Source organism: Triturus cristatus, chromosome 5_1, assembly GCF_964204655.1.
Source record: "Triturus cristatus chromosome 5_1, aTriCri1.1, whole genome shotgun sequence".
In the NCBI taxonomy this organism is placed as follows: domain Eukaryota; kingdom Metazoa; phylum Chordata; class Amphibia; order Caudata; family Salamandridae; genus Triturus; species Triturus cristatus.
This window is the reverse complement of record NC_140587.1, coordinates 310,434,582-310,578,760: the sequence shown is the minus strand read 5'-3', so window position 1 is coordinate 310,578,760 and position 144,179 is coordinate 310,434,582. Positions and strand designations below refer to the sequence as shown.

At 43.9% G+C, this 144,179-nt stretch overlaps 1 protein-coding gene across 1 annotated transcript; it reads right to left on the bottom strand.

Moving 5' to 3' along the window:
- Positions 1–31,713: 31,713 nt before the first annotated feature.
- HAS2 (hyaluronan synthase 2) lies at positions 31,714–97,938 on the bottom strand. Its single transcript, XM_085605037.1, has 4 exons — positions 97,414–97,938; positions 58,373–58,999; positions 39,008–39,109; positions 31,714–34,658 (listed from the first exon to the last, which is right to left on the bottom strand). Exons 2-4 carry the CDS (start codon positions 58,997–58,999, stop codon positions 33,729–33,731), a joined length of 1,659 nt encoding a protein of 552 aa, XP_085461163.1. The 5' UTR covers positions 97,414–97,938; the 3' UTR covers positions 31,714–33,728.
- Between the last annotated feature and the right edge of the window lie 46,241 nt (positions 97,939–144,179).

Sequence of the window (144,179 nt, the reverse complement as noted above, 5' to 3'; positions counted from 1 at the left end):
TCAGGCCTCACAGATGCTGGCTCGTTTTCCAACACCCTAATACTGTGTAGTTGGATGGCGAGCAGGCTAAATTGGCAATAGTTACTGGGAGGGTGTTGTGGGATTGTCCTTGGGCCCCGGGTGGGCGATATATTAGTAGCCCAGAAAAGGTGATAGTGGGGGAGAAATCTATGGAGAAAGATAGACTCTCGCAGTCCGGTACATGGTCTGCGGAGATGCGACAGTTGAACTGGTCTTTGAAAACAATTGCTAAGCCCTCCCCCCTCTGCCATTCTTACGTTCCGCCACTTGTATAAGGTAGCCATGAGGGAGGGTTTGAGTGAGGACTGGGTCAGACTCATTGTTGAGCCAGGTTTCTGACAGGAAGAGGGCATTAGGTTTTAGTTCCTCCAGTAACATGGTGATTTCAGTGGCATGTTTAGGGAATGATCTATAGTTCAGCAAGAACATCTTTAGTATAGAGAGTTTTCTAGGGGGGTCCAGGCCTTGATGGCCAGATGAAGATTAAAACCACAGTGTGGACAATTGAAGTGCCCTTCGGCGACGTTCAGGGAGTGTAGACAGTTTCCAGTTGCTTTTCCTCTTAAATTATGGCGGGATTGTGGGTTATAGAATCTGATATTTGTCGGGGAACGGACAGGGGTTGTGGCCCCGGCCGGGTGCGGACGGGCGCAAACGGACGGCGCCTGCTGCGCGCATCTGCTGCACGGAGATTCTGGCATGTGTCCTAAGTAGGGTAATGAGGCTCCGCCCCCTTAGGTCTCCTGCCCGGAAGTGAGGAAAGTTTGTGGCCGGATACTTCCTCCACGCAAGCGGGAAAACCCGTTGTGGACCGGGGAGCAATATCAAATGCAGCACTGAGGTCAAGAAGAATGATCTCTGCAAGATCCAAGATCCTCCTAGCCTCCTCAGTTATTTTATTTTTTCTTTTCTTTTTATTTGAAGAGTTTTATATAGCGCTGGCGAGATCCGGAGGTATCAGAGCGCTTTACATGAGGTTAAACAGTGTTACAACGTTATATCAGTTACAATTACATCCGTTACTAGTGCATTAAATAACATAGAATAACAAGACCAATGGAGCAAAGAGGGTAATGGGGGAAAAAGTAAAGGGGTTTGAAAGCAGATCAGGTCTTAGCAGAAAAGGCCATGGAGTAAAGTACTAGCAGGGGACACCAAAAAAGTCAGAGTCAAACAAACCGTTGGTGTTCCCGTGATCACCCACATCAGAGCCAGACTCCCTCACAGCGTCAGGTCGCAATTAGAGATGGAACAGGTCTGAGGGAAGGGGTGAAAAGGGTGCCTCACCGTGATCGTGCAATGAGAGAGGGGTGAAAGTGAATCAAAAAGGGGGGTCGGCTGAAGGGGATGGTCAATCGGGCGTTACAAGGCACTGACCAGTGGCTACAATCAAGTCTGAGAGACTGTCGAAAACCGCAAGATGGAGGATCCAGGTCATGGGCCCCAAATACCTCGCAACAAAACGGTGCGACTGCGGGCAAACAAAAATCCAGCTGAAAAACCAACTAGAACACCTACCCCAGGAGCATGGATGAATTGGGAGGGCAGTCACCAGATCTGGATGGAGGAAAGGCTGGATGTCGTCAACCCCTCACAAATCGTCAATAGTCAGGGGAAATGTCCATACCCTGATACAGTAGTGGGAACCAGGGTTTGTTGGTTCTGAGTGGATGGGAAAGCTGAGTATATATTTTGTATTTTCGGGTGAAAAAACTCAGCCGATTGCGAACATGTGGTGATATTTGCATGCTCAAAAACAGACATATGTCCTTACTTGATTGGGAATATGCCTTTTCTGTGTCAGTTTAGCCTTGGCAAACAAAATAATTGTTATGAGGGGCGGAGCTACACTGCAACTGCAAATAGAGGCTCCCTACTACAGCTCCAGGGCCTGCTGCTCGATGCAGCCCTATCCCACCCTCGATACTGTGGAGTTCTACAGCGCCCCCACTCCTGGTGTTGGCATTACCCTCTTCCCCTTCCAGTGTTGCTGCAGCTCCATCGGGTGCCCCGGTGGACGGTCCCTTATTCATTAGACTGCAGGCCCCCAGCACCCACCATGATATGGCATCCTGATCCAGGCTGACCCACAGCAACGCTCCTGAACCAGCGGGGCACCATCCTGCTTCTCCCTGCAGCTTACAAGGACCGGGGAGGTGCTGGTGCTACTGGGAAGCTGTACATGGTAAGGCGCCTCTCAGATGCACCTACCTGGCTGCAGCGCCACTGCCTGTTCTTGAACTGCCACATGGGGGGACTCATAGCTGAAGGGTCACCCAACTGGAGCTGAGGAAAGCCCACTGCATGCCCTGATTCCCTGGGGCCCAGCCTTTGGTGGAGGGAGCTGAAACGGCGGCCATATTGGATTGGGCAAGTTGACAGAAGCCTGACACCATCTTCCTGTTCTGGTATAGTCTTATTCCCTCTACAGCTGCTGCAGGGGAGAACGAACTGATGGTTTCTTTTGGCTGGACTATCATCCAGGATTCCAGGTCACTGACACCACTACACACCATATACTTCTACCTGTGACACCTATGTCTGCAGGCAAGGCGACCCAGCAAATACCTTTTGCTGAGGCCATGCAAAACACCAAAGCATCACCCACAGCCTCCACAATCACTGCTTCAGGAGTCGCCATGAATTTCATCATGGTCACACTGAAAGCTATTCACCCTCAGTCTCTACAATTGAGCTTTCCAAAGCAGAGATGAATGCAGAACTCAAACGGCTGAATGGGGACCTGTCCCAACTGCCCCAAAACATGGACTCCACAGATCGGAGAGCTGAAGTCTTGGAGATGCAAGTGACAGAAACCATGACATGGAGTGCTGAACTGTGGAACACCCAGAAGATGTTAACAGATTTTAAAGAACACAGACGCAGGAACAATGTCCTTATCTTTAGCATCCTGGAGATGGATGACACGTCTGGCTGTTCTTCCAAACCATCATCCTGAAGCTGCTGGGCCTGGTCTTCCCACTTTCTCTGAAATTTGAGTGGGCCCATTGGACCACTGCATGGTCTACTTGTGCTCACTAGGGGCCTGCCCGGTCATTGCCTGTCTCCTCCACCATCAGAGGTTGAAGTTGGTAATTTTAGAGACCAGGATTACTTTCTCTGTGGACTTTTACTATGGAACACTGGTGCTTAGGAGGTTAGACCTATGCTTTGGCCTGCTGTAACCGACAATCATGATGGTCACCTTTAGTGACAAAACCAAGTTCAGTGACCCAGCTGAAATGGAACTTTGCCAGGAAAATGCTGAGACATGACAACAACATATGAACACGACTCCACGCTGACCAGTAGCGCCCCAGGTGCTATGCTCAGAGAATTTTAACAGGAGCCGATACTTTGATAGGGACCACAGGCAAGAGTACCAACCACTGGATTGTGATAAACTGCGTCTTCTCACAAACTGTAACCAATGACTGAGTTTCTCTGCAGGCAGACCCTAGCGTTTATTCTTCTCTCTGTTATCCTTGGATCATTATGTGCTGATTCTTCCTCTTTCTTCGGAGCAGAGGCTGCTTGAGGTGAACTATTACCCCCAGCCATATGAAAGTTTCTTTGGTATTCACCTCCCAGATTCCTGGGCATTGCCTCTAACCGACCCATACTGATCAGAAATTTAGACATCATCGGCTCTTCAACCCTGTTTGCTTGCATTATGTCCTCCCATGGTTAAATTCCGCCCATTTCTCTCTAACCCACCTTCGTTTGGAAGCAAACCATGGCTCACCACCATACTGTGAATTTGACTATTTGGTCTCTAAATGTAAACAGTATGACCCATTACATCAAAAGTAGGAAAACATTAGCCATCCAGGGCTCCAAAAGGCCTGATCTACTAATACATGAAATGTACCTCAGCACAGCAGAATCTGCTAGACTCATGCTCGACTGGGTTGGAAAGGCCCTTTTCTTATCAGGCTCAGATGCGAATGTGGACTCTACCCTTTATCCCAGGACTGCTTCCAAGAAAAATGGAGTAGCTATGCTGCTTCACAAGCGACTACTGGTCCACATAAACAAAACATGGTCCGATGACAATGGCTGCTCCATCCTTAAAGGTATAAAGATCTCTGGCCAGACTGTGATCACTGAGCCCGTTTATTTTCGCATGGGGACAAAACAATGCTGGGTATCAGGGCTCCATCAACTACTGGTGGAATTTGTCACCACAAACTCATCATTGGTGGAGATTGGAACTTGATCCTTTATCCTTTCCTGGATAAAACTGGAAGACCCAACACTAGGCAGAATATCAACAGAGCAGTACTCCATGATATGATGGTGGATTACTTGCTGCATGACATCTGTTGCTTGGTGCACGCCACAAACAGGGAGCAAACTTACCTGTCCCTTGCTCATGGCTCAAACTTCCTACTAGACTTTTTCCTGACCAATATGGCAGATTTACATCTAATGGAAGCGTGTACAATCGGAATGGGTGCCATCTCTGACCAAGCCCCAATCATGCTCACCTTGGACCTACACTTGACTATTCTGAGGTCCTGTACCTGATGGTTTATAAGACACAATTCAAATCCCCGAATGAGATGGTTTGACTCAAGGCGCTCTTGAATGACTACCTGAATTTGAAAGAACCCACTACAGACAATATGCAGGACTTGTGGGCAGTGGGAAAGGCTTACATATGAGGCATGTCAATGAGAGATGCCGGTATAGCGTGATCTGTCACTGCTGCCAAGATGAGTGCTCCGGAGACAAATTTGAAGACCCTTCAATATGCCTACGCTACCCCAGAATGATTGAGAGCCCTAATAAATATGAAATTCGAACTCAACAGTGTCTATTACCTGGCAGCAGAGAAAGCACTCTCCTGCATCAGGCAAACTGCTTATGGACATGGCGAGAAAGAAAGGCGACTGCTGGTGTTGCAACTGAAACAGAGGGAAGTCCAATCTTCAATACCGGCTATCCATTACACCTCTGGAATAATGTTGACCCACCCACTGGACAATGTGCGAGAGTTTACAACTTTTTACTTGACCCTTTATTCAAATATATACGTGGCTGACACTACCCACAAAGATACATTCATTGTCCACCCTTCCTTTGAATGCCCAAGAGAAACTGGACCTAAAAATCAGTGACAAGGAAGTCACGGAAGCCATTCAGGCCTTGAATACACGGAAAATGTATTGGAAGGATGGCTTCCCTTTGGAAGTTTTCAAGGCTACATGGGACCAAGTTGTCTCGCTCCTTACTGCAATGTTTCAGGAAGTCAAAACTGCGGGCTTCTTCCGGCCGGAATTGAACAGAGCAAACATTCCACTCCCCCCAAAGCTGGGATTGTCTGTCCTGTACCAAGCAGCGCAGTGGTTTGGCACTCAGATGGGGAGTGGGAGCCTGAGCATGTTCTCCACCCAGGCTGTAATGCAGCCTGGGTGGAGAACATGCAAAGTGTGCATGAATGTTGGGCGGCCCCAGAGGGTCGGCTAAACATTCATGGGCACGTAGGAGGGTGCCACCACTCCTCCCATCTGAGCAGCCTAGTCCCTATGCACAAAACTGCCCCAGCACAGAAAAATAAAATTATAATAGCATTGCGTCATTGTCATTTTATTTTTCCTTTTTGGCCGTGCTGAAAGGCAGTTGAGCCGAGGAGCCGCCCCTGGTGTCAAATGGCCCTACCACTTCCATGCTATGACCTGATTTGGAATTGGTCTGACCTTTATCCAGATGGTCTGCTGGCTCTATTACACCCCTACAGCAATTATAAATTGCAACAGCCTCCTCTTGAACCCGATTGTCAAGGCTCCTTTCAATTTTCCTTGTGAGAATACGGTTGTAGATATATGCGACTGTTTGGAAATATGTGTGGGGCACGACCCATTCGAATCAAGCCTCTAACAAACTTTATGCCACTACAACCTCCGGCGGCCTTCACTTGCTTGACTTCAGAACTTACTACAGGGCACACCACTTGTCACAAATGACTTATCATTTGAGCTTACTTGGTGAAACGCCCCTCTTGCTCAAGATAGAATGGCAACTGCACAACGGTACACAATGCCTTTCAGTCCTTTATGATGGCCCCCCAGGCCTTTGCTGAACCCCAAATCTGATGCTCAAGGAGATAAATGCAGTCTGGAAGTTGCCACATGCCCTACTGAAGGAGCATGGTTTCCTACATCCAAAGTACCTCTATGACACAATGGATCTATCACCAGCGACCACCTCAGACTGCCTTTGCCAGACTGGGCACATGCATGCATCTTGGAAATCTGGCACTTACTGAATGAGGAGTCCATTAGGACCCTTGAGGATCTTACGGTGGAATACCATCTCCCAAGATCCCACTTTTGGAGGTATCTCCAGATTTGACACTGTCTCCAGTACCAGTGGCGCGCAGGTGACTAAACTTCCTCCCCCTCATCACTCCACTACTTCTTGGTGCGATGGGGTCAATATAAGAAACTGGTTTCTAGGCAATGTGATCTTTTTGTGACTAAACAGTGTATTGAGCCCATGGAACGTCTTCTCCAGATCCCATGAGAGGAACAATTGCAGGTTCGATACTCTTCAACGGATTGGTCCCAACTAACGGCCACACATGAAAAAGGCCTCAGGGAAGCTTGAAAGAAATGTTGTTATTTTAAGGAAGTACAGGACTAGCATAGGACTCTGGCTAAAATGTACAGAGCTAAACTGATGCCCGCATCTAACTGCTGGAGACGTAATCTGGCAGAATGCAACTTCATGTTCTCTGGTCTTGCCCTTCTCTACGACTCTTTTGGTCTGGGGTTGGTCGCACATTAAGAGAAAGCCATGGATGCTCGGTGCCCCTTATGGCAGCACTGGTGGTCCTACCTGATACCCAGATTATACCAGAGGTTACCAACCATGACAACCATTGAATGGATCGGTTCTAACAGCAGCTAAACTGCATACTGCGCTGGTGGGCTGTGCCCACTGCTCCAACTCTCAAAGATTGGCTCGCCCATGAATGCTTGAGTTACAGACTGAATGATCCAGAACATGCTTTCAAGACTCCTTCCTTCATTAGGCTATGACCAGAGTACCCAGAGCCGTTTTAACAGCATTATAGGACCCCGAGCAAAGCAGTGCACTGGACCCTGCCTACACAACCACTCATAGGAATACAAAAAGAAATACGGAACATTAGTGTTGAATTCTGGTCCACTTGGGGCCGCTATGCTCGTGGGGCCCCCAGGCAACTGCCCAGCATTGCCATGCGTTAAGACAACTCTGAGAGTACCCCCTTCCACTGCTTGTATCAGAACATCCATGCTACCGTATAGTGCTTAGAGCAGACAGTGCTCCCCCACCGCCTCTTATTACCTACTGGTGAGCCCTGGTATACCACAAAGACTATGATGGGTTTTGCCCTCTCCTCATATGTCCTCATGACAGACTTTACCAGTCCCCTTTGCCTCCCTGCTTTTGCAACATGGCTTCATGGCTCTAGTTGCTCCCTACTCCCTCCTCCCTCCTCCACCACAGGGTCTGATTATTCTTGTTCTGAGATGTACACCACCAGCTAACACAGGGAATTGCAGGGAGATTTTGTTACCAATAATGGTTGATGTTTGATATGTTTACTGACATGCCTATAAAAAGATTTAAACATAAAATTATTGTTCTTGAGTAGTCACTACTCTCATAAGCCCGGGCAAAATTTCTGTGAAACCCGCACTATATCACAAATTTCCTAAAATTAGCCCATTATGCCATAATTTTAGGGCAGGAGCATGGAAACAATGCGAATAACCAGAACACTTGTGTTTCTGCATTTTTTTATTTTTTTAAAGAGAAATGCATCTTTGCATCTAAAATAGATGTAAGGATGCATTTTGAGTTATATGTCAGTTTTACATTTCCAATAATTTGCATCATTGTGCAATACGAGTATCCTTCTGTTTTCTGAAACCACGGAAGAGAGATGGGAATCTGGTGTCAGGAGGATACAATGAAGAAGTCATGCAGGCCCATGAGCCAGGCAGTCACATTTCTGAATAGACAGGGGGCTGCCAACTTGCCCTAGAATCTTTGCACTATTTTCTGTAATGATGTTTTGCCGTCTGTGGATGACCTGATCTCTCACGTACATGTTGAGGCCATGCTGAACGGATAAAGGGGCATATCAACAACAACCGGCGATAATTATCGCTGAGCGCACTTAGAACTCGGATAATTATCGCCGGCTAGCGACGATTTTTATCGCTGAGATAGCGTGCTATTAGCAACGCTTATCTCAATAGCGATAAAAATCCTGGTGCTAAGTGGCTAACGTGAGATTATCGCTGGAAACCCAGCGATAATCTCACGTTAGCTTGTTGATAGGGACAGACAAACTTAGGCATGATATCCTCCTTCCATAGGATATCATGGCTAAGTCAGAAAAATACCAGACGTAAAAAAGCAGCGTTAACCGCGGTTAGCGCTGCTTTTTTTGTCTCTAACAGGGTTAGCGATATTCTTGATAATAGGAGAAATGTCGCTTAGTGACATTTCTCCTATTATTTTACTCTGGAACGCCCCCTTTGCATCTCATTAGAGATGCAAGGGGAAGCGTAGAGTAAAAGGGTGCTAACATGCGAATTTGCATGTTAGCACCCTGTTGTTGATAGGGTGCTAGTTTTATCTCTCCTTTTTTGGCTTTTAAAGGCAAAAAAGCAGAGATAAAGCCCTTATTGATATGCCCCTATGTTTCTTTATTCTCCCAGTGATCTATCTCATCTTTTCTGCATGGGAACGAGCGTGCCGTGCATAAACTTGCAAAGTGGCTCCTGCATAAGGCGATGCAAGGCAAGCTGGCCTTGTTGTCACTCTTGGGGCCCTTGGAACAGTCTGTTGTTTTTGGTCTCTTCTCATCACCCCTAGACTATCTGAACGGCCTGGTCAGTCTACTTTCTTCTTCTAGTCTCTATCTAGGTAGCGTGGTTTTAAGCTCTCAAACCAGTTCTGTGGGAAAAGATAGAGTTGCGGTCCTTTATGATGCAAAGAAAGATTGCTCCCACATTGCTGAAGTTGTGCAGGTCTTTGTTTTATTCCGTGAACTTTTGGACTTTTTGATCATATACTAAGATTGGCAGCCCTCTGACCATGCCCTGTGCCCACCCCACTGCAGCTCGCCAAACACTGTTTGTATGGATGCTGCCATGGGCACCGAGGCTGGCCACAGGTCCTGGACTCGAGCACACACAACTCACCTAACCTACTAGACCACAGTGCTGTATTTTTTCTTACTAAGGCTCTGATAGAGCAGCAAATTTGGCAGATCCTGAGCATGTTTTGCTTACCCGTAGAAACGTGTTTCATGCAAATCCTTCGGCAGGGGGCAGAGTTCCGGGGGTGGAAAAAAACATTGAATTGCTGCTGCCGAAAAATCCCAAGGCTCTGGAATGGGATGCTCTATGAGAGACCTTTAAAACCTTAGATTCCGCAGACACCTGAACTGCCTCATCTACCTCCCCCCACGGATAAGTTCTGTGCTACATATCATACAATCACCCAAGCCCCACCAGGGCGGTATGCAGTGTCACCACATCACCTAGAACATGATGGGGTGGGAAACTAATGCCAAAACCTAACTCCTTGCTGTTATTGGTTTCTGCCTCCCAACACAACTATGACAAGTTTATGATTTCTGAAATGCTTGATACCTAGAGTGACAATGTCCAGCTCGGGGGACGGTAGGGATGGATTCGTTCATAGGTTGCATTTTATTTTTCTTTGATCGCCAACAGTAATTCCCCGAGTTGACCTACCACATGCTAATTTGTCATGTAATCTGTTATGCTTAAAACTATACAATGTAATCTTGGTTCTACCTAATTTGTAAAATGCTATGGTCTATCAGATTGTCCCACCTGCTGGCAACTCTATGTGCCCGATTAACAGAACTAACTTAAGACAAAATCCTAAACTTACTACCATTTTGGTATTCACAGAAGGCACTTACTCATTTTGGTATTCACAGAAGGCACTTACTCATTTCGATATTCACAGAAGTTAGGAGTCCTAACTTTAGGACTCCTAAATGCCTTCTGTGAATACCGAAAGTCTTAAAATTAGGATTTTTCTCAGTTTAGTAGTAGTAAAGTTAGGACTCCTAACTTTAGGACTCCTAAATGCCTTCTGTGAACACCAAAAGTCTTAAAATTAGGATTTTTCTCAGTTTAGTAGTACTAAAGTTAGGGGTCCTAACTTTAGGACTCCTAAACTGAGAAAAATCCTAATTTTAAGACTTTCGATATTCACAGAAGGCATTTAGGAGTCCTAAAGTTAGGACTCCTAACTTCTGTGAATACCAAAGTGAGTAAGTGTCTTCTGTGAATACCAAAATGAGTAAGTGCCTTCTGTGAATACGAAAATGGTAGTACGTTTAGGATTTTGTCTTAAGTTAGTTCTGTGAATCGGGCCCAGAATGACTTAAAAATGCAATAAAGTTTGTGGTAAAAAAAGCATTCTATTGCTAATAATTTGCTAACTTGGTGCAGATTGCCAGCTCCCACAGGAAGCGCATAGGCCATAGAACACGGTCTGAGCATTTTGGGGCATATCATCAACAACCGGCGATAATTATAGCTAAGCGCCCTTAGCGCTAGGATAATTATCGTTGGCTATCGCTTGTTTTTATCGCGGAGATAGCGCAATATCAGCGACGCTTATCTCCAGAGCGATAACAATACCAGAGTTAGCTGCCAAATGTGCAATTATCGCTGGGATTCCAGCGATAATCGCACAACGTTTGGCGCTACGTTGTTGAGAGGGCACGGCATACTTAACCATGATATCTGCCTTCCATTGGATATCATGGCTAAGTCAAACTAAAAGCAGGCATAAGGAAAGTAGCGATAACCGCGGTTAGCGCTACTTTTCTTATCGCTATGCTTGTTAGCGTGCCGATTGATAATTGGAGAAATGTCGGTTAGCGACATTTCTCCAGTTATTTTCGGAAGGACCGCCCACTTTGCATCTCATTAGCGATGCAAAGCTGGGCGTTGTGGTAACGGGCACTAAGTCAGCAAAACACGCGATAGCGTGTCTTTGCGGATAAGGCGATGAAATTATCGCCGCTTTTCGCCCAAAAACGGATGCAAAAGCGGCAATAATTTCATAGCGCCGCCTTGATGATATGCCCCTTTGTTTTTATTTTTGTGAATTTGCAGACTCTTTTTTAAGGTGTCTGTGGATCTAGCTTTGATACTAAGGGCACAACATGGATGACAGGAGTAAAAAGCTCCCTTGTCTTCCAAGGACAGTCTAGTCTGTGGACTAATGGTCTTGACATCTCTTACTTTTTAACCATTTCTATAACACCACGCATTATTGTAATGCTAATATTCTGGTACTATTGAACAGATTTACACCACACCAAGTAAAAGTACTTCTCTGAATAAATTGTAGCTGAATGACAACTGTACTGTAATTCCATACAGTAGCAAAGATTCCCATGGGAGTTTAAATGGTAAATGCTTCTTTTTGTCTATCCCATTGAGTGTACCACCTTCACAAATTTGCATTAACCTCAAAATATCAATGGTATAACATGCTAAATGTGAGCCCAGTGTTTTGTAGATCCATAAAACTGTGCCAAAGTTATTAGGAAATCAATGTTTTTTGTCCCCTCATTTAACATTGTCTCCCTTTTTGGATCTGCATGAAACCAGAGATTCCTGCACTGGTTTTACCATATTAAAAGGGGACCAATTTTTATGCAGATTCATTACAGAGCATCAAAGTTAGAAGCACATAAATCGTTTTTGCCCCCCATCAAATTTTGCCCTCCCCTTGATGGAGCTGCACAAACCTTGCTATACACACAGAAGACTAAGGGCCAGATGTACGAAGGCTTTTTGCATTTGGAAACTGTGCAAAATGCTAACTCTTGCAGTTTGCCAACACAAACAGTCACATTTTTTGCGATTCTGTATTTTTGTGAATTTCTAAAAATGCAAATACAAATTGGTAATCACATTTTGAGATTACCTATTTGGTATTTGCAAATTGCATGTAAAAACATTTGCAATTTGCTAATATTCCCAAAAGCACATTTTGCATGTGCAATTTACCACCAAATCAACACAGGTGGCAAGCAGGTTCAACCTATATAAACAGTCCCAGAAGGTATCAGAGTTTTCCACAGTAACTGCTTTGTACGTGATAGTGAGGACAATGAGGATTTGTGGCAGGTTTGATGAAGAGGAGAAGGAGGAGGAGACAGCAATTAATATTTAGAGTTAGAGTAATACTTTTTGACCAAATAAGAGGATTAAAGTTAGGATAGGTAGAGGCTAAGTAGTTCAATGATATTGGATTTAATAGCAGAAATAAAATCTCAGCTAGAGAGTACCACTCTCAGGAGCAATTCACTACCCACGGGTGTGCAGGTATTATGTTCACTACACCTTTTAGCCTTGGAGAGCTACAAGGGGGTGAAAGGTGCACATTTCTGGATGAATTTTATGTAAAATCAATGATTAAATAACATTTCCTACTACTTTACAGGATTGGCAGTTAACTAAATTGCATTCTCTCAGATAGCACAATTTCCCCACGTATATGGCTGCATTGATGGTACTCATGTTCAAATATGTCCTCCCGCTGCAAATGAGTTTTTATTTTAAAATCGTAAAAATACTTATTCCTCAAACATTAAAGAAGCATGCAATGCCTCCAACCTCATTACAGACATGGTGGCTGTTTTCTCTGGTAGCACGCATGATTAATTTATTTTTCATCATAGTGGCATTTGCATATGGCTTCTTAGATAAGAATTTAGTGACGGATATTTTCTTAGTTATAATCTTAAGTTTACTTGATTTATATATTGAAATGTAGCTACTTTCTATCACTCATTTATAGTGGATGTTGAATAGGGTCAACATGTTTCATGCCTCGGTGCCTGGAGAGTCAATGGCATTTCTTCAGGACCAGGTAAATTGCTACACCACACTGGGAAGGAACCTCTATAGTAAACTGTGGTTTCCTATCCTGAATCATTTTATATACTGCACCTGCTGTGGTGCAGCAAGGGGGGATCCAACCTGTAATAAAACATATACAAAAAACAGGTAGCCATGAAGAGAGGCTATCACATGTAGCCCCGCTTGGTGCACTCTGGGGGCTAAACACAGTACCTCACTGATTTTGCGAGGTAGTGCATACAATGAGAGGCCGGTGAATGGTGGCTTCAAACAAAATAAAGTTAGAAAATGCACTGTCCGATATGTGGCACAGCCCCTTCAAACAAGTGACAGAACATACGCGTAAATGACAACAATATCTTTAAAAATGTAGAGTGTCCATGCAGCCCAAAATATCCTTATAAAACGATACAAGCAGGATGCTGTGCAGGGGCATAGGAAATCAAGTAGAGGTATGGTGGGTAAACTTACCCTGAAGTTGAGTGACTGGACCTCCTAGGAGAGGCAGAGGGCCTTCCTTTGCTGCAATGAAACTAGCAAGCATGACAAGTCATCGTAAGTACAAGCAGCACAAGCAAGGAAAGTAATGTTGGTAACCATAGTCAAAAACTCACGTGAGCCTCACGGTACAGTGCCCGGGACCTACCCACCTCTGCCGACCTGTAGGTCCAGAGGGCCGGGTTTAAATAGCAGAGTTAGCTGATCCGGGAGTATGAAATCGGTGTGAGACAAAAAAGAAGTATTACACCGAACAAATCGAAAGCGCCAAAAACTCAAATAAAAAACTTTTTGAAATAACTAAACATCTAGCGGGATGTGCTCCAGATCTTAATCCCCCTTGCTCACAAGATGTCTGTGATTCACTGGCATCATTCTTCTTCACCAAGGTGAACGACATATTTTCTGCGTTCAACCTAGGAGATAAACAGGACCCAGATAAAACAAACAGATCATCTTCAAGCATCAATTTTTCCCGCTTCGCAGAAGTTACAGAGGATCAAATCCAACACATCATTAACACTATTAAATCTGGATCAGCTCTAGATCCCTGTCCTCTGAATACCCTTCGTTCACTAATGGACACTGTTATTCCAGTTATCACACGAATATGTAACGTCATGTTTTGCACTGGCATCTTTCCAAACCAATTAAAAAAGACCTTACTCAAACCCCTCCTGAAAAAACCTGGCTTAGATAAAGCAGAACTAAAAAATTATAGGCCTATTGCGAATTTACCCTTTCTGGCTAAAATAGTCGAAAAAGCCATGAACATCCAACTTGCGGAATTCATCGAGCAATATCATCTGCTCGACGAATCGCAATTCGGATTCCGCAAGTTTCATGGAACGGAAACAGCGCTCATTAAAGCGGCGGATGACATCCGATTAATCAGAGACCAAGGCGGTACAGCACTCTTGGTGCTTCTAGATTTATCGGCTGCTTTCGACACGGTTGACCATAAGATCTTAGTCAACCGTGTCGAAAAAATGGGCGTGCAAGGCCTAGCAAAAAATCTATTGGCGTCTTTTCTGGCAGAGAGATCCCAGGCTGTCATACTGGGCCAGTTTGAATCCGCTGAGTTATCGCTGCCATGTGGGGTACCTCAAGGTTCATCCCTCAGTCCGACGCTATTTAACATATATGTGTCGGACCTCGCAAAAACCATCAAAGCGCATGGGATGAACCTTACCTCATATGCAGATGATACACAGCTGATACTGGCTGTCAGAAATGATGGGGAAGCAGTGGCGGAGAGTTTCAGAACAGGTATGCTGGCCATAGGTAACTGGATGTCAGCAAACTGTTTGAAACTTAATTCTGATAAAACCGAGGTGGTCACTTTTGGCCACCTCAATCCTAGCTGGTCCCCAACCTGGTGGCCTTCTTCCTTCGGAGCGGTACCCAAACCGGTCACGAAGGTGAGAAATTTAGGAGTCATCTTTGATGACAATCTAAATTTCATGGCCCATGCCAATCAAACGGCCTCCACGGCATTCCATAAATTACGGCTGGTTAGGAAGATTCTCCCTTTTCTTCCAAAAAACGTGGGAAAACATTGATCAGCGCCTTGGTTTTGTCAGCGTTGGATTACTGCAATGGCTTGTTTGGGAATGCGCAAGTCAGGATTATCAAGAAAATGCAGACAATCCAAAATGCAGCAGCCAGACTTCTTCTTGATATTCCTAAATTTACGCCAGTGGCTGAGACTTTGAGGACTCTCCACTGGCTTCCTGTTAGGAACAGAATTAAATTCAAAACTTTATGCATTGTCTACAAGGCACTGCACCTTCAAGCGCCTCAATTCTTGTGCGACCATCTGGTTCCATATGTCCCCACTCGAACGCTACGATCAGCAAAACTACATGATCTAGTAGTGCCACGGACTAGGCTGGTCAACTGGGGAGACAGGCGCTTCCTAGTAGTCGCCCCAAGACTATGGAATACACTCCCGCAAACCATAAGATCTTGCTCAAACTTAATGTCCTTTAGGAAGAAATTGAAGACCTGGTTATTTAACCTCTAAAAACTCATAAGATCACTGGGAGAGTAATAACAGTACAGCGCCGAGACGCCTGTGGGCATTTGTTCGCGCTTAATAAATGATAAAAATAAATAAATAAATAAATAAGTTATACCTGACAGGTTCACCAACGCCGCAGCAGAGGCGTGTGTTAGTTGGCTGGTAAACAGCTGAATGATGTTAGGCGTGCCCACTACGTAATCCCAGGTGTGTGGCATAAAGGCCGTAGCTGTTTCTGGAGCAATGTAGTCGCTGTGTCTGTCAAACTTCAGCACAGAGTAGCTGCTGGTTTCTGGGTGGATGTAGACGCCATCTTCGGGGAACAGATCGATGCATGTATTCACTAAAAGATAGAGTGCTACCAGTGAAATAGTTTGTGGAAGATTATAATCTTCAAGTCGTGGAGGAGGTGCATATATTCAGTGAATGTTGGAATTCTGCCGATAAAAGTAGAGGCAGGAGATTATTGCATTACTCTTCAAGGTTGTATAAATAGTGCCATAATGTAAAAGTGGTTCTAGATACTAATAACACAGAAGAAGGAACTCGGGCCATAATTTGGAGGCAGCAATGTTAGAGCATTGGCCTGGGTGCCAGCCATCTTGGGGGCGGAGAGGAGGGAGGGCTTGAAGTAATAGGGAACACAGTATAGTGAAAGGGGTTATTCAATAAGACACTGTGAAATACTGGGTAGAAAAAGGTTTTCCTCTCAAAGCTCCAGTAATGGTTGTCCAGCCGAGCAATCTTCTGCTGCTATTTTATTGGCAATATTCCAACGTTCACTGAATATATGCACCTCCTACACTACCTTCCTTCACAAAAACAATCCTGAGAGGCTTATTCCTATATCTATGTGTGCTGCAGAATGCCGCACACATAGAAAGAGGAAGTAACGAGGAGAAATAAAGATATTTCTCCTCGTTATACCTTTCCTGGGAAGGCGTATCTTTTCCAGGTTTACCAACATGGGAACTCCCATGGAATGCCTCCCTAGCATGGAGTAAGGCAATGCAGTGGTTTGAGCTGCATTGCTTTACTCCAGATTTATGGAGCCACTGAGTGCCACACAAAGTGTCCTTGCATGGCTTCATAAATCAAATTTTTAAAGTTGCGTCATGCTTTCACCACATTGCGTGGTGCAAGCGCGATACAACAGGGCTCATAAATATGCCGGTAATTGATATAAGAGGTAGTAAAATTGGACCACCAGTGAATTTAATAAAGACTAATGTAATTGTATTTCATGAAATACATACAGGCATTTCTAAGGCTAAAGAAGAATGAAAAAATTGTAATAGTGACCTAGAATTTAACTTGAAACTGAGAGACTTATAAAAAAGTGTGTGGATTGAGAAAGGGCTGATGAGAGTTAGAAGGCATTGAGACCACCTCTTTGTCCTTTAGAGAGCCCGACTATCCTGTAGGAACATTTGGCTTTAGCTATCATTGTCCAATACAATGGGACCCATACAATATTTTGCCAGAATATGGAGGGAAAATATTATACAACAATATCATGTCAAACATATTGTCAATTCAATCAAATCTAAAAGGTAAGAATATCGATTATCTAAGTATAAAATGTTTAAGAAAATATATTTCTGTATATAACATAATTTTCTAGTGTCTTACAAAATTAATGTTATTTAATTTATTATATATACATTATTGTAATATTCTGAGGTATTAGTAATACGGTAATATTTGCTTTTTAACTTTTTTAAGTATAGTTTGTAATTTGTAATGTTCAATTAATATTTTTTAAATGTAATTATCAATTTATATTTAGTAGCAGATTGTTGGCTTTTTTGGGTATTAGGTTGGAATTTGTTTTTAAATATAAATGATTGCTTTTTATATTTTAATTTTTTGTTAAATACATTATTAATTGTTCATTAAATGTAAAATTATTTAATTGATTTATTGTATTTTATTATTTTGGCATAGTTTGTCAGTTGTAAAAATGAAAAGTATTTGGCTACATTTAATTAATAGGCATTTTTAATTTAGTAGTGGGGAGGGGAGAAGTAGGGAAGGCAGTGTATTTATTTTAAATATGTTTCTTTTTCTATCTTTTTTATTTCTTTTGTTGTATGAAATAAGTATTCTTTTAGGGGACACATAGGAGGCTTGTGAATCAATACCTAGTCTATCTACCAACCTCTGCAGTAATCCAGAGTGGGACCGAGGTGAAAACCGGCACTAACGACATCATGCCAACCAGCGGGGGAAACGTCTCAGCATCTTCCTAGGCGACTCAGGACTACGACTCCCAGCAGCCCTTCGGAGGCGCGCTGCCCGTTGTCATCAGCAGGCATATGCCCTCTTCATAAGCGCTGTTCTTCTCCCGCAGCGCGGGACACATAGGAGGCTTGTGAATCAATACCTAGTCTATCTACCAACCTCTGCAGTAATCCAGAGCGGGACCGAGGTGAAAACCGGCACTAACGACATCATGCCGACCAGCGGGGGAAACGTCTCAGCATCTTCCTAGGCGACTCAGGACTACGACTCCCAGCAACCCTTCGGAGGCGCGCTGCCCGGTGTCATCAGCAGGCGCATGCCCTCCTCATAAGCGCTGTTCTTCTCCCGCAGCGCGGGACACATAGGAGGCTTGTGAATCAATACCTAGTCTATCTACCAGCCTCTGCAGTAATCCAGAGTGGGACCGAGGTGAAAACCGGCACTAACGACATCATGCCGACCAGCGGGGGAAACGTCTCAGCATCTTCCTAGGCGACTCAGGGCTACGACTCCCAGCAGCACTTCAGAGGCGCGCTGCCCGGTGTCATCAGCTGGCGCATGCCCTCCTCATAAGCGCTGCTCTTATCCCGCAGCGCGGGACGTGCGCGGGCGGCACCCGGGCGAAGCCTGGGCCAAGGGCGGGCCCGTCCTTGCCCGTCCGTGACTGGCAGAGGCTGGGCTGGGCCGTTTCTCTATCGCCTGATTGTAAGGACCCCCCACTAAGGACACAAGGTACTGTTGGGAACTTGCATTTGTTCAGATCTTATCAATTTTGGGGCTTATATTAGGTAATATACCATCGAACCAACTATGTCTACATCTACTCTCCCCAAACGTGTCCAAGGGGCTCGTGCCTGTGCTACTAAACATCATCGACCCAAACCCAAAGTACCTGAATTAAACTTCCTACAGCAATAGACCTAATTCTCCAGAAAGCTATTGGTGTGGTTACCTCAAAAATTGAAATGACAGAGCGTCGCCTTTCCTTAACTCCCGAATTACAACCCATGGGGTCACCTGTTTACTCTGCTGAGGCGGACTTAAATGAATCAGAAAGTAGCCAGAACTGTTTTTTACCGGCTGCCACTACCCAGGATCCAATACTGACACCCATAGAAATTGAGGGCTCCAATTCCATAGCCCCTAAAATCAGGAAAAAAAGGAAAGCTAGTAGGGGCGGAATTAAAAGCAAAAAGACCAAGGGGAGGCTGACAAGGGAAACCGTGTATCCAAACACTCGAGCATCCATCTCTACTTCATCTCTACCACTCTTACCGGACATAGTATATCCATCTTGGTAGCATGCAGTATTGGCCGATCTCGTTGGCCAATGTAGGGTCATTATAAAAGAGGAGGTTGCCCCAATATTCAACCTAATACAAAGCCTTGTTAAAGTGCATACTCATCCTGATCAAAACTCCATGGCTAGTACCTCTAATTTCCAAAACGATAGGCTGTCTTTAGCCCGGAACTTACCATCAAACTTCGAACCTACTCAACCCAAACATGGGTCTGCCCAGGTAACTAAAGTCAGTATTCCCACAGAGGAATTTTCCGCACAAAATGGTCCTGTACCAAAAACAACCAAACACACTGCCCAAAACATCACAAGGCTTCCTTTGCATAATTCACAGATACAAGATTCATGTCCAAGTAATCCCATCTTGCCATCAGGGATCAATAGCCATAGTAAAGTTCCAGCCACTCCTTTTACGACTTATAATGACATCATTGATAATAACAACGAGTTAGCACCTGCAAACCTTCCAACGATTAATCTTCCCCCAGCGGCATCCCCATAAGTGACCATTCTGACTGGCATTCCCGAACTTACTAAGGGCACAAAGGAAAACCAGTTAGACCTTCGTAGTGAAGTACTCTTTTGGTTAGCAAGACACAAGCTCCCCTACGAGATGGCCAATGAGATTTTGATGGTGAGGAGGGTTGCATGGATAGGACCTACGCAAAAATGCTTAAGGGGGGATTGTGTGATCATCAACTTTAGGCATTCGCAGATCAATCAAAAAATATTTGCCCAATCTATACCATCTTTAGGCTATCAAACCTCAATTAATGCCTCTCCCCTTGAATTTTTTTATCCCCAATCACTTTGGGTGCCTGTGCCTCGCCAAATTGGTCCTACTGCTTCAGGCTTTAGGTTACCCCAAAATACTTCCCTAAGGCCTAACTTGAACTTACCACTCTTTGGAATCCCTGTTTATAACCGATTTGCTCCGTTAGAGGATGTCGACTGACTGGATGGTCCGACCGACTTAACAGTCGGTAGTAGGGCCTTGTCGTGTTTCTCGACCCCTGATGGTAATATCCCGATCAATCTTACCCTAGGCCCTATTTGTGCCCCGGAGGTTAGGGTTATTTTAACAAAACCAAACTTCTCACAGTTGGGTACCATAACTAGTTCAATCTCCTCCCCACAATGTGTTATCTCCCAGCCTAACCTTACTACCAACGACCCTTATTCTTCCAATGATATAATCACTGATTTCTCCTTGCCCTTGTCTTCTCCCTTGTCTTCCACTCCGTATTTAGGAAGAGAGAAGATTTATCCAGATAACCATCTAAAAATATTATCTTGGAATGTCGCGGGCATACCAAATAAACTTCTCTGCCCAGACTGGAATCATTTTATCAACCAGCACGACATTTGTTTAATACAGGAGACATGGGCTAAAGAAGAATTTTCAAAAAAGGGTTTCCATACGGTCAATAATTTGACCCTTATAGGTGCCAGGGGAAGACCATTCAGGGGCTTGTCCATCTTTATGGGGTCACACTTGGGCTGTGCAATTTCTCAAATTACTACTCCAAATATTGACCTGCAATGTATATCACTAACATTTCCTTCCAAGCTTAGTTTGATTCTTATTAGTGTTTATTCCCGTTCCACCAAGTCGGGGAATGAATCACCCACTCTAGAAATCCTGGATAACTTTATTCAATCAGTAGCGGATAAGGGCATTTTAATCGTTTCTGGCGATTTTAATTGCCAGTATGAACCCCTTCCTGGGTTTACTGACTCCATCACCAGAGAGGAGGACGATGAGTGGTCTATACCGGCCCCCCAAATTCCAACAATTAAGGCCTGGACACCTCTGGCAGTGCAAATAAATTCTTTAACCCTGGCTAACTCACTTAGGGCCATATGTAGATAGCTAAATACCGGTCGGTAACGGCCGAAAATCGGTAATTTTCCCGTTACCGACCGGTATTTAGCCCTTTCCAATGTAGGAGGCAGGTTTTAAGGATTCGGTAATTTACCGAATCGGTATTTTAAGAAATCGGTAAAATACCGATTCGGTAAATTACCGAATCCTCAAATCCTATGTAGGGAGCACTCAAGTAAGTGCTTTTTTGTTTCAAGGATTCGTTAATTACCACCAACTACAGGTTGGTGGTAAATACTGAATACCTGTTAAAAGCACTTTTGTGCTTTTCTAGATATGCCATGTGGCAGACATACATGCCCTTAGGGCATGTATGTGCGCCACATGTGCACACATGCACGATTCAGGGGGGCAACAGGGTGTCAATGTGACACCCTGCCACCCTTGAATCTGCTCCCCCTATTACCGATTCGGTATTTACCGAATCGGTAATAGTCAATGGCTTCCCATTCATTCCTATGGGCCTCCAGGCCCATAGAAATGAATGGGAAGGTATTCCTTATTACCGATTCGGTTAATACCGAATCAGTAATACCGAATATTACCAAATCGGTAATATTTACCGATTTTTTACCTACATTATATTTACCGATTCATAAATGCCGAATCAGTAAAATTCGGTATTTAAGAATCGGTAAATATAAATGACCTACATATGGCCCTAAGAGCCTGCAATGGGCGCACTCCATCGGACTCAGGGGGGAGCCACACTTTCAACTGACCAGGCCAGACTTCTCGCATCGATTACATTATGGTAGAGGTTAAAACATGGTCTAGGATTGTGGACTTTGTGGTTTATCCTCGTCATGATAGTGACCACAACGCCCTGATCCTCGACCTAACTTTACCGATGGGGAATTGCTCCCCACAAAATAGCGGGTACAATTTAAGACCTCCACTCCTCTCTAATGATAGAAGACGGCTCAAATGGCCAGCGATTCTTAAATCCCCGGACAAAATAAACTCTGTCTATTTGGCCATATATAAAGCCCTCACAGAACTTTCTTATTTCTTAGATCAGGGAAACGACATTAGGGAAAGCTATATACTTTACATCCATACAGGTCTAGTTACAGCACTGGGTGACCTTCTTAACCCAGTAGTTTTTAAATCTAAAAAAACTTCGAAAGTTTTTTCCTGGTTTCATATAAACTGCAGGAGAGCCAAACAGGCTCTTCTGGCCTCATTAAAATCTGGTGATAGGTCAATGGTGGCTATGAGGAGAATCGAATATAAGCTTGTGGTAAAAAAGGCAAAACAGAACTGGGAAAATAATAAATAGGAAGATATTAAAAAAGCCCTAATTAAAAGAGACATGAGGGAATTTTGGGCAATTGTCCGATCAGATACAAAGGAAGGGCCAGTGGCAGACGACCCGAACATCGCTCCGGACCAATGGACCGATCATTATCAGAGTCTATATGCTCCTTTAGCTCCGGATAATGACCCTTTACATGTTCCTATTTTGAATGTAGAACATGTTCATATAATAAACCTCATGGAAGTAGAAAAGGCTGTAAACAGGCTTCCAACAGGAAAGGCACCGGGTTTGGACAAAATTCCTGGGGATCTATACAGGCATCCACCAGAGGTATGGATTCCCTATCTTTGTTCCCTGTATAATGCTGTACTCCACGGTGCGCCTATCCCTAATACTTGGGCGGGCGCTGAAATAGTCCCAGTTCTTAAGAAAGGCTCCCCACTTCTGCCAAATAATTACCGCCCGATAAGTTTGATTGACGTCAGTCAAAAGCTTTTTGCACGCATTATTTTAGATCGAGTGCAATCCTGGATGGATGAACAATCAATATTGACTCCATATCAGGCTGGCGTTAGGGAGAAGACATCCACGGTGGACCAACTTCTCCGTTTACAACTTCTTTATTGGAAAACCGTGAGGGTAGAGGGTGGCAGCCTCTACCTAATCTTCGTCGACCTTAAAGCGGCTTTTGACTTGGTCCCTCGTCAGACACTTTGGGCGGTTTTGGCAGAGATGGGGATGCCTACTTGTCTACTCGGGATTATTAAGCGACTCCACAAAGACAACTTTGCCTAAGTAAGGTGCGGCAAGAGGGGTAACTTGACATCTAAGTTCCCTGTTAACCGTGGAGTCAGACAGGGGTGTGTGCTGGCCCCAACCTTATTTTCCCTTTATGTCAATGCACTAGTGGCCCACCTGAGGGGAGTTAAGGACATTGATGCCCCTAAACCTAATAATGAGCAGGTAGTGGCATTAATGTTTGCCGACGACACTCTTTTAGTGTCAAAATCCCCTATGGGGATACAGCGTGCTCTTGACAGTTTTACTGAATTCTGTTCCCTAAGAGGGCTTGAGATTAACTCCACGAAAACAAAATTCATGGTATGTAACCCGCCCAAAACCACTCGCCCTAATCCTTCCCTTAATGGTTTTACACTGGATAGGGTAACTGTGTTTGAATATCTTGGAGTTATACTCATAGATAGAATGGAATGGGGTCCTCAACTAGCAAAACCAAAACTTTGACTTACCCAGACCTGCTGTGGGATTCTTAAATTGCACAGAGCATCCACCTCCAAACCTATAGCACCCATTATTGAGATCTATATAGCCCAAGCACGGGGTGCAATCTTTTATGGGGCTGAGCTCTGGGGGCACTGTCCAGCTGGAGACATCAGCAGGTCGGAGAATTTGTTTCTAAGGTCTTTATTGGCCCTACCACCCAGTACACCACTCAATCCACTTAGAATGGATTTGGGCGTTAGATCTATACAGGAAGAAGTTGCGTTGAGGCCTCTAATGTATTGGCGGAGGTTGTGGGCAACGCCGGAATTGGTAAATTATCGAAATGATTTAAAGGCACTAATGGCTCTTCCTGGCTTAGCCAAAATACCGTGGTTAGTATACATCAAAAAGGAGTTTATGAGATTGGGAATTCCTGCTCTCTGGTATCAGCCAGAGACAACCACTCCAAATCTCTCTAGAGCTGAACTGGCTAACATATTTTGGTTAAATAGTAAGGACAAACTGCTAACTAATAATAGGCTAGGCCCATTGACCCTAGAATTCTTTAATAAAAAGGAGGAGTTCAAAATAGAGCCCTTCCTAGATGAGATTGAGCCATGTGCCTCTAGAAAGCTCTATATCCAATTTAGACACGCCACACTTCCCCTGAGAGCCTTTTCGGGAAATTGGTCGACTAACAATCCTTCTGATTGCCCGACCTGTGGAGCTATAAAAGAAACTGAGTTACAGGTCCTGTTCTTTTGCCCCACATACAAATCGATTAGGAAACGCTGGCTTGCCCAAGTTTGTAGGAACTTGGGCACTACACACTGTTATGAGGCCTATAGAATTTTGAAGACTGATACCTCAACACCTATAGTTTTTTCGGTATCACGTTATTGGCATGCTGTGTGGTGGAGGAGATGTTCCCTTATCTCATTTAATGCCTAGGGCCATTTAAACAAATATACCTATTAACCCTCGTCATTAGTACTTTTTTAATCACTTTTAATTTTTTATTCTTTTATCCCTCTTTTAAATATCTGTCTTGGTAATTAATGTAATTTACAATGAAATGTCATTTAATATGAATTGTAACTGTTTACTTCTATCTTTTTATGATGTACGTTTTTATGATCTATCATCTTTTATGGTCCAAGACCGAAATAAAGATCACTTTGACTTTGTATTCTTTTATTTAACTAATTATATTTATCTATAATGAATATATTTTTACGTTAAATATTTTCAAGTACTTTTAATTTGTTGTATAATTAACTGTTTATTAAAAAAGGTTTAGGAGTAGGAGTAGTAAATCTAACCCATTTAATATCCCTAATATTGTTAAAATTGAAGTGTGAAAATTAAATTGGAACCTCCTACAGTCGTATATTTTCCATGCTTTTGCATACGTTGGGAAATTTCAAAGTCCCACATTTTTCATATTTTTGCATAGAATTGGAGGGAGAATGGTATATCTAGCCCTTCCACAGTTCAACACTTTCCCTATTGTTCTTTAGATTGGAGTGAGAATAGCAAATATAACCCCTTCAATGTCCAAGTCGTACCTTACTGCTAAGGTTGGAGTGGGAATAGTAAATGTAGCCCCTCCAAAGTAGGGGTGGGTGGAATTTGCGTAGTCGCGCTACGCAAAGCCCTGCGAAACCGTAACAAAATCTCCGCGAGCACGCAAAAGTTCTGCGAACACGCGGAATTGCTTGTTCCTCCCGTTCGTGATGCTTTTTGCCTGTTCGCGACCGCTGTTTGCGTGCTCGGGGAGAAATATCTCGCGAACACGCATTTTGAAAAAAAATTCCACAAAGTTGCGGATCACGGAATTTTGGGCAATTCCGCCTTCTCTGCGGAAAGCAAAATTACCCAAATTCCGCAAATTCCACGAGCGGAACGGAATTTACCGCCCAGGCCTACTCCAAAGCACGGCACTTTCCCTGCTTTTGCTTGCTCAGAGTGGGAATAGTAACTACTCCAAAGTCCAACACTTTCCTTACTGTTGCTAGAATTGGTGGGGGAATAGTAAATCTAACCTCTCTAAAGTACAACACTTTTCCTGCTTTGGCTTACACTGGACAGGGAATAGAAAATCAAACTGCTCCAAAGTCCAAAACCTTCTCAAGTTTTGCTTAGATTGAAGTGGGAACAGTAAATGTAACTCCTCTAAAATCCAACGCTTTGTCTGCTATTGCTTAAATTGGAGTGGTAGTAGTAAATCAAAGCCTCCAAAACTTTCCCTGCTTTTGCTTATGTTGGAGGGGGAATAGTAAATGCAACCCCTCCATAGTCCAACATGTTCTTTACCAGTGCTTATGTTGGCGTTAATAAATCTAACTCCTTCCAACACTTCTTTTTTTTCTATTGTTTAATTTAGTTGCTTAATATTTATTTCGTTTTTGTTATTATTGTTTTAATTTTTAAACTATTTATAAGAAACAAAATGTGTTTTTATTTATATTTTATTTTCGTGCTATTATTTTAATAATTGTATTTGTTAATAAAATTTTATGAATGTTTTATTTATTTATATATATTTATATATATTCAAGAAATCACCAAACTTCCCATCCGGCAGCAACAGGTATCCACAGCACCCCAATCAGGACTCAAGGCAGGTTTTGAATTATTTGTAAGTTTTATTTCATCATCATGGTAGGGGATACAGACGGTCTACGCGTTTCGGTGATGAGCCTTCAACTGGACCATAGAGTTTTCTTCGTCTGGAATGTCTTTTTTAAAGGGGTAAGTGCAATTATAAGTCCATTTTCTTTTTTTACTGTTTTTACATTTTTTGGGGATTTTTTTACATACAAAACTTTATTTGACATTCACTGTTGTCTTTAGACGTATCGCTATCACAATCTACATGAGATTTTATCATTATTGGCTAATTTAAAGTTCATAATTGTAAAGTACTCAAAACAATTCACGTGTAAAGACTGCATATAATTTATAAAGTGCATAAATGTCTGTGCAAAAATTTGCATAGTCTTAGAGATTGTGCTAAAGGTCTCTGCAAAATAGGCACTGATCAGTGCAAAGTCACAATATAAACTTCATTTAAAGCTTCATTTTAAAAAAGAGGATCGATGAGAGTGATAAAGCAGGTTACATTGACAATATTATAAGTGGAGTGTTTTCCATATTTCAACTTGTTGATTTGATAGTTTTATGGCAATACATTTTCATTTTGGATCTTATATCATTTCCTAACTTCTTCTATGTAGTGTAAATCAATATACCATTGGTTTGGGGTTTTCTAAATTTGTACAAATTGACAAAATTTCGTTTTAGTAAATTTAGGGACACATTTGACATATTTCAACAATTTCTATGTAAAGTACAATTCTATCGAAATTGTTTATACTTTTCAATATTTTCTATGTCTGATTATTATGGTCCACTAATGGTTATTAACAATTTGTGCAAATTCTGCAATTATAAATATGTATATAATTTATAAAGAAACTCTCCCAATTAATAAAAGAAGGAAAAAGAAAAAAGGAAGAAAGAGAAGAAAAGGAAGAAGAGGAAGAAGAAAGTTTGATGTAAAGTACACAGCTTTAAAATCCAAAGTACAATCATAAAATTGAAATCATGTTTTGCCATAAAAACAATTTTCGCCTTATGTATATTGTCTCTGTTATTAAAACCACTTGACCAATTCTATTTCTCAAGATTCAGCTAGGACTGATAGGCAAACAAACAATTCCAACATAAACAAGGAAAATATTTTTTCTAGTAATATCCACATTGGTATTTCAGATCTATGGCATGATTCAGAAAAGGAGTTAAAATTGGATATAATGTCTCTCTTCATAGTGTTATTATTGCAAGTGTATATACAGTTCAGCATCTAAGTTATGACCAAAGGGGGTCTCTGTACCAATTTTTAGAATGTGTCTTGACTCCATTTTTCTAAGATCTAGAGTTCTGTCTCCCCCTCTGTTCTTATAGGTGGCAATTTTGATTCCAGAATACTTCAACTCTCGATCATTACCCTCATGATGTTCAAAAAAGTGTTTTGCAATTGGGTAGCTGAAGTCTTTATTTTTAATTGCTCTTAGATGTTGCAATATTCTTAATTTCAATTTATTTATAGTGCTTCCAACATATTGTTTTTTACATGGACATTCCAGGATATAAATTACGTGATTTGATTCACAGGTGATGTGATCTTGGATTTGTTCTGATTCACCATTTTGTAATTTAAAATTTTGTTTATTCTGGCCATATTCACATGCCTTACATTGCTGGCATTTCCAGAATCCTGGAGTGTTCAGCAAGCTATTGTTCCTTTTTAAGTTTTTTTCCTCATAGTGGCTCTGGGTAAGAATGTCCCCCAGGCTTGCAGTTCTTCTGTAGGTCATACTTGGGTGGGTTGGGAGTTTCTTCTTGAGAGTTTCATCCAATATTAAGATATTCCAATTCTTTTTGATCATCTTTTTGATTTCAATACTTTCATTGTTGAAATCCACAATTAATCTGATTGTGTCTCGCTCATCGATGTGTTCAATTTCATCTTCCAAGTTAAATCTAAGAAAGGATTCTCTTGACTTTCCATTGACTGTGGATCTAGCTGTTTTAATCACTTCGATGGGGTAACCTCTTTCTAGAAAGCGGGCGCTCATTTCATTTAGTTGTTGGTTCATATCTTCAATTTCTGAGCAGTTCCTTTTTACCCTTAACATTTGTCCGTAGGGTATGCTCCATTTTAGGTGTTGAGGATGTCCACTGTTAGCATGTAGGATGCTATTACAAGCAGTAGGTTTGCGATGTATTTTACTGCATATTTTTTGATTTTTGATGAAAATTTCCACATCCAAAAATATAATTTTTTCTCTGCTAACAGTGGATGTAAAACTTAGATTAAATTTGTTCTCTTCTAATGAAGCAATGAATGTTTCTAGATCTTCTTGTTCCCCATTCCAAATTATGAACAAGTCGTCTATGAACCGACACCATTTAATGATATTCATGTTGTCATTTTTCGATAAGACGTCTTGTTCCCATATGCCCATCAGAATGTTAGCATATGTTGGGGCAAAAGATGTCCCCATTGCCGTTCCTTGTCGTTGAAGGAAAAGATCATTTTTAAACAGGAAGATGTTGTGTGTCAAGCAGTATGTTAACATCTCAATAAGCATATTCGAATGTTCCAATTAGCTTAATGATCTTGTGTTTAGGAATTCCCTGACGGCTGCTATACCATCTTGATGTAAAATTGAGGTATATAAGGAGCAGACATCAACAGTTGCCATTGTCATTTTTTCATTCCATTGCACATCCTGGATTGTCTTCAAAAAGTCTGTTGTGTCTTTTATGTAGGAAGGGAGTGAGGTTACATATTGGATGAGGAATGTATCGATAAACCTTGATGTATTTTCCAGGAGTGACCCTATTGAGCTCACGATTGGGCTCCCTGGTGGTTTACTAGTGGATTTATGTACCTTCGGTAGAAAGTATATTATAGGCACAACAGGGTGCTTTATTTTTAGGTACATATATTCATTGAAGTCGATTAGGTGGATTTCATTCCACATTTTCAATTTTTGATGAAATTCTTGAGTCCATTGTTCCATTGGGTTTTCCTTCAGACATTCATAGTGTTCTTGATTTGAGAGTTGCCTCCTGGCTTCCTCAATATAGTCCTCAGTGTCTTGCACAACTATATTTCCTCCTTTATCTGAGGCTTTAAATATTATTTCAGGGTCATCTCTCAGTTCTTTTAGAGCCTGATATTCACCTCTTGTAAGTTCCATTTTCTGTTTTGATGATTGTGTGTGTGTGTATATATATATATATATATATATATATATACATCTATATATACACACACACACACATATATCTTTAATTTGGTATTTTTAATATTTATGTTTTAAGATTTATATATACACACACACATTATACAGTTATGGTAGTCACTGTGCAGTTTTACGTAAGTCAGAGTTTCCATAGGAAGATCAGTTTTTGTTTTGCTAATAATGTGTGCAATTTGATGAATCTTCACAAAACTTGCCACCTCATCTCCTTTCTGGAAAGTTTTGTGCTGATTGGTCGAGGAGGAGCCGAGAAAAACAAGGGATCCCAAAACATTGGGAACATTAGACAACAATACAGAGAAAACAACTGAACAAAATGACACTAAATTTGACAAACAGCTAGATCTATATCTAGAAATGTGCTTTTGTGGTTTGGTGTAAATCCGTTTGGTAGTTTTTGAGAAATTAAGGTTAAAAAGTTAGTGATAATTTTAGAGTTGGTGTCCAGATAGGCTCTAATGGGCACCTTAAAAGTGACTAATCAATCATGATTTGTTGGTCACAACCTGAACAATGTGTTGTGCCAGTCATCACAGGAATCGGGGGCATGATCAGTGTGTCCTGAAATTGAAGTAAAAACATATTAGGGGCAGGGTGAGCATACCCTGACCCCAAAGAGCATGTGCGCTGGTCCCGAAGGTTCCTCTTGATTGTCTGATTGGCTGACCATAATATTGACAAGATGTTGTGGCAGCTATTAGAGGACTTTGGCAAATGGTCTCTATAAAAATATAGTTCAAGCCTGTTTTTTAGGGTCATGAAAAGGAGCACATATAAAGGGTGTTAATAGATTTTAGTTATATTTGTTGGTGGTATCATACCAATTTTACGAGTTATGGTGTGTTCTAAAGTGATTTTACCTGAGTAATATACTGATCTAGGGCTGGGGTTTGATAAGCCATTTTTTTCATAGAGGTTATGGAAAGTGTTCCAGAAGCTAAAATTAGGGCATATTTTCTGTAAATTCACACTATCTCGCTCAGCCATGTGAGGATAAAGAAAAGCATATACTTCCAACAGCAACAGCAGCCTGTCAGTTGATTTCCCCACGTTATAATGCAACCTCCCACAGTGTTCTTAAGAACAATTAGAGCTCTACAATTCTTGTTTATGACAAAAGGGTGGCACACATGAAGCCCTCTTGATGAAATCAAAACTGTAAAACTTAAAACATTTCCTTTAGAAATTAACAAGATGATGGGGTTTGTTTTGTCATAGACATTATGGTTACTGAATGCATACTTTGAACAAATATCTTCCTCATCCATTTCACAACCAGTAGCCGCCTGATCAACTACAGTTTTCCCACAGTCTTCTAATGAGCAACTAGAGTGCTAGTATTCTGAATTTATGAGAAAAGCGGGACACTGAAATTGACCAGTTATAGATTGCTGAGCTAACTTTAACTTGTGCCCCTGCCGTTTACTGCTAATGACCTCACTAATTACATCACTGATGACATGCTAAATGACATAATTGATGATATTACTGATGGCATCTCAAATGATGCTAAAGTTATTAGCAAAACAAAAAAATGTCTTCCTCTGGAAACCCTAACCTAATTATAGCTACCACCACTATGTAATATAGATAGAGAGTTAGACCATCAGACAGATTATTTTGTTTTTCATTTGGAGGTGTTGTTGAGTTTTGGGTCATATGTGTAATTATGCCTATTGTTAGAATGTTGAACCTTATGTAAATACAGCATCACCAATGTTCTTTCACTTGGCATTACATTTGGCAGCTTAAAATAATAACATTTCCTAGAAACAAAACTAACTTTTAAAATAGTTCATAATTTACACTGTAAGGCATTGTAAGTATTGCTCGACCCAGACAACCTAAGGGTGCACTTTCAAAACCAGTAGCTGCCATCAACTACAGTTTTGCCATAGTCTTCTAATGAGCAACTAGAGTGCTAGTATTCTGTATTTATGACAAAAGCTGGGCACTGAAATTGACCAGTTATAGATTGCTGGGCTAACTTTAACTTGTGCCCCTTCCGTTTACTGCTAATGACCTCACTAATTACATCACTGATGACATGTTAAATGACATCATTGATGATATCACTGATGGCATCTCAAATGATGCTAAAGTTATTATCAAAACAAAAGATTTTCTTCCTCTGGAAACCCTAACCTAATTATAACTACCACCACTGTGTAATATAGATAAGAGTTAGACCGTCAGACAGATTATTTTGTTTTTTTTGGATATGCTGTAGAGCTTTGGGTCATATGTGTAATTATGCCTATTGTTAGAATGTTAGTACAACCTTTTGTGACTAGTCTTACTCTTTATGGTACACTTCAACATAGTTATGACTTTTCAAATGTATAACTTCCCTGTTGACTATGAGCTTGCCTTTGAATTTATGCATGCATTCTAATATGAATATTATTGAAATGACCGATTATTTGGCATATGAAACAAACTCAATTTTTGTGTTGATGTATACATGTTGGTAAAACACAACATTAAAAAGTCATCTTTATATAAAAATACTTTATTTATGAATGAATCATTTGTACAATACATTCTCTATTAGAAAGACAAGAAACATATGGCTAGAATAAATAGAGGTAATTAACAGAATCTTGTACAAAATGAGAAATTCTGGTCAATATTTTGAAACCACAAATGATTCAACTAATGACATATTGTAAAAAGTTTGAAAAATGTACAATCGAGTTTGTGTCTCGTAACAACCAATTGGGTCAACCCAATGGGGCATTTTTATTTGTCAACCTAATAACATTCGTAGACTGTGAGTAAAGTACATCTTTGTGTTCAAGTATGATAGAATGGAAGTGCTTGTTTGAGTGTCTGCATAAGGGAAGGAAAAATATCTTTCTGATATCCCATGGCGGGGTTGACTTATTTCAACACATTCTGCAAGACCAAAAGATACATGCTTGTGCACTTATACAATGGATGACAGAACATGCTCAACAGGCTAATAGGGTTCAATGGATCAATGAATCCCTGCAACCTGTAAGGTTGGAGAGGTCAAACCCACGTCCAAAAGCCTAAGGCTTCAATTAACCCTAGTCTTTTTATCCAGCAGAAAGGGTATGCTAATCCCTGCTGGCGGAACATCGAATTCGCTGTTCATCGGAGTGGAAAATACATGAGGTCTACAAGATGATCTACTTGACATGGGAGTAAGAAAATATTTAAACTTACTCTCCTATCCCCAAAAATACACAACGATGTCTACTCATATGTTATTTATTATTAATAAAGGAACCTAAGCAGTGCTGATATTGAATATTTTTGCCGTTACCCATATTTAAAAAAGATCTTCACCCCCTGCAGAGTTTTTTTAATAGAAGCAAATAATATCCAAATATTCTGTTTCTGGGCTTATGTTTCACTTTAAACTGTCAAATGTTGTACATATACAAATAGTGTGGGCTGTTCTTGTCTTGACTCTTAACTTGAAAGCCTTTTATACAAATGCATCAAACTCAAGTTTAAATAGTTTTCACAGAAATGACTATTCATCAGTTTTAAATGTACAAAGAAACATTTTATTCTTTATTTTGTGAACAATATGAACCAATATAAAGTTTCACATTTTGGCCAGTTTAATAAAACAAGTATGAATCCTTTCAAAAACACATTTAAAAAAGAAAACAAGAGAATAAAACATTTTGGCTGATAAGTAAAATATAAAATATGTAACATTTTTTTAGAAAAACTGACATAAAAATAGAACACACAAAAATACATTATAAAAAATACAGCATCACCAATGTTCTTTCACTTGGCATTACATTTGGCAGCTTAAAATAATAACCTTTCCTAGAAACAAAACTAACTTTTAAAATAGTTCATAAATTACACTGTAAGGCATTGTAAGTATTGCTCGACCCAGATTACTGGTGATGTGTTGCATAGTTAAACCTCCATTTCAACAGAAATATTGCTATGTTTGTTTCTGCAAACAGGCTAAGCGCTCCATTTTCCTTCCCTTGTCTACATAAATATAAAGACGTAAAATGACAAGAAAGGTTTAGAAACTCAACATTATCTAGTGAGTGATGTGGAAGTGTATATTTGAGAAGAATTAGCTTTCACCTTGTCTCTCGCCCATCAAGTCAAAACATAATCTGTTGAATAGAGGTCACAGTGTAAATGGGCCGTTGACCTTCCAAATGCCTTGCTTACCATGACCAACCACATAAGCATGACCAGTGAGGTATATTGAACATAACACTGTCAAGCATATGCACAATTAAAAGTGCATAAAGGAAAACGTCGCCCCATTTTCAAAGGAGAAACATGAGTTCAATCTGTGTTTATTTTCTTGGAAATGGTTGACTGTCTTGCTTTGGAAAAATGAAAATAAACCCATATAACATGTAACTCTTCAAGTCCAAGCAGCAGTGTTGTATTTCCCTTGGTGGCATATCTCCATGCCCATTAATACTAGTTCCTAGACAATGTCTCTTAAGTTTTGGATATATTTTCTACAACGTGGAGGTGAAACAGGGTACATCATACATCGAGCACCATGTCGTATTGCTGTTCCTTCTTCCGCCTGCCACACTTGGTGATTAGAACCACATATAAAGTCAAGAGCATAGCCCAGTAGCAAGCATAAAGTATTGCACCTATCATCAGGACCCACTGTTTTGTTTCAGAGAACGGCTTTTTTGTCTCCCTCCATACAGTGTAGATCACTCCTCCCAAGAGGATGGAGAACCACACGGATATAGGAATGAGTCCTATGAAATTGACCACTATGGTTTTTCTTCCAGATGTGCCCCAACCTGCCTTGTTTATCGTGGCAATTGCAAATATTTTGGCAGGGAGAAGGCTTGACATGTACAACACTGAATAGAGAGACATAAACACCATTACAATGTTTCCTCTCAGGCAGCTGGCAAAGGAAGACTTTATAAGACCTACCAACTGGACTGTCAGCAAAAACAGGAGGATATTCCAGATCTTTCCCCGATAGAACAGCTGGATGACGGTTGCAATGAGGAAGAAGGGAAAGAATCCAGTAATAACGGCTTCATAGGTCATCCATAGGTGGTGTTTGTGGAACCACATTGCATTGTATAACCACTCTCTAAAGTAGGACTTACTCCATCGCGTTTGTTGGTTGAGCCACCTTAAGTACTCTATTGGTGTTTCTGTAAGGCACTTTGATCTTGCTGTGTACTTGGTAGCGTAGCCCAGGCTCAACACTCTGTTCGTAAGATGGCGGTCATCCCCAAAACTGCACTGGGAACCCATAAATTCTTGATTGTACCAATCTTCAATGAATTCATGCAGAAGTGAGTTTCTGTACATTCCAAGTGGCCCACTGATGCACTGTACGCAGCCAAAATATGACTGGCAAGCTCGCTCAATGTTGAAAGCCATCCAGTATCTTACGCTACTGAGAAAGGAGATCCAGGAATCATACTTGTTTAGAATCTGAAAGAGAAGAAAACAAGCATATATCACTGAATCTACTGCAGGCCTGCCCACAAAATGAACAAAATTAAACAAGAATAAAAGACATTTTAACCAAAGAAATATATTAAAGTTGGTTTTCATGTTGGTATATCTAGAGTTGAGTGTTGAAACCAAGAAGACACCCAGGTATGGCTACCTAAGCTATGAGCTGGATTTACAGTTGAAAGCTGTACTTTTCAAGTTTTTTGCTGTTTGTTAAATCTGGAATCACAAGACACATTCTAAACGTACTTATTAATGGGGCATTCCAGATTTTAGATGGTTCCATACCATGATGTCTAGAGCCAGTCAGTGGCATAAGGAAACCTTAGTACGATGTAAAGTACGATGAAGATACCCTCATAGTAACTCAACCAGTCTTCAATTCCATAGTCTACTTTTGTGAAGCTTCACAGATACTGGTTCAAGGGGGGGAGAGAACCAGTAATTACACAGACAAGGAGATTTTGTTGTATGTTATTCCACATTACTGGGGTAAAGTTCTAATAGGTGCACTTCATATATTTCAAACCCAGGGGTGTTGGACTTTATTGGGTACAGTAAATACCTTCTGGGGCACTGACAATCAGGGCATTAGTGCTGAATTTCACTTTCTCCGCTTTCACTTCCTCTCTTTGCTCTTTTTCCCACCTGTCTCTTTATAACCTCTCTCTCAGGCTCTGACTTTTTCCTGTCTCTGACTCTGTTAAGTGTCATTTATTCAGTGTTTTTATTCCCTGCATGTTCCTCAATCCGGCTCTCTCTTCTCTCTCTGGGGTCTATCTCTTTTCTCTTTATTCTGTCTCTTGTGCTGACTTTCAGCTACTTTGCTCACATGACTGTTTATAACCTTGCTTACTCTCTCTCTCTCTTTCTCTCCCTCAGCCATCTCTAGCACACTTGTCTCTAGTTATAGTTCGCATCTTTCTTACTCTCTCTGGACTCTTCATAGTGTCCTCTTTCTTCGCCATTTCTCTTTCCCTGGAGGTTCATCCCTCTGTATCACTGTGTTCTTACTCTGCCTCATTAGTGAAGTAACACAGAGTCACACGGGCATCTTTTCACTAGGATTTTAAACATTGCAACATTAAATCAATACATGTTGCAACATTCAGCAAATTGACGAGATCATCTCATGGAACAGGCTTTTAACAAGCATCAGGAGTTTCCGTTCTTTATTTTACCAGATCGTACTGACATTGCATGGGTGCTTGTTTCTCAACAGACATTGATTGCATTTATAAAAACCTCCTGTATTGTTGATTACATTGGGTGTGCTGGTTGTTCTGCACAGGGTTAGAGGAAATTGTAAACCCAAATAAGCCCCTGGGACCTGGGTATAAGACAGCACAGTAGGGAAGCTGGCCCCAGTAGAACAATTCCAAATAACACACACAATTAAATAACATTAGGCATTAATACACTAGTACTCCATAATTCTTAGTTGAATGTTATTTAATCACATCGCAGAAAGCGATTGGAGGCAAATGTAAGAGCTTCCATATAAATCAATAGGTATGTAACAGGGTTACTATTAATATGAAAGAGACCCGGTGTATTAAACTGAAGTTTGAGTAAGTTTGAGTAATCTTTCTGTGTTTTAAATTAATGAGTGTAAGCCTATTGGATTTTTGGCCTACACTTTTCTTCCATGCAGACTTATTACTAGGTTGCTAAATATAATTCATGAACAATGTAACAAAGGAATGTTTTAAAGAAATGTTTTTCTAATAAAGTTTTTTACATTCTATTCAGATTTTCAAATATTGAACTATCGTCCTGAAGAAGGTGACGATCCACCTTAGCACTGAAACGCTGCGTTGACAGTTGTTCTTCATGTATTTATTGCACATATTGTTTACCTTTTATTTAAAAATATGATGAATATATGATTTTAAATATGTTTTTAACTTTGTCAACATCAATTGTATAGAACATGATCTTTTGAATAAAATATTGATAATTCATTCCTTTGAATTCATACGTTTGATTAGAAATTGATTATTCTATGTATGATTTTATATATTTTTGTCTGTAAATTTAGAAACCTGGTAAAATGTGTCTTATTATATCTCAGTGTATGGCCTTACTATAACTAAGTTAACTAATCCAACTAGAGGATCGAATCCTCATGTTTTCAGAGTAGAAGGGAACATTGTGTTTGTTTCAGTATTTAATGACTGATTCGCCTTTTTCCTTATTCCTGCTACCTGTGCATCCAATTACCCCAGTATCAGCTTCCCACTACATGCACCATCCTGCCAGATCCATAATATTTGCTAAATGTAAGATCTTCCTGCATCGGCAACAATTGCTATGTTTTCTTCTCCCTCATCCATGTTAGCTGATTCAGGCCCACTGTGCCTGCTCTGTCTTCGACCCCCTCCGCTCTACACTCCATCCATCCTGCCTCATGATCTACTCACACAGCTCCATGATCCATTCTCTCTGCTCCACAATATTCGTTGCACTTTACTCCTGAACTCCCTGCTCTTTCCCATGCTTCATGCTGCCCTTGCAATGCTGCATCCCCCTAGCTTCGAACTCCACCTCTTGCTCTGTGCTAACTGTGCAATGTTCCTTCACCCTGATCCATTGCACCCGCTGTCTTTTACGTCCACTCTGATCCTTGATCTGCGATCAGTGGTACTTTTGTTCTATCCTTTATGATCCACGCCATTTTCTGTATGATGGGCTATCCTCGCTCTGTGCTCTATCCCCTCTGTTCTATGATTCATCTTTCTATACTCATCACCTATAATCTTTGCTCTTTGTTCTTGCTGCCTGTGTCTTGCTATATCTTCCTGCCGTCATGCTCCAAATGCCTGTGCCATGCTGCCCATGCAATTTCCCATCATCGATGAGCGATGATGATAGCACCATGCAGCATCAATGGTACAGATATCATATCCTCACATTGCGAAGGATTTGGCAAAGATGTACTAGAACCTTTTCCATGTGCAAGTATGATTTATCTATTGGTAATGCAACAGGCTTAGTAGGCCTACGTGAACAATTCTATTTGACTTTTTTCTAATTAGTTATGTGAGCATTACTTCTTCACACACCTTGAGGGAAAAAGAGGTGAAACAAAAAAAAATGAGAAGCGAGAATGGTTAAAAAGGAGTGAGGTAAGATAGAATGCAGGTGACAGTAAAGATGAGGGTGGACAAGTGGTAGGGAAAAGGGAAGGTCGAAGATGGCGGGAGTATGAAAGCATATTAGGATGAGGAAAGGAAAACATTTAGTTGATGGTTTAATAATTAAATTGATGAAGAATTGGCAAAGAAATACATAACCACATTGATGAATAAATACATCAAGTAATGCATAAACTAATTTATTTACACATCAATATATGAACGAATGAGTGAGTGAATGAATTGATGGGGGGAGTACTTAATGAAGACATAGAACTCCACTGGACAACAAGGACTCTGGGTGCCTCAGAGAGAAAACAGGTCAATAAGGAAAACCCAACTCTCAGAAGGCAAAACAGGCACACAAGAAACAGGGTGAAGATGACGGGGAGCAGAGAGATGGAACGCCATTTGTTGAAGCAAAAGGTGAGAAGCAATGGATGAATGGATTTTTATACTATGAATATCCGAATCACAAACCACTACTGTGCTGCAGGTATTCTGAGCTTTATGGTGCACAGTGCAGGCCAACAGGTTGGCAATCATGAGCAATAAGTGTCATTATCAGAAACTGCTCCTTGAACGTTTTGCTTCCCCTCCGACCCCCCCCCCCCCCCCGCCCCCCCCCCCCTCCCGACAGACCTTGGAGAGAGTGCAGACTTTGCGTCTGTAAAAGTTGTGCACTTCACCCAATCGACCACAAATAATTTTCGACAAAACTGCAGTCTGTCTAGGTGTACCCTCGAATCTGTAACTACAGGCTGCAACGGCGATCCGTTCTGAAATGATTCCGGCCATGCTTTCTGGTATTCAAAGGGGGGCTGTAAGCCATTCGTTAAGAGCAGTTCACAGAAAGGATTGGACGCCCTCCATTAAAGAAGCAGTGATTTATCAAATGTGACGCAATTAACTCAAACCTACCCTCTGAGAACAGGGGTCCCTGTCTCTTATCCTGGGAATTACACAAAAATCTGCTTTTCAAGTATTAGTGCAAAGAAGCAAACCTATAGTTAAAGTAAAACAATGAACAGACTTATTCACTTCAAAATCCCCTCCAGTGAGGGTTTCAACAAAGAGAACTGTGTACATGTGTAGCGCCCTTTCACAGCCAAAGTGGTATCTTGGCGCTGACAACAGACATTTCTTGGTATCCAATCAGTGGTTCTCAGTTGAAGATGCCCGGCTCACCTGCACATCCCCGCCAACACCACCAACCATCATGTCCTCCTCCAGGACTTTCACCATCTCCACGGACGAGGCGGGGTCCAGCATGGTGTCGGAGTCACACACCTACACAAACACAAAGGATCAACGTGAGGACATGGGAAGTGTACTAGAGTGGAGGGTCAGTTCTATTTATATCCAAACACGAGCCCCGTCTAAGGCTGCTACTTACACTGAAGGGCGTCAGTGTGAGGGAACCAAGCTAATCACCCACTGAAAGAAAACATTCTTTAGAACTGACCTCACAAAGCCACATCTGTATTATGACGCCGATGAAGAAAAGACGTATTTATTTTAGCACTGTACTAGACTGTGAACACGGCACTCGCACGCGCTTTTAGCTTTAAGAATTGTACTTTTCACAGAGGGACTTTTGAGCATAATTTGAACAGTTCAAATAAAAGTTATTTCCCATACAGAGGTGGATTCTTCGATTCATTCCGCTTACATATATGTGTGCATTACATATAAAATGTCATTCATACTTGTTCAAAGATATTTTATACGGTTTCTTCACTTGTGTTTTTTATCCCACTCCTTTCCCTGGCATTTCCTTGCCTCCCCGTTCCTTGAGCTTGGTACATTCCATATAGAACGTTGTGGGGTTCTAGTGAGACAGTTAGTCACGGAGGCCGTTTTTCGGCTCGAGCTCTCAGGTGTGCATGCTGTGAGTAAACTGCTCACTTTACTTACCTTCGTGTGCATTGGATGAGTGTGGTGGCACAGTAGCATACAGTGAGGATATTCACTAAAGTAGAGTGAATACAACAATACACATACAACCTCAGGGTGTTCTTTTAAATACTGATGTGTTGAAGACCACGCTCAGACGTGTTCAACATCAGTTAGTCAGGCCTCTCTAAGTTAAGATGAAGAATGTGATTTCTACATGATCAGTGGGGCGTGGGGGAGAGAAAAACAATCCAACTCGTCTTATTGAGCGTGTGTTGTTCTGTAGCTATCTCTATGCTATGACATGAACTCTTGCCCACGTCACGGGTTTTGTGGCTCTTTCAGTAGCCATTTTAAAAGAAACAGCGTGGATAAAACAGACAAAAGTCTTCTTCCTGAAAGGGGCTGAGTCCAAGGAATGATCTCCAGCCTCACACGCGTCACTTGCCACTGGCTTAAAGAATCACTATGGAGGTACTGATGCTCTTTAAGATGGGCAAATGGACCCCTCTCCAGGTTGAACATGATAGAGCATTCTCTCCTTGGACCTGTTGAGCACCAAGGGAAGTATGAAAGCTCGCTTTCTTGCAGAAGAATTGTTCTTACTTCTTGCTGATTTCTTTTCTACGCCTGATCTTAACCTGAGTACTCAAAAATGGAGTATTTGCTCCATCCTTGTTTGCACTCATAAATTCCTCATGCATGCCTTTGATTCTTCTCTGAAACTAAAGTCACCCCTCAACCTCAGCAAATGAATCTTTCCTTTTCTAACTGGAGCTTCTCAAAGAAATGATTCCTATTCTATTTTATCATGACAGCCACACTGCATTCCAGCATCTTTCCATTTTTTGACCGAACTCTGGTAATGCTCTCCTATTTGACCTTAGAACTTCTCACATTTCTCCATTCAAAGCAATGCCCAAGCTTGATGCTGCCTCAAAAACTACAACTCACATCACCCTTGACATTGGTGAATTCCACTAGCTTCCTCTTGAAGCCCACACCACCTTCAAAGCTGCTTCTGTTGGCTCCAATGTGATTAACATTAACCATTCTGTTTACCTCTCTCCAAAATGTACCACTGCCATGGGTCTGGTGTCCACACATAGCAAGTGGCTACTTTGCTTGGCATCCTCAGCAGTAAAGTCAAAACATCACTTAAATTGCTTCTCATTAACTAGAGACTTGTCTCATCCCGGTTGGCAGTCTACATTCTGGGGGTTGCATATCTGCTTTGAAAGTTGGATACTCTGTATGTCACTATTTTAAGCAGCCTACAAAGATAGCTAGAACTAAAACATGCAATACATGTAGAAACAGCCCAAAGACTTTGGTGCATCTTTTCAGTCTGAGTTAGTTAAAACGCACCAATTTTGGTATTTAGAAAACAGATATATGCACAACTATTAAAAACACCTCGTCTCACTTCAGTAGATATAGCTATTTTACAGTTCAAGGACAGGGCAAGTGAGAAAGAATTTGAAAGGAACACTGTACAAGCTGCGTTATCAGTATCAGAGGAGGATCCAAAAACTACAACGCTAAAAAGGACTCCGAAGATCATCATCTTTATTACGGTAAAGGACCTTATGTTTAGCAGAGGGTCCATGCACGCTAAAATACCGGAGGTTGAAACCAAAGGTACAAAAACATAGCACGTGGTGTAGGGTGGCCACAAAGGCCTCTCACTTCTCTACCACCATCTTTAATAAGGCCGTAAAATCCCAGCGGCCGTCTAATACTGGAAACCCAGATCAGGTGTCAGAATATCATCAGTAGAGCAGAGGTGAGCAACTTCATTTCAAGAACAGATCCATGCGAAATTTCAGGATTACGTCTGAATACATAAATGATTCTCATTTAGGTCTATTGATGGTAATTTATCTTATGAGGATATCCTAATGATTTGACATAGATCCAATGCTAGTGGACCAATATTAGACACCGCAGTGTACAAACAAGAGAAGCACAAGCCCATCTGGTGTATCTTTTATGTCACCAGTGATCACTTGAGATTATTTATTCAAGAAACATGCAGCCTCTTCCTTTAAAAAAAAGTGGCATGGCGAGCAATCAATGGAACAGATAGAAATAATGCTAAGGTACGGACTGTAAACATGAGCTGTTTTCCTGCATAGGCGCCTTATCATCAGTTTAGGTAGAAACAAAGGGATGCTTCGACATTTGGACTTGCAGTCATAAAATATACTTGAATACAGTTTACTAAATGGTTGTTTTAGCCCATTCTCCTTTCAACTTTTATCAACACTGGTTTATGGCAAATCGGAGATGTCTACTTTAGTTAGTTTGAATGACAGGATGTATGGAGTTCACTTGACCAAATTAGTCTACACATTTCCGGTTATTATTTAGCTTTAAAAAGGTGCTCATTGGTCATCAGTCCATTTATACATCAGTAGAAAGTCATGTTGATTGCATTTTTAAAACTCTTGACAGTCCTCAAAATTGATGAGCTTTGATGCTGGGGATTACCCGTTCCTGCATTAGCTTTCACCCCCACTGCCTGTTTTGTAAACATTGCAACCATCGCCTGCAGGTCTGTGTTGTTGATGTTAAATTAGTGTATTCGGATCTTTAACAGAGTTGATATCAAATACTAAATCTTTTTGAGTTAGTTAAACTAAGATTGCATTGATTTGGGACATTTCAAGCATGGAGGCTTTGGAAACGTGGTTGGTTTTAATGTGGTCAAGTCATACTTGCTTTAGAAGTATTACAGTAGAAGAGAACCAGCTTGATTATCCTCTGCTTTTGCAAGGCAACACTACTCTAGGAACAAGGCAATTGACATGTTTTAATGGTATCTGTATGTGCTCAGAAGATTTTAGTTATGGAGCCAAAAAATTATCAAAACCTTTTTTTCTGAATTCACTTATCTGGGTGACACTACTTTGCTTGGTTTAGTCACTTATTAAATTGAGGAATCTAAGCAGCCCCAGAACTGATATGAACAAATGCTTGATAAAATCTATGTGTAGCTGATACACTCAGAGAAACACAATTGGCTCTCTTCATCACACATCTGTACAACTTAGTTCAAAGTGGTGTTCTTTGCAAACCACCATCAACTCTTCCACTTGGGGACCTCAAGATCCAAGAAACTCCCCACTAATGCAGTCTTTCAAGGATCCATCCTCTCCCCTTGATCCCCAATCTCTTACATCCTCTTCTACACGCTTACTGCCAACAACATTGAAAGCCATTCATGTAGTCTTGATGCACAACTCAAAATCTCCTTGACTAGTGACATTGAGCGACTCAGACCCAGCCTCAATGTAATACAGAACTGTTTGACAAATAGCCACAGAAAACAGAAACAATGTTAAATTATGAGAGCACATTAATTAGCATTTCATTTTTATCTTCAGAATTTTCAGAAATATTAAATGCTTCGATTTTATCCTTGTGAGCTGCCCTGAAAACAATGACTGTCAATTGGTAAACTCTTCATTCACAAACACCATACAGCCCTGAAGAGTCACAGGTCAATTTCCTTGTGACGAAACACGCGTCGGCTGGTTGTTTGACTCTATTCTGTTGTTACTTCATTAAATGACTCTGAACATTATACTGGTGTCGACCGCAGCAACTTTGATCCTAAAGGGACTTTAATATCATTGTTATACCCCCACCACGTGTGCCCGGGACTGTGCTTATATGTAACATAAACATGATGAGAGTCCTTATGTGCATCCAATGGGTCGCTTCTATTGGTACCAAAGGGGATTCCTTACATGACTCTTTGACTAGAGGGGGTTGGCGGTACAACAAAGTGCAATGAATTATCACAAAGCAATCAGGTGTTACCTGAAGGGTATATCACACCAAGGCAGAATTTCTCTAAATGAAAGTGGTAAGTTCCACAGTACTCATATAAAACTAGCACGTATGAACGACATGCACACTTCCCCATGGACTCTATAGTTATTAAGGCCAAGATTCCTAAAACTCAAAGATTACTTGATACAGAGGCGTGTGCATGAATATTGTGGTGATTTACGACTCTGCCCAATTCTTTGAGTCATTAAGCATGACCTAGGCAAAAAAAAGAATTGCTTAAATGACCTCTAGGGTTGTGTGAAATTTGCTTAATTTCCCTGGGCGTGATTAGATGAAATCTCACAAAAATGGTGTGAAATTACGCAAAATTCAAACTCGACATTTAGCACTATATTTGAGTGCGAAATGGATCCTTGCGTTTATTTTAGTCTCGAGGACGCATGTCACCCTAAAAAAAGTGCAAAAAACGCAAGTGCGGTGAACAACAGCTCGTGCATTCTGTATGTTTGCATTGTTTCTGTGCTTCCATGATAGGATTTTTACCTGAACTAACTTGAAATTACACAACGGTGTATAATGGAATAATTTTGGTTATTTTGCATAAAACGCCTAATAGCGGAAATTCATTATGCCAACATAAGGAAAATGTTGCACGGGCGTACTTCCTTGTTGTTTGACAATTGTTACCTAAAGCTATGTATGTGGAGTCTCTGCATTGCATAAAATACACATAAATAGCATTAAAAAGATCTAGGGGACTATTATCAAGAAACTGCGTTAAAATTGTTGCCGCTTTTGCGGCAGAAAACTACCACTAAAGCGGCGATAATGAGCTTGATAATATGCCCTTGAGAATTCCCATAGAAGCCCATGTTCTGGTGTCAACATGGGCTTCTATTGGAATTCTCTGCGGCATATTATCAAGCCCATTATCGCCGCTTCATCGGCAGTTTTCTGCTGCTAAAGCGGCGATAATTGTAACGCGGTGCTTGATAATATGCCCCCTCTACACTACAAAAATTGAGTTATATTTCCTCTTTTTACACATAGATGAAATTGGAGAAGGCAAAAATGTCAATCACATTCAGGGTATTAAATCGGGAAGAAAGGTCTATTCATTGAGATATATGTAGCGCCTACGTGACCCAATATATACCCCGGGTAGCTAAAGACCACTCTACTATTCAGCAATTGACTCGGGGAATAGCTCTTTATTTGACCTTGAAATGATGTTTGGGGTTGGAAGGCTTGCCTGGACCTGATTACATTTCCTTCCCCATGATTTAATGTCTTCATTTTATTTGGTTACTACATATTTAAATGTATGTGTCTTCCTGTGTATCAAAACATGACGTTTTACCATTTCATTCATGTTATTTGAATATTGTTGTAATTAGGTTGTGCACGATTTTGTTTTTTCATTAATGTTGAATCTTGTACTTCTCTCAGCACATCCAATTTTAAATCATGTAAAAACACGTCTTCTATATGTTTTGTTGCTGCTGTGCGTGTGAAACGACGCCCATATTTAGGAATCTTACAGGAATTTGATTTGCCAAACATAAATCTTGGGACGGATATGCTCGGGATAGGGCGCACTCATACTGAGTTGCAGCGCAACAAATGCATTTGAAAGCTCTCGAGAGCGCGGTGACGCCGAGGGACGAGCCCTGGCAGAAGCGCCAGGTGCGAGAGGGGCGCCTCCTGCCAGGAATCTGTCCCTGGCCCGGCAGCTGCTGCCTAGATTCACAACATCCTTGTGCAGGCCGCTGGGAATCACCGCGCCGAGGAAACCGAAAACCAAACACGAGCAAATGTGCACAGCTCACCCCGGAGGAAGGCCTGGGAAACGGGAGAAGTCAGGAAGTGCACCATTTAAATTACACAGTGACACGCCTTTCGACTCGGACGACGTCACGATTGAGCATAATTGGGATCAGATTTGTACAACTATTAGAGCGCTGTTCCGAGGTGATGCGCAGCTGTGGGAGTCCACCGAGGAGTTCACGCTCAGAGACGCGAGGTCACCGCAGAAAGCGAGATTAAACGCGGTACAACGGGGGGGATTGTGGAAGCAAGTACAGTGAGTTAAAGATCCCCCCGCTTTGGAACTGGTACAAAATGACTTTTCATTGACAGGCAGGGTGCAAAGTGCAAAGTGTGTGACATGATAATTAGGACATCACAACTCTTCAGCAGCCCTCAAATCCTCCATGAAAAATGGCTGCTCGCTTGAAAGGCCACCATTGATCATTACAATCATTAGCAAAACCACATGGGCGCAGACTGACAAGGCGCAGCATGGAGTGTTCCAACAAATTCCCAGGGCATTGTGGGGGATTGGAATAATTGCTCCCCATGAAACCTGGATGGATCTAGCTCTAGGCACACCATTAAATGAGTGGCCAGCAGATTCTGGGAGGCCAGCTGTGATCCATCTTTCTGTTTATAGCCTCCTTAGGCTACTTTATCGTCATAGTTTGGGTCCGGAAAAGGGATCTGCACGATAGGGAAAGACACTGCTATCCTTGAAAAGAACTACACAGTTAATGTCACTCTTGCAATGACTTCCATCTTGAAGAAGTATGTGTTTTATCTCATGGGAAATCCACTCGCCCAAAAATACATCCCAGCAGATTTTATTTCAATGTAGGATGTCTCACGTTATCCTAGTATCCCTGTTTTACAGTCTTTTTTTTTTTTAACTTGCAAGCGCACAGAGAAAGCAACAAAAATGTTTCCTGATCCACCTTGGGCACTGTCATGTGGGCAACTAATTTCTTCAATTGATGGATTGTGTGAAGCGGTGCATGCCGAATACATACTGCCTCTCTATGGCAGGGGCATGGGGGACAGAGACACAACATATGACAGGTTCCTAGCGGGTCCAAGATGTTCTGCAGATCCACTAATAGGCCATGATGTAAAACAGCACCCTATGTAGGCATAGGGACGTGTGCATCAGCATGTCCACTGCAAAGAATACAGCCTTGTTGTTGTAAGACTGGGGAAAAAGTCTTGAGCCTGTGCCCTAGTAACAGTGTAGACCGTAGGCTTCTGACCAGCTAAAAGGCAAGGACTAGCAGTACCTTGGGGGCAATGGTAGGATCACCTGCCTATTTTGGTGCCCCATAAAGTAGGCTGAGGTGAAGAGAGAATCTTTTAACCCCTTCCTTGATTATGACGAGCCCAGCTCGTCATGAGTCACAGCGGAGCTGTGCTCATGAAGAGCTGGGCTCGTCATAACGGCAGTGGTCCGCCCACGCGCGATTGATTCCCCGCCTGTGCGGGCGAATTAATCAGTGGGCGGAGTCGTGACGAGCCCAGCTCGTCATGAGCACAGCTCCACTGTGACTCATGACGAGCTGGGCTCGTCACGAGCACCGTGGCGCCGTGCCCCCCCCGCGCCGTGGGGGAATTACCCCTACGGCGAAGGGGTTAAGAACACATCCAAGTGTGCCCCTGTACATTCAGTGGAGGATCAATGGCAATGTCAGACTGTAAAAAGGTATAAGGATGAGTCATGAAGGAGCACACCTCCCACATAAAAATATATAATAATAATATGCAGATTTAAATAGCACAGCTAATCACCCCTGAGGGCCTGTGGACGATGTCCACAGGCACGAGAGATTGAGTGATTGGCCCAGAATCACAGGATGTTGAGCCGACGCCGAAAGTCAAACCTGAATCCCCAGCTCCAAAGCCGGCAGCTCTGGCTGCCATGCCACACCCTCTCCTACATGTAAACATCCAAGGTGTCTGCCTTACACTGTGCATGGTGAGACAAACACAGTTGAAAGTTTAAATCAGCCCAGAGCCATTTCAGAGCCCTTTATGCTTTGGTTAGTACAGGACCCTAGGGCTCATGCAGTACGTTTGTGAGAATCATAATCTTTTATTAGAGATGAAAATGAAAGAACCCGCATTTCAGAGGATAGCTCTTTAGGCCCCTGTTGCATATGTGGCTGTAGTGCCAGGGGCACAATGAATTGGAAAGGCCTACCTCATTAAATCTGCTAGTGCAAATGTATGCACAACCACGTATGCTATGCGGAGGAATAAAAAACGAAGGAGGAATGACTAGAAGCAAAAAACAACAGATCTAGAAAGATGGGGCACAAAATGCAGACTGACTTTTCTACTTAAATAAAGTAACTACAACTAACAGAAGATCACTAGTTTCTGGGAGGCTGGCAAACATAGACAGTTAAGATTTTGAGCCCATTGCAGAGAGTAGTGAAGGTTGTTAAAGGCCCTGGACTCAAGGTATATCAAGTGTGAGGGCATTTAACAACTATTATAGTCTGAGCAGAAGGGCTATAAGGATATTAGAACATTCCACTCACTGAGGGTAGAATGTTATCAATTAAAAAGGAAGAAATAGAAAGACAACCATTTCACTGTCGCAGCAGCAGGTCTGTATAAGCCATCATTTGCCCTGAGACACTTTATTGTCTTCAGCGGAGCGCTCAGTATTACAATGCTCTAATTCTGGCTATGGTCTCCTAAGAATACTTGTCCTCTTGCAACAGGGGCTGCAGTAGGAGCTGCCCTCTGATATGTGAAGGTGAGGTGCCTGCCACCATGTCCATGACAATGCAGGGGGGTACCATAGGTACCCCCCATGTGCACCCCCCACTACCCTGGGAGCCCGCAACGGGCCCCCGAAAGCAGACTCCGCATGACTTTCCATGGCGGGGTCTCCTCCATGGAAAGCCATGCTCCGCTGCCCATGCTAATATGGATGGCTGTGTCTAGCAGACACCGCCACCATATATAGCCCCTTTTCCGCCCAGTCGACTGGTCGACTGGCGGAAAACCGGCAGACGGTCTTTCCGTCCGCCGGGGTCCCCCCTGCCATGCTAATATGGCAGGGGGGAAATGGGTGGTGGGTGGGGAAGGATGTAGGGCGGATCACCACCGCCATGCGGGCAGTGGCGATCCGCCCTACATCTTAATTGACCCCTTGATGTCTACCAGTACTTGGAATGAAATGCTGAGGAAGGGTGTTCTAAGTCCTGAATCCTTTATTGTGGAAACCATAACATATAGTACTTGGGCTGCCTAGGTCACCACCTCTAGAGACCATCTGCCATTAGGCCAGGAGTATATGTTTTGGATCAACATGGATGCACCTTCACTGAAATGAGCTATTGCAGTCTTTGGATAGAATTTAAATATTCTCTGCCATACTAATGTCCACACCAGTGACCCGAATAAAGACACTGTTCATGGGCTGTTGTTTCACCTTTTGGCACCACAAAAGAATCCAAAACATCGGTATGGGCCCTCGTCCAAAACATATTGCCCGGGCATCAAGGACCAATGTAATGTAAAGTGGAAGTTTCCTCATTTGAATGATTGTTTGATTCCATGAAAATTAGGCAAAGCCTTTGCCATTGCCCCTGTGAGATATTAACAGCAGGGGCACATCTGCACCATGGCCTTGGAGCAACCCTGGCGGTGGTTCACATCTAGGGATCTTCCACATCCCTTTGTTGAGAGCCCTACCCTTTCAATGTCAAGATTAAGATACCTCTTACGCGAATGAGATGGTGAAGCAATGATTGTGAGATTAGTGTTTGTGCAGGCACACTCTGCATGCTTATCCCTGAGGGGAGCCTCGAAGACCTCTAAGAGGCAGGACTCAATGTTTAACTACACCCTCATACATGGGACCCTTAAACCCCACCCCATGAAAGGTACCTGCCACTAACAGAGAAACACAGTGCGATGGGAGAACTGCTACTCTGTCTTACCATGCTGTATGCAGTCCACATTGGATGCGCTAACTTGAAAAGTTAGCTTGTGTGCGGCTAGAGTGATTTTTTGTTAAATTTGTAGCTAGGCTCTTTCTGGTCAGGCATACCCAGGGAAGGAACACACTGGCTTAAACAAGCACCATGTGTCCCTTCTGTAACCCAGCCTCAGTAATGTGGACCCCTTGATAGCTTGTCAGATTGATTTTAAGAACAGGTTTCACTCCTATTCAAGTAGGTCATATCTACACACCTGATTGGGACCTAAGCAATGTATTGTGAAAACTCACGACTTTTATTGAGGAAAAAGCTCACCTGCAGAAAGCAGTGATGGCGATTTTTAGGTGTCGCCTGACCCAGCGCATGCGCTGGTCTTGCGAGACTTATTGAGAGGGCTCCAAAAAGTGCTACCAGGCCAGCCTAGAGCTACAGTTTATGTGCGCGGGTGCGAGCGCCGCGCTTTACCGTGATTACTTTCACGGCCCCACGGCCGCTTTGATGTTTGATCGTGATCGCGATCACTTTCAGTTTCGCGGCCGCATGGCCGCTTTGCATAGCCAATAGGTCCCGCTTTTGGGACCTTATAAGTTTTTAGTTATGCAACTGTTGCATGGCTAAACACTTATAAGGTCCCAAAGACGAGACCTATTGGCTATGCCAATGCTTGTTTATTTATACCAGGTGTACTATATATTTTGTGCCATGTTCCAATCTGCCTTATTGGGGAAGATAAAATGCGGCGGAAAGATGTAGACCCATAATTGCAACCTTAGAAAATGTGAAGAATGTGGTGCACTAAACTCAGCCATAGTCTGGTAGCCGAGCCACTTCATTTGTAATTACACAGAGACATAGGGCCACATTACAAGTTGGACAAACTTTGGTGCAGAGATACTGGGGGAGGGGGGGGGGCTGAATTAAAATTACTAGGAGGTATCTCAGTTTTTTCCTTAAAATGGGGAATAATTGCTCCGACCTGGGTTTACTGGGTGATTTACCTGGCAACTGTTCACCACTTTGGTGAAAAACAAAACACCAACATTTTCTGCTTGCTCTGAGCAAGTGGCAAGTGCCAGAAGGATTGTCAATAATATGTCAGGAAGTGTTGCAGGAGGGTCCAGGGCATGTTTTTGCCTCTCTGGGGGAAGCATTGTTTGCTCCTTCCAGACTGCTTCAGGTGGCTTATGGGAGCCAGGAAATGTTGCTGCCCCCTGAACCTACCCGGCAGCATTAACCACAGGCCCAATGTCTCCAGGGCTAAAATGACCAGGTCCACATTTTTCAGACCTGACCATTCAGGGCAGCGGCACACTTATAATGGAAACTTAGAGTATTTCACCCAGAGTTATCGCTCGGGTGAAATTAGCCAACTCATAATGTGGGTCATACTTGGAGATAATCCGGTCTGTTTATGAGGAGCGCTGCAAGTCTTACGGGCTGGCCTATATGCTGGTATGGGAGGATGCATGTTACATGTCGTTTCTATATTTTGTCTGATCATCAGCAGACTCAGCAGAGGTGCAAAAAGACTAGTGGCTCTTTATCTTGGTTGAGTAAAAATTAAAATATTGGTAGTTTTTTTAGTTTATCTTTAGATATGAATCTTAGGTAATATGTAAATTTGCTTGTCACGCAGCAGCATGAACCTGACCCCTTCCACTAGGCCACATTTTTTTTTTTTTTTTTTTTGAAAACCTTTATTGACAGTTCAAGAAGAACAAGTATGGGCCTACAACCCCCCAGGGCCGGCCGCTAAGCAATCAGAGCAAGAACGACAAGTATAAACACAGGCAGCACTTCGGGGAGCAAAATCGTACTGCTTATACTGTGGACAGCGTAAGTAGGGCACCAGGAGAAAGAGGTTTTCATTTTATGATGAAACAAGGCAGAAGGATCAGGTGACAAGCAATTTTAAAACAACGATCACGGATATGCAGAGTAATGAACGTTAGCGATTTACAGCAATCTATTCGGTCAATGGCGCAAATACAAGAACGTCAGGATGGAGAAAAACATAGTCTACAGCTGCGCCCGCAGTCCCCCGCCAGAACTCCCCAAGAACACCCCGGAAGTTGTGAACACATGGAACGGCAACAAGGCATAGCAAAAGGAGGTGTATCACGCTGATCCCAGAAAAAGAAAGACAAAAAGAATCAGAGAAGAAAAAGGAGGCCATGGAAAAAGATGAAGGAATACAGAGTCCCCTCCCCCAACCCCCCACCCTGCACCTCTGCAGATGAGTACGGCCCCCCCCCCAGCAGTGTGCCTGTCACCCTGGAACCAGACCCGAAATGTAGGAGAATAGGGAAAAAGAAGTAGGAAAGGACCCCCACCAGGCGGGGGGGTTGAGAAAGCATTTATAAACTGGAGGAGGGCCTTCATAACAGACCCCCGGCTTCTCCCTCCCGCACGGTAAGGTTCCCCTAAAGTGAACAAGGAACAGCACAAAAACAATCTTCTCAAACCACAATGGGGAGCATTATGCACCTATTGTGCCAGTAGCCATGTCAGGAGAGCACACCACCCCAAGCCCGCCCGTCCACTAGGCGACCACCCCCGAGGGGCCAGCCTCATCCCTGACCACTCTGTGGAATTCTGCCCATGCCAACCCCTCGACCCAGCACCATACCCAATGTTCCTAGGCAGAGGAATGTCCAACAATGACAGAGAAGCGACGCACACAGGTGGGGTGGAAGTCTCTGAGCATCAACACAGTCCGCCGCGTGAGGAAACAGGCTTCCCAGTGCTGCCCTAGGGTCTGCACTGCACGCAAGGCTCAGGAAGGCAGAAGCAGCCAAAACAGACATTAGTTGCTGGAGTTGTCTCTGGGTCGCAGGAGGGCATGCACGGGATGAGGCCCCCACATCCCACTCAGGTCCAACGCCTCCGGGACAGATCAGGCCCTCAGAAGGTCGAACACACTGTAGCATACTGGCCGGGGCGTCCAGTCGTGTACTAACCTCAGGGGGGGCCGCCACAGCGTCCTCCTGCGCGCAGTGTGGGTAGACTCTGTGTTCGTGCGGACAGGCGGGCCGCCACTGCCCCAACTCCGACGCCACACCATCGAGCTTACTCCCCAAGATCACGAAACCATGAACCAAGGAGGAGTGAAGAGTACCAAGAGCCTCGAGGAGGTCGCCGTACCCCAGCTCAGCTCTCTGTGATCTCGCCGCCACACTCCCAAGAATCGTACGCTCACAGGCCCGCTGCGGCCCAGCGGACAGGATGGTAGGCTTCATCGACCCAAGATGGCCGCCAAGTATGCCCGACCCTCACCGGGGCCGGGACCCCGGGACAAGCGTCGCGATGTCCACGTCGCGGGTGACCGGGTTCCGGGGGCAGGCAAAAAACTATCCGTGGTCACGGGCAACAGTCGTCCCCACCACGGACCAGCTCCCGTAGAAATCCGGGGGCGGCCCGCAATGATCGGGGCAGGATACGGACGGCGGCCGGGCAGCTCACCAGCAAGGCAGGGGCAGTCACCGGAGGATCTAAGATTTGCACCCCCGGTCATGCACTCGGTCAGCTACACTGGGCAGTAGAAGTGACCACGCCGAAATGTAGGCCGAGTTTAACACCGCTTCGGTGGGCCGACTCCACCCAGTCACCACCGGCCGCTGTTGTCGCACTGCCACCCGGCCACGGCGCCCACTCGATGTCCCGGCTCCAGGGCCGCACAGGCCGCAAAGTTCAGATGCAGTTTTCTCCGGCGATAGCACGGCTAGAAACCTCGGAGTCACACAGTCGGGAGCCCCTCTCCTTCAGAAACACGACCACGTGGCACAAGTTGAGGATCTAAGGCAGGATATCCGTGCGGGGTGCGGAGGTTCACGGAGCCGGGAGTCTACGCTGCCGTCCCGGTCGCCATCTTGGCTCCTCTAGAGTAGGCCACATTTTTAATTCCTTTCCAATACAACAATCTATCCATTTATGATGAGAAATGATAACCATAATTGTAAGGAATGAGTTACGTATTTGTGATACATAGTGAAACAACTGTTAGTTTGACGTGACAACTTCCCATAGGTGTAAGGTTCAGAACTTGTACCGCAGTAGTTTCAAGGAATACTCCACTGCCTTCGAAACAGTGGGGCATATTTACAAGCCACTATTGCCACCACAACGTCACTTTTTAGACGTTGTGGTGACGAAAGTGGCTTCGCCTTATCACAAGGCAGTGTTAAGACACGTAGGGCCAGATGTATCAAAGGGTTTTGCCCATTCTGTGTCTATGGGGAAATGTGTTGATACATATGGCCCTTAATGTGGCCTAATGCCACCTTGAGAATAAGGCCCCCATTCAAGCTAGCGTGAAAAGGGTGGGCAATGGGTGTTGCGGTGGGCGTTCCACTGCAACACCCATAGATTTTGACACTGCCCCATATTCGCAATGGCAGCGTAAATATAGTGCAAAGCCAAAATTAAGACCAGGAAAAACCTGGTCTTAAAAAAGGCGCAACGAGGAGAAATGTTTCATTTCTCCTCGTTTGTGCTGTTTCTATGTGTGCTTCATTGTGCAGCAGACATAGAAACAGCAGAAGGCCATTGGTTGTTTATGTGCAGGAAGGTGACACATGCTGCACATACAAAATCAATTTAAAAAAGAGACGTTTTGCAACTTCTATGTGTGCTGCGTGAAGCAGCACACATAGAAGTTGCAAAATGCCATTTTAGATTGTTTATGTGCAGGAAGGGGCATCTTCCTGCACATAAACAATCTTCCCCTACAACGCAGACACCCTTGCACTGGGGTGCAAGGATGTCTGCAGTGGCTGTCGGCAGCTAAAATTAGGGTTAGCACAGGGGGAAACGCAGGGCTGCACCATATCCTTGTAAATACGGTGCAGGCCTATGTTTTGGAAATGGTGGAGAGCTGCTTTGCTTTTAGCCAAGGTGGCTGATGCTGCGCTCCACCACTTCCTTGCAAATACGCTCCGTGTGCTCTAAATTTCAGGACACTCCAAACACAGTTAAACAATCTGCTGATTACTTTTTAGGCTAGATTGTTTTCGATTGCTGAGCAGGCTATGCCAGATTGCCCCACTGGCATTGCCATGCCCACTCAGCTGTCCAGCACAGAGAAATCCTCAGACACTGGGTGCAATCACAGCTCAATGCAGGTGGTGTCTCTGTGAATGAGGCTTTTTTGGTTCACTGCCCTGCTTCTTTCCCTTCGCGGAATATCCGCTCTGCTCTGAGAAGCCGCAGCTCAATTTCTTGGACCAGTGCCACCAGAATCTGTTGGGTGGAGAAGTAACACATCTTCTGTGTCTGTTCCAAATCTAGAAGCAACATTAGCCAGATGTAATAGATCTGAAGGGAGGGTCCTTCCCTTCACGTCTCCTTTGGGGTCAGGGAGACCTGTCTGACTCATGTTCAATTGAACTTGAACTTTATAGGATTTTAGGAACAGACCGTGGCGATGTAGAGCACTGCATTACTCCATGTCTGCCACACTACAATGGCTTGCGTCCAATGTTAGTACACTGAAACAAGATTTTGTTTTTCGCTCTTAGAGACCCACGGGCTTTGGCAACAGAAAAAGAGATGTTCTTTTATTCCTGTGTGATGCTTTCTCCGGTGTTGGAAACCCCCTATATGTTTTAAGATTCTATGTGTGTCACTGTAGCCTTTAGACCAGCACCAACAGCTGGAATAGTCACTTTTGGGAGTTTCTTTCCATTGCAGAGTTATGCATCCCAAGCGGTAGGCCAGGTCATATAGAACGGTCAACCTCTCAGTCGATAATGACTATTCCATACCATCAGTAAACTTCTTAGTGGCTGCAAACAAGACATGCCAAGCCATGAAAATAAATCAGTCCGCACCTTAAGGCTCTCTGGGAACGACTATGTCAGACCCTCTACATAAAGCTTTCTGGGATCAGGAAAGCAATGGATGAAGCTGAAAGAATATAGGCTGGAGATACACCCATCACCGTGTCTGCAGTAACACAGGAAAGGAACTCGGATTATACATGACACGGTGTCATGTTCTATGTTCATCTTTCTAAATCCGGAGACAATAGGGGCTTTCACAGCTTGTTCCAGCCCAAATATCCAGGGCTTTAGGTTGTCTGATAGAACCTCAGCCTTCCACTTTCTCCACCCATGCCTTTTTTCTTCACTTAAATGGTGCATTTTCTGGGTCCTGTGCGCTGGCGTAACGAAACTAGAAGGGGCCAACCTTCAAGGTACGTAGAGGGGCCCCCTCCGGACTCAATCAGGGCCTCTCTGGCTAGAGAACTGTGTGGAGAGGGGCCCCTGGAGCATGGGAGCCCCCTACACCGCACCGCAGGGGCAGGGGGGCCTGTGTTACGCCACCGGTCCTGTAGAGTAATGAAATCTTATTGGCCGAGAAAAAAAAAATCACATAATACATGGGCTAAATGGAATTGTTTCCTCTTTAAATATATTGCTATGGCTGCTTTAATTACTTGTGATGTTATGTTATGTTACGCTATTTGATGTAGGCCGGGTCTGGTGGCTCAGTCGTCTAATGCGTCCACTGTTGGAGACTATGTTCGATTTCATGGTTGTGGGTCCACTCAACCTTTCATGCTTCTGAGGTCGATAAAATGAGCACCATTGAGTAGGGTGACAACAAACATCTGTTATTCAGCGCCAAGATACCCATCTGTGTGAACATGAGCTTTACAAATACACATGGTATGTGATGTCATGGTTCAATAAGTTTTGTTATATAATGTTAGGTTATGACAGCGGAGATTTGTATCACATTGCATTGCTATCTGTGTTGGCTCACAGCACTGTCAGGGTCAGGTACCTTCACAACCTCTTCTGAAAGATTCTGTTACAGGCTGGAATCTGTTTTTGAATGAGTACGATCAATAGCTGTGGGGGTTCGGTTACTTTTTTTATGACTACGCTTTACTGTATGAATTGTAATGTATGCTTGGTTGCATGTAGTGTAGTGTATGCGTGATTGTATGTTTGTAGTGTATGCTTGATTTTATATATGTAGAGGCAGATTTATAATTAACTGATGCAGCGTGGTGCAGCAAGTCATTTTGCTGCACCGCGTTGCGTTAGTTTTGAAGCACAGGGATACAACATATTTACAACAATATGTTGCATCTCTGTGCTTCCCCCTGCACTGACGCACAAACTGCTGCCATGCGCTAACCCCTTGCACCATGGTGCGTCACGGGGATGATTGTTTATGCGCAGGAAGAGTTCCCTTCCTGCACATAAACAATCAGAAATGGCGTTTTACAACTTCTGTGTGTGCTGCATTAGCGTACATAGAACTTTTAAAACACCATTGATTTAAAGGCACACCTTCCTGTACATAAACAATCATTAGAGGTCATTACCTCTTTCTATGTGTGCTGCAGAATGCAGCACGCCTAGAAAGAGGAAAAAAAATTAGAACAAATTAACACATTTCCCCTCGTTGCGTCTCCCTGCGCCTCCCCTTGGGAGGCGCAGCATTCAGACGCATTTCCAGATTTATGATTTCTTCTAAATCTGGAAATGTGTCTGGTTCCATGGGTGTTGCTTGGGAACACCCACAACAATACCCGTGGAACTCCACTTTCACGCAAAGTGCTGCGTGTAAAGGGGCCGTATTTACAAGGACAGGAAAAGCCACACAGGGTGGCTTTTCCTGTCCTTGTAAATATGGGGCAGTAAAATGCGCTGCCGGTGCATCACAAAAGTGATGCACTGGCAGGGTAAGGAGCTTGTAAATCTGCCCCGTAGTGTGGCTTCAGATCTTTACCAATTCGGGTACATGTCATCTGAAGGATCTGTAGGTGCCTTACCCCCCTTGATGACAGACTCTTACAGCCCACAGAGCCCCTTTAAATTAGCCCAGCTGTCTATACCTGGACATCTTCCATTCCTTGCTAAGAAAAAGTCACCTGTATCATTTCATGAAAGTAGTTATTGTGTAGGATAGGTTAACTCCATTCAGATGTGTGTATTTTCCATTTTCACTTTACAAGGAAAAATCTCACAAAATGGGCAATCATTGTATGTGGAGCTGGTTAGGTACACCCTCCCCACACAATGCCTTACAGATAGCTATACTGTACACTGGTCCATTATCAGACACCTCTGTTTTGGTGGAAATAGCACGCAGACAGATACTGCTGGCTAAAATCATTAAAAGAATGCCCTACCCTTCCCACTCCCCCATCAAACTAGTTTCAGATGGCCCAGCCTAAATCATTGCCAAGCAGGGACCATTCCCTGTGAGATTCCACAACACCACATGCCCCCTCAGAGGAAACCAGAATGATGAACAAGAAACGAAACCACTAGGAGGTATGACAAGCTCCCTCCTTGAGCTGAATGATCCAGATTGTAATTGTGTGTTTACAGAAATTGCAAACAGTGCTTTTAAATAGTCACCTGGTATTAAAGTACAATGGTTAATTCATAGATTTTCAAACTGTGCCCTTTATTGCCCCTGTTATATAGAAAGGCACAACAAAATATAACACAAGTCAAAATGTAATGCAACAGCAGGGCGATGGGAACCTAAATAACCTCTTGTGATGGAGTCGCTGACTTCCGCCAGATGTATCTGAGGTAAAGGTTTCATAAATGTGTCAGGGGCCTATTAATGTGTGGGGTAAATACCCCAATTCACAATCACTCATTTCATTTACACGCCCAGCTTGGGTGCTGCTTAAAGACTCTGCTTTGAAGCAAAACACTGGGTTTTCTTTCCTTATTGACTTTGCGTTTGCTCAGGCCTCGGAGAAAACTAAGAATTTATGCTTTATCATGAAAACATATGTTGTTCTTGCATACAATCCATAAGCAGTTTCTTTCTCACCAAATCTCTATACATTAAAACCCGCTACCACGGGAGGTAAAAGAGGAGGGCGGATGAAAGTTAACTATATTTGGTATGAAAACTCAAACTTATGCTTTTCTAGATAACCACTGGTTACAAACATGCACTTTCAGCAGCCATGTTCCATTCCTAAGCAGTCTGAAAGGAGTACTGTGCTAAGAGGAGACCTGGATATTCTATAACATTCTGCGTGAGCGGCTCATACAAAGGCCTCTTTATGTCACATATGTTTGCGTTGGCCTTCAGCGAGCGCTTCAAGACCTACCTGCACATAATCCACACTTCTCCCCAGCGCTTTGAAGGCCGTGTACATTACTTCTCTTTTTCCACCCCACTTCTGCATGATGCACACAGATTTGTTGGACAGGACCAGCTGGGTCACGTGTTGCATGCTCTCCCTATGCGACTCCTCTGTCTCGTTCGCGCCTGTGCTGTGGAAGTTGCTCGTCCATCTGTAGGTAGCAGATTTGTCCCTGCCCATGATCTCACTGAAGATGTCCATCATGTAAACATCATCTTCTGAGTTCCCGTCAATCACCATGATCACTTTTATGCCAGGGTACGTCAGCCGTTTGACCGACAGTAAACATTTCCGCAGGTAGTCGGGGTCTTCCTGGTAGGCAGCAATGCAGAGGGCAACAGTTTTGTTGAGCTTGATTGGCGTTTCCAGTGACCTTTTCATTTTTTTGTGTTCTAAAAAGGCGAACAGGCTTTGGATGATGAGATGAAGCGAGAGAATGGCACCATAGAGCCCGAAAGAGAAATAGTAGTTGTCTGTCTGGATGAACTGGTAGCCAACGATGTAAGCCGCTGTGATGCCGAGAAGAAGAGAGACTCCGAACATGGTTGTTCCAAGTATTCTCAGGATGTTGATGAACCTTTCACAATGCATCTGTAAGCAAAGCACATGACATGATTAGCTCACTGATTCACATAGAACTCAACACTTTTGCCTCGTCTAGTTGGAATCAAGTTGAAATTGGTCAAGTCTGCTTCAAGTGATTGGATTGATGAGACTTTGTGTCCATCAGACTTACATGGAGATGACTCTGACAAGATGTGCCCAATGTAGGCCTACAAAGGAAAGAGCCATCCCACATTTTCATGTATGTTTGTAAGTTCATCCCTGGCCATATGTACATGGACTTCCGTTTGCAGTTTCCATATAGCAAATGTTTGCAATTCGCTATTAGGAAATTGCAAACAGCCATGTACAACAGTGTGTTTTACACTGTTTGTGATTCACAATGGGTTGCATGGACCTGCCTCATTAATGTTCACGAAGCAGATCGCAATTTGCGACCCATTGTGAATGGCTGGCACTTACAGGGACGGTGGCCTGCTCGAGTCAGCAGACCACCATGTCTGTGACTGCTTTTTAAATAAAGCACTTTTTTATTTTGAAATGCAGCTGTTTAGCGTTAAGGAAAACAGGATGCAGTTAAAAAAGAAAAATGAAAAGTTTCCTTTTTATTTTTTAGGAGTAGGCAGTGGTCGGACCACTGGCTGCTCTTAACATTTTTTGGCGCCCACATTCACAACGGTGAAGGGGTCCATTGGGAGCCCTTCCTATTTGCGAATAGGTTACCACTAGCTTGGAGTTGGTGATAATGGCTAATGTTGGCGTCTCCTTTCCTGGTCACAAAACATTCCTACATACCAGTGCAACTCACTGTTAGGAAGGGACGCCCTTGGCACACCCTTTCCTAATAGCAACTCACAAACCCAATTTGCATTTCGGTAGTAGTGTACCGAATCGCAAATAGGGCTTTGTACATTTAAAAATGCTTTTTTCAGATCGCAAATTACCTGATTCTGGGAATCAATCCGTTTGCAAGCTGAAAAAAAAGCTTTGTACATCAGCCCTTCATATGCATATCTCACAAACATGACATGGCTCTGGCTCTCTACAACCAACTTTTCAAGTAGGAGTGGCCCGTGCAAATCAGGGAATTACAGCCGAGGCCTGTACGCTTTTCTTTTACTGACCCCTGGGTGGACAGGGTCTTATCTTAACCATGTCCCATAGTTCACTGGCACAGAGCAGTGCAGTGCACACATGTACACGCAGTGTGGGAATGCAGAAGACAATATTCAGGCTGCCCTTTTTTTAAAGTTTTATATAGCACAAGCTCAACCACGCTTTACATGAGTACCAGTTACATTACACAAGCACACATTCATTGTTTGGTAGGCACAGGGAGATGTTGAGCCAACGGCGAGACTCAAACCTGGATCCCCAGTTCCAAAGTTGGGAGCTTTGACTGTTATGCCACATCCTCTCCCTTTTGGAGATGTTAGATTATCCCAACAAGAAATGGTGCAGTGAGGCACTGCATAGAACTTTGTTGGTACTCTCAGGGCCCTGCTACCAAAGTATGCAGAGGTTCAGCCTGCACATCTTGAAAGAGAAGTGGGCGGCACTACTCCTCTGTTAAGATGTTCAGACCACTCTTCTGAGGAACTGCAGCTGCAAATATGCAACAGAATTAGGACAAAACTGTGCACTTCTGAGAAAAGATGCATAAAGGAAAGAATTCAAGCCACATCTATCACTCTTTACCTTGCCATGCAACGCTGCACACCCTGTATTTGAACGCAATTAGAATGGCATCGCTGGAAACACTCCTAACACACTGCCCCTGACTTCTCTTTGTAGGAGCCAGATTGGCCAGATGTCGACTTGCTAGTAGATGGATTGACAAAGACTACTTTAAAGTAGAACCATTAATAAGATCAGAGTAGTTTCTTTTGCATGTCACCACCATAGATATTTAGCAAATGCAGGATAACTTTAAATTCTGTAAAGACCTACAACTATTTCATTTCAAAGATCATTGGGCCTTCTGTGGTGTTATCAGGGAAACTTGACTTGAGGACTTAGGAGTGATTGGTCGTTAAACAATTTTTAATGGGTTTTATCAACTGTAGACAATATCAATTGTTGCAGGATATGACATTAACAAATTACAAGAGTGAATTGCACTGGCTCACACTGAAGGATGAGGGTGTCTTGGGAGTGATTGGTATGTGGTATATAACTCCATGCATTAGGAGGCGAGGGTATGGTTTTAATTAAAGAACATAAACCTTTTTAGGTCTCGCTGAGCCAGCGCCTGTGCTGCCCTGCGAGACATTTAGTATTGGGGTTTTCAAAGTGCTGCCACAGGCTTTTGGTGGCCTAGAGCTTGCGTTCACGCGCGCAGCCGCCATCTTCCTCCCTTCCAGCATGATCACTTTCACTTTTTTTCTCGTACTGCTGCGCGCGCGTGCATCACTAGCATGTTTTTTTTTACATTACTACAAGCTTCCCGCGTCGCGCGGCCAATGCTTGTTTAGTAAGCGTCCCAAGTTTTCTTTCCTAGTATCTTTGACTGGAACCTGCACGTCAACTGGTAAATTTGGCAGAAAGGCTTATTTATCTTTTTCTTGAAAAGCATGCAATTTCTGTTAAAAAATTGCAACCAAAGCAAGATAATTATCTGTGCTTCCAAACAATCCTAAAAAGGCAACAGTCGCAGACAGCACTCGTGCTGGGGTAAAGCTTCAATGCCATTTAATGTTGGTCTCTGAAGAGCTGCTCTTGAGTTTCCGAGCACTCAGCAACCGAACACATTGATGTCAGATCTCCCGTGACATGATATGACTAGGCGTTTCTTCTCAGTTATATCCTGGTTATCTGGTGTGTGCTGCCATCTGCTGGAGCAGATATAATAACTCAGGGGTTGTCAACATAATCTTTATCACACCTCACACCTCTGAGGGTTTTCCTAATGTATCTATCTGTGTGCCTGTCAAACGTTATGCTAAGAATCGTAACCCACACATTTAAAATCCCAGATTTTTAGTCGCACCCTACTGATTGCCCAAGATTCCAATATTTCTACTTCCGAAATCTTGTTCAAATTAGGCTTTTGCTAACTAGATAAAGGGTTCACTGGTCTCACGGTGGCACATCTTCGAACATCAGATCCTCACCATTCAAACTTTTGTCCTTATAAGGTCCCAAAAGCGAGATCTATTGGCTGTGCCAATGCTTGTTGTAGATAGCCATCTCTAGTGCCCACCCACTTTTCCCTACATACTACATGCGATGCACGAAACATGCCAACACAAGTATTTCCTTATTCCATCCGTGCACTGGACAACTGTCCACCCAAATGCAGAAAACATGACTCTATTGGTACACTCACCCATACACGTAAGACACTAAACACACCTGCCAAGCTTCAATGCAATGCACCTTCTCACTAATTGACACGAACCACATAAACACTAAACATTGAACATACTCTCTACAAAACTCTCAGTCAAACACTAACAAACATCAGACATCATGACATTTCTGTACTAAATAGGGCCAAATCCTGGAACATGCTATGATGCCATTGAAGAAGTCATTAGCAGTATACAAATGCAAGCAACATAATATTTCCGTACGTGTGACCAACACTTACATCCACTTTGCTCCACTCCACACTAACGTACAGCTAAATGAGCTATGAGGAGAACCCTGACCGGCACTTTTGCACCGCCGGAACGTCACTTTTTTGATGTTCTGGTGGCGCAATGTGCCGCTGGCATATTTATAAGGCCACGTAAAGCCATGTTACCTGGCTTTTCATGGCCTTATAAATATGTGCCCCTTTCACGCAGAAAACTGTGTAAAAGGAGCATTCCATGGGTGTTGCTGGGGGCGTTCCCAGCAACATGCATGATTTTTTGACACTGCCCCAGATTTACGAGAAATCATCAGTCTGAGGCAGCGCTAAAAACGTATCCCTCCACAGGGGAGGCATAAGGGAGGCACAGCGAGGAGAAATATCTTTATTTCTCCTTGTTTTTCCTCTTTCTATGCGTGCTGTATTCTGCAGCACACATAAAAAGAGGAAAAAGACTCTTGTGATTGTTTTTATGCAGGAAGGTTTCCTTTCCTGCACAAAAATTATCATCCCTGCAATGCAAGCACCCTTTCACCATGGTGCAGAGGGGCCTGTGTTGATGCACGGCAGCCCATTGTGCATCGGCGCAGAGGAAAAGGACAGGAATGCACCTTATCTAATAGATACCGTGCATTCCTGCCCTTTTCTTTTGCCGTAGGGCAGAGCAGATGCAAGGCCTGCTGCGCTGCCCTACAGCCCTCACTCTTTTGGTCATCACGCATGATCCAATTACACCTTTCACATTAGCCACACTAAAACCTCCACTATTTCATTCAAGTACAACCAACACAGTAGTGTCCTATCCATCCAGTGAAAGGTACATGGGACCTTGTCAGGAGTATGAAAATTACAATTGCAATACAATATAAACATAGTCCGATGAACTCCTGCTGTGCTAAATCTATATGGGGGCATTACAGGTGAAGGGAAGGAGGAATTACATTATTGCACAAATGCACAGAAATATTGCCCCCAGTGCAAATCGAGCAAAGAGTACTAAATTGAAATAAGTAACACCGAGTAATCATGGGCCGAGATCGCAGATTGACCCCCATGCAGTGGCGGCTCCTCCGCTAAGGCAGAGAGGAGCGTTGCTCCACTGCTGTAAAGCAGTGCAATGGAAAAAATAAAATGATATTAAACAGAAGTTATTATCATTTTATTTTTTGTATTCCAGATGCCGCCATGTTAGGGCAGAGCGGGGCTGGGTCCCATGATGTCAGGGAGGAGGAGTGACTGCTGCTGTACCTAAAGTACGCATGACTGTTTGGCTGGCCGGCTCAGGCTGGCCAAACAGTCATGCACACTTTGCATGTTCTCCATAGGCTGTATTATATAGCCTGTGTGGAGGACATGCCCAGCCTTCCAGTCCCTCTCTGTGCACCGAACCACAGTGCTCACACCAATCACGACGTCAGACCCATCATGACGCTGCTGTCAGCCGCGTCGTGATTGGTCAGGGAAGTCTGGAAGCCTGGGTGCTTCCTGTTACTGCGAGGAAAGGCGGCGGCTGGTGACGGCGACCAACAGGTAAGTTTTCTTATTTTTAATTTCCTAACGCCCCACCTTACCCTCCCCCTGCCACCGTCCCCTACCAGCCGCCACTGCCCTGATGTAATTAGAAAGGAGAGGTGCATGTTGAAGCACAGTGAGTGTTCTGAGGCAGTGGAAAAATGTAAACCTTACATAATGTAGGTCACGGGTTCGAATCCAGACTCTACTCCTTAGAGCAGGCATAGGGAGGCGCTTACCTTCTCCCTCCTCTAAGCACAGCCCGCATGATGCCCGTGGCCTTCAAAAGTAACTTGTCTTTGAAACAGTCCCCAAAACCACAGTTGTTTTATAAAAAGTGTACCGTGGTATATTCTATAATATTATATATCCTTAAAAGAACCATTTGAGGATATTCCGGCCTCTTTGAAGTAAAAAAATGCACTTCATTTTCCAAATACGTCAGAAAGTTACTGTTCAAAAGTTTTGCTATGCCAATTAGCGAGGAGCACAATGAACGAATTAGAAAAAAATAACAGAATGCGGTGAAGCGATATGTTTTCTCACAAAAAAGCTACCTCCAGAAGGTTTTCGAATTCTGGCAAAGTTCCTGAAACAATAACAAAAAATGTAGGGCTTAAGAAGGATCAAACTCTTTATATCTCAAGTAAAACAGCCACAGTGTGTTCCTTGTCCTTTTGATTACTTTTCATTATTCCCATTTCCGTGCTTTTATCAGTTGTATTATAGAAGAGATATTGGTCATCAAAACATCTGCTCGCCACAGCTGAATTTGGAACACCGCCCTCTTACGTCATGCGCCTGCAGACTTTCCCAGGTCAGTGTTCTGGAAAAAGGATGTGGAAAGTAATCATATTCCAGCCCACAGCCCTTTGGTGAGAAAGATTCATACCTTTTTTAAGTTGATCTCAAGGTTTTTCCCACGAATAGAACTGGGGAATCTTGCAGACCTGCTATTGTGTTACAAAACACTTCTTGAAGACCAGTCCACTGACTGCCAGAAAACGAAAGCTTGTATTCAAGTCTAACGCCCTTGTTTCTGCTCTTTCTTGTGCTGATCCCCGTCAGGTAACGCCTCAACCTGAGGTCATCGCCTTTCCCTTTATGTTTCACTGTACCTTGGAAATCCCTTTGCCATAACAGCATTAGCCTGACTCTGTACAAGAACATGCAAACAGTCCCTGCCAGCTCCTCCTCGATTCGACATTTATTTCATGGGAATTCGTGCAAAGTGAGAAGTGTGGTAAACAGAGAAGAGAAGGCCCCAGTCTGGTAGGGAAAAAGAAAAGAGCAGAATACTACATATAGGGGCAGATTTATGAGGGACTTGCGCCCCTTTTACGCCGCCGTTGCATCACTTTTGTGACGCAGCGGCGGCGTAAACCCTGCGCCATGTTGCGCCCCATTTACATCGTGAGGCATCTATGGAGATGCGTCACGGTGTAAAGCCCTGCGAGACATGAAACCTGCGTCAGGTTTCATGTGGGCGTTTCTAAACAGTGGGGGCGTTCCGTTCCAGGAACGCCCCTGGAAAGTGACTCAGTGAAATCTATAAGATTCCCAACGCTGATGCGTCAAAACCCTGCGCCTGCTTGAAGCAGGCGTAAGGCTTGACGCACCATGTTAGGGATTGGGTAGGTTGGAACAGTGCTGGAGTTGCATCGCAAGCTCAGCACTGCGCCAACCTTACGCCGGGAGATGCGTCACGTATCTGCTTGTCCTTGCGCCACGATGCACCGCATTGTAAATGCGGCGCATCTGCGGTGGCGCAAGGGCAAACTTGCGTGACGCATCTTCCCTGGTGCATCCATGCTGATTTGCAGGGATGCGCCAGGGAACATAAATCTGCCCCATAGCGTTTTGTTAGATACCAAGGGGCAGATTTACAAGCCCCTTGCGTCATTTCTGTGCCGCTGTTGCGTCACTTTTTGTGATGCAGCAGCAGCGTAAAAATGCTGCCCATTTACAACGTGACGTATCTAGGGAGATGCGTCACGTTGTAAAGCCCTGCGTCACATTATACCTGCGTCAGGTACAATGTATGCAGGGTGGGCGTTCCAACGCAAAAAAGCCTCTAAGAAGTGACGCAGTGAAACCTACAAGATTTCACTGCGCCACTTCTAGGACACCACTGCGTCAAAGTCTTACGCCTGCTTGAAGCAGGCGTAAGGAGTGAGGCAGCACAATGATGATAGGCCCCCCTGCATTGCTGGAGCTGCGTCGTGCCACACCACTCCAGCAATGCATGACTTTTGTGTCAACAGATGCGTCAGAAATTCTGACGCATTTGTCAATCCTTGCTCCATAGTGCGCCGTATTGTAAATACGGCGCACCCATAGTGGCACAAGAGTTTCTAATGATGGCGCAGGGAAAGTGACGCATCTTTATAGATGCGTCACTTTCTTGTAAATCTGCCCCCAATTATTTATCTCGGGGAATACATTTGGGGTGCGGACTGTGGCTGGCACCTTACATTCCCTTAATTCTTAATCATTTTAGAAATGTACACTTTTAAGGAAGGTTAACTCCTGGGGAGATTGTGTTAGAAAATATGAGAGAATTAGTAGAGTATTGATTGGTTTGAGTTGTTACAACAGGAAGTGAGGTTAGTGCAGATAGCATGGTACCAGTAGCTGGGGCTGGAATGGTACTGGTAATGCAGGTAGACATTTTTGGATAAGGAAAATAAATGTGCCGAGGCTCATGTTAATCATGCCATTTCTCAGGCACCTATAGTGTCGCCGTTGCATGATAAATGTATCTGATCCAGGATGAGGGACTCACCAGATGTCTCCCTACCTTTGGAACATATGACTCTGCAGCACATGCACTTACGACGTTAGTGTCCTTTGGTGTGTGTGTTTATTTGTCAGATCCTTTCACAGAGCCACAGAGGATCAGTCTCACACTTTTCTGAATGAGATGGTGGATCTACCTTCATTTGGGGGAGCAATGGGTACCTGCATAGATGGATGCAATCCCTGACTGCTTATATCCTGGCAATGGGCCTTCAGCCCCCCTCCAAGGAAGGAAGAGGATGCTGTAACACAGATAGGCCACGCTGTCTGGATCATACAACGGCAGGCTTGTTCTCCCGTTTTGCAGTGATCAGATTCTCCAGGAATTACCCAACTTTGTGTTGGACAGAAAGCGAGAAACAATGGCCTGAACCACCTTGGTCCTCTGCACAGTGCCACGTGGGGGACTGTGAATTGTAGATCACCCAGGGTATGTACAATTTAAGGCAAACATCTGGCTGGAACAGGTAAAGATTGAAAACTGCCTGCTTTGTGCTGAAAAGTTGCCGTCTGCATGATGAAGGACTGAGGAGAATTGTCTCCTGCTTTGCCTTAAATTCTGGGAATTTGGAGTTTCCCTGGGGACTAGGAGAACTAGCCTCTTTCTAACCCACAAGGTTCTGGGAACTGACCAGAAGAAGCATGCCTGTTGCTTGGACCTTCATTCACTGAGGCTGTGGAAGAGTAGAAGGTGCTGACAGAGACAGCTGCATCTGCCGGCTTCTGGAAGGTTGGCTGTGGTACTGAAAGCAAGCGGGGAAGATGTTACAGTCTGGCAAACTGGACATTTAGTCATTGGCTCCTTTTAAAAGGACATTTGTTGCTGCAAGTGAGTAAAACACTGTTTTGAAAGGCAGAAATTCTTCAGAACTGGTCTTTTTTTAAAAACATTTCCAAAGCTTTATTTCTTGGCTGCGGTGACTGTAGCAGTCATTTTTTAGACTTATCCAAAGGACTGGAGACTTTAAACCACCCAACATCTACACTAGATTAATGTAATATTTCTGTCTTTTTAGTCTGTAAATTGGTTTACTTTTATCTAAATTAGTTTCGGAATAGAATCCTATTCATTCTATAAATGTGGTTTTCCTGTTATTGCATTACATAAAACTGTCTGTGACGAAGACCTATCTGCTTGTGTCATGCTAACAACAGTATGTCATGGATCGCTCAAAAATATCGCATTCACATTTATGGGCTAGGTAGCTTTGTCTATGTAGAAGCTCAACCACAGCTCTACTCTCTCCTATGGTCTACTCTACATAGAAGCAGCGGGTCGCTTGTAGGTCTTGGTTTGAGGAATGGATGTGCCAGATGATCCAGTAAGCTCCCTAAAATGCATGGATTGAGTGGAAGGAAGATAAGCAGTAGGAGAAGGAGAAGTGAGGAGAGAAACATGGACATGTAAGGGAAATCAAAGGAGGAGCCAAAAGAGAATGAACATACAATAGCAAGTGAGGACAGACTACAAACTTTCTGACAGGAGCTGAAAGATTATGTTATTTTCTGTGATTGCCTCTCCCCCCCACCCACGTGACTAACACATCACCATCAGCGAGCAGATATCATGGTCATTATATGAAGTGAGTCGCTAAGCAGAGTATGCAAACTCTTTACATTCCTTTGAAGTGGAAATGACAGATAAATACATCCAGAAAACTGACAAGAAAGCAAAGCATTGGGTTAGGATGAGATCCATGCCAGAAAGTGTCACAGAATAAGGTGGAATGTTTCTTGTTAAGTGATGTGAGGTTGAATGTGCAGACTTTTTAACTGTGATCACAGAGACTGCTTTTAGCACAGATGAGGAGGGTGTGCAGTGTGAAAAGCACGGTGATGGGTGGGTTAAAGGTGTGGATTTTCTTAACCAGTTAGACAATGTGAAGCCAAGTATAATTGCAGCGTGTGAGACATGACAGAAGTACAACCAAAGGAACAAGGATCTGTGGCTGTTGAACACTAACATAGGATTAGATGGCGTTACAGAGAACACGTTCCAAATAGTGCAGGCATAGGGTGCCCTCTCTACACAGCACATCTTAGGACAGATCAGCAAAAAGAGTGGCTTACTTCATGTCCAGTTTGTGGATTAGAGAACCACTGTCACACCACACTGGCCGTCCTTTGCCTCAGACAGTGACTGTATTCTTAAGCAAGGCGACAGCCTAGTGCCCTAGCAAGCAAAGACTTTGCCTGAGCAAATGAATCTGCACAGGCAAAGTTTGAGAGAGAGTGCACCTAGGGTCACTTTTAAGTTTTTAAATTAGAAATATGTACTAGATGGCTGACTTCAGCCCAAGCCACTAAGGCCATGATTGCAAGAGGGGGAATTTCCCCAAAGAGCGATAACTCAGGTGGAATTCCGCCACCCACAATTGCAAGTATCTCCAGCCCCGGAATCACCAGGCCAATGACACTGGATTTCACTCTACTGCTGCATGGGCAGCAGGCATTAGAGCAGACCCATCCTCATCCCTGCAGCAGCACAGTGGGAGCAGACAGGGCCTTACAAGGACAGGAGGAATCCTGATCTAAAACCTTGAATTTCCACCCATCCTCATTCCCCTCTGGCCCCCACAGTCTCCTGCTGATACTTTGCATCTCCTTAGATCAGGTAGAAAATGTCAGTGGTTTTATCCCTGGAATGTGGAAAGATGCATTGTAAAGAACCTAGGCCCATATGTACATCTTTCTGCAGCACACATACATGGAGGAAATAGCCTTAAAGTATAGTTTTTGTGCCGTTAGGGGCCTCTTCCTGCATAAACGTATCCAGACCAGAATGCAGACACCTTTGTGCTAGGGTGCAAGGGTACCTGTATTGGTGAATGCCTTCACAAAGTTCGCCAGTGCAGGGAGAGATCTGAACTGCCCCATTTCTTCCTTGTGTTGCATGAACTCTTAGTAAATCTAGGTCCAGGTATTTTGTGGTTGGTGTACTTATTCACCATTCTGGGGAGAAACTCATATTAGCCGAAATTTGTGTTGAGAGTCTGGCTGAAATATGAGATTCTGGCCCTCTTCTAGCCCTCCCAAAATTCTGACCAACTTATAATCAGGGCCTTAATGATCACTTACTGTTGACTGATAGCAACTCCAGTGTCATGAATGGCCCTGGACACAATTAAACAGTTGTGTGTGTTACCTGTGTTTCTATGTGTTTTCCTACACATTAAGGGGCAGATTTACAACCCCCTTGCGCCACTTTTGCATCATTTTTAACATGGGAAAAGTGACACAAAAGTGGCGCAAGGGGCTTGTAAATCTGCCCCTAAATGTTCCTCTGTATGTGCATTCACATCCTTATCCCATTTCTTCATACTAAGAGGCGATTAGGATTGTGGGGTGTCATATTTTAAATAATAAGAACATAGACTGGATAATCCTGCCCAGTATTTAATTGCTATTTACAATATGGCGTTGATCCGTTTTCTAGCTGAGAGGGAAGCAGCAAGTGCTGATAATACATTGTACCACTCGTCCACATTACACCCACACCTACACACAAACATACAGCCATTGGATAAACATCAAATCAACTAACAAGTCTCAACCAGATGCCACCACAAACCTGCACATGCCCAACCTCTCCATATGGAGTCCAAATCTTTAAGTGTATGTGGAGCGACTAATTTCAAGATTGTGTAAGTGCCCTTTATTGTTGCAAAGTGTGTGGCAAAGTGTGTGTCAAGGGCATGCAAAGGGTTTTCTCTTCGAGGAAGCATTACTGCTGGTCAGTTGAGCCAGTGCATTGCTCAGTAATGTTCGTCCTAAGAAACGCTTGTTGGAGAAAAGGCTGGAAACATAACCCTCAAACAATCCAGGCAACCACATCAGGAAGTGAAAGAGTCTTCTGTACTTTCCTCCACTTTCACCTACCTGGATAAAGCACTCTGGAGATCGTGTAACTGTTTTAAAAACTGGAAATATTTAACATACCAGCTTGAAACACTTGAGAAGCAAATGTGCTCACTGTGCTGCATAATGTTTCACTCCTAAGGAAGTATGTGAACAGTTGTTACAGTTTCATAATTTCTGGCTGCATTCCTCAGTGGGTTGCACGTGCCAGCCATAGCACCTTTTTTCTACCCTGAAATCACAATTATAAGATGTAGGCAAAAACTCTAGGAAAAATGTATTTTTGAACATTAGCCAACGGAAATAGTGAAATGTCTTTTTCATGGCTGAACAGGCTGTCATGTCCGCCTTATAGCTGAAATGTCTGCATAGCTGGAATCTAATTAGAAACTGCTGCTTGTAAGTTTGTAAGAAGGCTTCCAGCATCATTGCACAATAGTATTATGATGGCACCTCAAAGCACAGTATTATACAACAGTGGTGTTAGGTCATTTCTCAGTTGCGCTTTCAATGCTTGGATCAATTGACCACAACACTATATTATAAAAAATGCTCACAAACACTCGTGAATGGATTGTTCACTTGAACTCTCTGCCATTCGTGTGGAACCTCATTACAGAAAGATTATTGGCAATTGGCTGTAATTTTCCTGATATTTAGATGCATTAAAGGGAGTTATTCCTTGCAGTCTGGCTCCCTTTTGTGCTTCCTCTCAGTGGGTGGGTGGCCGGTGGACCCCCTACTCTAAGGCTGAACTCAATGAGCTTACTGGTGCCCTTCCAAAAACAAAGTCCCGAAAAAGACCAGTTAATGCTGCGATATATTACCAATGTCTGAGGTTCTGAGAGCACCAGAGAAGACTGCTGCTTTTGCCATGCTAAAAGCCGTTCTCATTGGTACCCTTCACGAGGGCAATGTCAGAGTGGAGAACTGTTAAAGTGGACCTCAACCCTAGACTTCTACCAAGTAGTGTTTAGTCTAGCAGTGATACCTTTCTAGCCCTCTGCCCTCGCCATCTTCTCCCAACAGACCTGCCCCCCCTATCCTGCACACTGACTACTGCCTCCTACTTCATCAGGCAGACCCTTAGCATACTCATTAGATGCTTATTACCTGATGCGTGATTTCATAGTGGATCATCAGTGTGGCATACTTGAACTTTTTTATGAAACTTCATGGAATCTTTTTCACCTAATATTGGTTCTTATATTTCCCTGACTTCAAAATGTATAAGCAGGATCGGAGCACAGCGGGCGGGTGGTGGAGTACCATATATTGCACAGGATTGTACTTCCATTGTCTGCCTCAAACCACTGGCATTGTCCATGGCTGAGATCTTAGTCATTAATGTCAAACCCACTTCTCTTTTGTACTTTGTTTTAGCTCCTTATGGACTGCCGACCGGGCAAAGTTACCGGTTTTGGGTGTGCCTTTGAAAATCCTATTGCACTCTAGGTGTCTAAAGCTTCCAACCAATCATTATTGCTGATTTCAATATCTGGACTGAGCAGGCATAGCACCGGAGGCTCAATCTGTGGCCATAATCATCCTCCATCAACTGTTTACTGGCCTGATCAGACCACATGCTTGACCTCATTCTCACTTCAACCTCAGACCCTCTGGTCACCTCTTCCTAGAACCAAACATTGCACTCTCCTTTTCACTCCAATGATGATGAACCTTGCATCCAAATCCATTCCAGCCCACGTCGACTAGGGATAGATCTGGTGCACAACTCTGCCTCACCTCTTTTCAGCATATACATCAATCCTCACTTTTATCTTATCTAGCAATATGGATAAATGAATACAATTCTTCAATGACTGGCTTACCTAATCAACTGATGAAGTGACACCTCTTAAATTGCTCCCTCTCAAAAGATCTTGAGCATCCAAACCATGGTTCTTCTCAAAGCTGGCAAATATTATGGAGCATATTGATCATAGAGTTGCGTTGCTTTTGTGCCACGCAATGGGGTGCAAAAGCAACACAACCCTTAAGTTTGATTTATCAATCCACACAAGGCCAACTCACGTGGCCCAGAGTGGCTTGATAAATCCAGAGGAACGCAATGCAGTGCAAGTAACTGCATTGCGTTACTCTGCCCTGGGAAGGCATTCCATGGGTGGAGGGTGGGTGTTCCTATGCATCCACCCAGGGATTTTGAAGTACTCTCAGATTTAACAATACTGGTAGATCTGGGAATGTGTCAGAATGCTACGCCTTCTCAGGGGAGGCATAACAAGAAGAAATATTTTCCTCTTTCTATGTGTGCTGCATTCCTAAAAAGAGGGAAATGCTTCAGGGGATTGTTTTTGTGCAGGAAGTTGTCCCTTGCTACACAAAGACAATACTGCTTGCAACACAGGCAACCTTTCGCCATGGTGCAAGGGTGACTGTATTGGCGCTAGGCAGCACATTGTGAGCAGGCGCTGGGAAAAGACAGGCATGCACCATAATATGTTAAATACGGCACATTCCTGCACTTTCCCAGTCACACAGTGCAGTAAAGTGACTTGCTGAGCTGTGCTGCATGACTTTATGGTAAATATGCCCCCAAATCCTTGCAAACAAGAGGAGCATGACTGGGGCAAACACTAAGCCCAGAACTCAACATTTATTAGCACCTTGCTCCAAAGATAGGGTCTGCAATGCCCATAACACTACAAAAGAAGTCTTCAAGCTTAACAATCCAGAGGAGTTGGCCCAACGGCTAGGGCGGTTGACCTAGAACCTGGGGAACCGGCTTCAAGTCTCGGCAATGACACTGAACATCCTGTGATTCTGGCAGATCACTTAATTTCCCCATGCCTAACAAAAATGAATGTGTCCTCATGTAACACAAGTGGTGCTCCTGTAATGTGCTCTGATACCCAATACCTTTGGGTCATGTTTGCGCTATGTAAAACGCAGTCAAAAATTTTTTTTTTTAAACAATCATTTTTGTAAAGGTGACTCATGTTTCTTTACTTTTGTGAGGAGATCTTTGTGTTCTTCAATGACACAAACAAAAATACAACAGCCTTCTTTTCCTTCATAGGAAAACCAGGAGTAAAGTGTGAATAAAGGTTCTTCTGCCACTCGGTAGTTTACAGCTTTCACTACCTCATTTTGGATAAAATGACTTCCAATCTATGCACAGTTCAAATTGGATCTATCTGGGGCACCTGTCTTTTTCAAGTGACTGACATTGTCACCCAGTTCTTTGTCATACTTCAAATCTCCCCCTGAAATCTGCTATTATTCCACTTAATCTATAGCATGTTGTTCTATTACCTGTGTGCACAAATATTCTGTCAGTCAGAGACATTAATTACCTACCTACCAATGTCCCTGCTTCCTCTTCCCACCAAAACTTGGTACAAGTGGTCAATTACCATTTTGTTGCTAGAAGCCTCTTTGTTCTTGATCCTGCTTGAGCAGGTTTTCAGCCAGTGCACAGCACCTAACATTGCTGTTTGCCACTTTGGACAGTATTAGGATAGCCGCAGATGATGTTGGTGTTGAGCAGCCTTTACGATCTAATAGTCTGTTTGACACCTGTTTTTATTCCAGGCTAATCCTTTGGCTCAAGGGAATGATCTAAGACCATGTGTCTTTGCCATGGATCTCTCTTTCCTAGTCAATTAGGCACACTCTTGTATGATGCTCCATTTCCAGTTCCTATCTGTGTTCGGGTACATACTTGGCCAGTCTTTATGTGAGTAAATTGGAAGAGAAACATGTTGCAGCCCTTACACTGTATTGGACTCTTATTGCCAAAGATCTGTGGGTGTAGGTTGTTGCTCAACCCAGTAGTGGTCTATAATCTGCACTCCTCCAGTGAGAAGCTACTTCTGCGCCACATTTACCTACTTTGGAAGCCCGTAGTAGATGTCGTAGAAAATGCAGCAATAGCATGGGAGTTAATTGTCAAATGTGGGCTGTAGTGTGGGCATCAGGGGGCTCTCGCTGAGTTGTACTTTACAAGCACCATACTAACATATGGAAAAGTAAAGTGCCTTCCCCATGTAGTGAATCCTATTTTATATATCAATAAGTTACCCTAAAGTGTACCCTTTAAGTCTACAAGGCAGAGTGCCTGATATGTATAAAAATAGCAACTATATATATAAAAAAATTCTCCCTCATAATGACTGAAGGCCTTCAATCTATTTCACTGTGTTTGTCCATCTGTGCAGTCTATAGGACAGGCCTAGGTGTGATTAGAATATTTCATGTCATATCTTTGGGTGGGAAATGCTAGAAAAGTTGTTCAAAGTTATTTCTTACTTAATTTTCAAAATCTGGTTTAATGCTGAAATCAGATTTTTGATAACGAACATGAAATCACAACTTTATAAACATTTAGGCTTTAGGTTGTCTGAGCCAGAATTGGCCTAAAACTAGTTCTAGAGTACACATCCTTAGCTGGGAGAGTTATCGGTCCTGGATCAGAAGACAATAACCTGTCTCTGAGGCCAGGACAGAAAGGGAAGTGTAAACTGATGACTATGTAGCAGGGATTAGCTGTCTGTGAGCCAACAGGAATAGTTAGCAGAACAAAGGACAGTCTTAGCATTACCTATTTTGACTTGTAGAAGGCAGGGGGCTGGTCCTGTTCATTACCAAGACCCTCCTAGACAGCCAATCTCCCAGTGTGGGGGGGAGGGGTCAAACAGCCTAGATGTAGCCAAATGTCAGTACAGCTCATCTAATTAAGGAAGTGAATAAGGAGCTGAAGAGAGTCCTACCTGGTGGGAGAAGGGGGTCTGCCATAATGAAACAGGTGCTCTATAATAATATTGTAGTGTCACAGTGAGGAAGCGCTAAAATGTGCAAATGAAGTTGAGGGGACTGCAAGAAAATACTTAGGACTGGGTGGCAGAATTTCTTCAATCACTGGCTAGTGCACATGATAAATCTGATACTTCAACTCCCCCTTCCTTTGTACATAACTAGACCTATAAAGGCTCTGCATGAAGAATATGCCATTGTTGGAGGCAGACCTAACTGTTTACTCCAACTGGAAGAAGCTCACTCATTTAAGGATTCAAGGACTCAGGAACTCCAGATTCTAACCAGGATCCAAAGACTGTAACTACTGTCCAAGGATCAATTGGGTTTCCTCCTGTTTGCATGCACCTGAGGCACAAAAAACAGAAGGTTCCTTACTCCAAGAGACACACAGAACCACGGAGGACGAGACCCTGCAGGAGTCAAGGCTGGAGTGAGACCTGGCGTCCGGAAGGTTCAATGGAGGAGCCAGGGGATCCAGGTCTGGAGAAAAGTGTGACGTAGTTATTTTTTCCACCTCCAGGTAACTGGAATTAAGTGCAGAGGCTTGCCCAGGAAGGTCGCAGTCAGGGCCCCTTTCAGAGGTGGCAATGGGAAAGCAGGAGGTATGGCGCCCAACTGTGGTGGATGGGCCTTTTACGTCTGACTCCTGGGGCTCAACCTACTATGGTTCCTGAGCAACTAGGCCAAGTACCCCTTCAGAACGTGACTCTCACTGATAGCTCAGGTCGAGCAGTCCAAGGTTTCTCAGGGGGAGGTAGGCGCAAGGTGACAAAGGATCAAGCCTCAAGATACAACCAGCAACCACAATAAATGGATGTCCAGCCAGATGCTCCCTTTTTTTCAAAAGTAGTTTTTATATATGAACTCAAAGTGAAATTCAAAACACACAAACGATATACACAGACCTACTAATGTCGGGACTCTAGTGTTGTATGGGCAGTGTCCTGAGTCCTTCTTACAGGCAGTTTGGTATTGCCTGTTTACAAAAGATAACATTCAGGTTAGGCCTCACTAACGAGTTTGAGTCTTTGAGGTTCACCAGTGTGTTTCTAGAAGTGAAAGTGTTCCAATGTCATAGCGCTATGAGGCAGAGCAAGCTCCACCCACACCTTGGTGGCATGGCACTCAGCCTTAATCACTCCCGCTAGTGTTGTAAAATGGAAGACCATGGGAGCAGTCACAACCTAGTTTCGAGGTAGACTGGAGCAGATGCTGTTTATGAGCGGTAGTCTTTTCTTTGCAGGCAAGTTTGCTGGACGTCTGCTTCACCCATTCCAGGTCGGAGGCAGTCACTCGGCCTCTGATGCTTTAGTCAGAAAACAGTTGCAAGAGTTAGAACATATGGTGCTCCACAGTCACACATTGTACTAGGACATTGGCCTTGCCTTTTGGCAATGGCGCACCAGGTCAACGGCCCATGCTCTTCACAGCAGCCCCCGCCGGCATGTGAGGCTACTGACATTTGAGAGCACACAGGCAGATGGCCCGATAGGTTTGTCAGCGGTTATTGTCATGTCAGCCCTCTCTGGCATATGGGGTCACCGAATAGGGCAGTACATGGGGGATTTCATGATTGGTGCTGTGACAGTTGCGTTCAAAACATCCGCCTTTGTCATATGGGGCCATTGATGTTTAGCAGCCCACGGGTGGATGGCCCAACTAATGTGGCCACAACTATCTTCATGACAGCCCCCTCAGCATTAAGGGTTACCAACTTTGGGTGGTACACCGGTGTATGGCCTGATCAGGGCAGCACAAATATCTCACACCTCGCATCAGGGATCCAGTTGTCAAGATCCTTCATTGGACATTGCTCCTTCCAGGCACTCCCCCCTCACAGAGTCCTCTGGTCTCAGCAGGCAGATGCTGGTGTTCCAGGCTCCAGGGAAGGTGGTCTTGATTTTCTTGGATGATGTCCACTCACCCATCTGGGAGACTACCAGACCTCAATCTCTAGTCCTGGTCACGCAAGGTAAAAGCCTTACTGAGCTTCTCCACATCAAGGCACGGTCTGCTTAAGGAGACTCAATCTCCACTGTTTACAATGCCATTTCCAGACACCGATATGATTTAGAGTCCCATGATTTAAAGTCTGTGGTGTGGGAATGTCTCCTTTGAAATGCCCACTCTATTCTGTCTTTTGCCCATGAAGCAGTGTGTCACAGCAGTAGCAACTCCATCCCAGAGAAAGCCCCACAACACAGACCAAGGGAGTTACTTGTGTCTCACACCTGAATTTTAGCCTCACTGATATATGCTTAACAAAAGGTTAAAAAATCCCCGAGCCGTACTCTTTATTATTTCATTATCAGCCCCATCTCCTTCCCGAGAAGTGTCCAAGCCAGACCTTTCCAGAACCAAAGAGACCCATTTAAAGCACACAGGACATGCTGGCTCTCTCCCTTCCTCCAGTGTCTGTACCGTCCAGCTCAGAGGAACGTAACAATCTACAAATCTGTCTGGTGGGCTCCTCCACCTTCACATGCCGTTGCAATATCCTGGCTTTTCACTATGGAACCCACAGGCCTGCATGTATTGTGCCACTCAGAGGCACGAATAATTCACAGCATGCACACGCAAACAGATGTAAGCTGCAGAGCATATCATGTTATAGGCCAAGAGTGAGTTAAGCACACAGCAGCTGAACTTTACACAATTGGGCTGGTAGGCCCCACTCCACTGGCACAGGTAAAAAGTCCTGTTCACTCTACTGATCATAACCACTAAAATACTGAATACTGCCACCTCTGCGCTTGTGCTACCTAACTCTTTGATAAGGGCAGCAACCCTTCACAACTGCAAGGGTAGTGCTGTGGGCGCCTCTCCCTGTCTAACAAGACCACAATCCATGAGACAGGCCTATGTCATAGCGCAGACCCATGATCCGTGTTCGCCCATGACCAAAACATTGGCACTAGGGATCCAGCTGTCTGTGCAGCTGGGGCACTTGAGAGGAGTGGTGCACATCCATCATAATGCAAGGGATTTTTCCATCCAACAGTTACACCATAGCTGAACAAAAAAGCAGGTTCATCACCTCTGAGCTTTTTGCCATGTTGAAAACAAGTTTAGCGGGACCTTGCTGTAAAGGTATACGGGCTTGTGAATCCTAGCCAGTTATAGTTTTCAGCCATTCTCCACTAGAGGATTTTGACATCCAAGAATGTGACTATACCAAAAGATAAAACCTGGACCAGAGTGAAGCAGTAAATCTATCTGACCAACAAAGCACCCTTGGTAACTATGAAATATAGCTTTGTCCAGCTTGAAGCTTTTGGTGCCAAAACCAATTACGTCAGGGGGAGCTTGGCGATTATATATCTGACTTTAAGGGACCTCAGAGTGTGGATAATGCACTGCTGGAAGACTCTGACTTCCATTTCAGAGATTAAATCCAAAGATAAAACTTTGACTTGCATGACCTGCTTGAAGTATCCGATCTCCACTAAATTGCGGTTTCGGTCCTCAGCCAGAAATCGCGCCTCGGTCATAGTCAATCATGACCTGTTTTCAATGGTGCTTTACTTTTGCCAGGCAATTTTTGCCCTAAAACTTTAAAAATTTATATTTGTAGTTCTCCTTAGCCTATTTTCAGGATCGTAGGGGCATATCATCAACGAGGCGATAAAAAATTATTGCCGCTTTTGCGTCCGTTTTCGGATGAAAAGCTGCGATAATTTTATCGCCTAATCAGCAAAGTCACGCTATCGCTTGAAACCTTGCATTAGTGCCTGTATTCTGAACACCCAGCTTTGCATCTCTAATGAGATGCAAAGTGGGCGTTCCTGCCCTGACATAACTGGAGAAATGTCGCTAAGCGACATTTCTCCAATTATCAATGGCCACGCTAACCTGCAGAGTGACAAGCAAAGTAGCGATAACCTCTGTTATCGCTACTTTCCTTACGCCTGCTTCAAAACTGACTTAGCCATGATATCCTATGTAAGGTGGATATCATGGCTAAGTATACCTTGCCCTATCATCAAGCTATCGCCAAACTTCGTGAGATTATCACTGGATTTCCAGCGATAATCTCGCATTTGGCAGTTAGTGCTTGGAATTTTATTGATTTTGAGATAAGCGTTGCTAATAGCACGCTATCTCAGTGATAAAATTCCACGTTACCCGGCGATAATTATCCTAGCGCTAAGTGCGCTTAGCGATAATTATCGCCGGTCCTTGATGATATGTCCCTTAGTGCCTTTTTGCTTATTACTTTTTTCTCAATTTTTTCTACGTTGGTTTCTGAATTTTATTGTGTTATGTTTTTTACTTTAAAATTGGTAGTACTTGTTGAATTTAACATTAATTTCGCTGACGATTGCCTGCTACTTCTCCACAGCAACCAGGAGTTGAGCAGGTATGCCTTCAAACTTTGTTTTGACCTAACCAGGTTGCATTTATTAAGTTGGCTGCAGTCAAAATTAATAACCCAATTTCTAACACACACACACTGTTTTAGCTAAAATATCAACATAACAACAAACCTTGTGCTTCTCACTCTAGCCGTTGATATTCAACTTATTCTGATAAAAGGTTGCAGCCACAAGACTTTAATAGGGCCAAAAAGACATTGCAGGAAGCTACTTGTTTCTTATTTCCGTGTGCAATTCAGAAGCAACCGATTCCGTGGACAGCTACTCTCTCAAACACATTGGCATATTTTGGTGAGTTTCTGAAAAGCCTCTGTTACTGCCGTAAAGATTGGGATTGGATGATAAAAGCAAGAATCGTAGGAGTTAGCCCATTCTTCTGACACATTTCTTTGCTTCCTAAAATCTTACGTTTTTTCTGTAGTGTATTTTCTTATAACCCAAAGAGTACTTATACTGCCTTTTAAGGGTGGTCTTCTTACTGTGTCATTTTTTATGTACGCTTAACTAAGCACTTATCATGCATCCGACTTGCATGGTAATCTAATGTTCTCTCCCATGTGGATTATTGGAAGCTGTGCATGAATTTTGCTTTAGGACACTTTTTTTTATCTTGGACGCACATGCCACCGTTTTGGTATTGGCACACTTCAGTCTTGTTCCTATTGCTTCTGCCGGCATCTTTGGAGCAGGAAGAAACTTCTTTGCCCTACATGGTCAAAGAATGAAAGTGCTGCCAACAAGGTCAAGAAGGGACATCATGAGGTAGAGTGGGTTGGGGTGTTTTCCGACAGGTATTTTCAGACAAGAAGATGAGGAAGAGGAACATCATATGCTGGGCATATGGGGTGGTCAACTCAGCATTAACGTTTACCTTTGAAAGGGCAGTGCTGTATTTCGCAGGTACAAGAATGTTGGCATTTTATTCATTGAAGATATGCATTTCCAACACATTCTCCATCAATATGAGGTGACCACATTAGCGTCTGAAAACTGAACATTTGAGAATGTAAGCAATAAACAACAGAATGAAAAAGTGGTCCCACTTCTAAGGGCAAGACATTGGGAAAAAGTAGTACCTTCACGGGTGATTCATGGCAGAAAATGGATGTCAAAGGTTCCCATTGCTCCAAACTAAGCAAAGCAAGGCACTTAGGGCCTACCCATACTCCTTTCATACCCAGATTTGTTTATACCGAGCTGTAAATAATGCAAGGTAGGAAACTGCACAAGAGGAGCTGAATTCCTCCTGGCCCATGGGATGCAGAAAAATAATCCTAGCTGCCTGGTCCTGCTCCTAATTGATAAACTCCTTCCTGTCTCCTGGTGCAACAATGAGAAGTGATAAGGCAGAGGAGTCATTGTAACACATTCACATAATATCCCACCACACACCCGCCCTATCTGAAATTATTTCCCCTCACTTGCTTTAGGCAGAAGGCTGAAATCTTGCATACTTAGTTAAGTAGGACTTGTACGGTCACCGTCAAGAGCCCACGAGCATTTCCCCGGTGGGCCGCCAGGGTGCAGGCCAGTTTTGGGCCCCTGGGGGCTGTTTTTGTTACCGGGGACCGGGCGACAATATCGGCCCCCGGAACAAAATCGGCAGAAAACGACACTAGCAAAAAGCTCGGCTGCACCCCCATCCTCCTGGAGGGGGGGTGGGGGGTAGATGCCGAGCAGTTTGCCAGGGCCGGTTTCAGTTCCCAGTCCGCCCTGACCACGGTGGATAGCCAACGTTATACAAGTGCTGTCCGTTGCTTCTTCTAGTTGTTATTGTTGGTAATGGAAACCAAGTCACAGCCAGAGATCCTCCGCAAGACACCATTTGAGGGTTGTCTTGGTTAAATGCTGACCTCTGGGGAGCATCATAACTTTGAGAAAAGACAGCTAGTTTTCATGCAATACATCAAATTTGTCATTGGGGATGTCTCCTGAATGGTGATTTGGGTGAATGGTGCCATGAAGATAACCTCCTTCCTTGATTCCGACAATACCTATTGAAGGGAGAGAGCTTCTCTGATGAGTATTTGGACTAATGCACAGTTAGAGGAACCTGGTCAAACTGCCTACCACTCTCTTGATCCCCCTTGTAGGATTTATTGTGCAGAACAAAAAAATCACCTAGAATTGAGGTTTCTCTTTTCTATGCAGCTGCAATAAATTAGAAACAGTAACATACTGACAATCATGCGAGACATTGTTGCACTAAGAATTCGAAAACAGCAACAAAAGCACATATTGTGATAACATGATTGCAACTCTAGGTTCATGTTGGAGGAAAATGTATGACTAGCTTTTCTCTGAAGACAATCTGGATAACCAACAGTCAAACTAGTTTGAAGAGCTGGATAAAGGAGAGGAAAGAATATATTTAAGTGGCAAGAAAAATATTACTCAAAAGTAATACAGGTAGCAGCAAACAATTCCAAACAAAATCAATGTCAAATCAAAACACCCCAAAGACATTGGGGCAGATTTATAACGGACTTGCGCCACTTTTACGCCGCCGTTGCGTCACTTTTGTGACGCGGCGTAAACCCTGCGCCATGTTGCGCCCCATTTACAACGTGACGCATCTAGGGAGATGCGTCACGTTGTAAAGCTTGCGCCACACATGTGGGCGTACCTGCACAGGGGGGGGGCGTTCTGGTGCAGGAACGCCTCCGAAAAGTGACTGACTGAAATCTACAAGATTTCACTCAGTCACTTTTCCGGCCATGCTGCGTCAAAACCCTGCGCCTGCTTGAAGCAGGCGTAAGGATTGACGCAGCATTGTAACAATAGGGCACCCCCGAGCCTTGCTGGAGCTGCGTCGCGCTTGCGACGCAACTCCAGCAATGCGCCAACCTTCCGCCATCAGATGCGTCACGCATCTGTTTATCCTTGCGCCACGATGCGCTGCATTGTAAATGCGGCGCATCTATTGTGGCGCAAGGGTAAACTTTTGTGACGCATCTTTCCTGGCGCATCCCTGCTGATTTGCAGGGATGCGCCAGGAAACATAAATCTGCCCCATAATATTTAAACTGTAAGCAGTCTGTAACACCCAACACAATCAGCGTAGGAATTGTACTTCAAGTCCTCCATTTTTTCCACTGGAAAAGATTGCCACACACAGAGGTGTAGCAAGGGGGGCGGTGACAAGCCCCAGCTCTGACCTGTGATTGTCGCGCGGTGGCAGGCGCAGGGACCGTCGTCACCACCCCCCTCACCTGCAGCCGTCGCGGGCTGCAAATGCCCGACCGCCACTGGCTGCAAAAGGTCTAGCTATGCCACTGGCCACACAATATAATGTTGTACCCACCCAAGCCCTGAGACTATCCAACTGACTGAAGTCCGCAAATCCCAATGACACAAGAAGAAATGAGGAAACCGACATTTCACCATGTCGAAGCTGGAACATCTACTCTCAGTAAAGAAGATGCACCCAAGATTACAAAGGATTCCAGAATACTTTAGAGACCTATTTGTGCCTACAGCACGCCAATGAAACTTTTTTAGTTAAAACACGCACCTAAACTCTAAGTGGCACCGGCCCTGGATGCAGAGCAATACAAGACTCTATCACATGGATAACTTAAACTATCTGGGCTGTTACATCCTTCACTTCAACCCTTTAAGAAGCCTCTTCACTTAGGTTTACATTGTGCTGTTGCCTCAAGGCCAATCAGTCTCCATTTTTGATGTATGCTGAGATCAGGAGGGTCTGATGGAAAATGTATTGCTGGATCTAAAGATTCTGATCAGGGCTTTAAGTGGGCCGGGTCCTGCCGGTGCTGAACTCTGGCAGTTCTAAAATGGAGGTACTAAGACGGGTCCCTATTGGGCTCTCCATTGTTGCCCTCAACCTCAGGATTAAAAAATTAATTTTAACTCAGATGTAACGCCGTTCACAGCCTTTGATATAACTTCAAAGAGACTTGCAGTATATTTCTTTCACAGTGTCATCATTTCAGAACTGTGTTTGCTTTGTTCCCCCTAAATTGGCAGAATATGCTCAGACGTGGGTCCCTTGCTCACTTTGCCACAGGATTCAAGCTAGCCTGGCTGATGACGGCTGTTAGCCAGAAACCGGTCCCAGGATACCTGTATCCGGTCCAGTGAAGACATGGCTTGGCAGTTCGGGCTGGACTGTTCCCATGAGGCACAGGGTCAAGACTGATTTGCATATGGCTGTGTCTGAACTGGGGTGGCAAAGTGAGCTAAAGACCGATGATGGATTCAACCCAGATCTGTGACTGGGGGTGAGTGTCTGAAAAGTTTCAGCGCTCCGTCCATCATCTTCTTGTGTTTGCTTTGTTCACCCTAAGTTGGCAGGGTATGCCCCGACGTGGGTCCCTTGCTTACTTTGCCACTGGATTCAAGCTAGCCTGGCTGATGACGGCTGTTAGCCAGAAACCGGTCCCAGGATGCTTGTATCTGGTCCAGTGAAGACATGGCTTGGCAGTTCGGGCTGGACTGTTCCCATGAGGCACAGGGTCAAGACTGATTTGCATATGGCTGTGTCTGAACTGGGGTGGCAAACTGAGCTAAAGAACAATGATGGATTTAACCCAGATCTGTGACTGGGGGTGAGTGTCTGAAAAGTTTCAGCGCTCCTTCCATCATCTCCTTGTGTTTGCATCTTTTCAGAACTGACATATTTTCAATATACTCTACAATGAAGCCATAGTTGTTGCTTATTGATCTTATGCAACTAAGATCCATTGACAAAGCTAATAGTCCTGGCTTGTTACTGGTTGTACTATAAATCTGGATGCGGTATCAGAAGCAGAAAGATACCTGTTGGAGGGTTCAGTATGCTAAGCACAGATTATCATTTTAGGTGTTTCTAAGCCATTCCCTTAATTACATTAACCACTCCCCTTTGAGAGACCCCCCCCAGTTTTTGCATTTCACTTAAAGCACTAATTATGATGATGCCTCATTAATTGCAATCCAATCATGAATTTCAATCCTTGCACTAAACCCACCATTACATTTTCTTTGGTGACTCCATCTATATTGATTATTGCGCCTCCCGAATCCTTCCACAAGCTCATCTCTATCCTCACCAATTCTATCCTGATGATGTAATTCCTCTATCAACTAAAGACTTGAGGCCCTATTTAGGCCTTGGAGGGCAACCTGGTGTCTCATCAGGGAGGCGGAGATCCCTGCCTATTCTGTGCTTCCATCACAGTGACCCCTTCCCTGTATTGAAGATAGCTGAGCCAGCACCATATTTAAACAGCGAAAACGAACACCCAGAGCGGGAGCTTATTTTTTCTGAAAAAAAACAAATGGCCCCAATGTGCAAGGAGCTTTTTAACATTTTTGCTGCCCGTGTCTGCAATGCCTTGCAGGGAAAAAGAGTGACGTAGTTAGGGCCAGCTTTAGGGTGGTGCAACCAGTGCCACCACAACATGCATTGAGCTTGGGGGGAGCTTATGGGTTTACAAGCACCTACAGCAGATGTTCAGACAACAATAAAAACGTCAAGGTGACTGGTGATGTATGTACCTGCTGGAGGGAGATCAGAGTTTTGTCTAGTGGTAGTTTTGACACATCACAGAGAAGCACAGAGAGTTAATATGCCTGCTGCAGGGCTCCTGTTCCAGGCAGATTACATAATTGTGTTTTATGTAGATGGCCCAGTGGGTTAATGCTTTTGTCAGAGCAATCCTTTTGTTGATTGCAGTTCATAAATTACAATCATAGTATAGCACAGTGAGCTGTGAACTGTTATCAGGTAGCTGTATGAAAACTGGAAGGTATAGGTTGAAGCGTTATGTTTTTCCCCTGTCTTTCATTTTCCTCATGTTGTTGTGGGGGGTTCATTTGGATGGAAATACATTTGTCGTGGTGGGGCCAACCTCCCTGTTGTGTTGCGTTTTAGATCCTGAGTTTGTTTTTCTCCACACCAAGCACTCTTGAAATGTACTGCCTACCGGTATGGATGGCGTACGGCTCCTGAAACTTGTGGTTCTCTATGTCTTGTGTAGCATTTCTTGTGTCCTGGTTTCCACATGTGCGATTCATGGTCTTTATCACTCCAATTGTGGTAGGTTTGCTGGGCTGTTAGTGGAGATGGTGGAGAGATGATGGTTAGGTGAGGTCAGGGTCTGCATTGGATCCCTGTCCACACGTAATTTACTCCTTCTTTAACCCCCATACTTGCTCCATATGTAACAGCACTCCTGAATAAATCTTTGAAGAAGGTGGAGTTTCCCACAGCCTGTAAACAGGCCTTAGTGGTGCCACTGGCAAAGAAAGCATAGGTGGATGCCTCTACCGTATCTAATTATGGCCTTATCTCAATGTCACTTTATCTGTCAATGGTGCTGGAAAGATTAGTTCTTTGTCAACTAATCCAATAGTTTGCCCCAAAGGCTGCATTAGATGGGATTGCACTCTTCCACTTTGCAGTGGTTTTGTTCATTCTTAAGAAATAGATCTTTTGTGGTGCAGCTATCCCCTTTTAAATCGAGCCCTTGAAATTTGCATTGTGGAGTGCCTCCGGGATCCTCACTGAGCTCCACTTTGTTTAATATATATTTGGCACCTTTGGCAAGTATGAGGGCATAGGGTTTTGAGATCGTTAAGTATGCTGATGACACTCAGTTGATTATCTTTATTGATGATAAGCATACATTGACACAGGGGAATCTGGTTGATCGCCTCTCAGAAGTGGCAGGTTGGCTACAGACATACTCATTAAAACTCAATGCAGATAAAACAGAACTCCTAGTTTTTGGGGAAGCCCATGATGGTCTGGAATGACTCTTGGTGGCTGGCATTGTTAGGCACTGCATCTTTTATGCACTCTTCGGAAACTATTTCGCTGGATTCCAGTACCATGGAGAAGGAACACTGTTGAAGCCTTAATTATGAGCAGGTTGGATAATGGGAACGCATTGTATGTGGGCATATGACAGCATCTGTTCATGCGGTTCCTAATTATTTAGAATGTCGACAGCAACACTGATCTGCAACAAGACAAGCAGAAGCTCAGCCTTGGCTTGTCTTAATCATCTTCACAGGCTTCTAGTTCAGAAATAGCAATTTTTAAGCTCATGTGCCATATGCATAGAAAACTTTATGATAAGGGCCCAGCAATCCTACAGAATAGAGTCACTTTCCATAGACCTGTTCGGAACCTTCATTCAGCCAACCAGGCTTTAATATCTTGCAAAAGAATCAATAAAACCAGAAAACCAGAATGAGTGGCTGCACCGTCAATTTTTGGGCAGCGACCCACTGGAATAATCTTCTCTTGAACCTATGTGCAGTGCTAGATTTATTAGTATTTCAGAGACAGTCGAAGACCTAGCTGTAGTCAATTTAGGGTCCTGATTGTAATTATAATTCTACTCCTGACGAGGCGTCAAAGTGCTTTTTGGTGAGTAGCACGCTACTCTGGAACCGAAAAAGGATTAGTGGTGGATTAATATTGGGAAATATGAGTTAATTTGTTTAGTGGGCATGCAAGTCTGTTGATTGGATTGACTAGAATAATGGAGAAATAGAAGAGGGAAGAGTCTAGAAAGTGTTATTTGGGAGATCATAGTAGTAAGAGGAAGTTTGGAATGAACGAAAGGAGAGACAGAGAAGGGAAGAGTCTCTAGAAAGTGATTAGGGAGATTATGGTAGTAAAATGAGGTTTGGGATGAGTCAAAAGAGGGATACATGAGGGAAGAATTTAAAAAGGGTTGTTTGGGAAATTATGGTAGTAAAATGAAGTTTGGGGTGAGCCAAGAAGAGATGGAGGAGAGAAGAGTGTAGAAAGGGTTATTTTGGAGATCATAGTAGTAGAATGAGGTTTAGGATGAGTCAGAGAGTGGCGGTAGAGGATATATTGCGAGAGGTAAATGGTGAGACATAGAGTAGTGCATTTGAGAGATTCAGAGGTTTTTTTGTGGAGGCTCTACTGGATTGTAACTAGCAAGGCAGGGTCCAGTACCAGGATATCCCTCTCGGGATGAGGGTACACTTTATAAATACTTAAATGAATAAATGTGTAGTGTGTGCGTGATGTGGGGTGCTCTCACACCCTACACTGGTATGAATGGTTCTGTGGGGTGAATGAAATACATGTGAGAGGAGGTCTGTGGAGGGATGGAGCAGTATTGGAGAGGGGTGGTGGGGGAGTCACTGGAGAGGGAGGTCATTTGGGGTGCCTGCAGAGATTGTCACATACCTGGGCTAAAGCCGCACCCGGACATAACCCTGTCCTTAATAGGGTAGACAAACCCTCACAATGACCCTTCTATCCACAGAGACTCTTCTGAAGACAACTTAGTGGTTTCCCTGACTCTTAATAGAGTGGAGGAACCCTACATTTGGCAAGTCGGAATAACCAATGGTTTATGACATTGCTCCTTCTCCACCAACACCCCAAAATAAGGCCATTCAATTGTTTTGACATATAAATAGGTTTTCTTCCTCTACAGCCTCCAGCAACAGTTTTGGATTGTGATAACTTCTGTGTGTTGAATTTCAATTGACTTCGCATTTCACTTGCGACTCTATTATAAATACAAAACAGCCCTACTGGTATGGCATGTGGTTGAATCTTTGGGGATTTTTATGCATAAGAACTGTAAATGGGAGAAGTAAGTGGTGCCTCTGTTGGTGTGATGGCATAGTGAGTGAATCACATTGCAACCTCAGCAGTCAGTGGTCCCATATTACTAAAATCATTCCAATCTTTGCTTGGTATAAGATATTGATTTCATTATTTGTTTATGTGTTTGTCCAGATATAAGCTGAACGTTGAGTACAAAGGGCATAAAGACAAACTATTAACGGGAAGTTAGAATGAACCAGTTGCTTGACATTGCTCAGTCATTTCTAGTGATGTATAATGATCTTAGTCGAAGGTTAATTTGACCACTTCTGTTTTCATGAGTTTCCTGAAGGAAAGAAGTTTAGTTCTGGGTGGAGTGTTGGACTCAAGGTAAGTGGGATCTCTCTTTGGAGGGTCCTAGTGAGATGCCAGTTTCTGGAGGTGACCGTGCCTGTTGCATTGGCCTGCCTGAGACAGAGAATTTTTCATGTGATACCTGATTCCACTAGGAGTGGGCAAAATTTGCGTATATTGTTTTCACGTCATGAATGAAAAGACGACAACATTTTGCAAAATTTCAGGTATTTACACAAAATACAAACCCATCATTTTGCTCTATATTGTAACGTGAAATATATCCTGGCATAAATTTTTGGCAGAAGGACACATTTAAACAAAAGCACCGCAAACAACAGCCACTAGCGTTCTGTTGTTCCAGTACGTTCATGTCACGTTTTTACCACAAATTGTGTGCTCGATGTCATTTTTTACTGCAAATGGTACGTAATTATGTAAAGTGGTGTAATGACATCATTTCAGGAATTTCATGTAACTGTAACATGAAATTCCAGAAATTACTAGGGGTGGGCGGAATTGGCGGAAGGCACTTCCGCCAATTCTCGCGAGAATGCAAGCAATTTCCGCGATCACGCGATATTTCCGTGATCGCGGAAATTGGTGCTTCCGGCCTGCCGCTGCCGCCCGCTACAGGTTGCGGGTCCCTCGAGTCAGCTGTCCATCGTAGTGGGGGAAAGGGCGGAAGATGTTGCCCACCGCTGGTGTGTGGGGCGGGGCTTCCATGCAGTTCACATGCCGCCCGTGGGCCAGAGACGCCGCGGGCCAGAGACCGATCAGAGCAGCTGGTGTCAGGAACTACACGGGGATTGCGCGACAGGTAAGGACCGTCACCACAGCTAGTTTTTGACGGTCGATATGGGGAGAACAGCACACCTGCCCAGCCTCGACCTAGCTCCCGAATGTATTGTGCCGATGAATGCGTTACTGAATTTGAGCTTCAACTCGGGCACCTGCTTTATTTATATCTGCAAGTGCTTGGCCAGGCAACAATTTCCGTTCCCTCCCGGAAATTGCGACAATTCGGCATTTCCGCGTTCCGGTCGGAACGCGGAAATGTCGAATTGTCGCAATTTCCGGGAGCGGAACGGAAATTGTCGCCCACCCCTAGAAATTACACAAATTATGCTGACATCATATACATTTCATCCAGGCTTAGACTTTACAGGGCACTATTGAGATGATTTCAGGGTTGGCTTTGATGGCCACTTCATTGTGGATTTAGGCACAATATGCCCACTTAGTTCTGGAACAGTTACCTTAAGGGCACCGGGCACCTTCACAAAGGCATATATTGAACAGCCCGTCGGGAACAAAAAATAATACTGCAGCTGGATGCTCCCCACACTCATCCCTGCATATTTCACAAAACACACTGAAGCTCAAAAGGAGGTGCACCGCCTTGAAACTATGACATTTATATAAGGATTTATATAAAATCATGAAAACAGCAGAGTGGGAATTTCCATCTACAAGCAAGTCCTGTAACCTACCTACCACAGAGAGTCTGCATAAGCTTTTTGGACCCTATCTTTTCTTAGTTAAAATGACCTATGAGAAATATGCCCATGTTGTGAGAAAGTGTCAACAGCGCTGCCTTAGATACCTTGTGCTCTACCTGGACATCATCATGTTTCCTTTGCTGCCTGGAGTCACCCAGGGGCAGGTATCACCCTAAAAACCATTCAATGGGTCACAGACATCTTACAGTATCTAAACTGTATAAGGATGTTCTTCCACTTCATATAGCCCTCTTCGGATTCATGCAAGTGAGTGAGTGAGTGAGTGAGTGAGTGAGTGAGTGAGTGAGTGAGTGAGTGAGTGAATGAGTGAGTGAGTGAGTGAGTGAGTGAATGAGTGAGTGAGTGAGTGAGTGAGTGAGTGAGTGAGTGAGTGAGTGAGTGAGTGAGTGAGTGAGTGAGTGAGTGAGTGAGTGAGTGAGTGAGTGAGTGAGTGAGTGAGTGGTACAGTGAAAGAGAGTGATTCAAGGAGTGAGTGGGTCAGTAAGTGAGTGAGATTTTGATTGTATTGTTCGCTCTGCCAACTAGGTTTGATACCTACACAGTATAAGCTGTTACTTAGGTATTCATTAAAGGTGCGTGATTAAAAGCACTAGGACTAAAGGTCTCCACAGAATTATGATTTCCACACATTTCCCACATGTCTTCATCAAACACACTCACACAGGCTGGAAGTTAATTCAGACTTAATGCTCCTTCAGCAATCGACTGCCACATCTGTAGACACTGCCAGAACATTATCAATTTTTTGGCAAGCATATGAACATGTTACCTAATATTGTGCCTGCTTGTAATATAATTAAATTGGTACACACTGGGCTCCTACTGTCATGTAGCATGCACCGAAAAAGAAGTATAGATGGGGTGGTCAAGCACGAAAGAAAACATATTTACATGTATATATTATGGCCATGAAACGAGAGTGAGAAGGGATTGCAATTTCCCGCCAATGTAGCATTGCCTCTTATGTACTTTGATATGGATGGCTGGGCGTCTGCTACAAATCTCGTCCTTGGTTTCAAACATTCAGAATTAATCTCCAGCACTTCCTTCTTAGAGCTAGGCCTCCAGTGGTCTTCCCCATCTGCAAATGTTGGAGATGGTGCCTAGTGACTAAGAGGTCAAATGCAAGTTAAGTTTGTTTGCAGCACACATGATGTAGTGCACCACATCATCTGTTTATAAGCTGGTCCCTAACGTGCGACGCACCTACGTCAGCAGCCTCATTAACAGAGAAAGCTGGCTTCCTAAAGAGCCGTGCCTAGGAGGGGTGGAGAGACGTGGGAGGGGAGGAGGGGAGTGGGAGGGGAAGGGCGATAGAAGGCAAGAGACCAAAAGTAATAACACTGTTTTAAATGAATGCTCACCAAAGCTGCCAGCTCTAACGATTGACCCCTCGGGGGATGCTACGCCTACCTCTCATTGAATGACTCTGATAAAGCTGTGACAAACTTTAGTTATCAATAGATTAGTATAGGGATGAATTCCTCACCAATCTGCAACAAAATGTTTATCTTTTCTGAAATATGCAGCCCTTTTAGGGAAAGGAGCATAAAATGAAGAAGCTTGAGTTTGACGAAGACAAGACACCACGAGTCCAGACACATCAATATTTCCGTACAAGCATGTCACGTGACTACCATGGCGAGACTGGGTGACCACCTCGCCACAGGCCATTATGGATACAATTTCCAGTTTGGGACTTTGTGTGATAGCCAAATCCATGCTGGTTGTCGTAGTCTTGTTTTGGTTCCACTGAATTAATTAGACTAAAACGTCTGAAATCAATGATTAGGAAGTGAAAAGTTCAGGAGTGAAGACATCGTCCTTTATTGACTTGGAGAAAGGTGGGCCGATGGTGTGGATGGATGTGTAGGTGAATGACACCTGAGGTAACTCTGCGATGGTTTATGCTCTAGCCACATCTGTTACCTTTTGAGCATGTTACACTTATGAATGTTACAGAATATATATTTATTACAAGAAGTCTTGCCTGCTCCCTCTTCCGCATGGTTCACGCTGCCTTTAAATAAGGGATCTCTGCTGTTTCATTTGGCAAAATGCTGGATTTAACATCATTACACTTGAGGAATGGAAACCAAGTGTCCCAAGTATACGCCATATGAGCTTGAAGAGCCATGGAAATTTGCCATGGTCGCCCCTTATCAGCACGAGGTGGCTTGTTGTTTTCTCTCAATTCTTAATACATTATTCAAGCATTCCCTCCTTCACTGAGTAGTGACTTGGATGTAACAATACACAGTTACTTGACTATGTACTCATTACACTCATTGTACTAATTAGTGAAAGATAGGATTTCTCTATCTGTCTGTCCATCCACCCTCTTGCCTGTCCATCCATCCATCCATCCATCCATCCATCCATCCATCCATCCGTCCGTCCATCCATCCATCCATCCATCCATCCGCCCATCCGCCCGCCCGTCCGTCCGTCCGTCCGTCCGTCCGTCCGTCCGTCTGTCTATCTATCTATCTATCTATCTATCTATCTATCTATCTATCTATCTATCTATCTATCTATCTATCTATCTATCTATCTATCTATCTATCTATCTATCTATCTATCTATCTATCTATCTATCTATCTATCTATCTATCTATCTATCTATCTATCCAGCTATCTATCTATCTATCTATCTATCTATCTATCTATCTATCTATCTATCTATCTATCTATCTATCTATCTATCTATCTATCTATCTATCTATCTATCTATCTATCTATCTATCTATCTATCTATCTATCTATCTATCTATCTACCTACCTACCTACCTACCTACCTACTTACCTACCTACCTGTCTGTCTGTCTGCCTGTCTGTCTGTCTGTCTATCTATCTATCTATTTATCTATCTGCAATATCAACTTGTATGTTTCTTTTATAAGATTATCTCAAATATTTTTTCTAAATAATCATATAACTGATGTCTATAGACTTTTTTTTATTTATTTCTTAATCCGTATTAAAAACACAGCTGAAACCAAATCCTTCATTATGTTGAAAGGGTGGCAAAAAGGGCAGTGGCAAGCAGAAAAGCTCTATAGGTATTGAAGGAACTCAAGCTTCACTAGGGTCTTCATGAAGGTGACATAGGGCCTGATTCAGAAAGGGTCTCTTCCCCTCAGGGCGGAATCTCTGCAGTGAAAATTCTTATTGTGGAGATTCCGCCCAAAGTACGGAGACTCCCCCACGACTGAGGGGCCTCCCCACAAATGTAGAGAATCTTAGTGAATCAGGTTCTGGGATCTCTTATGTGGCGTCTGACAGAATATGTAGTTTTTGGCTCATTGTTAAATATAAACATGGTCCTTGGTTCTCTCCAATGTATCTTAATGAAATGTAATGGCTGTCTGATTGGCTGGTGATTGGAGCCCGCTCTGTGAGTTTTGTCCAATAGGACGGTATGAACTAACACAGAGAATGTGTTGTTAATCAGATGTTCCAGGCAGAGCATGGGAATCCTATTAAAGAATGCATTGTTAATCTGAGCTTCTCCGACATCACAGAAGATTATCTATCCTGTATGTAGGCTAAATTCCTTTTCCAACAAGGTCTTCATGGATATCGATGATATTGATTGTGGCAGTTCCCACAATTGCTACAGTAATTGCAGTACATATTAAAATATAATAGTATCCAGATGGAACAGGGGATGTATTCCAACCAGCTGCTCATGTGTCTATCTGTGCACCTATATAACAATGTATCTAACTATGGGTATACTAGCATATCCGTTTGTTTGCCAGTCTGACGGTCTATCTTTCTGTCGGTTGTATCCTTTCTTTCTATCAGTCTGCTTTGCATGAGCATAGCAGCTCAAATATATACAGCACTCAATTTAGATGTCTCAATGTCACATTCCACTGCAATCACCGCTTCAATAACAAAATCTTTTTTCTAATATTTAACAACAAAATTATCATTGGTCTAACATTTTAGAAATCAAATTAGTCGCAAGCCTTACTTTCCAGCAAGGAACCAAATCATTTGTTCTTTTGAGGAGGTCACATATCTTGTGCCTGCCTCCTTAGCCCTGTCTTTTGTGTCAGAATTCCTTAGTTTACTATTAGTCTCTGGGCATGTGTTACACTCTTTCCCTTGGCAGTGGGGGCAGCCCAGATGGGGCACCCCGCTACCACTCACAGCTATCCGTCTGATAGTCAATCACATCAACCAAAAATGGCTTCCTAAGTAGAATTTAATGACCCATATTCATTCCTAACATGGGTACATTTGGATGCTTCATGTTGATCCAGTACGGCATTAGATGTTCATGGTTGGTCTTAGTAACCATGTTTGTGTTGTGTTCAAACAATCCATTAGTACATTAATATTGGTCATAAAATGGCTGTCACCCTTCATCAAAAATACCAACCTAACCTCATTGACTGATTTTCTGTACGCATTTTGTCGGCAAAGCTCCCTTTTAGCTCTAGATCACTTTGAACAAAGGAGAAATCCCATGATGTGCACAGCCCACAAGTAACAACTTGGGGGCAGATTTATGAGCCCCTTGCGCCACTTTTGCGTCACTTTTCCCATGTTAAAAGTGACGCAAAAGTGGCGCAAGGGGCTCATAAATCTGCCCCATGGTTTGAGTTGTCCTGTTCAGTGAGACAGCGGTACTTCAACTTTCATTGTCTCATCAACTGCTTCACTTGTTAGGTCTGGCTTGACAGCAGCGTTGTATGTTTGGACTGTTGTTATCAATTCTTAAAACTATGACAGTGGGCTTTGACTCCATTCAGTGGAGTATCGCCCTGTAAACTCATGCTATTGGCTGTTTGATGAATAATTCTGCCTTGAAATGCTTAAGGGGCGTTTTACATGTTAAGAGTTCTATGAATCATCGTAATTCAAATTAATTTTCTCATAGGTGCTATTATACAAAACACAATCATTTTTATTTTAATGCAGTGGGCTGTTTTTTTAGGGTTTTAGTCGGGACTTAAATGATATAATTGCAAGTCAGGCTTACTTGCTTCGCCAATGCTTGTTTCTTTTAAGATCATATGCTACTTTTAAAAAATGAGTAACTTTTTCTATAATAAAACGCCTTCCTGCTTTAGTGGGTAGTTTGGTAAAAACTATACTTTTGAAAACTCAATAGGTAATTAACTTGGTCTACTATTGAAATGTGCAATTCCTGCAGAGAACATTTGTTTTATAGCGTTGAGCATCTTTATAATGTTTTCAGCAAAGCATCAGTGGCTGAAATTTGTGAATCTCTAGGGGTGTCCCTTGATCCCACGGCAGTGAGAGCATGTTTTCTCCAGTGAGAGGGACTGGAGGCGCCCCTCCTGAAGCAGGCATAGTAGAGCGCTGTCATCACTTGCACAAGGACACATGCACACAAACTGCCTTCAGACAAGATCAGGAGCGCTGCCCAGGCTCCTGGAAACCTCTCCACAAATCACAGCCTGTCTGAGCAGTGACGTGACTACGGGCGTCTCCGTTGGCATGACGTCAGAGGCCGCGCCCACGCCTGTCGCCACGTGGGGCTCTCAGGCATACAAGCGGCGCCTTCTTCGTCTCTTGGAAGCTGCTTGCTTCCGAGCTGGAAGCCGGGGAGAGGAGCGCCAGGGCAGTCCACAGAGCATCCCTCTGTCCGACTTTCCGCTGCAACCAACACAGGGACAGCTCCCTGCAGCCAACGCACCACTGTCAAATCACTTGGTGCTGCAGAAAAAAAGTAATTTCACGTCTCGCTTTACCTATTGAAGGCAGCAACTTCACGCCGTGCGGGAGATTTACACTTTCAAATGCACATTGCGACTTTTCTTTCTAAATAGGTAAATGTTATCATGTATGCATGTACACTACAAAGAAATACGAGTTTATTACTAAGGCTAACACTACTAGAATAACTAACGTTGCTCTATACCACAATCAATTCCCGTCACGCATCCAATTTACATATGTTAAGGAATTTGAAAGGTAGCCTTAGGCGCATGTCCATCAGTTTGCCTCTGGGCTGTTCGACACAGCAGGGCATTGGAGACGTTCCTTGCCTTTCTAGCCCGTACCCCAGACGCTGGGAGACAGAGCAGGGCGTGTGCGACAGTTTAGCTGGGCACAGCCCGACTTTTTTTCAGCACATTACGCTTAAGTCTCCTTCCACCGTTATATGTACAGCTAAGGCTTTTCCTTCCGACTTGTAGACCCCCCCCCCCCCCCTTCCCACCCCTTACCCCCCGCGTTGGCAGAACCTCTCCAGCTGTTTCCGCCTCACTCATTTCAGAGCTGCAACTCGCTTACCTCCCAGGCAGGGAGGTACCAGTGAAACCGTTTTTTTATTCTTAAACTGCTCGTTCTTCCAAAAAAAAGCCCCGCCATTGGCCCGAAGACGATCTCTTTGCTGTATATTCTATTTGAACTCAACCACAACGGAAAATATGTCCCACAGACAGCAGTAATAAAAGTGCCGCCGCTGGCACGAATGATGTCTGGGCAGATCAAAGGCTGGAGCGCTAACATCTCCTACCCCTCTCTTTCTAGGGGCGTTCTCCCCTGCCATGCTCCCGCAGTGTCCCTGCAGCGGACCAGGCACCCTGCTTGCAACTTTATCCCAAGTGTCAGTAAAAGAGCCACAGAAGCGCTAGAATGCAGCCCCTGCCAACGAGGCGCTTGTTGCATAGACGTGGTCACTGAAGGAGCTAGATACTGCCGCAAAAATGAACTTCACACATGTGCAAAGAAGTACAGTTTGACTTTCAAACCTCCATGCGCAATAAAGTGTCATACTGATGAAAGAATAGTACCAACCCATATATGTCAGCACATAATGGATGACATTACACTTACTACAAAAAGAACTACACCAAGAAATTATATGTATCTATATATCTATCCCAAATCCTATCTATAATTGCATAATTGAGCCACTGGTTATTAAATCAATATATATGTGTAATTGTTTCATTAGAAGACACACACACACATCATTTTTAAAATAGTGACGTGAATGGAATTAGTTCACGATTTGACAATTTGAGTAAAACTACGAGGTTCATGAAAAAAAAACAATTCAAGCAAATCTGTATGTAAAACCCTTTAACTTCTTCGAAAATGAAGGGTCATGTGGTAAATGTACATACCTTGTTGAGCCTTTGATGCCAGCTGGTCGCAGAATGTTTCAGCCAGTTGTGCGAAACGTCTTGTCGCCTGGTCGTGAAAAGTTTCCAAAGACTGAGGTATAATAAATCAGAGCAGCTTGAGCGAGGGAGCCAGTAAGCACGACAAAAATATAAAATTTTAAAAAAACGCAACAAAATACTGAACACACTTTCTCCCTCATGCGTTCAAAAATGCTGGACTTTTAACTTTCTGTTCTAAAGGCTCCAGCATGAGCTAGGTAATTTAAATAAATAAATTCGTTGCTTCTCGCTCTCTAATTGTGCATATTTATGCTGAATGTCCAGTGCCGGTGCAGGAGCGCAGCTTCATTAGTGGTACAGAGGGAAAGTCGCCCGGTGATGCTTTAGCCGGCAGTTCCAAACTTGAGTAGGGGAAGTCTCCTTAAAATCAGCCAGCTGGTAATTTTTTCCAGACGTCTTTCCCCCTGGACTTTTTTCTCTTTCCCCTCCTGCTCTCCTGCCTTTTCTGACTTCTTTGACTGAAGGGGGTCTCTTAAACAAGCGGGACTTTTGCTGGTGGTTGTTTTAATAAGGGAGGAGGACAGGGGGTGAGGAGGAGGGAACACTTTCCAGAAAAAAAAAAAATCCCTGCCCCTTAAGAGTCATACTAGAGCCTTGGCAGGGGCCACTCGAAAACTCCAGTGAATTAAATTAGCGTAATTGCAAACATTTGCAGAGCACTGTGGGGGCCCATATGTTGCCACCACCTGACGTCCTCGTCACGAACAGCACTGACGACAAAACGTCACATCTCTGGCAGGAAACGAAATGCACCCACAAGAACACCGTTTTCCTTATCCTGTGTAGAGAAAGTAAACTTTTAATTTTCAACATTTAATTTGCTTTGCGTTATACTAGGAACAGACTCATAACACTGTCGAGCTATGTACCGTTTTTATATCTTCCAGGTTTATTGAAATTCAGAACAGGGAAGTGCGCAGAAATCTATATGTATTTATACATTATACCGACATCTGTAAACTTTGAAGAGAAACTAATCGTTCATTGTAGACTTGGTTCATTATTTGAAAGTGAGTCCATTTGTTCCTCGGAGAAGTCCGTTCTCCACGCAGACGTTCCTGCACAGACAAGAGTCGCGCCGCTCGCCCGAGCCCTAAATTCTAAGTGACGGATGGGAAATGCAATGTTAATCCGCTATGCTCAGGTCCCATTTCGCTTCTTTCGCTTGCCAGGAGGACTGTCTGGATGAAGGTCTCTGAAGTACCCCGTCCACAGTTCGGTATAGCTGTACCAGAAAGGACCGCATGGTGGCAGTATTTGGAAAAGAATGAGGCTTCTGGCTGTAATGTGTTCTTTGAAGGCTGCTTGACAGGAGCCGCTGCTGATTGGCCGTTATTGGGAGCGCAGTACGTTTGCACACGCACGTAACTCAAGCCCCATGGACCAGCCAGAGAGAGCTCCGGGAACCCTGTGAGGGGTTCTTTATCGATAACCACCTCCTGGGGGTCCGCGTGCGCATTTAAGAAGTTACAGATGGGGTTTGTTAAGAATGAATGGCCTTCTTCATTGGAAAGAGTGATATACCTTTCCCCAATGAGAAAATCCACAATACCGCCGTTAAATCACCCCCGAACTGATATATTCAATATCTGATTGGCCTTATTTAATGCAAAAAGCCGACAGTACTAGAATCGGTTTCTGAACTCGGGATGCTGCGCGTCTTTACTCTCAAATTGGGGCAGATTTATGAGCCCCTTGCGCCACTTTTGCGTCACTTTTCCCATGTTAAAAGTGACGCAAAAGTGGCGCAAGGGGCTCATAAATCTGCCCCTATAGGGAGCGAGCATGCACTTGTCAATCACACTCATGCACAGACAGATCTGTGGGGTAATTGAAATGAGATGTGGGGAGATAGGGAGCACTTCCCTCGATTACTTCCGTTTGTGTAAACACCTCCTGAGCGATATACGCCCCCCCCCCACACACACATTAAAAAGGCGTGTGTAATCTGGAGCCCGCACGCGCTGGGTTCGAGGGCATTTGGTCGTAAATGAAAATGTAATTTGTTGTCATTCATCTGATCGTCCCGTGGAGCGGCAGCGTTGGCATGCCCGAGTCAGTCACGCCACTGCACTGCAGATGACCCTTTCAAGTGTGATATATATTGAATGCGGGCGCCTTGAACATCGAAGGAGCTCTGTAACACGGAACCCATGGCTCGGTGCGCACTTACGATGCCCGGGGTCATTGACGAGTCCCCCTAGTTGAGCCTTAAGGGCCCCCATAGCAGGCAGCTCTCTAGGCTAAAGCCTGAGACCACTGACTTCTAGCCACGTGCAGCCAAGAACCTTATACAACAAGCATTTGCAATGCAATAGGTCTCGCAGTTACGCGAGTTTAAGCTATTGGCATTGTAAATTACAATGCCTTTTATTTATGTTTTTAAAAAGAAAACAAAAATAAAAGGCATTGTTATTTGCAATGCCAATAGCTCAAACTCGCGACCTATTGCATTGTAAATGCTTGTTTTTAAAATGGAGCCACAGAAAATGTGTATTAAAACTTGACTAACAACAAGCTATATTGTTCACATTGGCAGGTTCTTTTTAATTTTGTTCTCATTTGCTTTTTAATTCTCTTGACCATTATTGTTTCGAAATATTGGCCATCGAGGAAGAAGAACGGTCTCCTGTAAATTGTCCTTGTCTGACCTTTACGCTCTATGCGTCAAGACCCCCTGGAGAGGGCGAGACTGCTCTAACTCCTGTTGAAGGAGAGCCACCAACAGACTGCGCCCTCGCCTCTGGACGGTCATGATGGACCAGAGCATGGCATGGGCTAGAAGGCTGATCATTTTACGATGCTTTTCTGAGTCCAGGGAAAACACACCTTTGAGATCCCGGCCTATGGCTGCTGAATCAGACTTCTCTCGAAGTAGTTTGATACAAAACAAATCTCTAGATTGCGAAAACAATTTAAACCTCTTTATTAAGGCCTGAGACGGACTCGACATGGAAAGATTATGAAAGGTTTTTCGGGTTTGGCGGCTTGAACATTGGACACAAGAGTTGCTGGGCTAAAGAACGGCTGCCGCCTGGCACCTTGAGATTGGTGAGCTTTCGTAATTTGATCCTCTGTGAAAATCCAAGATGCTCACTTTAACCTCTCGTATATTTGTGAATAATAACCCAGAAAAAAACCAAACATTTTTAAATAGTGCTTCTCACAGCGCTCCTGTCATTTTTAAGTGCTCTAAACAACAGCTGTTTGTTAGTATTTCCTATTCAGTGGTAAAACTAGGATGCAATATGGTTTACGCACCAGCTTCCATATGAGCTTGAGAGGGATCACGAGGTGAAGAAAGGCACAGAGACCCAGGGAATATAATGGCAGCCGCAATGCATGCCAAGATACATCGGATGGCAGCAAGTGGCAAAGAGGCAGCCTTACACCCTTGATGAAGTGAGTAAACGCAGGGTATGAACAGAAGGGGTAGCAATGGACTTATTAGGTGTAGCGGGACCCCGAACATTTGATGAGAGTAAGGTGGACTTGAGAATGTTATATCCCAATCCAGATACCCGATTAGGCTGGGAGATGGGAAAGGGGTGACGCATTACAAACAAGCGGCCGTGTGGCTGCGAAAGTATCGCGATCGCGATAAAACATCAAAGCGGCCGTGCGGCTACGAAAGTGAAAGTAATCACGTCTAGCGCGGCGCGCGTGCCCGCGCACATGCATTGTAGTTCAAGGCTGGCCTGGTAGCACTTTTTGGTGCCCTCTCAAAAAGTCTCGCCAGACCAGCGCATGCAAGTGCAAAAGATGCAATCTTTTCAGTGAAGCACACAAATTCATTCCAATCAAATCCTGTACTAAGGGGAATCAATCTGTCAGATTCCATGTAACATAAATACACTCTGTAGGCTTTAATTCAGAGTAATACCAATGCACCCATAAATGCCTATTGACTTTAACATATGTTGTTCACAATCAGTATACCAGACCTGCTGCTTTTATCGTAACGTTCGTAATAAACAAACAGGCTACTAGCCTGTAGCACCCGCTTGGCACCTTAACCAACTTCAGCCTTCTGTACTGGCCATAAACGTCCAGAAGGCAACCATCCGGCATGCAGATATAAAAACACAAATGTAAACTAAATTACAGTTGGCAAAGCACAATACTATTTCCCTAAGAGAGCCTAGCAAGAGTTATTGTGTTGTATATCATCTATCCTCATGGTTCATTCAGCCAGATCACTAAAACCCTTGCCTACTACAGTAATTGAGAAATTGCATGTAACAAAATACCTGCCTACAGGCTTTAGCACATGGTAATAACAATCCATCCTTAAAAGCCTATTGTCTTTAGGACATGCTTTTCACAACAAGTAGTTTAGGCCTACTGGCTTTGTCATAATGTTTCATACTAAACAGCTCAAACATGTGAAATCATGCATCACTTTTACCAATGAAGCAATTTAGTCTTTACCATTTACCATTGGCACTAAAATGTACCAACATTAGCCTATTTAAGTGCACAACCATCATGCATACACTTATACAATTACAAACATGTAGCAAAATACAACTTGCAAAACAATATGTAAGTCCTCTCAATAGGGCATAACAAGAATCATCACATAAAAAAAAACCAGGGTGTTTCAGAGTAGGTGGCCCGCGGCCAAACCCCTACCTACTATGGCAATCTGTGAGATTACATGTAAAAAATATCTGTCTGTAGCCCCTATACAATGTAATAACAACCAACTGTTAAAGGTTTACTGGCTTTACCAAATGCTTTTCACAATTAATAAGCTAGACAAAATGCCTTTGTCATAAAGTTTCATAATAAGCAGACCACCTCTGCAGCATTGGACATAATGTTTCCTAGTGCACCAATCAGACCAGTAGCTTGTCACCATAACCAACTCAGGCCTACAGTTAAGAGCATGAGATTTCCCACAAAGCAACCACCAGGCACATTCTTACCATTTGAAAGGTATACAAAATTACAGTTGACTAAGCAAATTACTATCTCTCAGAATAGGGCCTAAAATGTATCCCAGGACCTAACATGTATGAAACATATGGGCCCATAGGCAAGCAAAATTAGTCACAGACAATAGGTATCAATGTCAGCAGAAGGGGTGAAAAAAAGTATTTTTTAGGGTGCCAGAAACCTTCGCAGAGAGATTGGAGAGTTAGGGATCACAAACATATAGTCATTCCTACATGATCTCTTCTCAGAGCATGAAAAGAGTGAATATACTGATTGCAACCAATGTAAAAACAATTCTCTTGAATAGTTTTATAAAGTGAATGCATGAAAAGCAACTAGAAGGCCATCATAATTGAGTTGCAAGATTGATACTTTCTTGCTCACTCTTTGATGAATGAGCAAGTGAGCAAGAAGGAGTGACTCATACACTAAAAGAAGTGTGACATTCTAGGTGCCACTTGGAGAGCTTCAGAGATCCCTGCCAAGAACACTATGAAACTGTGTGTCAGAGCACAGTAGCTCATTACTGTCTTCAGCATGCAGTGTAGGACTAGAGCTGTCAGACCACATCAGGTTGCAGGCCACCATGGGCCTGATTTAGAGTTTGGCAGACAGGTTCCTCTGTCACGAAAGTAGCAGATATCCCGTCCACCTTATTACAAGTGCATTATATGCTATGGCACTTGGATAGGATGTCCGTCATGCAGTGAGAGAGGAACCTGTCCATCAAACTCTAAATCAGGCCCCTTATTTGCAGTTGAAGATTTTGTTTTAGAAACCATTGTTTTATAGATGTGTTGGTAGACTTGGTTCCAGTGAAGCAAACCAAGACTGCCGCATTCACCTATTTTTTGTGAATGAAAGCTGCTACCAGTAAAGGCTTCTCCTGTGAACATGGATCATTCTGGTTTCCTATTTGGAACTATGTCTACAACTTCCTACGGCTGCTGTATACCACCAAGTCCGTGGATGTCTATGGCTGAAGTAGTTTGACATTTTATTATGGAAAAGAACATGTTCACTTGAAGTGCCACACAGAGGTCTCAGAGGCCCTGTCCACTCAGCGTTTGTGGTATCAAATGTAGAGTCATGCTGGAGCAGCCTCATAGTAGTAGACTGAGTCAAGGAGCGCCGCAGGTAAGCAGCATGAGATGCGGTAGGACTGACTCAGCCAGATGGTAGGTAAATGTAAGTGATCACAGGATTCTTCGAGCATCCCTTCTTTTCTATCATCTGTTTGCAGAAGACAACGTTCTCATTGTGAGATTTAACCAGAAGAAGAATTTCCTGTAACTTGGAGAAAGGCTATGGCGAATTCCGCCTGTGCATAGCCTCAGGTGACCGCTGCCCCGCCCTGAGTCGGTTAATCCACTGACCGTTTATCGCAGATCTGTGGGCTGTGCGAGCCTGCCGCTTCTGATCTCCTTTTTTATAAGGTAAACAGTGGTTCCGTTGGGTGAAAGTATTGCTTTACGCATTAGGCATAGTCAAGCGTTATTCAGATAATATACAATAATTAAATAATTAAACTGTAAGCAACACACAAGACAATTCAAATGCAAAACAAATTCTTTATATATAAATTACGTCATTCATATATGTATGCATCAATATTTCATGAAGGGCCGTCAAGCAATAGTGTGATAACACAAGTGACACAGTGAATAATAAGTGCTCGGTGCTTCTGATCTCCTGGTTTGCTCCAGGAGAGTGCATCGTGGCTGGGATTGCTCCGCGAGCGCTTGGCTGACTTCTTGCTCCCTGGCTTGTTCAACTCGGGACAACACCGGGCTTCCTCTGTGGCTGGAGGTGGAGAGGGCGCATTTTGAAGGCTGCACTCGCGAGTCCCCAGCTGGAGGGAAGCGAAGAACAGCATTTCCTGGATTCAAGGCAGGCTGTGAGACCTCAACGCAGCAGCAGGCCTCAATCAATAAAAAACAGAAAAACTTACTGGAAACTGAGCTTGAAGAGTTGGAGAATCATTCTCGTCGGTCAAATCTGCGGTTAGTTGGGGTCCCTGAAGGCTGTGAAGGGTCACAAACACTTCAGTGGTTCGAATCCTTCATCAAAGAAAATGTGCTTCCCGAATTTTCGGGGGACCTTACGATTGCACGCGCACACAGAGTCCCAGCACAGCCATTCCCCAATTCAAAACTGCCTAGAACAATTCTAGTCAATTTTGCGGACCATCGACTGAAGGAGCAGATTTTGACCAGAGCTATTCAGAAGAAGCAATTCTCCACTTGGGAAGTTCTGAGTTGACGCATCTTCTCGGATATGAGTGCAGTAGCGGCACATTGTCAGAAGGAGTTCGTTAAGCTTCTCTGCTTGTTTAAAGCACAGGGTGCTCAAGCTGCCATTGCTCAACAATCGAAATTGCAAGTTCTGGTCCAAGGCAAGTTTCACATGTTTACAAGTCTTAATGAAGCCCAGAAACTATTGCAGAAAATCACAACAGAAAAGTAAAGAACTTGAACTGTCCAGCGCAAAGGGAACTGTTTTTTTACGGAGTTTGTCTTTTATCCATGGAGCGGGGTAGGGAAATCGGTCTCACTAGGGTGAAACAAAATGGCACCTGATATAGGGGGTTCCCAAAGAGGGGAGGCAGGTGGTAAGGTGGGCTATTCCCCGTCTGCCAGATATAGGAAGGGACACGGGAAGGTGGTGAGGGTTGGGGGAGGTAGGGCACAGGGCACGATATAGAAGTAAAAAGAGCAGTAGCAGGAGCAAGTGGGGAAAGGTAAACAGTATTGTGGGAATTTTCTTTTGCAGTATGAAAGTTCAGAGAAATGCTAAATAAGTGTTGTATTATTTCAATCAATGTGAATGGAATACTAAACAAACAAAAGTATGGAGTGCTTATGAGGTGGCTGGCTTCTTTCTCGCCGCAGGTGTTGTTTCTTCAAGAAACTCACTTAAAAACCAATTCCCCAAAGCTTTTCCTCCCCAGAGCATTTTCTAATGCTTTCTATGCATCAGCTGGGCTGGCCAAAAGAAAGGTAGCTATTTATTTTTTTAGAGGTATCCCGTGGGAATTTGGTCAAGTCCGGAGAGACCCCTTTGGAAGGTGGATCTGTGTGAAGGCCAAATTAAATGGCACAACATTAAATTTTGTAAACTGCTACGACCCAGTAATAGACAATAACACAGCACTATTGAAAATCCGTGAGCTACTTAGGGGGACTCCGGGACAGATAATTTTAGGAGGGGACTTTAATTTCATTCAAGATTTGAAGAAAGACACCTCCAATAAGAACAAGAAGCAGTTTAAGCCTAAAACCAAAAAAGTCATAGATGCTTTGGAACAGGAGCATCTTTTGCTAGATCCCTGACACCTAACTAACCTGACTATTTGTAAACATACATGCTATTCCCGCCAATTTCAAATGGCTTCTCGTATTGATTTTTTTTCATTCCCTTGTGAAACTAGAGTTGGAAATTGAGGAGGGAAGGAGGACACGATCCAGGTGGCAGATGGATTGTCTCCTCCTTTAGGACCCCCAATGGGTAGCTGATATAAAAGAATGGATACCAGAATACTTTAGGATTAATGAAGATACGGCAGAAGTTTTTTCAGTTTGGGGGGGTTCAAAGCAGCCTTGCGTGGGGAAGTGATCGCTTTTTCAGCCGCCCAGTCCAAACAACGTGTGAAAAAATAGCCAAACTTCAGCAGGCTGTGGCTAGTACCCCGTCACAGGGGATGGGGGAAGTTGGGTGTCAGCTTAACCCCTTGCATGCCCGCCCCTTTCCCCGCCCAGTGCCGCGCCTTCCATTAGCGGGCGGAGTTCATGACGAGCTGGACTCGTCATGGGCACAGCGCCACCGCAGCCCATGACGAGTCCAGCTCGTCATGGGCACTGAAGGGGTTAAAAAGGGCGAAACAGGCACTGAGGGAATTATTTTTAATTGAAGAAATAAATAGTTCTAGGACGTACCAACAACGTGTGTACGAGGAAAGCCAAATGGTCAGTAAATTGTTAGCTGGGGCAACCAAAACCAAACAGGAAGCAGCCTTGATTTCCAAAATTATTGATCCAAAGACCAGGGATATGATAACGGATAAGGACGGCATAGCTGAAGTCTTTATGGAACATTATCTGCAGCTATACGCCACTAGATATGAGGCAAGATTGGATCTAATCCAGGAATATTTTGAGGGGGTAAATCTTCCAAGCTTGTCAGAGTCGCTTGTGGAACAAATCCAACTCGACATATCAGAAACAGAAGTTTTAAATGTTCTGAAATCTATTGCAGGGGCAAAGGCCTGTGGAACTGATGGGTTGCCGATTTAAATTTATAAAACATTTTCTAATGAATTGACTCCCTTCTTGGTGAAGCTGTTCAATAGTATTAAGTCGGGAGGCTGTGTCACCTCAAGTTTTAAAGAATCTATAATTGTCAGCTTTGTGAAGAAGGGCAAAAATCACAAAGACGTCAATTCCTATAGACTAATCAGTCTCCTAAATGCTGATTGTAAGATTCTAATGAAATTCTGGGCCCAACGCTTCACCCCTATAGCCCAGGAACTGATTCATAGCAATCAGTCCGGGTTTGTTGCGGGGAGGTCTATTTCCTTGAACACTGGGTTCTTAATTCAGGCTTTCGACTATTTTAAGAACAGCAAAACTCCAACGCTCATCATGATGGTGGACGCCGAAAAGGCTTTTGACCTGCTTAACTGGGACGCGCTTTTTTTTGGTCTGGACAAATTTGGTAACCCTACCCAGGTCACCAATATGTTGAGGAACATCTAGCATCGTGCCCAGGCTCAGGTGCCAATCAAATAGGGACAGTTAATATTAATCGTAGGACCAGACAAGGGTGTCTGATGTCCCCCTTACTGTTCACCTTTTTCATCGAGCCCCTGGACATAAGAATCCGCAAAAATCCGGAAATTAAAGCTCCAATACCGGGGATGGCGAAATTAAAACTGTTCGCAGATGACATTGTTTTATACTTAAGTCCTGAGAGCCTGAACTTGGACCAGACACTAACAGAATTCAGTCAATTTGAATTGATTGGGGGGTATAAAATAAATCAACATAAAACCGAGATCTTAACATTGAATGTCGATTTTAATTTTCTCCCCTCCGTTCTCAAATCCCAGGCTTTGAAAGCGGAACCAATACGATATCTGGGTATATATGTCTCCAATCACTAGGAACAGCTATTCAGCCTCAACTATCTAGCAATGCGGAATAAAATCAAAGTATTGCTCGAGAAGTGGTTGTTTCTGCCCCTGACTCTAATAGGCCGTGTAGCTCTAATAAAAATGTCTTTTCTTCCTCTATTAGTATTCCTTTTTAGGTCTCGTCTGAGACAGCGCTTTAGCGCTGTTCTGGCGAGACTTATAGTAAGCGAGTTTTGGAAGTGCAAACAGTGGCTTTTCAGGCCTCCAAATACAGTGCATGTGCCCCGGGCACGCGCACCATTTGGCAGCCTGAAAAGCACTGCCTGATCACTTGCTTTGATGTCCTCAGTGAGCTGCGCGGCCACTGAGGACATCAAAGTGCACACCATTTGCCACCCCCTTCTTGCTTGTTTCCTTTGATCCCTATCTTTCCCTTTCTCAATGTCACCCTCTCCCTGCCTTTTACAACTGCGGCCCGCACCACTGTGCCACTCCCTGCCTTGCTATCTTTTTTTTCCCATAGTCCTGTTTTTGGGTTACGTAAAATGCAGCCACATCATTTTAAAAACGCATCACGCCTACACATATACCCCCAACACGCCCCCCTCTGCACTGTTAAAGTCTCTCATCTCATTGACCAGCCCCTGCCAGTCGCTCTCTCTCCTATTAGAATTCATGGCTGAATAAAGCATCGGAGCTCTTGTTCGTAATTAGGTTTGGGTTGAGGAGGGCTTGATGTCGTCACCGGAGAGCAGCGCGCGCAGCACTTGGAGACAGAGGGCCGGCTCTCCGGACTGTGCAGGGCATTACCTCATTCCCTATGAGTAATGCATATGTGCAACGCTGAGATCAAGAGCCGCCGAGTCCGCTGCTTATTGGACCTGCCGTGGGCTCCCATCCCCCGGATGAACTAGTTATTTCTAACCGCTGTAAAGAAGAGGAGTTATTATTACCCAACGTGACAGTACTCACTCTGTCCGCCTTAGAAGGATGAACGTCTGAGCTGACCTGTCGGTATTCAAAATCATGGTATAGACTGCACCAGAAGTCAGCACCAAGTACTGAACCTCCTGCGCTATCTTGCTATGCCAGGAGTACACCCATGAGACAGGTGGTGAGGTGAGTAAATGGAACAAAAAGCTACAAGTCACCCTACAGCCCACCGCAAACACATTTCACTCTCTTTGTACAGGAAAAATACACAGGACCCAGTAATAGAATGTGTGTATACACTTACATTTGGGTTTAAGATTTATTGCATATTATACATGCCAATAGAGTAAGATTCTGTAATGGGAATGTTAGGGTATGAGCAGATCATGGCAAAATGTAAAAAGAAGCAAAAATATGAAAAATCACAGAAAATATTTAGTGGCACTTTGGCGTAGGTATCATGCATTAAATCAGACAGCTACATGTGTATAAATGACTTAATCCTTAAAGTTGGATGTGGGAAGGAGCTTGGATGCACACCAGTCTGCTTACAACATTAAAAGAAACTCCCGGTTTTTGCACAGCTCATGCAGTTGAGGGGGAGGGGTGGTGGGGTCCCAAGCCTGGGTTAGTGGGCTGCCTTCTCATCAGAGCCAACATTACGTTTTCAGGTTATCCGCTGTCCCGAGCCCCGAAGGAGGAACCAGGGCAGTGGTGTTAAATGTATTTCACCCGTGTGCTTGCCTAAGAGTTAAGACCCTAGCGAGAACCACTTTGAAGTGTTCGTAAATCTCAGTTACAGACAGGCGCGCAACACCCATTGGACTCAAAGGGCTTCAGCACCCCTCCGCGCCCCCCCCCCCCGTCGTGTGTGGCAGCCCGGGATGAGACAGCGTCCAGGGCACGCACACAGCCGCGCTCAAGCATTTCACAGGTCTTTAAAAGACCATTTGTATGTTAATGAGACCTCGCTGTTGTTTCACCCCTTCTAAGAGCCCCTGCAGTTCCACTTTGCCTATGGCTTAAAAGATTCAGCCGCCCCCGAAATTTTTTCTTAGCACCCCGAAATTTGGCTCTAGTTGCGACTCTGGTTACAGATAATGGGCTCTGCATGCTTTGATCTGCCCCACTCCACATGAGTTATCCACTATGTGACAGCAAGCGGTTTTACCCCACGCTTTACCACTGTGAAAAATCATCAGCCGCCACTGCCTGTGGGATGATAGCATCCTATTGGGGGATATCTATTCCACTTTGTCTCTCATGCTTGAACAACCTCTTCTACATTTTACAAGACTTTTTAAAAAGGGAGATCGCACAATGCAGCTGCAATGTAGGCATAAAATTAAGACTCTGAAAGAAAGAAGGGCAACTACATTAGGCACAGACTATAAACATTCTGGCTCCTCTTAGTAATGTTAAAGATCACTATAAACTTCCGTATCACACAGCTCTTATGCCCATGTATCTTCTTACCCATTTCTTAATCATAACATATAACTTGAACTCCATACCTTTTCTTGACTTTCCTTCACAACATTTTTTTTTGTAATCCAGGCCTTCCATATGCATCTTTACACACTGGGTGCTAGGAATGCTAGCCTCACTCTTACCAGTGGGGGACAGGATGTGGCCTAACGGCCAGAGTTGCCGCATTTGGAGCTGTGGAACCAGGCTCGAGTCTAGGTATGGGCTCAAAATCCAGTGAGTCTGGGCAAATCCCTTAATCTCTCCATGCCTACCAAAAAACAAGCATTTGCAAGGCAACAGGTCAAGCATTTACGCAAGTTTGAGCTATTGGCATTGTAAATGACAATGCCTTTTATTTATGTTTTTGTTTTTGAAACATAAATAAAAAGCATTGTCATTTACAATGCCAATAGCTTAAACTCGCATAAATACGAGACCTATTGCATTGCAAATGCTTGTTATAAATGTACCTTTGAAAATCAATTCCAATTATTTTAAAGAGATGGAGTCAATGTTTAGGGAATTCGTCTGGAGTAGGAAGGCTTCCAGGGTTAAGCTAGCAATATTACAGTTAGAAACCAATCACGGTGGTTTAGCATTGCCGAAAATACGAACTTACTATGAGACAGCGATTTTAGATCTTACAGCACGTCTACTGGAATCAAATGGTTTATTAGACAATTTCCTTTTTGACAAAATGGTTCAGGAATCTGGCTTGCAAATTACGATATTTTTAAAAACATCTAAATTGTCGAAGAAGACCAGATATAAGACTTACAAGACTTCTCCTCTAGATTGCAATCCTTTTGTAAACAAGCCAGCTCTTCCGGATTCCATTATTTAAAGTTAGTGGAATGTAAAAATCTCGGTCTCCAAATACACTCTAGTCGTCTTAAAAGTTGGAAGGATTGGGGCCTAGAAGAACTGGGGCACTTTGTTATTAATAATAAAGTAATTTCTTGGCAAGAGGTCCAAAATAGATATGGTGATCGTAATAAGCCCGGCTTTTTCGAGTATCGGCAGATTGTTCATTTTATAAATAGATATAAACTATCATTAAGCGGTCCCCCAACAAAGCAGGTGAGCGTTTTATACTGAGCCAAATTAAGGGGGGTTGGCAACTGGTACTCTCAGCTGAGAAAGTGTAATGAGTCCCCCCTGGTTGAGGAATTCTTAGGAAGAGTAACACAGGAAACTAACTGTTCTTTCTCTAGCCAGGAGTGGCAGTCTATAGCCCAGTTAGGGAGCAAGGCATTAAGAGCTGCCAATTTTAAAAGGATGGCTTTCATATCTCGGTGGCTGGCATATTATACCCCCAAAACTCTTAGTAAAAGATATCCGGAAGTGGAGAATAGATGTTTTCGATGTCAGGCAGAAGGTAAAGGGGCTTGACTTCACACATTCTTCACGTGCCCAAAACAAGAGTTATTCTGGGACAAGAACTTCTCGGCAATAATCCAGGCAATTCAGAAGAGGCTTGATCCAGAGGCTGAGGTAGCCCTCTTTGGCATTTCTAGAGTAAGGACTGATTTGACAAAAGCAGAAGAGACCTTCACTGTGATTTGCTCCCTTGTTGCTCGCTCTCTAATTCTCCAGAATTGGAGGTCTGAAGATGTACCTTCTTATTTTAAATGGTTAAACAAAATGAAACGAACCATGATGTTTGAAGAAGCATATGCTAGGAGGGTAGGCGCAACAAGAACTTTTACTGCTGTTTGGAAGTTCTTTGAGAATTCTGAAATTATGGTGGGAAAATAAATCCGATAGATATTGCAATTCAGCACTTGGGAGCACTACAGCACACTGCACTTTTCTGGCGCGTTTGATATGCACTTTAAAACGGCACAATAGCTCTTTAACACTTCAGCACCTCTGCAGGTAAATCCTTGCACAGATGTGAATGGTTGAGATACTGTTTTAAGTAGTGCTCTAAAATCAGGAATAGAGTTGAACTATATTTGGACTATGATTTTAATTATCCTTGCTCTCAGGTTGATTATACGTAAATGTATAGGTCCCCGAACAACTTTAGTGTGATTTTCTCTGGTCATTGTAGCACTTTAGCACTTTAGAATATTAATGAGTAAGATCTGTTCACTTATATCAATTTTAAGACACAGCCAGATTACTGTTGCAATTTGCTCTCCGTCCACGTCTTGGTATTTAATCCATGTTGGTTCCATTTGAAAAATGAATGTGATTTGTTGATCGAAAAATGTCAGTTACATTTCCTGCTGATTACTGTGATTATTATGTATTTTATGCCTTTTTGCTCTGCTCAATAAAAAAAAAAAGAATTTCTTGTAACTTACACAAACTGGTCAGATTCTGTCTTTGATTCTGGGCTTCTGGTTTCCCCCAGCCCTCACTTTGAAAATGATGTTAAATGCAGCAGTAACGCCAAGTAATATTAATGACATTACTGGGTGGCACTACTCATAAAGTTGGGGTTTTTACATAAAACAGGAGATATAACTGTAACATGGTCACCGCTAGTAATTTGGTTATCTTCAATAATTGCCGAATTATTCACCACCACCCCAGAGTTGGTGATGAAGTTTTTCACTAATTAAAATCACTGAATAAATGTAGAAGAAAAGTAAAAATGGCTGGTGATCGATCAGTGGACACTTTTTGTTATTCCACAGCATTTTCTCTCACCATCCCAATGAGTGTTGTAGGCATTTGTTGTCAGTGCCTTGTCCCATGGATGGACAAGTGGCGCCCAATCAAAATCAGCACTTACAGCAGTAACACACCCGAAGAATAGATGTCTGAGGATCAGTGGCAGTAGCTGCCAAAGGTGCCTAGAAAGGGACCCTCCCAGTCCGTGTCTATCTTGGGTCCATCCTGTCGCTTCTCAACACTATAATTTTGGGACAAATTGACAAATACATGAGCGTCTTGGATTAAAAATGACGTGCATTGAATATTCTGTTGAAGAAAAAGGACACCAACTCATACCCAGGACAAGGGAACTTGTCGCTCAGTCACCAGTGCAGAAGTTATTTGGTGTCAATGGCTGAGCACCATTGAAAAACATGGACGACTTATTTACATTTAACCCTTTCGATGCTTGTGACGGAGCGGTTCCGTCATGCGTGTCGGTCGCGCTGTGCGGATGATGGAACCGCTCCGTCACGGCCCCGCCCGCGCACGAACCCTTCAGCACAGCGCGGTAATCCGCGCCGCACTGAAGGGTTTAAATATTACCTACTGGCGGTCGCCAGTAGGTAGTTATAGTTAGGACCCCTTTTCCATAGGAAATCCGCAACATTCTATTTTGAATAACTTTGGCGCCGGTCGACGAATCCTCGCGAATTTCTCAAAATAGGTGGGGCGCTACGCTCCGCTCCTACCCTGAAAGTCTCGGGGGGATTCGTCAAGCAGGGGCCGAGAAAAAAGGGGGGTCCCAAAACGCGTTTTCCCCATGCATTTTTCCATAGGACCTTTAGACACAGCTACAGCCCGAACGGCTGAACAGAATTACTTGAAATTTGGCAGAGAGGTAGCCATAAGGTCAAGGAAGTGCCTTTTGCAGGTCTGGTGTAAATCTGTTCAGTATTTCCTGAGAAAATAGCATTTAAAAGCATATATATATGTGGGCGGAGCCTAACCACACATCTCATCCTGAGATCTGATTGGCTGTCAGCACTTCATCCAAGAAGTGTTGGCAGCCATCTTGGGACCAATATACATGATAGCACCTCATTAAAAAGCATTGCAGTTAATAGAAGGTTTTAAGACTTTAGTTACATTATAAATCATTTGTTGATGGTACCATACTCATTTTAGGAATTGTGGTATGTTCTAAGGTGATTTCACCATGTGAAAAAGCCTTCTGCTGGGATATCATGATTGAGAGAAAAATATTTTCTCATGCTTTTACCACAGAGGTTTGGAAGGTGATCTATAGGCTAAACTGAGAGCTTATTTTCTGTAAATTCACATTATCTTTCTCAGTCATGTGAGAATGAAGTCTGACATTCTCAGTAAAACATGTACATCCAACAAGGGCAGAGACTGTCAGTTGATTCCTTTGTGTTCTACTGCAGCTTCCCAGAGTGTTCCAAAGAACTACTAGAGCGCTAACAGTCCTACTTATGATAAACGTATGGCACACCTGAAGCCATCTTGCTTGGATTAAAGTGGTAACTCTTAAAACATTTAATTTAAAAAGGAACAAAATGAGGGGGTTCATTTTTCCATAAAAAGTATGATTAGTGCTGCAGAAAGAAAAATTAGGGCACATTTTGAGTGACTTCTCAAATCCTCTTCTATTTCATTAAAAAATTCTGACATGCAGACCGAAACATGCACTTTCAATACCAGCAGCAGTTTTCCCTGGTGAGCAGTAGCTTTACTACAGTGATCTAATGAGCAAAAAGAGTGCTAACATTCTGAATTTATGGCAAATGTGTGACACATCTGAATGCCTTCTTGATGGAATCAAAGTAAAAAACTGAAAGTATTTCCTACTGAGGAGACTGCAGTAAATGAGGAAATTAGGAAATTTCATAACAAATAAGTCTCCCAAGATGGCCACCAGAGACAAAAGAGCCCAAATGTAGCCCAAATATCACCCAGATGTAGCCCAAGTATAGCCCAATGACAGAATGTCCCAGAATGTTCTTAAAAACAACTAGAGCGCTTACTGTCGTCATTATGACAAAAGTATGGCACACCTGAAGCCATCTTGATTGGAATAAACTGGTAAAACTTAAAACATTTAATTTAAAAAGGAACACAATGAGGAGGTTCATTTTGCCATAGAAATTATGATTAAGGCTGAAGAAAGAAAATGAGGGCAAATTTTGAGTGACTTCTCAAATCCTCTTCTATTTCATTAAAAAATTCTGACATGCAGACTGAAACATGCACTTTTAATACCAGGAGCAGACTTCCATGGTGCAGTAGTTTTACTACAGTGATCTAATGAGCAACTAGAGTGCTAACATTCAGAATTTATGGCAAATGTGTGACATACCTGAATACCTTCATGATGGAATCAAAGTAAAAAACTGAAAGCATTTCCTACTGAGGAGACTGCAGTACATGAGGAAATTAGGAAACTTCATAAAAAATAAATCTCCCAAGATGGCCACCGGAGACAAAAGAGCCCAAATGTAGCCCAAAATCACCCAGATGTAGCCCAAATATAGCCCAATGACAGAAGTGTGCAAAACACTTATTATTTTGTGTTTTTGCAGTGTTATATAGTGCAGACTTGTCAGGTATTGGAGTGCTTTACATGAGCATTGGTTACATCACACAAGAACAAATTCATTTTGGTTGTAGACATGGGGAGACTAAGTGATTTGACCAGAATCACAGAATGTCGAGCTGAAGCAGAAACTTCAACCTGGTTCCCCAGTTGCAAAGTCTGCAGTTCTGGAAGTAACACCACATCCTCTCCCCTAAGTGCAACATTTAATCAAGTGGTCAACTGGATAAAAAACATAAAGATAACAAATAATTTAAAAGTGCTTTGTCGCTATTTGAAAACTCAGAAAATATGTCCTTATTTTAGTCTTTTAGAGCATTAACCATAATTTTGATGCCAATAAGACCCTCTCATATATGTAATTTCTAAAGGAAATGCTCTAGGTATTACAGTTTTGATTACATCAAGATGATGTCAGGCGTTCCACACTTTTGTAATAAATATAGAATGTTAGCAATCTAGTTGTTCATTAGGATACTGTTGAGAGGCAGAGGCCAGGGGCACGGACTCTGAAAATTGAAGGCAGGTAGGAGGGTGCAAAGGCAACAATTTAACCACACTGAGCAGGCAGGAAGGGCCGTGGAAGCACAACAGACTATGGAGGGCAGTGGAAAGGGGGGCAGGGGCAACAAACCAACAATACAGGACTTGCAAGAGAGGCTGTTGGAGGGAAGATCTATTACGGGTCAAGGAAGCTAGGGGCGGTCCCCAGATCCCCGGGAGCCACCACAGAACTGAGCAGGAGAGTGAGTCAGGGACAAAAGGGGCACCTTAATTTGAGCCGGGGTGCCTAGGAACGCTTGCTCCAAAAATGAAGAAAACAGACATATGAGACATGGAATTGGAGGCAGAATACAATGGCAGTTTAATGAGAAGATGCAACTTCAAAGAAACCGCAGAATAGAGACATAAAGTACAAAATACAGAATCCAGATAATCATACAGCTGTCATAATATTCTCTGTATCTCAATTAATGTACTGACAGAGAGAGAGAGAAAACACATCTATAAATGCATCATGAGAAACAAGTTACACCAAGGAAAATGTTACCTAGGAACACTCACGTTTACTCTTAGAGCAAGCATTCCTGCAATTACAATACAAAATCTTTTAAATGCAAAAGTAAAGAGAACAATGGTTAAACATAACATGACATTTCATATAGGTAAAATAGAATAAGATACTTCAAGCAAAGCAGAGCAAGACATTTTAAGCAAAGGAAGACAAGAGCTCCCAGCTCTTGGGGAAAACCTGCACTGCCTGTTAACCTACATACAGACGGCGAGGTAGTCCGTCGATATCTGTGGGTGCTCCCTTTTTATATCATTTTGTGGGCTCCTTTGCACGCTACATCTACCTACGTATGCTACCCAAAAGCTTCGTCTGCAGATTTTACCAGACATTTCGTCATTTACCCACTTAATGCTGACAATGGACTGGGTGAAAAGGTCAGTCTCTCAGGCCATTCGCTTATCGTAAGTTCCATAGAGCAAGCAGAAAATAATGGGTATTGTACAGGAATTCAATATATTCATGTATAAAATCTCCTCAGTTCTCCTAACTTGACGCTCTGCGGTTGCCACTTCCTTAAAAGCGGGAAACCTGCCCAGGAAGCAAGTACCAGTCCAGGATGCAGCCTACTGTATGTCGACAGCTTCAGGGGGATGTTGAACTTTGATACCGAGCACGGAGCACTCGGGTAGGGTGGGGGCTACTAGTTTGGATCAGAAGGCCTCGCAGACCTGCCTTCAGACTGCTATACACTAAAATTGCAGAGCTATGGTCAATTTAACAAAGAGGCCTACATATTGAACAGAAGGGCCTACACAGGGGTTTTATGCTGGCTGAGTGGTAAGGATGTCTCAGGATAATTATATAGCAACACAGGACCCGCTGGTCAATTTAATACGGCCTACAAATGCAGCTGGCAGGGCAAGGACAAGGGTCTCATACTTCAGGTGTGGACAGAACGGGCCAGGGGCCCCCTGTGATACAAAATCTATCCTCCTTCAAGGCTGTGGCAATGTAATAGACCATTGTGGGCAGAAGGAAGAGGCAATGGTAGTACAACCATACATGCCAACAGACCCGATTCAGCCAGGAAACGTCCAATGTTTTTAAGCTCAAATGGGCTTTATTTGATCTGTCTCCTGTCTACAATATCCTCTTTTTCAATGTAACTCAAAGGGGAAAATCAATACCCCAGTTTTTTTTCAAAATCTCCCTCTTACCAAGTTCAAAATGTTCGCAAGTATGGTACATTGGATCATGGAAGGAAATGGGATAGGGACATGGACTTGGATAACAGAGGACAGGAGGGACATGGAGAGGTGCACCAAACTGACCCTGCAGGGCAGGCATCAGGGTTTGCAGCAGCACAATACACCACACAGGGCATGCAGGACGGGAGTGCAGCACAACAATCCATAGAAAGCAAGAGGGAGGGGACAGGACCATGCACATGGACAACAGAGAACAGAGGGGCAAGAGGCAATGGTAGCTAGCTGACCATAATGGACAGACAGGAGAGAAAGCTGCAGCATAACAGACCATAAAGGGCAGGAGGGACGGATCAGGGGCATTACAATGGAACAGACAAGCCAGGAGGGAGGGAGTAGGGCTGGGGGCAAGGGGGCAGGGCAGGAGCAGCAAGATAGCCATGGAGGTCAGGAAGGATGGGCACTAGAAGCAAGACACACCATGAAGAGCAACAGTGAGACTGTGATGGCATACACACAGACCATGGAGGGAAGGTGGGAGGGGGTCAGGGGCAGCTAACTGACCACACAGGGAAGGTGGGAGGGGCCATGGCAGCACAGAAGACCATGCATGGCAAGTGGGAGGGTTAGTGGCAGCACAATGGCTATGATGGGCAAGAAGGAGGGTGGAGGGGCATGCACAAAGGACGATGGAGGATAGAAGGGAGGGTCAGGACCTGTGCACAGACAAGAAAGTTCAGGGGAAGGGACCTCACAACAGACCACACGGGGCAGGCAGGAGGAGCAGTTGCAGCACAACAGACCAGGGAGGGCAGAAGGGTGTGGCAGTACAATGGACCATGTAGGACAGGAGGAAGAGGATAGGGGCATGGCATGTGGACAGGCAGGGTGGAGGTGGCAGGGACAGGTTACAGTCATCTGACAATGCTAGGCAGGTGGGAGGGGAGTGGCAGCTCAACAGAACACTCAGAGTAGATAGGAGTGGCAGGTCCATGGGACATGGTGGGCAAAAAGGATGGAGCAGGGGCATGCACAAAGACATCGGAGGGCAGGGGGAAGGAGAATAGGGGCAGCAAGCTAAGCACAGAGTTTAAGCAGGAGGTCAATGATGGGGCATAGAATTGGGCAATGGAGGGCAGGAGGAGTGGACTGGTACATCATACTAAATTGAGGGCAGTGGCAGCACATCAGACCATGCATGGCAGGAGGGAGGAGGCTAGTCCATGGATTCACACAACAGAGGATAGGGAGGAAGGGGATGGGGCAGCAAGCTAACTGTTCAGAGAAGGCGGGTATTAGGAACTTTATTGTTTTTAAAACATTGTGTCTGTGCGAACTACTTAAAATATGAACAAGTATGCAGCATAATCTCACTTTTATTCAGGAAGAAGAGGACGTTTGTGACTGTGACTCCGGGCTCACTTGGCAGAAACACCCCCTGACCCTCCACCCCCTATCGCAAAATGTAATGCCCGTGAAAAGGGTAGGTGAACACAGTGTTATATAGAACATAGTCCTGAGAGCACGATTGAAAATGAAAACTAGATATAGTGTATGGTATAAACTATGCACCAAAAAGTGTGATATAAGATGAACCGGGCATGAAATATAATATGCAATACATTGTGCGCATTGACAGATTCATTGGAGAGCGCGAGATAGCACAGGCAGTAGCGCGTGCTATGCGATATGCGCCTTGGAGTGTAATATGCACAGGGCAGTGTTGTGTAACCTAACTAGTCTCTAAAGTTGTAATATAAAATATGTGCTGGGGAGTGTAACGTTGCATATGCACTGTGACAAAGATATGGATCCCAGATTGTAATATGTATGGCATAGCACTGTGCGTTATAACATAGGCATCGAGAAAGGCACGTTAGATGGGGCAATATAACCCGTGCGAAGACAAGTGTGGCATGACATATTCACGGGGTGGTGTTACAGTGCACATGGGCTAGAGAGTGTCATAGCATATGCACTAGCTAGTGGAATACAACACAGAGGTGTGTGGCACTCGGCAGGCAATGGTGGGTGTAACACAGCATTGGGCTCTGTCAGGAGCACGCTGTGACTCTCAAGTGATGTTCGTCCCCTTTCCAGAGAGTAAAATAAAAAGTATTACACATCCGGCAGTGGATGTGTGTTTTATTAACCGTGAGGGGGGTTTCTTGCATAGTTTTGGTCGAATTTTTGTGGAATCCCCTTTGAATGGCTTGGTGTGCATGTGTATTAAATGTGCCCGTCAATAGCTACCCATGTTTGTATAAATAAACGACAAGGGTGTCTACCAGGATTAGGCACGGTAGAGCATCAGACATGTCAGAGCTTCACTAGTGGTGTAAATACATTCCACGTGGATTCATTGCATGCATAGTCGCCTTTTAATGAATATCACGCAAATCGTCATGGTGATAGGTACGTACGGTTTGTCCAGCATGTCCTAGGTGTGTCTATAAATATATATTTTTTAAAAATAATAAAAAACAGTGGCCGGCCCTGGGGATTGGGGTCAAAAAAATATAATTAGGAGACTGGCCCTGGGGGATGGGGTCATCAGGGCCAATAAATTAGAATAAGAAGGGGAACCAAACAGCCCCCCTTCTTAAAAAACTAAAATAAATAAAAGACTGGCATCGTGCCGGAGGCCGTGCCCCCTCCGTGCAGCACTCTGCAAACGCGCCCCCAACAGGCATCTCCAGTATGCGCCAGGGAGCTGCGCTGCAGCCAGGTGTTCTGAGGCCAAGCCCCTTTTTACACCTCTCTGCAACGCAGCTCTGTGGCGCTTACTGGAGGTACCTAGTGGTCTAGGTTGACCCTAGGGACCCTTAGGATTCAGGGGGACTTAATCTCTCAACTTAGAACAGCCACAGGGCGCGTTTACACAGTGGTGAAGGGAGGGGACGGGGCCTGAGGTGACGTGTGCAAACACGCACTATGGCACGTTTTAAATTGGGGATATAATTTCCCTTCAATACTGAGGGCCCCTGGGGGCTAACTAGCCCACCAAGTGCTTCCAGTAAGCGCCACTGAGCTGCATTGCAGAGAGGTGGTCCAGGCCGTGCCACTTTTTACACCTCTCTGCAACGCAGCTCTGTGGCACTTACTGGAGGTACCTAGTGGGCTAGTTGGACCCTAGGGACCCTCAGGATTCAAATGAACTTAATCTCCCAACTAAAAATGGACACAGGGCGTGTTTACACAGTGGTGAAGGGAGGGGACGGGGCCTGAGTTAACGTGTGCAAAAACGCCCTGTGGCCTGTTTTAAGAGGTAGTTTTAATCCCCATGCCCTATTATACACTAGGGGCTTACAGAGGAGGTCATGCTAATCACAGGGGGACCCCAACGCATAATGTTCCCTAGTGTATGTAGGTGTTTTCACTGTATTCTAAGTGTCTTTTAACATAGCACTGGCTCTAGGACTGGTTAGTCAGACTCAGTTACCACCAGTATCCGTCTGAAAAAGTTGAGGGTACAGGATGATTTTGCAACAAGGCTTCTTTCTGCTCTTCTTTTTGTTCTTTCTGCACGTTATCCTTCTTCCTGCACTTATCTTCGTATTTGAGGACTTCTGTTGCTTCTTTCTGCACTTCTTTTGTTTCTTTCTGTGCATTTTTTCTTCTTTCTTCACATGTCCTATCTCTGTAGGCATAGTTAGAAATTAGCATTTAAAAAACCTTTGAAATTCACTGAAAAAACCATAGGTTTCAGGCACGTTATAGTTAGGAATTAGCATTTAAAAAACCTCAGAAATTCACTGAAAAAACCATAGGTTTCAGGGGTGTTATAGTTAGCTGGACTTTTCACTTGTACAAAACCATTGAAATTCCCCCGTTATAGTTAGTTCAGCTAACTATAACTCGCGCGCCCGCAATGCACTGCTGATGACGTCACATATTACATCACTCATGACATGGTCAGTGACATCACTCATGACATCACTGATGACATCTCAAATGACATCACTGATGACATCACTGATGACATCATCCTTGTGATAGAGTGGCAGACCTCCTCTCACCCTAATATAACCTTTGATACACACATTCAAAAATAGAGACTAAAATTTTCAAAACAATGGACATACCAATACCAGTTACAACAACCTCTTCAGTAATTCTAAGATCCACATACACATCCACTCATTCACCAACAATCCTATACAGTCACTCATACATGTACTCACTCATCATATGTACTCATACACCTATACATCCTGTTACACAATGCCACTCATCCATAGAGTTACTCACACACATAGTCACTCATGCTAATAAAGAATCAAACATACATTTACTTGCATATACAGTTATACACACACCACCATACTTACTTCTACGGAAACTTACACATACTTAGTCTTTTAAACAATCACTTATAGAAACACATACTTATTCATACAGGAACTCTTTCAATCTCTCACTCTCACATATACTCACATATATACACCAATAGTCACATATACTAGTTTAAAACATATGTAGTTACTCATAAAGACACTATTGAGACAGTCATTCACTCACTAACACACCCATACACACACTCATCCACCCATACAGTCCTGCACACATGCTGTGTTCAACACATACAAACAGTGAGTCACTCATTCATGCACCTATGCACTACGTAATACCCCCCACCGAACCATGCAGACACTCAGACTGATACTCAAAAAACCAACTAATAACCTATATAGACACCCATGTAGCTACTCACCAACCCATGCAGCCACTTATACACAAAGTGAGAGACTGATACAGATATTTACATATTTAAACATTACTCACTAAGCCATGTATTCACTATGATACACTTAATCAGTCAGTTACACAATCAATTTTTCAAAAACAAATCATCCATTTAGACACTTATATACCCATTTATTCTTCCATCGACCTTGAGATATACATATATAAAACATATTTAATTTTCAGAAAAACACACATTCACTGGATGATGTCATCAGTGATGTCATCAGTGATGTCATTTGAGATGTCATCAGTGATGTCATGAGTGATGTCACTGACCATGTCATGAGTGATGTAATATGTGACGTCATCAGCAGTGCATTGCGGGCGCGCGAGTTATAGTTAGCTGAACTAACTATAACGGGGGAATTTCAATGGTTTTGTACAAGTGAAAAGTCCAGCTAACTATAACACCCCTGAAACCTATGGTTTTTTCAGTGAATATATATATGGAAAGGACTATGCTGTATTTGCACTTTTACTAACAGGGAGTTGGACGTTTTGGGACGATTCACAAAGGAGTCAAAGCGCACTCCTTTATTATTACTTCACCTTGCGCCTCCTTACGCCAGTGGTGTAATGCAAGCCCCTGCAGCCCCTGTGGTGCAGGGGGCCGTCCAAACCTTCAGCGGCAGCTCACTGAGCCAAGATCACTTAACGTCTGGGAGACTCAGGGGCCCCTCATCACATTCTGCAGGGACCCCCATCATTTCGAGTTACACCAGTGCCTTACTCATGAATGCTGTGGTCACCCTTCATATGTGGAGGCACAATATGAGGCCACTCCCTCCCAATTCTTCAACTTTTTTCGTGACATCTACGCGTGACACATGTAGCATCACATTAGTTTCATTTTTCTTTTATTACATTTTCATATTAAACGTGAGCCAGGTCCAGAAGAGTCACAGATATCTCTCTCTATACGTGAGATGAACTCAATTCAGTAAACAAATATATAGGGGCAGATTTATGTTTCCTGGCGCATCCCTGCAAATCAGCAGGGATGCGCCAGGAAAGATGCGTCACGCAAGTTTACCCTTGCGCCACCACAGATGCGCCGCATTTACAATGCAGCGCATCGTGGCGCAAGGATAAACAGATGCGTGACGCATCTGATGGCGTAAGGGCGGCGCATTGCTGGAGTCGTGTCACAAGCACGACGCAACTCCAGCAATGTTTAGGGGCTGCCCATACCTAACATGCTGCGTCATGCCTTACTCCTGCTTCAAGCAGGCTCAAGGTTTTGACGCAGCAGCATCGGAATAGTGACTGAGTGAAATCTTGTAGATTTCACTGCATCACTTTTCCGAGGCTTTTTCCGATGGAACGTCCACCCTGCATACATTAAACCTGACGCAGGTTTAATGTGGCGCAGGGCTTTACACCGTGACGCATCTCCATAGATGCGTCACGATGTAAATAGAGCGCAACGTGGAGCAGGGTTTACGCCGCCGCTGCGTCACAAAAGTGACGCAACGGCGGCGTAAAAGTGGCGCAAGTCTAACATAAATCTGCCCCATAATGTTTTCCAGCAGTGGTCACGCTGGCTTAAGAGATTCATTGCTAATTCAGCTATTGAGCTATTAAGTTTCTGAAGAAGCTCACATCCGCTCTCACCCCCTCTCCACTAATGTGGGAGGTGAACGCAGAGAGCAGAGAGTGTCTCCCGCTGCTTCCAGGCCTCTGTCGGCTTCCTCCTTCCTTTATTGCGGCACACAGTGTTTCTGCAGCAGATATAACACGGCTTCCCGATTTCAGGCCTGCTTGCACAACAAGGAGCCTCGCCGCCAAGCTGCTATCTGTGCATTTACACGGATCACAACCACAGAGGTCTGGTGTAAGTCGGCTACAATTCCCATTAGTGGTGTCCGGAAACCAGTAACGATAGGGGGACCTGTAGACACGAAACAGTTGACAATTGTGGCTGAAACGACGCGGTTGTGTTCGGCAGGGAAGTGACGGCTTATTCTGGTAACAGGGCCTCGACCAGTTTGCTCAGCCCCTCTCCCACCCCAGCACAAACAAACAGGCTGGGCTGCCACACACAGTCCCCGGGCGGGCTGGGACCTTTCTGTCTGCAAGGCGCGGGCTGTCAGGGACTGGCTGCCTGCTCTGTGGACAGCTCCGGCTTCCAGAACTTGTTCTATTTTGGTCGTTGAACTGTTCTAAATGCACAACCATTACACGTCTGTTGTCGCGGCAATTCTCTCGTTCTCACCAACTAAGCATTTAGCAGAAGTGAACAGTGAGCTGAAAAAAATCGTCCCATTGCAATTGTAACTACCTTGGAAAACATCACTGTGGCATCTCAAAGTATTCCTCTTCATTTTTGTAGAATCGATAATCGCGTTTTTGTGGCTGCCATGCTGTTGTTGTCACCTCAGGATATTTTCAGCATTTTCCGGTGCCCTACATAGCTCCCAGCTTGTCCATGTCACTAGAGACATGTAGCTGTCAAGCAGTCCAATGTCAAAAGGGGGACTTGCGGCTGGTGCTGAATTTAGCTCGACAGAAATTAACATGATGGTAGTTGCTACTTCATTTTTAGGTCTGGCTATAGACTCCTTTAGCTGTGTGCCACCACTATTGCCTTGAACAAATCTAAATACAGAGAGGAGCTTTGGGAAAGCCCTGTTCAGGCAGTGGCTTCGTCAGCCACTGCTGGGTGAAAGTGTGAGTCACATCCTGTGTCCGCCGCTCCATCAGGTTGCTCTCTCAGTGTTGTTTGTACCACGTTGACTATTGTGAGGTGACACATGTACTTCAATGAGTGAGGTGAACTCCTTTTTTGCTTTTCTTTGATCCCATGCTCTGTTAAGAGTTGGAAGCCATCTGAAGCCTCCTCAATGCCCGGCAGTAGTGTCAGCCCACGCACTGCGGCCTGTTGGGGCTGCCTGTTGTTTAGACACTCCAGCGCCTTCCTGCTCCAACTTGGCCCATTCCCACTTGGTACTCTCAGCGGCTGGACAACTGGTTGGAGCCATGGTACCCACGATCCAGATATGCTACAGATGACATACTCTGTCCGCTACTTCTGAATGCCCTTCACAGGGCTCCCCAGACTTTCAGCGTCTGTAGGGCCAGGGTAACGACAATACTTACAGTCATTCCCTTAGTTGTTCCAGTCAGTGCTTTAAATGGGAAAAAAGAAGTGCAGGTACTCATTAAAATGAGCTAGAGGTGTGTTAAGTGGGCGGGGCTAGGGGCGGGGCTAAGGGCAAGACATGATGATACATATGATATATAACAGTAAATAAAAGCATAAATCATTCAATCACTTCAAAAGTATTTCCATATATATGTATATTCACTGAAAGAACCATAGGTTTTAGGGAAAGTTATAGTTAGTTGGACATTTCACTTGAACAAAACCCGTGAAATTCCCCCGTTATAGTTAGTTCAGCTAACTATAACTCACGCCCCCGCAATGCACTGCTGATGACGTCACATATTACATCACTCATGACATGGTCAGTGACATCATTGATGACATCACTGATGACATCTTAAATGACATCACTGATGACATCATCCAGTTACTGTGTGTTTCTGTAAAGTTTAAATATGTTTAATATGTATAGGGAAAGGCATATTGAAGAATGAGTGGGTGTATAAGTGTTTGAACATATGTTTTACTAGTGCGTGACTGACTCTATAAGTGAGTGATTAAACATATCTTCCTGAATGCATGGGTTAGTGACTGTGTGAATCTCTGTATCCGTCTGTCTGTTGGTGTGTAAGCGGCTGCATGGGTTTTGAAATAACTACATAAGCGTCTATATGAGTTATTGATTGGCTGTCTGAGTATCTGTATGGGTGCCTGAGTGTTTGTGTGGGTGGGGTGTGTGTGAATCTGTGCATAGATGTGTGAGTGGGTGATTCACTGGGTGCATAGTTTGAAGTGTGCATCTGTGATGGACTGTATGGGTGGCTGAGTGTGTGTATGGGTGTGTTAGTGAGTGAATGTACATCTCAGTGGTACATGTGTGACTAACTACATATATGAAAGGCAGTATATATGTGAGTTAGAGTATATAAATGGCTATACGTGAGAGTGTGTGATTGTGAGAGTGGCTGCATGGATGAGTGTTTGCTTGTATCAGTGATTGTATAAGAACGTAAGAATGTGCTAGTATTTGTATGAGTAAGTGAGCTGGTGTGTGTGTTTATAACTGTATAGGTGAGTAAATAGGAGTGTGATTAATTATCTGCATGACTGACTAGGTGTGTGAGTACCTCTATGGATGAGTGGCGGTGTGTGAGTGTCTATATAGGTGTATGAGTGCATATGACAGTCCTGTACTGAGTGACCATAAGTGTGAGTGACTATATGGGTGAGTGAGTGGATGTGTGTAGACCTAAGAATCAGTGAGTGGGTATGTGGTTATTGGTGTTAGAGTGTCTATGGTTTTGAGAATGGCAGTCTGTAATTTAGAGTGGGTGTATCTAAAGTTATATTAGGGTGTGAGAAGATGCATGAAATTATCACATGGATGATGTCATCAGTGATGTCATTTGAGATGTCATCAGTGATGTCATTTGAGATGTCATCAGTGATGTCACCGACCATGTCATGAGTGTTGTAATATGTGACATCATCAGCAGTGCATTGCGGGGGCGTGAGTTATAGTTAGCTGAACTAACTATAACGGGGGAATTTCACGGGTTTTGTACGAGTGAAATGTCCAGCTAACTATAACTTTCCCTAAAACCAATGGATTTTTCTGTGAATTTCTAAGGTTTTTTAAATGCTAATTTCTAACTATAACGTGCCTGAAACCTATGGTTTTTTCAGTGATTTTCAAAGGTTTTTTAAATGCTGATTTCTAACTATAACGTGCATGAAACCTATGTTTTTTTCAGTGAATTTTAAAGGTTTTTCAAATGCTAGTTTCTAACTATGCTTACAGAGGTAGGACATGCATGTGAAGAAAGAAGAAAAAACGCACAGAAAGAAGCAAAAGAAATGCAGAAAGAAGCAACAGAAGTCCACAAAGACGAAGAAAAGTGCAGAAAGAAGCAAGACATGTGCAGAAAGAACCAACAGAGGAGCAGAAAGAGGCCTTCTTATAAAATCATCCTGTGCCCACAACGTTTTCAGACGGGTACTGGTGGTAACTGACTCTGACTAACCAGGCCCAGGGCCAGTGCTATACTAAAAGACACTTAGAATACAGTGAAAACACCTACATACACTAGGGAACACTATGCGTTGGGGTACCCCTGTGATTAGCATGACCTCCTCTGTAAGGCCCTAGTACATAATAGGGCAGGGGTATTAAAACTACCTCTTAACGCGCTACGGGGCGTGTTTGCACAGTGGTGAGGGGAGGGGGGCTGAGGTGATATGTGTGCAAACACGCCCTGTGGCCGTTTTAAGTTGGGAGATTAAGTCCCCTTGAATCCTGACGGTCCCTGGGGTCCACCTAGCCAACCAGGTACCTCCAGTAAGTGCCACAGAGCTGCGTTGCAGAGAGGTGTAAAAAGGGGCTTGGCCTGGCCCACCTCTCTGCAACGCAGCGCAGTGACGCTTCCTGGAGGTACCTGGTGGGGTTGTTGGCCCCCAGGGACCCTCAGGATTGAAGAGGAATTAATTCCCTAACGTAAAATGCGCCACAGGGCATGTTTGCACACATGTCACCTCAGGCCCCGCCCCCTCCCTTCACCACTGTGCAATCGCACCCGTGGCGCGTTTTAAGTTGGGAGATTAAGTACCCTTGAATACTGAGGGTCCCTGGGGTCCAACTAGCACACTAGGTACCTCCAGTAAGCGCCACAGAACTGCGTTGCAAAGAGGTGTAAAAAGGGGCATGGCCTGGACCACCACTCTGCAACGCAGGCCTGTGGCGCTTACTGGAGGTACCAGGTGGCCTAGTTGGCCCCAGGGGCCCTCAGGATTGAAGGAGAATTGATTCCCCAACTTAAAACGCGCCTGTTAGACCTGACACCTTGGCGTGGGTCTCCCTTCCATTTTTGCTGCTGTTGCCTCATGTATTTTTGCTGGTGTTAGTTGCTTAGGGCACTGTGCCACTGCTGTCCAGTGCCACAGTGCAAGTGCTCCCCGTTGTAAATTAATGTATGATTTGTGATTCCATGATTGGATAGTTTGGTTTACCTGTCAGACCCTAGTACAGTGCACCAGGAGTGCCCAGGGCTTGTAATCCCAATGCTGCTGGTTGGCTTGCAGCACTGGTTGTGCCACCCACAGAAGCAGCCTGTCTAAGGTCTGCCATTGCAGAGCCTGCGTGCAGTCTGGTACTGTCATGCTGACTGGGCAAGTGCACCCACTTGCCAGCCCCTAAACCTTCCCTTTTCTTCATATCAGACACCCCTATGGTAGGCCCAAGGGCAAGGTGCATTGTAAGGATAAGGTAGGACATGCCCTGGTGTGTGTGGCAAGTTCTAATAGTGAATTACAGCCATTTTCGTTTTTCACTATTGCAAGGCTATCTGTTCTCCATAGGCCAGAATGGGCAGTTTGATTATTACATTTTAGAATCCTAACTGACTCAGGGAACATGGTGGAAATTCGAATTTAGTATGCATGAACTCAGAATTATAAAATAAATCTTTTAGTGAAGTTGGTTTTAACATTCTGTGTTTGAAAATGCCACTTTTAGAAATATGGTTAGGAACAGTGGATGTAGTATCCTTATACACCTCGATTCCTCACGCTGAAGGCATCGAAGCTATTGAATGGGCCCTGCTACAGCAGAGGGATATACCTGCAAAAAAAGTTTTTCTTCTTGAATTGTTACAATTTTGTCTCTTTAACAGTTACTTCAAATGGAATGACAAGTATTTTCTCCAAACCAATGGTACATCAATGGGTTTTGCGGGGGCTACCAACTAATCCAATATCATCATGATGAAGTTCAAACAGGAAAATATATTGAATGATACATCTTGGACTGATCATCTCATCATATACCGCAGGTATATTGATGATATTTTTATCATGTGGCGTGGAGAGAGACAAACTCTTGAGAGTAAGCTTATCTCACTCAACAAATACAATCCCAGGGTTCAGTTCACATTTACTTTAGATAGACAGTCTATTGCATATCTGGATGTAAGCATTGAAGTAAAGGCCAACAAGATCGCCACTAAGGTTTTCAAAAAATCTACTGACCGCAATAACACATTACTTTACAATAGTTTTCACCCAGGGTCCTTAAAAAGACACCTTCCATCTTCCCAGTTTTTGAGAATCAAGCGCATTACTTCAGATCTAACACAAATGCACGCAACTCTTGAAGAAACCAAACAGGAGTTTTTGACACGAGGATACCCAAGGGAAATCATGGAAGAATCAGTAGCAAGATTAGATAAGGTCCCCAGATTCACACTTTTAGAGAAGAAAGTGAAAACTACAGAGAAGTGGGAAGTATTTGTATCCACGTTCTCGACCTACTCACCCGCTATTAAAAAAATTATATTGAACAGATAAGATCTGTTGCAAACAGAACCTGATTTTGGTGATCTCTTTAAAGATCGACCGATTTTTGCTTTTTGCTTACAAACGATCTAACAATCTTAAAGAATTGTTAAAGAAACGAGACACCCAAGATACACAGTCACACAAGGGTATGACGAAATGTTACAATTGCTCACACTGTAACAATGTGATTACCAGCACGTCAATAGCACACCCTTGGTCGGGCAAACAGATCAGGTTACACTTTACAGCCAATTGTAACACGCAAAATGTTATTTACATAATACTGTATTTTGTTGGGAAGACCGAAAGGTCCTTACGGATTCGAATAACAGAACATAAAAGTAGGATTCGGACTAGAACATTGAGTTCCCCTCTTGCAAGCCATTTGAGTGACGCACATCACACAATAGCACAATTAAGATTTAGTGTGATAGAAGTTGTACAGATTCATAATGACAGAGATATGTCGAGATTTATCACTCAGAGGGAAACATTCTGGATCAGACACTTGGACACCATGAGCCCTAAGGGCTTAAATGACAAAATTGAGCTATCATGCTTCTTATAGGATTTGTTTTGACACATAATGTACTGTTTTCAATTTTAACCAGAGGGAAAAGTAATACCGGCATCTCGTAGGTTGATGACGAAGCCATGAATTTTGTTTGATTACTTAGTTAATTTAGTCGCACACAGAAATCAGATACCTTGTTAAGACGTGTGCAATCGTACACTCTTCAGAATACACTTATTTTTACGCAAACAGTTGTGTCCACATATACTAGGGATACACATGTCAGATATGAATCAATGTATACAAGCACAATGGTCATAATGAGGTTATGCTGTTTCATGGATCTGACCAATGATACCATATAGATATGTTTTTTTGATATCTGTCAAGACATATTCTTCAGTGATTTGTTGTGTATTAGAGTGCACCGAGATAAATAACGTGTTTCATGTGATATCAGTAGATATACACCTGTTAGGCACCACCAGTGCTTTTATTACCATAGATTTATTGCTGCAACATGGTACATATAATGTTTTGGATTTAAGAGACAGCACGTAATACATTAACAGTATTGTAAAAACATGTGTATTGAGACAAGCTGAAAACATTTTTGTTTGATAGTGCTCATGCATCAACATAATGACTTTTTGATTTGTTCTACAACAGCATGATATGGTGTAAGCCAGATTTGACGGGTTAATTGTGCATATATCACCCAGATGACAAATTCTGTAAATGTTGTCAACTTTCAAGCTTGAGGCTTACATTTTCAGCATGCATGAAATTTAGCTATTTTGTGAACTAATTCTGCAGATCTTCAGTCTCTGTCCTTCAAGATAGTGACAAATGAATTACTGAATAACAATGTTGCAAACATCATTTTGGCATTTAAAATTGTGTATCTCTACTATTTCACACTTCTTTTTCTTTGCTTGGGTTCAACACTAATGGTATTTGTGGCACATTTCTTAGCACTATTGATTAATTTCCGTACTTGGTAATGACATTCAATGAATTTACACCTTTTAGTTATGGCTGTCACCTCTTAGAACAGAACTATCAGGAGTCCTCTTTTTGTGTTTATGACACCGTCGCAGCACGTACACGGCAGCATTGCTTGAATCGAAACTTAGGCGGTATTCCTCACGGGGCGACCACAACTCGACACCCGGGGCATTTCGCAGAGCTTCAATAAGACAACAGCAGTAAGTCCCTCAATTAACACGAGCCATTCATTAGTATTCGTGAGAGCAGGTCGATATTTACATCAATTGTCCACCACACTTCGGATATTACGCCTATCAAGTCATCGCAAGCACCGTTTCAAGCATGCCACAACTCAGCAAGTTGGATACTCTCGGCGCTTAAGATGCCTGGTGAGTTCTTTGCAGTTTCGTTTTTGTTTCTCCTTTTTTCAAATTTCGATACGGTTTCCTGGTTGTTTGCTTTACGCGGACATCTCCAGGTGGATACTTCTAATTTATTCTGACGCTTACTTTTATGTTTAATGATTCATTTCACAGGTCTTTATTGACCCGTTGGGACAAACATACTCTTGAGCTTGGAACTAATCTTAGTATGTGGATCATTTACCAAGGTAGAGTAGGTTCATGCACAATATTCAGCATACACAACTGTTGGTGCACTTCGCACATTTGATGACTTGGGTCTTTTGAGCTTCCCACGAGCGTCGGTTCTTCCTTTTCTCACACAAATTTCACTCTTTGGCTAAACACTAACAGACTTATTCTAGTTGACTTATTCTGTAGCGTTTTTAACCCTCCTGGAGTATAGAGGCCTATTACTCTAACTTTCATCTGTGTTTAAACTTTAGACCTTAATGTACATTCAATGTAATAAATGAGATTCATTTTGTTTGTAGATATCCCCTGACGAAGGGTGGTGTATCCACCCGAAATGCATTGGGAATGAGATTTGAGTTTCTTCATACTGCATTTATTTGTCGCACGGACTTGCTGTAATTACTTTTGATTTGGATCTTCAAGAGATGTGCCATTAAAAGAAACACATCAGGAAGAAGAATTTTGGTTCTGGTCTATTGTTAAAACATTCTCAATGCTTGAATACATTGCCAATTGTGTATTATATTGGATTTCAATTTGTTTTTATCGAGTGTTAAAGCAAGCCAGAGTTGGAGAAACAGTTAATGCACACTTACTTATGAGTGTATAATGGTTGTGCATGTCCTGTCTAGAACACTTTGCTCTAGTCATTACTTCATATTTGAATTGGTGGTAGGGTGGAACCACCACAGGCATTGCACACCTGGGGCCATATTATCAAGGATGGCGTTAAAATTATCTCTGCTTTAGCGGCAGGATACTGCCGCTAAAAGCGGCGATAATGGGCTTGATAATATGCGCAGAGAATTCCAATAGAAGCCCATGTTGACATCAGAACATGGGCTTCTATGGGAATTCTCCAGGGCATATTATCAAACCCATTATCGCCGCTTTAGCGGCAGTTTCCTGCCGCTAAAGCGGCGATAATTTTAACACCGTCCTTGATAATATGGCCCCAAGTTAAAATAGCCACAACATAATTAGTGTAATTAGAGCAACAGTTAAGCAGAGTGCACACCAGCTGTTACTATTATCTCTACTTTTAGAAAGTAGGCATTTTCTTGTCTAACCATTCAAACCTGCCTCTGCTAGGCTGTGTATTCCTTGTCTGGAGTTTTGAGTGACAGGGCTGGGGAATTCCAGGAGACAGGCTGAGGTGTCCCAGTGGTGAATAGAGAGATCTGCATCTAGATGGGTGGGAGGAGTTGCACCTGGGACCTGAATAGGGCTGAGCTTTCCCTCCGCAATGCTGGCTCCACCTGCTGTGGTGCGTCTGATGTCTCTTCCCTGCACTCTGAAAGGAAAGAAGGAGTCAGGTAAACAAAGTGCTCCAGGACTGACCAAAACTGGTTTGAACAAGGCAAAGGCCCCTCTGCCTTCAGAGGACAAAGGATTTTGGGGTATAAGTATTGGGACCCTGATCCCAAGAATTTAGATCACTTTGGGAAACAAGAAGAAACTCTGCTGAGGAGTGGAACCAAGAAGAAACTGAGGAGAGACTATCCCTGAAACTGGGGGATTGGCCTGCAGGGGTTGCCTACTGCCAAAGAGAGGAGAAACAAAGTTTGTGTGTACTTTTGCTCAACTTGTGAAGGATCTCCAAGGGCTTGGAAAAGAGCTTGCCTCCTGCTGAAGTCTCAGGAACAACAGACTTCACCCCCCAACTCCCTAGATTTCTTTGGAAGAACCTGCTGCTGTTGTTGGGCCTTCTGAGGGACTGCGTGTCGCAAGGAGCTGGAAGCGCGACTCAAGAAGGAGAAGTGTGCCACCGTCGGAGCTGTTTTCGTCGCATCGCGTAAAGTGTGTCGTCGCAGCAGCATCGCATCGAGCGGAAGCGTCTCGCATCATCCAGGAAGTGTCTCGCAACGCTGAAGAAGTGTGTCGCCATCGCAGCCATCGTAGCTGACGCATTGCACCGCATCAAGTGAAGAGTCTCGCATCGAGGAAGAAGCGTGTCGCCATCGCAGCCATCGTAGTTGTCGCATTGCTCCGCATCAAGAAAAGTGCCTCGCATCCACGGAGAAGCGTGCCGCCGTCGGAGCTGCTGTCGTCGCATCGCGTAAAGGTGTGTCGCCGCTGCAACATCACATCGAGGGGAAGCGTCTCGCAGCGTCGGAGAGAGTGTCGCTGCCAAGGCCGCTGTCGTTGCATCGCGTAAAGGGAATGTCGCTGCTGTAGCTGATGCATCGAGTCGAGTCTTCTCGCAACATCAGAGAAGCGTGCCGCATCTGGAAGATCTTCACGTCTTTATTTCTTTGCACTAAAAACTTCTTCGCATCAACATCGTTGCAACACTTTCGTTGCCCTGCGTGTCGCATCTAAAAGGTACATTGACTTAAAGTGTCGCATCTAAGAACTTAAGAGAACTAAGCAAAATTCTACCATCTAAGTAGCAGTATTGTGTATTTTTGTCGTTTAATGGTCTTATGGTAAATCTATATAAAGAATACTTATTTTTGATATAAAACCTGTGTGGTGTCCATCTGTAGTGTTGTCACTTGATTACTGTATGTGTTCACAAATGCTTTACACACTGCCTCTGAGATAAGCCTGTCTGCTCGTACCAAGCTACCAAGGGGGTGAGCAGGGGTTATTTTAGGAGTGTACCCCCTTACCCTGACTAGAGGCGAGGGTCCCTATTTGTCACAAGTGCATACCTGTGCCAACTAGAGACCCCAAGTCTAACAGCGCCACCGGGCGTGTTTCCACACATGTCACCTCAGGCCCCACCCCCTCCCTTCACCACTGTGCAAATGCACCCGTGGCGCGTTTTAAGTTGGGGGATAAAGTTCCCTTGAATCCTGAGGGTCCCTGGGGTCCAACTAGCCCATGAGATACCTCCAGTAAGTGCCACAGAGCTGCGTTGCAGAGAGGTGTAAAAAGAGGCGTGGCCTGGACCACCTCTCTGCAACACAGGCCTGTGGCGCTTACTGGAGATACCTGGTGGGCTAGTTGGCCCCCAGGGGCCCTCAGGATTGAAGGGGAATTAATTCCCCAACTTAAAATGTGCCACAGGGCGTGTTTGCACATATGTCACCTCAGGCCCCGCCCCCTCCCTTCACCACTGTGCAAACGCGCCCCGTGGCACGTTTTAAGTTGGGGATAAAGTCCCCTTGAATCCTGAGGGTCCCTGGGGTCCAACTAGCCCACCAGGTAACTCCAGTAAGTGCCACAGAGCTGCGTTGCAGGGAGGTGTAAAAAGGGGCGTGGCCTGGACCACCTCTCTGCAACGCAGCCCTGTGGCGCTTACTGGAAGTACCTGGTGGGCTAGTTGGCCCCCAGGGACCCCCAGTATTGAAGGGAAATTCATTCCCCAACTTAAAATGCGCCACAGGGCGCGTTTGCAGAGTGTTACTGGAAGGGGGCGGGGCCTCTGGCACGATAGCGTGTGTGTTTTTTATTTTGGAAGGGGGGCTGTGTGGCCCCCCTTCTTTTTACTTTTTTGGGGCCCTGGGAACCCCATCCCCAGGGCCTGACCCCCATTTAAAAAAAATATATAAATGTTAACGGGAAGGGTGCTGCGTGGGCCCCCCTCCCGTGGCCAATTTCGGCCCCGGGGACCCCATCCACCGGGGCATGGCCAAATATTTTAATTTTATTATGGAGGGGGGCTGCGTGGCCCCCCTCCTAAGGCCTCTATTAGCCCCGGGGACCCCATCCCCCGGGGCCTGCCTTTTTTTTTTGTATTTCTTCTTTGGGAGGGGGGCCGCGTGGCCCCCCTCCCGGGCCCCTTCTGGCCCTGGGGACCCAATCCCCTGGGGCCTGGCCATTGCTTTTTTTTTTTTTGGAGGGGTGGGCTGCGTGGCCCCCCTCCTCAGGCCAATTATGGCCCTGGGGACCCCATCCCCCGGGGCCGGCCTGTCTTTTTTTTGTTTTTGTTGGGGAGGGGAGGTTGCATGGCACCCCTCCTGGGCCACTTCTGGCCCTGGGGACCCCATCCCCCGGGGTCTGCTCTATACGTTGGGGGCCATGGGGGGTCCCCAATCCCCCCACAGTCCCTCCAGCTCCCTGCGTCCTGCGGGAGCCGGCATTGCTTTTCCACAAGGGGAGCTGCTGACATGCAGCTCCCCTTATGGAAAAACAATCCTGCCTTGCTTCATTGAAGCAAGAGCAGGTTTCTCTGCTCTTGCTTCAATGAAGCAAAGGAGAGCTTGCAATGACAGGGCGGGAGCCGCGCGGCTCCTGCCCCGTCATTGCAAACAGCAGTGTCCCGGGGGTGGGCACCCCGGGACACTGCAGGAGCCGGCCCTGGGGGGTGGCGGTCCCCAGGGCCATGAAGGGCTCCAGGAGGGGGGCCCCCTCCCAACAATTGCAGAGCCCCAGGGAGGTGGTGATCCCCGCGGCTGGGTGTCCATTACGGACCCTCGCATTTAAATATTAGTGCCCGAAGAGGTGGCGATGCCCGGGGCATGTGGGGGGGCTATTATTTAAACAAAAAAGCCCCGGGTTGGCGGTCCCTGGGGCAGCAGGGGGGCCGTGTGCCCCCGCTAAATAATTAATAATAGCCCCGGGGGGGGTGGAGGTCCCCGGGGCTTGGGAGGCCTCCAAGGCCGCGCCACAGATTAAAAAAGCAAAGCCCCCGGGACTGCGGGGGGCTGTGAGCCCCCCTCAAATATTTAATAAAAGCCCAAGGGTTGGCGAGCCCCGGGGCTGTGGGGCCCTGCCTGGGCCCCCGCAATTAAAATTTTTCACTGCCCCCGGTACTTGCCCAACCGGGGGCTAAATAATAACAAAGCGCGGAAGCCCGCGCTTCGTTTCTTTTTATTTTCGCGGCAGGATTGCCGATTAAAAAAATAAAAGAAATGCTTTTTTTGGCCTTGAGGGTCCTTGTGGGACCCCCTGAGCAGGCCTAGGGGGTCAGGGTATTTCAACCCTGCCCTTTTTCTTGTTTTGCGTGTTTGTTTTACTGTTTTCTTGTGCCTCAGTTCTATCAACAGCCAATTTGACGGCCAATTAGAATACAGCTCGTGATCGACAGGGTGCGCGGATCCACCGCGGCCATAGATATTGAAACTTTTGTTTTTTTATTTTCTCAGCAACTACTGAACGGATTTACACCATTGAAAAAAAAGGTCTCTATCTGAACGAAGGGCAACCTTTTTGCCAAATTTGGTGTAATTCCGTTCAGCAGTTTTGGCTGTAACCCTGTCTAAAGTTTCCCATGGAAAATTGATTTTATGACCTTTATTTTTTGAATTTCTCAGGAACTACTGAACGAATTTACACCATTTAACAGGTCTCTTTCTGAACCAAGGGCTACCTTTTTGCCAAATTTGGTGTAATTCCGTTCAGCAGTTCGGGCTGTAGTCATGTCTAAAGTTTCCTATTGGAAATAACATGGAGAAAACATGTTTTGGGACCCCCCTTTTTTCTCGGCCCCCACTTAGCGAATCACCCTGAAAGATAGGAGCTGACCAGAGCAGGCCATAAGTTTTGAAAATTTCGCGAAGATTCGTCAACTGGCGCCAAAGTTATTGGGAAAACAAGAAAATGAGTTTCCTATGGAAACTAGGTCCTAACTATAACTATAACTATAACTACCTACTGGCAACCACCAGTAGGTAAGATATATATATATATATTCACTGAAAAATCAAAGGTTTCAGGGGCGTTATAGTTAGGAATTGGCATTTAAAAAACCTTAGACATTCACTGAAAAAACCATAGGTTTCAGGGGGGTTATAGTTAGCTGGACATTTCCCTCGTACAAAACCATTGAAATTCCCCCGTTATAGTTAGTTCAGCTAACTATAACTCGCGCCCCCGCAATGCACTGCTGATGACGTCACATATTACATCACTCATGACATGGTCAGTGACATCACTGATGACATCACTGAGGACATCTGAAATGACATCACTGATGACATCACTGATGACGTCATCCATTTGATAAATTAGTGCATCTTCTCACACCCTTTGATATACTCAATCAAAATTTCAGACGTCCATTCTCAAAACCATAGATACTCCAATACCAATAACTACATACCCACTCATTGACTCTTAGATCTACACACACATCCACTCACTCACCTGTACAGTCACTCATACTTACAGTCACTCAGTACAGGGCATTTATATACCTACATAGACACTCACACACCACCAATCATCCATAGAGGTACTCTCACACCTAGTCAGTCATGCAAATATTTAATCACACTCCCATTTACTCACCTATGCAGTTATACACACACAAGTTCACTTACTCATAAAAATAGTACCACATTCTTACACTCTTATACAATCACTGATACAAGCACACACTCATCCATACAGCCACTCTCACAATCACACACTCTCACATATACCCACTTATATACTCTTACACACATATATACTGCCTTTCACATATGTAGTTACGCACACATGTACCACTGAGATATACATTCAATCACTAACACACCCATACATACACTCACCCAACCATACAGTCCATCACAGATGCACTCTTAAAACCATGCACCCATAGAATCACCCACTTACACATGTGTGCACAGAGTCACACACACCCCACCCACACAAACACTCAGGCACCCATACAGATACTCAGACAACCAATCAATAACCCATAGAGACACTCATATAGCTATTCACAAAATCATGCAGCCGCTTATACACCGACAGACAGGCAGATACAGACATTCACACAGTTTAGTCACTAGTCTGCAGTAAGATACATTTAATGACTCACTTATAGAGTCAGTCATGCACCTACTAAATCATCCATTCACACACTTATATACCCACTCATTCTTCCATAGGTTATTCCCTATATATATATTAAACATATTTAAAATTTACAGAAACACACACTCACTGGATGACGTCATCAGTGATGTCATTTCAGATGTCATCAGTGATGTCACTGACCATGTCATGAGTGATGTAATATGTGACATCATCAGCAGTGCATTGCGGGGGCGCGGGTTATAGTTAGCTGAACTAACAATAACGGGGGAATTTCAATGGTTTTGTACGAGGGAAATGTCCAGCTAACTATAACCCCCCTGAAACCTATGGTTTTTTCAGTGAATTTCTAAGGGTTTTTAAATGCCAATTCCTAACTATAACGCCCCTGAAACCTTTGGTTTTTTCAATGAATTTCAACGTTTTTTTAAATGCTAATTCCTAACTATATCAGGCCTGAAACCTATGTTTTTTTTCAGTGAATTTCAAAGGTTTTTTAAATGCTAATTCCTAACTATATCAGGCCTGAAACCTATGTTTTTTTCAGTGAATTTCAAAGGTTTTGTAAATGACAATTTTTCATGCATTAAGTGTTATACTGATTTTTTTTAATACTGATTTAGTACATTTTTTAAACTATTTATTTTTCGATATTTATTTTTTTAATTACATTATAATTACATTATACATTACAATACGAAATATACTTTCTCAAAATTAATTACTTTAGTTTAAATACTTGGCAAATAGGCAACATACTTTTAAGTACAGTAGTTACAGTTGTTGCAATGGCCAACCCAATTTCAAACACAAAGCAACATTGAACTCAATGTGAATTTCTAGTTAAATGCAATTAGTTACTTTATGGATTACTTTTCTAACCACAGGACTGGATCCTAGATTCAGTCCTTGGACATCTCCTTTAAATAGTTGAGTAAAAGCGTTTTGGTTACAGTAGTTATTTTTAAGGAATATTATTGTATTTGAAAAGTTAACACTTAGAAATTTCACATAGAATCACCAATGTTATCCTATGGCAGAAAATTCACTTAGCAGTTAAGTAGTGTTATCGTTACTTTTTCTTACTCAGTGGTGGATCCTGGATCCAGCACTGGCCAACCTCCTGTAAACAGTTGAAAGAATGTGTTTAAGTCATACAGACGATTTTTTAGGAATATTGTTTGTTTGTGAAAATAGACACAGAAACTTTTCTGCTGAAAACCTCCTGATTACAGGTGAGTAAATCGGAATTCGTAGTTCGGCTGATTTTAGAGGAATATTTATACATTTAAAAAATGGACACTTAGAACATTTTCTGGTGAAAACCACACAATGGATTCCTATGGAAGGAAATACAAGTTACTGGTAAGTACGCTTAGAATTACTTTTCAGAGTCAGTGCTGGGCTAAAAGATGCAGCCCAGGGTTCTCTCCTTTTTACAGGTGAGTAAATCGGAATTCGTAGTTCGGCTGATTTTAGAGGAGTATTTATACATTTAAAAAATGGACACTTTGAAAATTTTCTGGTGAAAACCACACAATGGATTCCTATGGAAGGAAATACAAGTTACTGGTAAGTACGCTTAGAATCACTTTTCAGGGTCAGTGCTGGGCTAAAAGATGCAGCCCTGGGTTCTCTCCTGATAACAGGTGAGTAAATCAGAATTCGTAGTTCGGCTGATTTTAGAGGAATATTTATACATTTCAAAAATGGACACAGAACATTTTCTGGTGAAAACCACACAATGGATTCCTATGGAAGGAAATACAAGTTACTGGTAGGTACGCTTAGAATTACTTTTAAGGGTCAGTGCTGGGCTAAAAGATGCAGCCCAGTGTTCTCTCCTGATTACAGGTGAGTAAATCGGAATTCGTAGTTCGGCTGATTTTAGAGGGCCTGAGGTGATATGTGTGCAAACATGTCCTGTGGCGCGTTTTAAGTTGGGGAATTAATTCCTCTTCAATCCTGAGGTCCCCTGGGGGCCAACTAGCCCACCAGGTACCTCCAGTGTGCGCCAGGGGGCTGCATTGCAGAGAGGTGTTCAGAGGCCACGCCCCTTTTTACAACACTCTGCAACGCAGCTCCGTGCGCTTACTGGAGGTATCTGGTGGGCTAGTTGGTCCCCAGGGACCCTCAGGACTGAAGAGGAATTAATTCCCCAACTTAAAATGCGCCACAGTGGGGTGTTTTAAGTTGAGGGATTAAGTCCCCTTGAATCCTGAGGTCCCCTGGTGTCCAACTAGCCCACCAGGTGCCCCCGTGGGGTGTTTTAAGTTGGGGGATTAAGTCCCCTTGAATCCTGAGGTCCCCTGGTGTCCAACTAGCCCACCAGGTGCCTCCAGTATGCGCCAGGGAGCTGCGTTGCAGAGAGGTGTTCAGAGGCCACACTCCTTTTTACAACACTCTGCAACGCAGCTCCGTGGCGCTTAGTGGAGGTACCTGGTGGGCTAGTTGTCCCCTAGGGGACCTCTGGATTGAAGAGGAATAAATTCCCCAACTTAAAACGTGCCACAGGGCGTGTTTGCACAGTATCACCTCAGGCCCCGCCCCCTACCTTCACCACTGTGCAAACGCGCCCGTGGCATGTTTTAAGTTGGGAGATTAAGCCCCCTTGAATCCTGAGGTCCCCTGGCGGCCAACTAGCCCACCAGGTACCTCCAGTAAGTGCCACGGAGCTGCGTTGCAGAGAGGTGTAAAAAGGGGCGCAGCCCCCTGGCGCATACTGGAGGTTCCTGGTGGGCTAGTTGGCCCCCAGGGACCCCCAGTATTGAAGGGGAATTCGTACCCCCTCTGCAAACGTGCCAGGGGGCGCGTTTGCAGAGTGATGAAAGGAGGGGGCGTGGCCTCCTCTCGATCCCGTTTTTTTTTTTTCGTTTTAAGAAGGGGGTTGTGTAGCTCCCCTTCTTTTTCTTATTTTTTTGGCCCTGGGGACCCCATCCCCCAGGGCCTACCCCCTATTTTTTTTTAAACTGGGGAGGGGGGCCGTGTGGCCCCCCTCCCGAGGCCTTAATTTGCCCCGGGGACCCCATCCCCCGGGGCATGGCCCTTTTTGGGGTTTTTTGTATTTTTTTGAAAGGGGGCCGCCTTGCCCCCCTCCTGTGGCCTCTTTTGGCCCCGGGGACCCCATCCCCCGGGGCCATTTTTAAAAATTTTTATTTTGGGGAGGGGGGCCGCATGGCCCCCCCTCCCGGGCAACTACTGGCCCCGGGGACCCCATCCCCCGGGGCCTGGCCTCCGTTGGGGACCGTGAGGGGTCCCCAATCCCCCCACGGCCCCGCCGGCTCCCCGCCTCCTGCGGGAGCCGGCTTTGCTTTTCCACATGGGGAGCAGCTAACATGCTGCTCCCCATGTGGAAAAGCAATCTGCTTTGCTATTTGAAAAAGAGAGCAGGTTTCCCTGCTCTCTCTTCCAAATAGCAAAGCAGTTTGCAATGGCAGGGTGGGAGCCCCGAGGCTCCCGCCCTGCCATTGCAAACAGCAGTGTCCCGGGGGTGGGCACCCCGGGACACTGCAGGAGCCGGCCCTGGGGGGTGGTGGTCCCCAGGGCCAAGACAAGGCTCCAGGAGGGGGGCCGCGCGGCCCCCATCCCACTTAAATTAAAGGCCGTGGGGGTGGTGGTTCCGGGGGCTTGGGGGTCCGTATCAGACCCCCTACTTTAAATATGTAGTGCCCCGGGGAGGTGGTGGTCCCCGGGGCGTGTGGGGGGGCTTCTGCCCCCCCACACAGGGTTTTAAAAAAAAAAAAAAACAAGCCCCGGGGGGCCCCTCTGGACCCACCATAACTATGAAAAATTTCCCCCGGGACTTGGCCCCCCTGGGGGCTAACTGTAAACGAAGCGCGGGAGCCCGCACTTCGGTTTTTTTTTCCTCAGCAGGATGCACGGACCTGCGCGCATTCCACGATTTAAAAAAATAAATAAAAAAATGTTTGGCCTTGGGGGTCAGGGTGTTTCTACCCTGCCCCCTTTCCGCGTTTTGCGATTTTTTTTGGGGGCTTCTTGTGCCTTGGTTCTACCGAGGCACAAGATGGCTGCCAACACTTCCTGATCTAGAGTGTTGACAGCCAATTAGCATTCAGCTTGTGCACGACAGGGTGCGAACTGGGTGCGGAGAGGGTCAGCGGATCCTCCTCGGCCATAGATATCACTAACTTTTAACTCTAATTTTCTCAGGAACTACTGAACGGATTTACACCATTTAAGCAAAAGACACGAGTCTGAACTGAGGACTACCTCTTTGCCAAATTTGGTGTAATTCCGTTCAGCAGTTCGGGCTGTAGCTGCGACAACAGGTCCTATTGAAAATTGCATGGGGAAAACGCGTTTTGGGACCCCCCATTTTTCTCGGCCCCCGCTTGACGAATCACTGCGAAACTTTAGGGTAGGAGCGGAGTGGAGCTGGCCAAAAGTTTGGAAAATTTCGCGAAGATTCGTCAATCGGCGCCAGACTTATTGGGAATAGGATGTTGCGGATGTTGGGTCCTAACTCTAACTATCTACTGGCGACCGCCAGTAGATAATATATATATATATATATATCTATATATATATATATATATATATATATATCAAACAAACGCTGTTACTTTTTGGAATAAAAGCAACCACCCGTGAACAAGGGACTCGGTCCCGAAACGCGTCTAGTTGCCGTTCTCTGCTTAAAATAAACTGCTGTTTGAAAGCCTTTTGATGTCCGCGGTTGCTGTTATTCCGAAAAGAAACAGCTTTTGTTTGATGTTCTGTGGCTAGCCACCTCAATGCGGATGGCCGCAGAAAGAGGAAGGGGAAAGGTGTCTTCAGTGGATATATATATATATATATATATATATATTATCTACTGGCGGTCGCCAGTAGATAGTTATAGTTAGGACCTATTTTCCATAGGAAATCCGCAACATTCTATTTGGAATAACGGCGCCGATTGACGAATCTTCGCGAAATTTTCGAAACTTTTGGCCAGCTCCGGTCCGCTCCTATCCTGAAAATTTCACGGTGATTCGTCTAGCAGGGGCCGAGAAAAAAGGGGGGTCCCAAAACGCGTTTTCCCCATGCATTTTCCCATAGGACCTTTTGACGCAGCTACAGCCCGAACTGCTGAACAGAATTACACTAAATTTGGCAAAGAGGTAGTCCTCAGTTCAGACTCGTGCCTTTTGCTTAAATGGTGTAAATCCGTTGAGTAGTTCCTGAGAAAATTAGAGTTAAAAAGATATATATATCTGGGCGGAGCCTAACCACACATCTCATCGTGAGATCTGATTGGCTGTCAGTATTACATCCAAGAAGTGTTGGCAGCCATCTTGGGACCGATATATACATGATAGCACCTCATTAAAAAGCATTGCAGTTAAGAGAAGGTTTTAAGACTTTAGTTACATTATAAATCATTTGTTGCTGGTACCATACTCATTTTAGGAATTGTGGTGTGTTCTAAGGTGATTTTACCATGTGAAAAAGCCTTCTGCTGTGATATCATGAATCATGTTTGAGAGAAAACTATTTTCCTATGCTTTTCCCACAGAGGTTTGGAAGGTGATCTATAAGCTAAACTGAGAGCATATTTTCTGTAAATTCACATTATCTTTCTCAGTCATGTGAGAATGAAGTCTGACATTCTCAGTAAAACATGTACATCCAACAAAGGCAGAGACTGTCAGTTGATTCCTTTGTGTTCTACCGCAGCTTCCCAGAGTGTTCTAAAGAACAACTAGAGCGCTAACAGCCCTACTTATGACAAACGTATTGCACACCTGAAGCCATCTTGATTGGAATAAAGTGGTAACTCTTAAAACATTTAATTTAAAAAGGAA

Coding starts and splice junctions, on each gene's coding strand:
- HAS2 (XM_085605037.1), bottom strand. CDS start 58,999: ATGCATTGTGAAAGGTTCATCAACATCCTGAGAATACTTGGAACAACC. Junction 39,110..58,372: donor GAAGTGTGGATTATGTGCAG/GTAGGTCTTGAA, acceptor GTGTTTGTGTAG/GTGTGTGACTCCGACACCAT. Junction 34,659..39,007: donor GTGTTGGCGGGGATGTGCAG/GTGAGCCGGGCA, acceptor CTTCTCTTTCAG/ATTCTAAACAAGTATGATTC.